General features: G+C 44.3%; 1 protein-coding gene across 1 annotated transcript; it reads left to right on the forward strand.

Annotated features, from left to right (window-relative positions):
* The first annotated feature begins 25,704 nt into the window (after positions 1 to 25,704).
* LRIG3 (leucine rich repeats and immunoglobulin like domains 3) lies at positions 25,705 to 86,544 on the forward strand. The gene is made up of 19 exons (XM_075551359.1): positions 25,705 to 26,233; positions 32,222 to 32,293; positions 32,508 to 32,582; positions 62,541 to 62,672; positions 63,323 to 63,466; positions 64,905 to 65,048; positions 65,341 to 65,484; positions 66,023 to 66,166; positions 67,119 to 67,199; positions 68,183 to 68,254; positions 70,578 to 70,649; positions 71,363 to 71,526; positions 74,611 to 74,931; positions 77,475 to 77,756; positions 79,166 to 79,618; positions 80,843 to 81,001; positions 83,444 to 83,587; positions 83,690 to 83,956; positions 85,913 to 86,544. The coding sequence occupies exons 1-19, from the start codon at positions 25,986 to 25,988 to the stop codon at positions 86,158 to 86,160; spliced, it is 3,366 nt and encodes a 1,121-aa protein (XP_075407474.1). The 5' UTR covers positions 25,705 to 25,985; the 3' UTR covers positions 86,161 to 86,544.
* The last annotated feature ends 57,635 nt before the right edge of the window (positions 86,545 to 144,179 follow it).

Below are 144,179 nucleotides of genomic sequence, written 5' to 3' on the forward strand. Positions count from 1 at the left end.
TTAAATATTAGAAATATATAATTTAAATATAGTTAATAAAAGGTAGTGAAGAAGAGGAAAATCTTCAGTAAGATGAATCGTGGCTGCAAAAGTGGGTTCAAAATTAGCAGTGACTTTGAGGATACTGCAGGATAGGCAGCATTTGGATGTGTTGTTCATAGTCAGAAATGAATTGACAGGACATAGCAGCAAAAATAACATTTTTGCCCTCAATCTGTCCATGCAGTGAATTATAATAATTGATTTTCTACACTTATACAAACATGACATCCCTAGGAAAACCTATCTCATTAATACTGAGCCTTCTTCCATGAGGAATCTTTCAAAGTTCATGAAGTGTGTTTCATGACAAATTAAGCATACATTTAAAACATTCTCTTCTTTGAACAAAATAGACTCATGTAAATAAGTTTATCTGAACAGAAGCTGGTTGTAGCCCAAGAAAGGTAAGACATTGTTTGAAAAGAGCCCCCATCAGAGAAATGAGTTCTGTTAAAATCTAAATTTGAGCAAACATCAGCTGTGTGGTGGATCAAGAGAGATTAAATAATTGGCTGTATCTTTTAACCTCATCTTATCTGCCATAATCAATTTTGCAATGTTCTCTGTCTGGTAGTAAGGTCATTCACAGCTCTGGACTGTGGTCAAAGGGGATTTATTCACAGAGAGGCTTAATCCACGTGGAGACCCTGCAAATGAATTCGGGGCTTCCACTGTCATCTGTAGCCCTCAACAAAATGGTGTTCAGAACTTAAACTCTGGTACTCCTCCCCTCTTCATATAGGGATTTCATTGTTCACGATCCTTGGATCACTCAGGCTGGTGTTCTTCCATGTGAACTTAGTTGACACTTTACTCAGACACTACTCGTCTTTCTGATAGCCAGATGCCATCTGCTTTGTTTGAGACACGTCTGCTTTCTTGTGGCTGTTGGGTTTTTGTTGCTGTTGTTGTTGGTTTCTTGCTTTTTCCCCCTTCTTTTTTCTATATATGAAACCCAGGAAAGATTAATCTATAAAGACCATTACTTTATTAGCAATTACATGGGGTCATAGTAAGGGAGCTTGGGAGGACGTGGGGAACTAAGGACAATGAGTAAAGACAGGAAAAAAGACAATGATCTTAAGTTGATTGTGGGCATAATTGCACATCTCTTCCTAAAAGGACTATTCAATTGTATGAGATATGAATGATAAAACTTTAAAAAATTAGGTAGTTTGAGTGGAAGAATGGGGAAATGTTTTACAAAACATGTTTGGGGATAATTGCCATAATAAGTCAATAGTTTACAAATGGATAACTGATTTAAGCAGGGCAAAAACTATGTTGAGATGAAGTACACAATGCTAGGTCATTCACATCAGTTTGCAAGTAAAAAGCTAATTTTGTTCACACTGTAACAGAGGTGACCCAGTGTCTAGAAGCAGAAACATGTAAAAGAATAGTTTTTCTAATTTCCCATTTTTTTAGAGTCAAGATAGAGATAGATAGATAGATGATAGAGAGATAGAGATAGAGATATATCAAAAAACTGAAAAGAACACAGATACATAACAAGAATTTTAATAAAATCAAATAACCCATGGCCACCATATTGGTGTTTACCTGATCCTATTTGTTTAATTTCTCATATATTTAATTAGCATAGACTGGGTATAATGATCTTTGTATAAAGATGTGGGATTGATTGTTTAAGATAAAAATCACACTATAAAATAAAATACTATTAAGGAGATACTTGCCCTTGATAAGTATGCCACTAAAATAAGAGCCAAAGAGTCATACTGGGTTGGAAAGCACATCTTCCTGCCCCCACATGATTGATGGAAGACCATATTATAAGCCTTAAGTGGAGCATAGTTTAAAGTCATTTAACCTTAGTTCTGTAATGATGGCATAAATCTCATCTGTGTGTAGTAGAAATCAGCCCACTTTGCAACATCTTGACAACTGGTTGGAAGGTGAATTAATTAAACAAAGGTCTGTTCACCCACATGTCATCAAATTAAATTGGGGCAGTAGTTTCGCCGAATTAACCAGCTGTTTGGGTGTTCCATAAATATAGTCCTAGTTTTAAAATTAAGAACTGGCAGCGTTTCTCCTGAAGCTGGCCAAGTCTGGGGCTATTAAAGCTTGTCCCATCCCAGGAACTTTCCACTTGTAGCTGTCAAAGATTTTTTTTTCATTTTCCTTAATTAAGGCCAAATAGTTCAGTGTCTGACTTGCCCCCTGATTGCAAACTAAGTGTCTATGGAAATGTCTTTCAGACCTATAGGCCAATCCATGCTGTGCTTAAGATTTATGTACGTGCTGACGGAGACGGTAGAAGGAGGAGACCCTGCAAAGCAGACACGCACTGGGCTGTGCGGTAGATGTTACTAAACAGGATTTACGGGGGGAGAAAAGAGTGCCACGTGGGGAGTTTGTGGCTGGCCTGAAATTTTCTGTCAACCGTGAGGCCAGCCTTGTTTCCAGGCTGTGGGGACCTTCTAGACAGTGTCTGCCTTCCCCATCGGAGCCCTGAACATCCACCTTGACTTGTTCTTTGTTCCACAGCCTAGTTCTGTTTGGATCCAGACTCTGTAGTCCTCTAAAAACAGGCTCACATCATTTTTTGGACCTGCCATTCAGCACCATTTTCCATTTTGCCATTGGAACTTTCTTCTTTCCCCATTGTCCCCCTCCCCCACCCCACATAGCAGGGGCAAATGCAAGCACTAAGGGCAACTCTTGGAACAGATGCCATGTCTTCGGCCCCCAGCCCTTTGCTGAGTTCTCTAGATATGATGAGAAATAATTTAGAAATAAATTCTGCCTTTGCAGAACACAGGAAGCACAGACAGTAAGGGCACTGTTGAGATCCACCTTTGCGCCTGAAAGCCACTCTCGATAAGCATCCTTGCGCGTGTAACCCTAATGCGGGAGCCTTTGCGTTGTCAGGGGCCCCAACGAACAAGCCTCCTGAAAAACCTGCTGCGAGTCGCATCGCATCAGCTCTGGGACACACAGGCAAGGAATGACAACTACAAGAACTATGTCCCTTTCTCGACACTAAACACAGCTGCTTATTTTTTTAGTTGCCTGATGTTGCTTTCCTTTCCCCATATTGGGAAATTTTCTCTCTTAAAAAAAAAAAAGTTAAACGTGAATCATGGAGACCCCACAAGGAGAGAATTGTGCTCTGTGGAGGACACCTGTGGAGAGGGCCACCAGGACAGACCCCCACAGGGCATGTCTGCTGGGCACACAGCCATCCCCCCAGGCCGGCGCTGACCCGGTTACAGTCATGCCAACAATGTGCTTTAATCCAAGCAAAATAAGTGCAGGCAATCTTACAGCTTTTAAAGAAAAATCTAGTTCTTCCAGTGACCCAGGCTATTTTTCTTCAAATATTTAAAGGTCAAAGGCACCACTGTGTGCTTTTACTCCTATTTCACACCAGAAAATTACCTTCATTGTATTTGATCACCCTCTCAATTTAATTTGCAGACTTGCTTTTTAACAAAGCATAGTTTGGATCTTGTCCTAACATGTAATGTGTATAATAATATAAGAATATTTTTTTAACTTATTAACTAAGAAATATGTGACTTGCTAACTTTGGAGATAAATGTTGCTTGCAACTATGTTTCAGTACTATTAGGTTGCTAAACGAATTGCAAGAGGGAGGTTTGCACATTGCTCCTAGGAGAATTTACCAATCTTTATGGAACCCATTGCTCACAGCTGTGGGGAAATATCCATCACTAAAAACCACAGCACTTTGAATTCCATGTCAATGACATCACTGGCATAATTGAAATATAATTCACATGTGGGAAGCAGTTTGCTACAAATCTGAAATTATTCTCCAACTGTCTATAGGGGAGAAAACTATCATAGAAAACAATGTTATAGTTTTATCTTCATTTATCATTAATGCCCTTTTGTAAAACATTTTGGATAATATTATCAGAGACCAGGCTTCTTCTCTCTTGACAGCAGATGATAGTTTTAAGATATTTCTTTATGTAGTAAGAGAAAGACACCTTTCCTTGATATCAGTACATTATCAGAAAATTGTGTAAGTTGTCAATTGCACACACTCTAGAGGACTTTTTGCTCCACAAAGGAAATCTTTCTGTTAAAACTGTGACCATGAAACATAATTCGCATCTAAAAACCTAAATCAGTGTTCATGAGAGTCTCACAAGGGATCAGACATTGTAATACAAGGCATACTGATGGCAGGTGATTTGCTTTGTAGAGACAAGCAGGAAAGGCCCATTAGCCTATGCTGTATCTCTTATTAATTTACTTCCTGGTCACTAAAGTCTCACCTTAAAATGCTGTTAATTTGGGATTATTTTATGGGATGAAATAAGCCCCAAAGTGTGTTTTACTTATTAAGAACTGGTGTTCGCCTTGATGTCCTTCACCCAAACAGAAGAGAAAAAAAATTAATATGCTCTGTGAGTGTGGTCGAAGAGGTGGAGAGGAACACTTAGCGGAGGTGTCGGCCAACACGGGGCATCTTCTACGCGACGAGATATTTGTCACTCGGGAAACGAAGCGTCTAGGGTTTTGATGGCGGGCGTTGCTCAGGACTCAGACATTTAGGAAAGCTGTCAGACTACTATGTCCTGTTGTCCTGTCAGGCATTTCAGGTACAGAAATTCAGTGGCAAAATGAGTCCAACTTTCCTTTCTGGTGGAAAACATAAGCAACAGTATTTACATAATAGAAATAATGGCAGGTAATGATCACACTGTTGCACAAATTGATTCTAACGCATGGCGATCTGTCCTAGTTATCTAGCATTGCAGTAGCAGAAGTAACCACAAATGGGTGGCTCTCACCAGCACAAATATACTTTCTCCAAGTTTAGGAACCTAGAAGTCTGAATTCAGGGTGGCTGCTCTAGCGGAAGACTTCCTCTCTCTTACCTCCGGAGAAAACTCCTTGTCCCTGTGAGCTTTTGCTCCTGAATGATCTTCATGTGGCTTGACATCTGTAGGGACAGCAATTTATTTAATGTGGCTTTTCTGGCCAAAGTCTCTGTAACTCCCACCAAATGGCCCTTTCCTGCATGAGTCTGGGTAAGAAGGTGGGGGAAGACACTCCTGAGATTCGCATGTGTATAACCACTAACAGGGTACACTGTGAGTGCCATCCTGCTGTTTATGGAATGAGCCCTCTGAGAGGCAGAGGGAGGAATCTCCCTATCAGCCAGAACCAGGAGCAGAGCGCCTCCTTTGAACCCTGAGATCCTTGTTCGGTGTCCTGCATCCAGAAGGCAGCTGACATCCAACAAGCCGCAGAAGAACCAGGAGGCAGAGCAAGAGACACAGCAGGGAATTTCTCAGCCCAATAGAGCAAGTAAAGCTGAGTGCTTTGGGGCAGAAGCCTGACTTTGGAGTGAGGTCCCTCTGGACACGTAATTTGAGGAATTGGACTTACTGGCCCATGGAGGTAGAGTCGAGGGCCTTCGGGCTGAGGCTTGCTGAAGTGGGTGCTTCTGACCGTGAATTTGAAGCTGGCTTCTTTGACCCATAGTGCTTGATCTGAATGCCTTACTGTAGAGCATTTACTAGGAAACCTGAAAGAACTTTGTAATATGTTCTTATGGACAACAGTAGCCTGAGCATTTCTCACTTGCCTTGTAACCTGTGAACTTCCACAATAGACCCCTTAGCCCTGAGGATTGTCTCTGAGTTCTCCATGGCCATTGGGAAGGGGAGAGAGCCTGTCCAGCATCCATGAACCATATGTCACCGCCTTTATACATACATCCCCAAACCACTTTGAGAGTGGAGCCATTCCCTCAGCTGGGATCACTCTTTGAAGAAGAAAGGAAGAAAGGAGAAGACCATTCCATTGCTGCCATGAAACATTATGATAGGGTCACCCCAAATGAACAGGTACTCCCACGAGAGCAAGATGGGAGCCTTTCTGGAAAGTCAAGTGAAGATGGGAGGGAGCATGGATGGCTTGGAGAAGGCATTGACATATTCCATTGGTGGGGACACTGACAGGAACAACCTGCCATCAGGAAAACACACAGCAATACTTACCCAGAACCGAAGGAGAGAATAAGCCCAGTACTATGCTCTTGTCGGACACTTTTGACCTACCAGTAGTTTCTATCCAGCCCAACGGGTCTCAACCTGTGGGTCAGGTTTGGAGGTTGAATGACCCTTTCACAGAGTCGCCTGATTCATAACAGTAGCAAAAGTATGGTGATGAAATAGCTACAAAAATAATGTTATGATTGGGGGTCACCACAACATAAGGAACTGTCTGAAAGGGTCACGGCATCAGGAAGGCTGAGAACCACCGATCCCGCCCTTGGTGACCCAGCCAAGTGTGATAAAGTACTTGGACTTTCGCCTCTGGCTTCTTGAGGCACAGTGTCGTTCATAGGCTACACCAGAAGGACACCTGTGGAAACCCCGCTAAGTGAACTGGGCGGTACCTCAAACTCACCTGCAGCCCTTGGACTTAAGGGTGAAATTCCCTAGAGTGAGAAGAAATTTATGGCATTAGTGGCCCTTGGACTTTGGTTCAGATCTCTTGCTTTGAGGGTACCCAAGGAAAGGTGGCCCAGGATCGTCATATATTTACTTTTTTTCTTTTAATATTTGCTTTCATATTTTTAAAAAAATTCATTTTATTAGGGGCTCATACAACTATCACAATCCATACATACATCAATTGTATAAAGCACATTTTGTACATTCCTTGCCCTCATCATTCTCAGAACACTGGCTCTCCACTTAAGCCCCTGGCATCAGCTCCTCATTTCCCCCCCTCCCTCCCCGCTCTCCCCTCCCTCATGAATCCTTGATTATTTATAAATTATTATTTTGGCATGTCTTCCATTTTAATGCCCTCTTTGCTTTACTCTGACATGTGTTCATCTGATGGACATAGTTCTGACTTTGTGAATTTGTGAATGAATGCTATTGGAAAAGTTGTCCTATCACCAATGCCCTCTGTTAGTTTAAATAGTCACATAAAAATTTAATCTGTACAAGTCAACAATTCATGTAATGTGTTTTGTAGCTGGATATATTTGTGTGATTTCCTTCTCTCAACAGTGGGTTAAATTCTATACTAGTGGATTAATTAATGATACCACCAGTAGAATGTTCTTATGCCTCAGTGAGATGATTGATAATGTTCTCTATCATAAAATGACAATGATCTGTCTAATGTGAACCACAGACCTACATAAGCCATAGATCGCGAAGTGGTTCTGGGGACCACATTTCATTCTAGCCTGAATCTAAGAATAATCCATCCTTGTTACACGGCCCTGCTCGTTGCTCACCTTCATGAAGCAATCACTGAAGATATGGAGCCATAGCAGAGAGTGGTGAAGAAAGCAGATGGTGTCTGGCTATGAAAAATAACTATCAAAATCTTATTATCCAATTACCTACCCCCTCTGATCCATGTTGGGGCCGATCTGGTTTTCAATAGTTTCTGTAATTTAAAAAATTTATTTCTCTGCTTGCTTGTTTTTGTTTTCACATTGGGATTTAACTCTTAGGCATGCTGTCATTGTGGGTAGCCTTCTTGAATTTTGGTTATGTGGTTTTCTGGTTCGGGTATATGAAACCAGGATTGATGACCCTATAGAGAGAACAAGTCAGGTAAGGGTTCCTAGGGGACAGTGGGGGAGTGACATTAAAGGGGAGCTGGTATGAAGGAGTTCAAGAATGAAGAAAATGCTTTGAAACTGATTGTGGTAGTGATTGTACAATACTGCTTGATATGGTTGAACTATAGAATGATATGCTTTCTTTATTAACTCCCAATAAAATAGTTTGGGGATGGGGAAAAAGCATCTGGGGTCTTAAAGGCTTGTCTTCAAGCAAGCAGCCATCTAGCTGAAGTGTCAAACAAGTCCACATTGAAGAAGCATACCGGCCTGCGTGACCCAAGGATTTTGAATAATAAAATCCAAATCTGATGAAGGGAATTGTTTCAGAACTTAAATTGAGACCACTCAGTTTGCAGGAAGCTAAGCATTATAGAAGAAGGCCAAAATCAATTTCCAGCATTCCTGCATGGATGAAGCCTCCAGTTGCTATCCTCTGACCACGGCTGAGGGTATGAATAGTCTTGCTACCAGACAGAACGCACTGCAGTTGATTTGAGCAGATGCAGTTTGATGACAACGTAATCCCGTATCATGTGATCTCCCTGTTGACCCATTTGAAATTTGTTCTAGTTTTAATATCCAGCTTTCTTTTCAATTAAGGTTTTTCTCTGGTCTGTTTTGTTGTGTTTTGTTTTTTGTGTTTTCTTGTGTATAATCCAGGATAGGTAAATATACAGAGACAGTAACTGGATTAATGACTTCATGGGGGCATGACAGGAAGGTGTGAGGGACACAGGAAGCTAATAGCAGTACAAGAAGGAAGAAATTTAAAAACAAATTTACCATGGTGGGGGTTAGGGGGAGGGGGGCGATGCTCTAAGATAGATGTGATGCTGAATGTACAATTCCCCTTGATTGTACAATTGAACTAGTCAATGTACTTGCTGATCAAACTGGTGGGGGTGGGTGGGGGAAGAAGGAAGAAAATGTTCTAGAACTGATGGTAGTGATTGATAACTGTACGACTCCTTTGCATAAGACTGGACGACTGGAGTTTATGGTATTTGAATGATATATGGATAAAACTGTCTGAAATGTCATGAAAACCCTTGCCTTGGAGTTGGCACTCTGAATCCAGACTCCCCGCCTCCTCCTAAACTGTGCTTGCTGAAGCCATCCACTTATGGCACGTCTGCTATAGAGCAGCACTAGATAACTGAAACATGAGCTATAGACTTCCTACCTCAGGACTGTGGAAGAAGAGACAAGTAATTCCTATGATCAGTAACCGTCCCTGTGTCTGATGCTAGAGTTGCATTGATCATTTTTGGACAAACACTGTCATTCAAAAGTTGTTCACTTTTATTTTGTGTCATCTAACCTATACAGATAGGACTCATATTCAATATGAAAGTTCTGGAACTAAGGATTATAAAAGATGGTAACTGTTTTAAGATTGGATGACGTTTCAATTGGCACAACATAGACACACAAAAACAGTGTTCTACGTCTTAGTTTGGTGAGGAGCTAGGTGACTTCTAAAGGTGTGTGACCACCTAAGGTGCGACTCTTGGTCTCTCCTGTTTAGAGTAAAGAAGAATGTGGAAAATCAAAAGACAAATAGAAACAATTAGTCCCATGGACTAATGGACCATGCAAACATCAGTTTCCGCAACTCAGATCAGAAGTAGATGGTACCCAGATACCACTTCTACGTGCTCTGAAAAGGACTACATTAGGTCTAGTACAGAATAGTGAAAAATCTTAAATAGTACTCATAGTTATTTTTTATAAATAATTTTATTGGGTGCTCTTACAGCTCTTATAACAATCCACACATTAATTGTATCGAGCACAGTTGTACATATGTTGCCATCATCATTTCCAACACATTTTCTTTCTACTTAAGCCCTTGGTATCATTTCTTCTGTTTTCCCTCCCCTCCCCTCTCATGCTATTGAACCCTTGATAACTTATAAATGATTTTTATTTTCATATTTTACGCTGTCTGCTGTCTCCCTTCACCCATGTTTCTGTTGGTCATCCCCTAGGGGGTAGGGGGGAGGGTTGTATGTCAATCATTGTGATTGGTTCCCCCTTTCTCCCCTTCTCTCCCCACCTACCTCCTACCCTCATGGTATCACTTCTCTCATTACTGGTCCTGAGGGGTTTATCTGTCCTGGATTCTGTGTGATGAAAGCTCTTATCTGTACCAGTGTACTTGCTCTGGTCTAGCCAGATTTGTAAAATAGAACTGGGGTCATGATAGTGGGGGGTGGTGAGGGTGGAAGGTGGGGAAAGCATTAAAGAACATAGGAATAATGTGTTTTGTGGGTGCTATACTGCACCCTGGTCAGCTCATCCCTTCCTGTGACCCTTCTGTGAGGGGATGTCCAATTGTCTATAGACAGACTTTGGGACTTCATTCAGAGTCCCTCACTCCCATCAAAATGGTTGCTTGTCTGGGGTCTTCTGATACTGGATCCCGTCGACACTTCATGATCACATGGGTTGGGGCAGAACTCAGAGTTATAAATAAGATCAGTCTCATGGTTGAATTGAGACTGATGGAATCCCCATGACTATGGCCCTTGTCTTTTAAGTCTGGAAGTGAACTCACCCCTGTGTTAGAATAATCAACTATTTAAGATCAAAAGAGCAGCACTTACCTACGGACAAAATTCAGAAGGTTAGGAAGGATAGAGAAAGGGAAACAGGAAACCCAGGGAGGGAGAGATGGTACATTGAGTGGCTGACCAGTGATGAGTTGAATCAGAATGTACAAGAATTGCTGAAAGGAAACTATAATCTGCTCTGTAATTCACACTAAAATGTTTTTAAAAGAGATTACTAATCTTTACGCATTGCTTTAAGATGCTAATTGCTCTTAATTCCAGAACTAGTCACTAGAACATAGCTTAAAGATGTAACCAAATTTGCCTTAGGTGATGTAAGTTTTTTTTTTGTAAATGGAGGCAAGATGTTATATTTGCGTGATTTTATAAAAGCTGATTTTAAAACAACAAAACTTTTTTGCCTAAGGCAAAACTTTTAGAAAGAGTGTTTATGGCTGTAATCAGTATGTTCAAATTATGCATAATTTTGTTTCCACCATTCCTTTCTTGGATCACAAAAAGTCAAGTATAATTGCTTATAAAATTGAGAATTCTATCCTCACTTTTGAAATGTTTTGTATGTACTCTCATTAACACTATAGGAAACGATCCAACGTTTTGATAGAGACCATATCATTGTTTTCTTTGCAAGCATTATTAATTTCATTGAGTAATCACAAACTTCAGGAAAATGCTCACCAACTTCTAATACCACTAGAATCCTTTTGGGACAGACCCAGGGGCATGTAAAGAAAGTAATTAATTATTCATGTTTCTATTAACTTCCCATGGTGTGCTGTCATTAGGTGAAATGCAGGTTTTGTCAAAAAACCCTGATTTAAGATATGTCTCGGCTTTTAAAAATCTCATTACATTAAATAATTTAATGCTTGACAACAAACTGTCTAAGCTATGCAGTAAATAAGAACTTCTTATAAAAATGATTAATACACTTTTATACAAAGTACTCTTATGCAAGCTCATAAAGTCATGAGATGACGACTCTTGATATTAAAATAGAATAAAAATTCAAAAATTATCCCAAAACTTTAACCCGGGGCAGGATGCATCTCTAGAGTTATCTCGTATAATATTAGAGAGCGTAAACTTTTACCAGAAAAGTAAGTTCATTTTCCTTGGCTTATTATGTTATTTGTAGCAGAAATTGCCATGGTCCTGAAAGGCTTGAGAGAGAGAGAGAGAGAGAGAGAGAGAGAGAGAGAGAGAGAGAGAGAGAGAGAGTGAGAGAGAGAGAGAGAAAGTAAACGTTGCAATTTGAGTTGGATCTTTGCACTGGGAAGGCCTCTGACTCAAGCATCCCAGAGATGTCTGTCTAACCCTCCCAAGGAGGAAAGGCCTCCGAGAAGTCCCTGGACCAGTGGATTTGAAAGATAGTCTTTAAAATCATTGTTTGGGGATCTTCACAATTTACGTATCGCCTATCTTGAACCCATGTTTCACTGTGAGTCTCCCCCCTCCTTTCTTTCTTATGAGTTAGACAAACATAAAGAGTCGCATTCATCCATCAGCCAAAAGCAAAAAAGAACATTCCGTGACCGAAAGTAAAGTATCTCAGTCATGGAAATAGAATCTCTAGCATTGATTTTCCTCTCTCTGAACTTCTTGGATCAGATGCATCTGATTCGCGAGCCCTCTAATGAGGTGCAGCCCCAGACAAAATGTAAAGAAAGCAAAGCCTGTTTCCTCTTCTTTTCCTCAACCGCTAGGTGCCTCCTACAAATTGTGGAGGCTTAACAGGCACCTCAAATAAGCCAAACACGCTGCATCCAGTTGATCCTGACTCATGGGAACACCATGTGATCCCGAAGTGCCAAAGCCTCTGGGAGGTGTGTGTAGGGTGGGGGGTATCCTATTTCAAAAGGGAACTCCAGTGAGACAGAAATGTTGGAACCGAATCAGTTAATTACTAGTGGTTAGATTTCAAGCAGCACTCTGATAATTTGCCAGGAATCAGAGCCGCTCACTGCCATCGGGTCTATGTGGACTCATTGCGACCTACAGGGCGGGGCAGAACAGCCCCTGCAGGCTTCGGAGACGGCAACTCTTTAAGGGAGCAGAAAGCCCCATCTTACCCCTGAGGATTGACTGTTAGAATCGACTAGATGGCATCGAGTTGTTTTTAGGTTTGGTCCAACCTAAGAAATCATCTTTTAGAAATCATCTAAATAAGAAATCATCTTATATGTCACAGTAGTCAGTGGCGATCCATATGGTTTTTCCACTGGTGACATTTTGGACGTGGATTGCCAACCCTTTCATTCTAGTTTCTCTTAGTTTGCATACTCTACTGATGGCTGTCTGTCCATTGTCCATGTGGCAACTGTTGGGTGCGGAACGTCACACCCACAGGCTGCACGAGATCTTCCAGACCAGCTTCGCCAAAGAGAAGCAGCTCCTGTCATCACATTAAGGATGAGATGATTCACTGCTTGACCAAATAGAGCAGGGTAATTTTGTATTCTCCACTCCCCCACTTCCCACTCAACAATGTCATAAATGTCCCAAATGGCCCTTGGCCTCAAAAAAGTTCCCCAACCCTGCACTGTGACACAATTCCCACCGTCTTAAGCCCCCCACAACACAGAACATTGACAAGTCACTGGTGAAGGGATTCTTACAGCTGCTAATGGAAAAATACCCTCTCCCCCAAACTTGGATCAGTGAAGAAAGGAGGGAAGAAAGGAGGGAAGAAGGAGGAAGAAGGAGGAAAGAAAGAAGATGGGTGACCACAATAAGCTCCACCTGTAAGGTTTGCCATGTTTCTGCAGTCCATTCCAATCAACTGGTCGGAGACGTCCAGGGACAAACCCTCCTCCTGACGCTAATGGAAAGAGTGCAGCATGTGGCTGAGCATGAACAACTGGGTCTGAGTCCCCACCCCACCACCCCCATTGCTCATGGAGCCCTAGAGCAGCAGCTCTCAACCTGGGGGTGGCGACCCTCTGGGGGTCCAACAACCCTTTTCACAGGGGCTGCCTGATTCATAACAGTTGCAAAATGACTGTGATGAAGTAGCAACGGAAAGAATTGTATGGTTGGGGACCACTGCTCTAGGCAAACAGCTTTGCATCCTCATGCCTCTGTGTCTTCATCTGGTCAAATGGGGGTGGTCTTTTCGTGGGGAGCGTACAAAAGCAATGACCAGCACACATAAGAGACCCAGAGCGGAGTAGCCTAGTAAGAGTAGAGAAAGGTTGAATATTGTCATTGTGGAGCTGCGCGGTATCCTTAGGTATTTAAATAGTTTGCGCTTGACTTGTGAACAAAAAGAGGCAGTCTCCTTCAATGGAGGTCACAGTCAAGAAAACCCTGTGGAGCAGCTCTCTCTCGCACCTGAGTTCTCCATGAGTGGGAAGCCACCCAACGCCAACAGGCTACTCCATATTTAGAGTTTCTAATCTCCACTTCTTCTAGCACATATGCGGGAAGGGGACTTTCCTGATTTCACGAAGGGCTTGGCTAGAGACAAAGCAGGAAAGTTGTGCTTGTAAGAAATGTAGAGGCTTGGTGGCCATTACTTGAGCATTAGGTTGTTAATCCAAAGGTGAGCAGTTTGAACCTGCCTGTGGGAAAAGACAAGCTAGTCTGCTTCTGTAATGATTTATGGCCCGGAAAACCAATGGGGGCAGTTCTGCTCGGTCCCACAAAGTTGCTATAAATCAGAATAATTTACTTGATAATTAAACTAATTATCACGTTTAGTTCATTTGCAGTCCCCCCCCCTCTTTTGTAGTTCATTCATATATAAGGCCCAAAGCCAAAAATGAGCTTGAAATCAGTGCTATTGAGAGTGGCTTTTGAAAGTGCTATGGAAAGTGGGCTTGAAAGTGGGCTTGATTTGGGTTTGGATGGTCCAGTGGCTGAGCAATTGGTTGCTAACTAAAAGACAGGCTGTTGGAATCTACTACCTTTTCTGTGGGGTAAACATGTGGCTGCTTGTGTTGGTAAAGATTTACCATCTTGGAAAGCCTACGGGGAGTTCTCCCCAGTACTATAAGGTTGCTCTGAATGAAAATCAACTTGAGAACAATGGATGTTTATGGGTGAAAAACAATGTTTAAGTCATTTAGTTTGCAAAGAGATGGCTAAGGAATTAACCGCGTTCAAGACACAGATTGCTGGAGAAAGCCTGCTTCGGGCCCGGGGAGTCAGAAGAATCTGAATGGCAGCAGGAGAGTGAGCGAGAGGGACGTGTGTCTGTGTGCTGTGCAGATGCATGCTGCCTGGAAGAGTCGTCCCCGTTTGAAGGGGCTGCCAGGGAAAGGGCACCGGCTGCCTGCTTCCGACAAAGTCAGGCCTGGGCCAGCAGGGTGAGCAAGGTACCCTCTAAAGTTTAATTTTCTCTGACCGGGTTTTAATGGAATGTATTTGTTCAACTGACAGATGTAAGAGATGAGTGTAGGAGAACATGGGGTGGAGGACAATCACAAATGCTGACTGTGGCTGAGTGCACCATTAGAAAAAGGTAAGGAAAGGTTGACACGCGAAGGAAACCTTTCTGATGGTCCCCAAGGATGGGGAAGGAGAGGGAAATTCGCTAAGTAGGTCACAGCCATTCATTCATCTACATGGGCGGATGGACAAGATGAACAGGCACAGGTGGGTGAATGAGACTACACCCACAACCACATGTCGATGTCAGAGGATTTCTACATAGGCATGTGTCGGAGCTGTGAGTATGTACATAAATGTGATAGCGCATGCAAGGGACAGCGTGACAATCTTCTTAGCCAGACCCAAACTCCTTGCAGCAAGGAATTCCTAGGCTCGGGGCTCAGAACCATGGCCAGGTGGGTACCCAGGGCAATTGGCTTCAAGTAGTCTACCAAGACAATGGTCGGTGTCCTGTTTGGTGAGTAGCCACTGGGGAGTTTAAAAGCTTGTAAGCAGTCATCCAAGATGGAATTATTGGCCTCTCCCCATCGAAACAAAAATTTAGTCAAAGATATTTAGTCTGAAGAATGGGCCATGACCCTGAGGACTAGACTGTGCTCTCTTAGTACTGCCAATCATGCTGACAGGGAGCACAACAGAAGCTCCTGGATAGAATGGAAGACAATGTGGAATAAAACCCAAATTTTTCACAAAACCCAGGCTTATTGGTTGGATAGACTCTGGCCCTTCCTCACCCTGCAAGCTTGGAACTGAACTCACCTCCATGGTGCAACTGTCTGCCAAAAAACAGACAACCCCACAAGGTGAATATCGCCCCAGGGAGGACACAGTCCTTACAGCAACCCAATCTGATCAAAGCGGCAGCATGTGCCCCAGAGAGCTCACACTGAAGAAAGGATAGGAGAGAGGGATGAATGGACGGAGTAAACACACGGAGGAAGTGGGAAGAGTGCCCTAACATTGTGGTGATTGCAATCAAGGTCACAAGATGAAATGTGTGTGCATTGTCGAGAGGAAAGCCCGCTTGCTGTGTCAACTTTCACTCAAGTCACACTAAGAAGTTTAAAAACGAGACAGAAACTCCATGGGGGCAGTTCTCTTCTGCATTTGGAGTTTGCTGAGTCGCAATCAACTTCATGACAATGCCAACATCTAGAACAGTGATTCTCGACCTTCCTGATGCCACGACCCTTTAATACAGCTCCTCATGTTGTGGTGACCACCCCCAACCCCTAACATTATATTCGTTGCTACTTTATAACTGTAGTTTTGCTACTGTTATGAATCAGGCAAGCCCTGTGAAGGGGTCGTTCAACTCCCAAAGGGGTGGTGACCCAGAGGTTGAGAACTGCTGGTGTAGAAGAATATTGTGAACACGAGGGTCAGCTAGTGATCTTTACAGTGTTCTTTTAGAAATAGATGCAGAGTGTCCAGTGCAGGAAACTCGATTCTGAGAATATTCATGACAAAGTCGTCTTCCTATTTTGGTAGGCCTGGGGAAGTGTAAAATGTGAAATAAGATAAACTATAAATAAAAGCAATAAATAACAAAGTTATAAGAACTCATGTGGTTTAGAAATGTAAATTAATTATCAGACTCGCATACAGACCGACTGTTCTTCCGAAAAGAAGGACAGAGGGAGAAAAAAAAAAAACCTTCTGCAGAAGTGTCCCCAGGAGGACGATATGAGTCATTTTAGTGAATAAGCCTGATGATGCTTTCGAACGTCCTGGCATAAATCACAACAAACTGAGCTTGAGATGGCATAAACAAATTCCTATTACAAATCTCAAGAAATACACAGTCTGCTGTCAGACAGACATAGATGTAGGGCCTCATACATTAAGGTTACAAAATGCTTTATGTTTTGTTTACCATTTTAAATTAAATATTATTTTATTTAGGAGTAATCATTGAGGTTGTACTTAATTCAACATTCCACTGGTCAGTATTCACAGAAAACAAAATGTTTCTGCAGTTAATTCACTGTATTTCCATAAAGAAGAAAAAGGAAATAGCTACTCGGGGGTCAAATAATAGCAACCGGAATTTATATAAGTATGTGATTTCAGAGTTACAAAATATGCCCGAGTGGTAATTTGTCATTCTGGCTTCGTTGTATAGATCTGGAAAGTGGAACACAGAGCTGTGAAGGAAGTCAAAGCTCTAGGACCCATCAGAGGAGGTCTGTGAGCCTCACTCTTAAACTTTAGACCACTGCTTCCTTTACAAGGAACCCCTGAGCCTGCGAGGCGGGGACCACTTTCCCCGAGGCGAGGCAGAGGCCTAGAGAGGGCAGGGAGAGCCCAGGTACACCTCTACATTGTGCAGCGCGGTTTGAATGTTCAAGGGCAAACTTCACGTCGCGTGCTGCGTTGCCCCTCCACCCAATTTCAAAATGAAGAGACATTGCTGGCCCTGGCACTTAACCTCCTTCCAGCCTCTTGTCCAGCTGCCTGAATCAGGTGCCTTCCAGCTTTGTGGTGCCTCAAAACATCATTCTCTTCCTTGTCTGATAGCCCTTGAACTTGTAGAGGAAGAAGGGCAACTACTTCCCCGTCTTGTTTACTATGCTTGATGTAGGAGCTAGATGGTCTCATTGGATTAATAGAAACTGCTCAACGGCTTCCCCTTCCTGTGATGCTCAGAGCACACTTCATACCTGCCAATACCTTAGAGACCTTTTCTTAAAAAAAATTTTTTTATTGGGGGCTTGTACAATACTTATCACAATCCATACATGCATACATTGTGTCAAGCACATTTGTACATTTGTTGCCATCATCATTCTCAAGACAGTTGCTTTCTACTTGAGTCCTGGGTATCAGCTCCTCATTTCCCCCCTTCCTCCCTGCTCCCCCTCCCTCATGAACCCTTGATAATTTATCAATTATTATTTTGTCATATCTTGCACTGTCCGACGTCTCCTTTCACCTACTTTCTGTTGTCCGTCCCCCAGGGAGGAGGTTATATGTAGATCCTTGTAATTGATTTCCCCTTTCTACCCCACCTTCCCTATGCCCTCCCAGTATCACCACTCACATCACTGGTCCTGAATTGATCATCTGCCCTGGATTCCCTGTGTTTCCAGTTCCTATCTGTACCAGTGTACAACTTCTAGTCTAGCCAGATTTGTAAGGTAGAATTGGGATCATGACAATGGGGGAGGAGGAAGCATTTAGGAACCAGAAGAAAGTTGCTACCCTGCACCCAGACTGGCTTGTGTCCTCCCCGCCACCCCTCTGTAAGGGGATGTCCAGTTGCCTACAGATGGGCTTTGGGTCTCCACCTTAGAGACCTTTTTGTGAGGTTTCCAGTGAGGTCCCCCGATTGCTGCTGACTGGAGAAAAACGTGGAGGTGGGACTGGAAGCTGAGGAGACACTGAAAAACTCTCCTGCCATTGAGACCAAAAAGCCAAACTCACTGCCATTGCAGAGTTGGACTGCCCCTGTGGTTTCCCGAGTCTGTAACTCCTTAGGGGAGTAGAAAGCCTCACCTTGTTTCCCACAGAGGTGGCTGGTGGTTTTAAACTGCTGACCTTGGGGCTAGCGGCCCAATGTGTTAGCCGCTATACCATAATCACGCACCCTTAGCCTTCACTCAGCCTTCACCACTTCCAACTTACCAAGATTTCCATGGTTTTCCCCCACCTTCTTTCCCTTTTTTTTCTTTCTATAGTATAACTTTTCCTCAGAGCCTAAATCATTGCTGGAGGGTGACTTGAGACATGAATCAAATGCAAGATAGCATATGTTTAATTTGCGGTTATGTGACTGTTCAGATCACACTTTTCATTTCCAGCAATGTCTCACAGTTGGCCAACATGAGAGCAACAGATAGGTGGCTCGCTTCATTTTTCTAAATATTTTTCTGGAGAGTGAAGACATGTCCATAGCAGGGGTTTTATAAAGAGTCTGTTCTGCTCTCTTAGTGAACCTTCCGGGTGTGTGTGTGTGTGTGTGTGTGTGTGTGTGTGTGTAAACGGGGTTATCTGTTTCTTCTAAAACACCATACTGAATGGGAAAGATATCAGCAGGTTACTAAACACCACTGCCTTTGCTTTGGGCAACATCATCTGGGGGTTTTTATGCTCTTCTGGCTCCTTCCCCTTATCTTTCCTCCCTTTTCACAGTTCACACTTACACAAACTGTGTCAGTCATTGTAATGATAAAGCAAGTACTGCGTGTTTAGCTTTCTTTCTTGTCCTTGGATGTTAAAACTGACAGCTTAGCACCTCTATTACTTTTTATCTGTGAGCCATTGCCCTTGCCAGTACTCAAGATAAGAAAGTCTCACACTTGCCAGAGGGGAGAGAAAAACAAGGGATCTGAGAAAAACACAGGAGGGCTGGGCTATTCTAAAGGCCAAATGGGTGGAAGGAAGCTCTATTTTGAAAATGTAAGGGGGGTGGGGAGGGTGGGAGTGGGGAAGCCTTGTCATTCACTGGGACAGAGTTATAAATGAGAAGCTGGTGTGATTTAAGTGACTTCCTAAGCAAAGTTGATTTTTAACTACCTGATTAACCAGGGTTAATCAGGGGCTGTAAAAATCTAACACCTTACCTAATTTTAATGCCAATGTTAAAAAAAAAATCTCTTGTCAAAATGCATCTGACTACCTCACAGGCCATTCTTAAGTGTGAGACAGCTGAAGAAAGGAGAATCCGCACTTGAAACCAGGGTCTTATGTGTGTGCATGGGCAAATCCTGTGACACATTCAGGCTGCTCCTGGCTCTAGATCCACTGCTACTCCTTCATGAATTCCAGGAGATGAAATAGGCCTTTGTGCTCTACTCCTCCCACCAGTCCCTCTAAGAAAGCCAGAAGGAGCCCTGGAGATGCGACAGTTCAAGCAGGTAGGCTGCTGTCTGAAAGGTAGGTGATTTAAAGCCACCAGAGGCCCAGTCGGAGAAATGACCTCCTGATCTGCTCCTGTACACGACAGCCTGAGAAACTCTATGGAGACAGTTCTGCCGTCTGTTCTAGAGGGTCACTAAGAATAGATAGGTGCTCCACAACACACAGCAGCACAGCTACAGACAGCATCTAACAACTGCATTGGAATGTAAATTCTAAGCCCCAATTTTGCAGTTGGGGGTCTCTTGCTGCCCCACACAGCCCTAAGAGCACCATTCAAGATTTGGAGTGCCTACATGGTGTAATGCTTACCATACTCAGATGCTGAAAGTTTGGAGGTTCAAGTTCACCTGAAGATGCTGTGAAAGGAAGGTTTAGAGATCAACTTCTGACCAAGCAGCCATTAAAACAAAACCTGTGGACACAGTTCTAGTTACCACAGATGACTGGTTACCAGTTCTGCTCCAATCATACTTTCTACTTACTCTGAAAACTGAAAGATAGTCACTCAGTGCCTCTGCTCCTACCCAGGTAGATACCGGGCTGGGGACTGGGGTCGGCATGGGGGGTTAGCTCTGACCCTGTGGTTATGGCCTGGAAATTTAAGAGGTAGGTTTTCTAGAGAATAAAGCTGGTTACTGGTTCCAGTAGTGTTTACAGGCAAAATTCAGTGATGATTTTATTGATTTAAACTTACCCATTCAGGACCAATGCCTGCTCTCTGCTCTGGTGGGGTAGTGGTTATGCATTGGGTTGGCCAGCTGCAAGGTCTACAGTTCAAAACCATCACCATCCTCGAGAGAAAGACAGGGCTTTCCAGCCCCATAAAGAGTCTCAGAAACCCACAGGGGCACTTTGACCTCTAACAGGGTCGCTGTGCATGGCATGGATTCGATGGCAGTGAGGTTGGTTTCTTGGTATTGACTGACTGGGTGCGGGCACATTAAGTTGGGACAGAACCATACTTCTGCTGGATCCTCTCCACGTTGTTCTATTAGGAAGTTCTGAGGAAGCAACATCATACCTGGCACACACCCTATGCTAGCTGCTTCCCAGTTACAGGTACTTTTCAGGGGACCAGACTCTGAAACACTTGCAGGGGAACCTGCGCAGAAACTGCCTGCAGGTTTATAAGTTGACTTGCATCTCAAGTGTTTCACAGCGAACTGGTTGCACTTACCAGTTACGGTAGAGCTAGTTTTGCCTCATAGAGACGCCATGTGACCAAGTAGAATGGGCCAGTAGGTTTTTCTTGGCTGTAATCTTGATGGAAGCAGGTCATGGGCTGGGTCTTTCTTCGATAGAGCTGCTCGGTGGCTTTGAACTACAACATCTGGGTTAGCAGCTGAGAACTCACCCTTTGCTCCCTCCAGGCTCCCCGAATCCCATAGCATTGAGCATTAGTGATCACCTTCAGGACTCTTCCTTACCCTCAAGTCCATCACTGTAGAAATGAAGTTTCCTTGTTGCACTGGTCTTCCTTTGCTTTATATAACATTGGATCCGACGTGTAGTTATAGAAATAAACAGGGCCGACACTCCTGGGGATCAGCCATGACTGGGGGAAACATACTTGCAAAGGTGGACTAGCGAGTGGCCAGTCCGCCTGTAGTATTCAGCTCATTATGAGCGTCAGTCAGGAGGTCATAAGAGTTAACAGAGTATGACCCAAGAAACCAAACCCACTGTGCCAGATTTCTGACTCACAGTAACCGTCTAGGATCGAGGAGAGCTACCCTGTAGGGATGCTAAACTGCGATCTTTATTGAAGCGGACTACCGCATCTTCCTCCAGTAGGTTCAAACCTCTGACCTTCCAGTTAGCAGCTTCACAGTTTGACGTCTGTACCCCAGAGATACTCCACAGCTTTTCCAGTGAGCTGATGAATGGGATTCATATGAGGGAATTTTGATTACATCCTATCTTACAGACTGAGAACCAGAGGTCATGAAAACTTAAATGGCTTTAATAACATCAAGCTCCCTGACTGGTACACATGTATTTGTGGGAGGTTCAAATCCATTCGCCAGCACCTTGGGAGACAAGGTCTGGCAATCTGCCTCCATAAAGATGAACCCTCAAGAAAAGCCCCTAGAGCTCATTTCTCCTTGGTAACACATGGGGTCACCAAGAGTCAGAATCGAGTCAAAGGCACACAGCAGTGAACAGCGCAGAGCTGCTATGGGGTGTGTGGTGACAGGGAAATTTCACGCGGACCTAGAAAACTGATGAGCCACAATGATCAAGTACATGCCCTCCGTAGCCAGGATGCACACTGGAAGGTGAGCTAAAGCAAGAGAGAAAACCTTCTCCAAAGAAGGATGCTAACTACACGAAAGTGAATTTCGCAGAAGTGGGCAAAAAGTGATCTGGACAGGAGAATCATCACGAGCAAGGGGCACAGGATGGAGAGGGAATTTCAAGTAGGCAATCAAATTAAGAAACCAAAACCAAATCCAAGGCTTTTCTAAGACTTGAACTCTTTATGGGTGCAGTCTCATCTTCCTGTCTAGGTGCAACAGGTGGGTTCCCTGAGACTTGAACTCTTTATGGGTGCAGTCTCATCTTCCTGTCTAGGTGCAACAGGTGGGTTCCCTGACCTTGTCGTTCACAAGTCATGGTGTGGTCCATGGCGCCTGGGGCTCACTCTAGAGTAAGGAGATAATCAAATACCAGCTGCTAGGGAGAAGTAAGCAGAAGTCAAACACAGAAAACTACAAAAGACACATTGAAGAATTTGAAATGAAAAACGCGGATCTGATGCCCAGGGCTGAAGCAGAAAGCAAATGTGAGAATGATGATGGCAACAAATATACAAATGTACTTGACACAATGGATGGATGTATGGATGGTGAGAAGAGTTGTATGAGCCCCCAATAAAATGATATTTAAAATATATATAAACTCAACAAGAATAATAATTCGAAAGGTACTCCAAGGATAATGAAAACCCCAGAAAGGTATTTAAAATTGTGTCACCAAGACTTGCGCTTTCAGAGTATCACTTGCCTGCAATGTAGCTAAAAGGACTGGACTGTCAGATAGGAAGAAGGCTGTGGTCCAAGCTAGAGCGGATGGGGGTCTGAATCCGCGTGATGTCTATGAAGACAGTAGGTGCACTTAGGAGCTCATGTAACTAGGCCTTGCTAATTGATGGAATTGGAGGTGAACAGGAGAACCGTGTCAAAGGTGACTTCCAGGTTTCAGATGCAGTCAACTGGATGGACGGAGGTATCCTTCTGTGAGGTAGTGAATTTAGGAGGAAAAGGAGTAAGGCTCATGGTGGGTGGTGCACTTAGCTTCAGCTGTTACATTTGAATATGCAATTTGAGATGCCGGGAATCAGAACTGACTTGATGGCAGTGAGTTTAGTTTTCGGTTTAGTGCCTAGATAGGAAGACCCCTGAATGGACTTTATGTAGGGCTGCTAACCATAAGGTCAGCAGTTCGAGCCCACCAGTTGTTCCTTGGGAGAAGCCCCACAGTGGCAGTTCTCCTTTGTCCTATAAGGCCACTATGAATCAGAATGGACTGAATGGCCGGGAGTGCGGTTTGTCTTGTCGGTGTGGTGGGTCATGGTGGTGCTGGTGGGTAAGCACTGAATTGCTAATGGCAAGTCTGGTGATTCTGACCCACCAGCCATTCCTTAGGGGCACGTTGAGGTGATCTGCTTCTGTAGAGATTCACAGCCTTGGAAATCCCATGTACCGTCCCCTTGGGTCAGACATGACTTGATGGCAGCCGGCTCGGTGAGTAGTTGAATATAAGTCTATAGTTTGGGCAAAAGATCTGGCCTGGAAATATCATTGTGAGAAATAGCAGCATATAAGTGTAAATGGAATTGATGGAAGAAGATGAAATAAGGAGAGTGCAGTGGGAAGTGATGCAAAGAGTGGAACGGGTTAAGGTGCTCAGCTGCTAACCCAAAGGCTGGGGGTTCAAGTCTACCCAGAGGTGCCTCCAGAAGAAAGGGCAGGCTTTGCACTTCTGAAAAGTACCAACCATTGAAAACCCCCATGGAACACACAGTTCTACTGTCATGGGCATGTAATGAGGCATAATTGACTCTAGGGCAATCAGAAGAAAACGAGTCAAACTTCCCCCAGAGGAGAACAGACTTCTGATTTTATCATGTGCTGATGTATCACTGACCAGGCCACATACTCATGCCACCATATTCCCTCGTAGAAGTATTTTATTTTAAAATCCCAACACATGAAACCTACTTTGACTAGCTGCAGTGGCGCCACGATTAAGCGTTCAGTCACCAAACAAAAGGTAGCCCCTCTACAGCAGACCTGGCCGTCTGCTCCCAGAAATAGGCTTGTTGTTAGGCGCCGCTGAGCTGGTTCTGAGGCACCGATGCGATGCTCTACATACGGTAGAAAGGAAAAACCCAATGAAACAACAGAACACTGCGGGGTCCTGCGCGTTTTCAAACCATTGCTGTATTTGAGTCCCTTGTCACAGCCAGGGTGTCGAGCCATTTTGTGGAGGGCTTTCTTGCTTCCACGGATCCTCCTCGAGGACCCGCTCCCTCTCCATGACATGCACTAAACAAGGGAGACCAAGTCTTGCCATCCTCGGTTTTAAGGAGCAGATGTTTTTATCCTCCTGTCAGTCTGTGGTGCCGTCCCTCTTCTTCACTGACATCTTCATTCAAACGCATCACTGTTTCTCGGTCTTCCTTATTCATCCAGTGTTCAGCGTTTAATATGTACGAGGTGATGGAAAAGACAATGACTTGGGCCCGGCCCACCTCAGTCTCCAACTCTTCCCTTTAGGAACAGGCAGGGAAAACAGGCGCCGCGCTTCTCAAGTGGAACGCACAGAAGGAAAGGTTCAAGCCTCGCGTTGTAATCGTGAAAGGCTGTCTGGCTAGGAGGATTGACCTCATGGAGATGACCGCCTGGGCAGCTCTCCCCTGCATTTCTATTCTGTCATGTAGGGTCACTGAGAGTCCAAGCTGACCGGAGGGCATGCAACGACAAGTCGGATTTTCCTAAAAGGAAACAGGCAGAGATGCGAAAATGATCATGTTAAAGAGAAGGACCATCATTCTATGTCCTTTCAAACTGCGTGTCACCTAAACTGCGTCAGAAATTCATGTACAAAATGATGGTAGTCTTCCTGCTAATGGTAGCTGGAAAGAGGAGGATGGTAAATCATTCTGAAATCAGTACTTCCACTTCAAAGGGAGTACCCGCAGGAGTGGCTCACACAGGTGATTTGCGACAGCGGAAATCAATAGGCTTCAGAGTCAGGGTTAAAGTCTCAACTCCATAAACCATCTCCACTCCTCAAAAACGGGCGGATTGGGCAACCTCAAGTATGATAGATACCTTGCAGGAAATAATATGCATGCACGCAAGGGCTTCAAAGGCTCATTTTTTTAAACCACCAATTGGTTACGTTTTCTGGATCTCCTTCCGGGGCCCAGAGAAAAAAGGGGAAAGTCCAGGCACAGACTTGACTGGGAGTTCTGTACGTCCAAATCGCCCCTCTAATGATGCGGTAGAGAGTACTTTTAGCCTAGTAGCATTTTCTATGAGGATTTTCCCCTATTCCAAACCCAAACGTTGACCGTGCGTGCATGAATTTTCCCTCCAAGGCTCCTTTTCATTTGTTTGGAAATCAGATTCAATTTTTATTATCTCAGTTATAGCACGGAATGTGTGATTGCCATCACAGTTTATTAGAGGGGTGCTTTCTGCCCGCTCCCTGAGCTCCCCTCAGTTTACTATGGCTATGCATCAATCCGTAGATTTCAATAGCTTTAGTTTTCCATCTTTTTTTGTTTGCAGTTTTTATGTGGAATGTTTACCATCCAACGTGGATGGTAAAAGAAACTTTTCTTCTGTGAAGCCACTGTTTTGTTTACTGTCTGGAAAGTAGACTAATTCATCCGCTCCTTTGCATCTGCAATTGAAAAGTTTCTTGTTAACAGATAACCTAACTCTGAGCATCCCTCTCCACACCTCCGGCCCTGGGGGCGGGCCCAGTGGGTGCTCACTTATGCCCTAGACGCTCCCCTTGGCCCTTGACCTACCTTAGATACATGCTGCTCAGGACCGGCGGAGGCGAAGCGGGAGACTGGAAAATGCACCTCTGACTGTCCTACAATCTCGGCTCCACTTTCTCCCTTCCTGCCCGCCTTGTTATTGTCACGTGGCCTCGCGGGCAGCTCCGCCCCGCGATCCCGTCGCCCGGGACTGGGCGCACGGAGGCGGGGAGGAGGCAACAAAGTTTCTGGTGCGGGTCCGGCCAGAAGGGGCTTCGGGCCGTCCGCGCTTCGCCCGCCGCACCTCGGTCTCCGCGGCCCAGCCGCCGCCTTTGGGCCCTCGGAGCGCGGCGCCACGCACGGGCTGCGCTGCCGGCCTCGCGCGGGACACGTCTCCCCAGGAGCGCGCGGCGGGAGCGCCCACTCCGCCGCTGGCAGTGGGTGGTCGAGCCCGGCGGGGACCGGCGGCGCGGCGCCCGGCGAGCGAGCAGCCGCGGGACTGGCGATGGGCGCGCCGAGGCTGGGTGGGCGCGCGGCGGCGGCGGCCGCGCTGGGGCTGCTGCTGTGCGCGCTGCTGGGGCGCGCGGGCCGCGTGGAGGGCGGCCGGGGCCCCGGGACGCGCGACCCTCCCGCCGCGAGCCTGGCCCGGCGTCCCTGCCCCGCGCCCTGCCGCTGCCTCCGAGACCTGCTGGACTGCAGTCGCCACCGCCTGACGCGCCTTCCCGGGCCGCTGCCGCCCTGGGTGGCCCGGCTGTAAGTATCCTTCCCGGGGACTTCGGGGACTTCGCCGGGGCCGGTGAATCGCGTGGGCACTGGTGGCTGGGCGCACGGTGCCCTCTTCCAGGGCAGTCTCACCGGGTCCACGCTGGCGCAGCTTGGTCATGGGCATGGAAAAGGAGCCTGGAGAGTTGGGGAGCGCAGGGGGGCGCTTGGTGAGCTCAAAGAGGGGGCCATTGACTACTCGAAAGGGGCCCAATCGAGGGCCGGAGGCTAGAGGTCAGGCTAGGGGTTCGAATCCGCCCCCTTGCCAGGTGTCAGGCCGAGAGGCAGCAACTGCGGGGGACCGCCGTTCACTTGCAGTTTGCTCAACTTTAGCTTCTAGCTGCTTCCAGCCCTTCTCCTTGGCCCAGGCAAGGGAGTGCGCGCACCGCCTCCAATCCCAGTGTCTCCCTCTTCAGAGTTCTGCTTCTGGCCAAGCTTAGGTCGACGTCCTTTTGTTGTTTCCCTCGTGTGTAGTTTTGCATAAGCAGAATTCTGTTTGAGAATGATGATGGCAACAAACGTACCAAAGTGCTTGACACAATGGATGGACGTATGGATTGTGATACGAGTTGTACGAGCCCCCAATAAAATGATTTTTTTTAAAGAAAAGAATTAGAATTAGTTCCCCTGGCCCACTGTACCAAAGTGTAACTCACAGTCTCCTTCCCTTAAGTACTTGGTCAGATTGAGCAGAAGGTATGAAAGGGAAGAAACAACTTTTTCACGACCAAGGGTGCATTGTCTGTAGCTCCTGGTGGTGGAGAGTCTGACTGCTTTTATTCCATGCAAGTCCGGAGATTCTGGGAAGTTTGAAAGTGTGAACTCACTGCCAGCCGCATGGAAGAACAGGGAAGCAAATGTAGTTTCGTTGGAAATGATTATTTAGTTCTGTTTCGCCTTCCTCGTTCTCCAACAGTCCCCACACTCGATGTAAAATACAAACTCTCCAAAATTTGTCCTATAAAAATAAATCGTTTCCCATTCAAAAGAAAGTGTGTTCGATTTGGGCCCAACAATTGCCTTGGTAATTCTAGTGCTTAAACACTCCTAATAGTAGTAGAATGTTGGTCAGGGGATTTAAGATTACGATGCAAATGTTTTACCTCATTGTGCTAATCTAAACCCCTTTTTTCAGGATCAAACAACATATTCTTTGGTTCGTGCATGCGTGTGTGTGTGTGTGTGTGTGTGTGTGTTAAACCAACTGGTTTCGGTTATAAGAAAAAAAGTAGAATTACAGAGGATTGGATTGATATTTAATCTCTTATCATGGGGATGTCTTAGTTGGGTTTTTTTTATTACAACTGAAGAAACAGATAAGGGCTTTTACCGAAAGCAGGAAGACTTTCAATTAGTTGTGACTAATTCTGTTCAATTGCCTCTTGTGGAGGTCATGCTGCCTTATTCAGGAAACATGAACAGCTCTATTGACAACATATGGAACTGAACATTTGAATGACTGGAGGCGAACACCTTTGAATAATACAGGGATGAGAAAAGGCAAATGAGTATCAGGCTTCCTGGGGTGAGTGTAGGTGTGGCTGGTCTTCCACAGCTGGAAATTTCTTTCAGTAGTTTCTCACTGTCCTGTGGTCTCATGGATCCTTTCAGGGTGCAGTGCATCTTGATATTTCTATTTGGTGTGTGTGTGTGAATTTAGATGTCTTAAAAAAATAACTGTGTTGCTCTTGATTAGATGTTGAGTTAAACCCAAAGGGGTTCAATACCTATTTAAACATTGTCTTTAAAAGTAGCTGACCTAATTAGGATTTTGTTTTACAGATAATTTGGTGGCACACTAAAAACAAATTACAGTTGATTTGGTTAGCACAGTCTTTAATTACATTTCCGCCAGCAGTGAATTGTCTCAATGCAAGTCCACATTCCTTAAATGTATGTGAAAATAAGTTCCACTTGTACAAATAAGCACCAGGTCTATCGTCAGAAGCCCCGCTGTGACCACTCATTCCACAGCTCTGTCTTTCTTGTCCTTCTGGGACTTTTAGCCATTTGGGTGTTACCAAACCTTCCTAAATTCTTCATTGTAAATGTTTCTTTTGTTTGTGCCTAAAGCATGAGAAGTCTCCTCTCTTCCACCTTTTAAAAGTGCAGAGAGACGTATAAATTGGGCTTTACCTTCCCGGTTGCTTGGTATTTAGAACAGCAGGCTTAAGATAGCTACTACTTAAGCTTTCCATAATCAGGCAAGCTTTTAAGTAGAATCTTTGTTTCAGAGTTCAAAATTCAGTATAGAAATGCGTGTTATCCTCCCCCCACCCCCCTTCCATGCTTTTCCTTGGATAATTAAAATAGTAAAAGTTTTTTTTGGGAGAAGTTTTAGACAAGCATCCATGTGTATCTTTGGCTTCATGGGTCTCACCACTTGTTGAATTTGCAAGTCAAAAAAATCCACCTCTGTTTGTGACCATGTGTGTGCATGCAGTTTTCTTTTCCTCTTGTTCGGCTCTCGTCTGTTGGCAGCTGGGCCCACAGGGAGAAGTGGAATGGTTTGAGCTGTAAAATAGCCGTGTTGCAAGTGGGGCCCCGCCTTTCACCGGGCAGCCGGGAATACTGTCCTGAGAGTGGCTCTTCACACCGGAACTATTTGAAGCCGCGTTGATCCAACTGCTTTTAAAGCTCCACTTGCGTTTACATCTAGAGTTTGCGCTACAAAGACGTTTGAACCTGCAGAGGAGGGCTGGCTGCAATGTGTGGTACTTAGTCAGCCAAAAGAGGGGGAAATGGCTCCATTGCCCGCGAGCCCTTGGAGCGTCATTAAATTCCCAGTGGAATTTCAGAATGATTTACCTTATCACCTAGAGATGTTTGAGTTCGCAACAAGGCTCAGATGAATGTCCGGAAGGGAGTCTCTGATGGTTGGTGTGACTTCTTCAGGGTTGGCTGGTCCTAAATCCTTGGGCTGCACCAAGTCTAGGGAGTGGGAGTGGGGACGTGGGGGCGGGGAGGGAGGGAGGGCAATAGCCCTTATGGTTGTCACAGCTGCTTTTCTGTATTTTCCAGACTAAAACTTGAACATAGCAGGCTGATTTATGAGTCACTTTGGATCAGTGTCTTAAAACAGCTACAGTCTGGCTTTTTGTTTTTCAGCCGCCCAGATTTCTGCTGAATTAGCAGCTCTGCCGGCCCCAGTGGGATTGATTAAGAAGCTGTGCTGGATTTGCATTTTAAAAATTGACTGGGAAATCAGATTTCCAAATGCTAAGAGGAAGAAAATGATAGCTGGAACCAATTGTCGTAAATTAATTATTTTCCCGTATATTTATTCTCTTGCTAATATGCAGGAAGAGAGAGAGAAAGAGACAGAGAGAAACTTCTCTCTTCCCTGCAGAGAGAGTTAGATTTTCAAGCATGTGGCCCACTGAGTTCTGGATTCCTAGTGAACCCCTCCCTACCTCTCCACCTTTCTAATTTATGAGAATCCCAAACCAAACTCACTGCCAGCAAGTCGATTCCGACTCCTAGTGACCCCGTAGAGTAGGACGGTCCCACTGGGTTTCCATGGCTGGCAATCCTTCCTGGAACAAGCAGCCTCATCTTTGTCCCTCTGAGCTGGTGGGCTCGAACCGGTGACCTTGCAGTTAGCAGCCCAGTGCACACCCCTCCATGCCCCCAGGACTCCTTTCTCGTTTATTGACACCCCCCCCCCAAATAAAAACAGCCTCTTCCTTCCTTAGTACATGCGTGCTGTTCTTCCAGCTTTCAGGAAGCATGCTGCTGTGGAACTTGACTCTGTTTTTCCTGGTATAGCTGTACTAAGTAGATAGGGAGATTTAAGAAAAACGTGGCATCTGAAACGTAGGTGGTATTAACTCTAAATTTAGTTACACTAAAAGTTTCACAACTCTAGGTATTTAACAGAAAAAGTAACTTAAAGGGGAGTTTCTGTGCCCGCACCCACCCCTCTCTCTGCTCCATGTAGCCTGCTTTAGAAGTGCAACAGCTGAGAGAGTTGAAGCTGCCAGCTCCTGCCTCTGGGTCCGAAGTGACGGGCCCCTGCAATGTTCTCCAAAGGCAGCTCCCCCGTGTGTAAGTAAGGTCTGTTGCTGCGGATCTCATGCAATCACTGGTTGAAGGGAAAGGAGGGGGAGAAAAGTTCAGCACCCCAGCATTTCTCCTAAGACCGATTTATGAGACAGTCCTTACCAACGGTGAATGTGGTTTTAGTTTTTCTAGTTAAAAGACACCTGTGTTATATGGAAATGCCACATTGGTTCCCAGTCTAAAACGTGCAACAATCAGGAGGGGGTGGGGCGAGGTGGCCCTGTTAGGTTGGTTATGTGTCCTTTAAGTCAGAGTTGGGACAAAGAAGACCTGCTGTGGAGCCAGGCTTGTGTCCCAGGTGAAGGGCTCTGGTCCCCGGCTGTGGACTCTGTGCCTGCCTGTGGGTCTCAGAGCACACAGGTTTGGTTTGAAACCTAGCGTGAGTTGTTGGCCTCATGGTTGGTTCCCTCGATGAACTCCAGATGGACGCGGGCTGGGCTGTGAGGGAAAGTGTCTGGCTCCAGAGTGGGGTGCATGCACAGCAGTGGCTGTAATTGCAGGATTTTTTATAGTTTAAAGACTGTGCCAGGTTTTTTTTTCCTCCCTCCTTCATGTTACAACTCTACCAGAACAAATCCACTCATGTCTGTTACTGTCTGGTAGGTCTTGAGGCAAACATGTTTCAAATAAACTCTTTTGCAGATTTGTATGGTTTTTTTGTTTTGTTTTAGATGGGATGGAGACATCCAGGTTTGCTCTCCACCCCCACATGTGGAGACAGGCTGGATCTCCGATTTCCAATTGTTCACTAATGATGTGCACTCTCAACCGCGCACAGCTCTGCGTGTGACTGTGCTGCCCCTCCCCTTTCTGCATATCTAACCCGTGATTCATGCTTTTCTCCAATCAGCGTCGGCTATTTGGAAAGTCCATCTTCATTTTAAACAGAGGCGAATGGATGTAATCAGGGTTGGTTAACCTCATTACATGAGGAACTGTAAGCCATGCAGTTTTGTTAGCTTGGCTTCCAGTAGCTGTTCGGCCATTTCATTTCCATAATGTGCCCGTTTTGAAGGCGCTTGTTCGATGTACTGACACACCTAGGGGATGTAACCAAGCAGATTGGCCCCATTTTGTTCCACAATTTGAATCTCAAATGCTGAGATGACGGGATTCTAGCTGGGAGTATTCATGTAAGTGGCATTTTGAAAATTTAAACACCAAGATTATCCTATAAAAATTGTTACTAACGTAAAGTGTGAAGCAGATTTCATTGAATGATGGGAAACAAAAGCAAAACAAATCCAGAAACCTCCTCACAGAGTCCTGTAGGTTTTGCTTTGTTAGGTGGTTTATGTGGTTGAAATGATATGTTAGCAGATATTGAGAGTTAGGGAATTCATGAACGCACAGGGCTAAAGTTGTTTTCTAACACACACACACACACACACACACACACTTTAAATATTTGGAGACTTAACCCAGAAAACAAATAAGTATAATAAGCAATTTCTATTTTGTTTGACCATAATAAAGACATGCATGTCTGATAATAAAGAGGTTTCTTCAGAGGCTTCAGTTTCAACCACCTACCTAATTAGCTCCTTTTCATAAGCCGTGACTTCATCGGATCAAGTTGGGAGGGGGAGATGGAAGGGGGTGGGGAAGGTGAAGCAAAACAACCAGTTCACAAAAGATCTGTTCACCATGTGCCAAAAAACATCTCTTAAAACATTTGTGGGCTTAAAGCATTTGAATCTGCCAGTCTCTCAAACTAATTTTGTTCCCAGAGTTTGTAGTTTTGATTTTGGCATTGTTTTTCCTGTTTGGTTTTATGGACAGGATGGGCCAGTTACTTCTTAGGCTGTCACTAGTGTGAGAGAGACATTTCATAGGCCACTCTGTCTTGCATGTTACTAAGCACTGTGAGTAATTTTTAGAAAACTACTTGTAATTTTATTTTTTGTTTTATCCTAGGGACTTAAGCCACAACCGATTGTCTTCCATCAAAGCAAGCTCCATGAACCACCTCCCAAACCTTCGAGAAATGTGAGCTTAATTTACCTTCTATTTGTGGTTTGCATCAAAAATATGACCCGTCCCACTATTCAGCGGGAAAGGACCCGTGGATTAAAAATCAGTTATTTAACACTTTTGACTTCGGAAGTCCCTGTGAATGTATTTGTTAAGTTTTTAAGCTAAATGCATTGTTACAAAGTATTTAATCAGTTTTTTTTCCTTCTCCTTTTCTTGGCATTTATAGGAAACTAAACAACAATGAATTGGAGAGCATTCCGAATCTGGGACCAGTCTCAACAAACATTACACTTCTCTCCTTGTAAGTGACTAGTGGCCCGATGCCACATGTTACATTTGCTGGAAGGACCCTGGGGATCAGTCTGGCCCAGGCTGGAGTAACAGTCTTATAAATGAAATGTGGGACCCTTTTGATTCCCGCTGCAGTAGAGAACCAAGAAGCAGTCTTGACATTGATCTACTTGTTCGCCAGCCTCTTCCCGGACACTTTCCACGTTTCAGGGGTTGTTACAGTAGCACATGTTGTCCTTTGCCGTCATTGCTGAACTGGTCTCTAAGGCTCAGAGGAACCACCTTCAGTCTGTCCAAATAGGTATTGGATTAGAATCTGTCAGCTGGGATTTAAATTCAAGCCTTGCTCAGTGGTTGGCATGGGCTCTGTGGACTGGAGGTTACCTAGCTCTTGGTGGAGAACCAGCAGAGCCGTGTTTCCAGGGGAAACTGGAGTTGGTAGTAAGCCGCTGGGGGTGTCCTCTTGAAGGTGGCGCCTGCATTGAAAATCAGGGTTCAGAACACCAAGCAAGGCCTCAGTTTGTGCAGTGACAATTTGGGAAGTTACAATTGAACTCAGAAAAACTGCATGTCATGTGGCCGGTAGGAGTTTTCAAATAAAAGTAAAATTGTGTGGGATTTTCCTGTATTTTCAGTGCAAGCTAGTGTGCATGTGTTGGAGTAGTGGAGGTAGGTTTTGGAATGTGAAGGTAGCACTTGAAAGGCACAGGATTTAATTTCTGAAATGAAGTGGTTTAATTTACTACCTTAGTCTTGAGGAACTAAAAAAAAATACATGTAAGCCACTGCCGTTCAAAATTCTTTCCTCCTTTAAACAGCTTGGTGGGGGGTGGGGGGTGCTCACTGTTGGTTGCTTCTGGCAAAGGTGTTTGGAGGCTTTAGATTATATAGTAAATTTCAGGAAAACTGTTCAATTAATTAAAATGATCACTACCCAATTGCTTCCATCTGGTGATTTATAGCGGTTTGTTTTCACTGAGGGCCTAGGTCAGCCAAGTCACTGGTGCAGCCGCTGTGTCTGCTTCCCCCGTTTGAATAAGAACTGAGTGACACTTGATACTGATGTGGTTTCTCCAAAGATCAGAACCAGAGAGGGAATAAAAGAAAAAGCAGTTGGTATGTGACAAGTAAACACCGAGTCGAAAAATTATTCATATGTTAGCGTTAATAACCACTCTTTGTCTTTCACAACTGCTCACCCTTTGGGGGTCTAAATGAAATACCACTTTGGGTTTCTTGCACACCTTTCAAACTGTTTTTGTTTGGCCAGTGAGGTCTTTTTTCCAACCCCGGGGAGCACCAGGCCCTGCTCGGGGCTGCTCCCCTCGCTGGGCACATGGGCAGATTCCGTGGGCACAGGCAAGACTTTGAAGGGGCAGTGCCTGCAGCCTGGCTGGGAAAGGGCCTGCCTGGAGCCTTCTAATCTGGTGTGCAGGCTGGGGGGTGGGGGTGGGGTGGAGAACAAGCCTTCTTTTAGGCGGGATGGAGAACTGGAAGCAGGAAGCAGGGGTAGGAAAATCTTAACTTTCAGTTGAACATAGAAATAGCTTAGTGCTTTTACACTTGAAAACTGGACTTCCTAACGGGGGAGCTGCAATGAGAGCTGGAAAGTTGGAAATCTGAACTCTCCCCCATATTGTTTTGTTTGTACCTAAGTCTCCCGAGTGCCATGTGTAACATCAGTCTGCATCACCCGCTCTATCTTTCCCCTTAATTTGTTGCAGGGCATCCGGCCTGTGATCGCTTTGTGCGTCGTGTATGACAGCCCCGGTTTATTACCTAGATTACACACAATCGGCAGACTCATTTATGCACGAGGCCTGCTCACTCAGTGCGGGGACTGAGCATTTGTCTTCCTACCGTTGGTTTACTTGGCAGGATTTGCCCCTTTGCCTCTCTTTTTTCGTAGCCCAGGCTTTGTTTCCCCTGCTGTAGCCTTTGGCCACTGCCATACTCGGTCCTTTGTTTCAAAAGCCCTTTTAATTTCCGTGGTGCCTTGGGAACAATGAGAACTGAAAAATCAGTCCTTCACTACATTTCTGAAATTAAGAAGGGGGGAAAAAACGTCGTCCAACCACATAATGTGACTCAGATCGGAAACTTGCTGAACGCCGTATCGAAATCCCATATTTTACAAAGGAGTTCTCAGGACTGCTTGGCCTCTGTGTTTCCAAGATCCACTCCACTCCCCCCGCCCCCCTTTCTTTCTTTCTTTAACTTTCTCTAGAGGAAAGCATTCTATGGTCTCATTTTCACCAGTCAAGTACTTGGAAAACTTTTGTCAAAGAAAAGTGTGTGCTCCCCCTGGTGTCTGGCCTCCATAGTGTGACTGCTGTGTTCAATGGGATACCCCCCCTTCCCCTCCTCCTCCCAGCAGCTGGAGGCACGCGAGGTGCAGTGGGGCCCAGATCTCTACCACTGTCCTTACCCTACTGTCTGAACTATGCACTAATCTTGGGTCACATGGCGCCCCTGTCCAGAGACAAACTCTGTTTGGGACCAGTTTTGATAGTATCAGGGAACACTACTTTAAAAAGGCAGAGCCTTGGGATGATTAAGGAGCTTTGAACTCATTTCGAACCTTTGTAGAGATTGTTTAGAAGGTAAAAGACCTCCATAGGCCAGCTCGCCTTTGAATCACACGCAGCTGAGAAGGCAACAGGTCTGCTGGGTTTCTCTACATGAGGCGCCGCTGTTGTCTTTTCATTCGATGTCCCATGAACTTCTAGCGGCCTCGTCACACACCGCTAGGAGTGAAACTGTTGAGCAGACATCCGGTGTGTTGCTGCTGCTGGCGTGTGTGTGTGTGTGTGTATGGCGTGTGTGTGTGGTGTGTGTGTGTGTATGGCGTGTGTGGGTGGTGTGTGTGTGTGTATGGCGTGTGTGGGTGGTGTGTGTGTATGGCGTGCGTGTGTATGGCGTGTGTGTGTAGTGTGTGTATGGCGTGTGTGTGGTGTGTGTGTATGGCGTGCGTGTGTATGGCGTGTGTGTATGGCGTGTGTGTGTGTATGGCGTGTGTGTGTGGTGTGTGTGTATGGCGTGTGTGTGTGGTGTGTGTGTGTGTGTGACAGTTATGGAGAAGGAGACCCTGGGGGCGCAGAGAGTAAACAAACTCGTTCACGGGCGCCTTGGGCAAGGGCTGGAGGCGAACTTCGGAAACATCAACTGGTGACACTTGAAGCACACGTCTGCCCTGACATACACGAGTTGTGGTGCATTGGAATCAAAGACAACTGGTGTGGTGTTTTAGGTTGGCTAATTACGGCCTTCAGTGATGTCGCGCCAGCTGATCGGGCACTGGGTGATTTTGGAACGTCCGACTGCAAACCTGGTTAGGACAGCTTTGGATCTCAGCGTCATAGACCATGATTGCTGAGCAAAGCAAGACTTCTCATTGCTAAGAACGCTGGCTTTAAGAAGCCTTGGTGGCTTGGTGGTTACACTGATTTGTTGCTAATCAGTAGGTCGGTGGTTTAAAACCACTAGCTTCTCTCTAAGGAGAAAGAGAAGGCAGTGTTTCCACAAAGACTGCAGCCGTGGAAACGCTGGGGGGCAGTTCGACTGTGCCGCTGTGAGGCTGCTGCGGTGTGGAGCCGACTTCCTTAGCAATGACGGGGGTGTAGTTGGGTCTTTTAGCTCTGATGGTTTATGTAATAGTGTCCAACTTGTAGACACTTATCTGATGACCTAGAGTTGAATGGTTTTACTAGGTCGGTGAGTATCAAAGTGGGACGTAGAGTAATGATCAGAAATGTTGAATGTCTGGCCTCATCCCTGGAGATTCTAAATCAATGGGTTTGGCTAGGGTCCAGGAATAGGCCTCTTAGCACACCTTTCCTGTAGATTCTGATCTGATAGTGCGTAAATATTTCCAGCATTATCGAAAGAGTTCAGCTTATCATAATGACACAAGCCTTCTTGTTTCAAGGGAAGACTTGGCCACCCAAGTCCATCACTTTCTACTAAGGCTTAAGCTTTTCCCAAGATGACATTGTCATCTTTTTAAAGAGGCTTTGTCTGTATGGACCACCTTTGCTGGTGGGCACCCCAAAATGCGCCACACCAGTGGAAACCAGGGGGCAGGTCGAAGGTGTGGGATGATTAGATTTATATGTGACACGGGTTGCGGTGACTTCACTGCAGAGAGTAGGTGCAGTGTATAGGTGCCCAGAGGGTGGGGGTTTGTGGGGCATGTAATTAGAAGACAGCTATCAGTGTCCCCTAAAGATGTCATGACATAAAGAGCATCACTGTTATCAAATGCTGCTTCCATCCTGCCAATGGAATAGTGATTGAAAACCCAGGGCAATTCAAATGGCATGGTATAAAGGGCTAACTGTACCCTTTGGTAGGGTTTGTGCCTGTCTATTTCTCAGCTATGCAATTAAAATGGGAACTGTGCCCTACTCAATAGGTGGGTGTGAGGGGCAGGAGAGACAAGACCAGAAGAGGTTCCTGGTGTACACTGTGCGTTCAATGGCCATGAGCTCTGTTGGTGACGATCACGCATTCATCCTTGCAACCGAAACGCGTTCAGGTCCTTCCAGGTACCAGAGTCCGTTTTGCGTGCTAGGAACACAGCAGAGAACAAAACGAGCTCCTTCTTACCATCGAGTTTCCATTCTACTGAGAGGACAGAAAATCAATGAGGAAACAAACTTTCAAAGAAAAGACAGCTTCAGTTGGAGGCAAGGATTGTGAAGAAAAAGAGGAAGGTAAAGGGTAGAGATCCCTGGGTGGTTGCCCTTCATAGAAAGGGGTCATGTGCCAAATTCTCAAGAGGACATGTCCCAAGTTCTCCGTGTCTTGCTTGGATGCACAGTCAGTTCTCATGAAGGCAGCAGTCAAGAGATGAAAGGACACACTGTACTGGGGAAATCTGTCATGCAAGACCTCCTGAAAAGTGTTGAAAAGCAAGGGTGCTATTTTGAGGACTAAGGTACACTCAACCCAAGCCATAATATTTTCAGTTGCCCTATATGTCTGTGAAAGTTGGATGTTGAATAAGGAAGACTGAAGAAGAACTGAAGCGGTTGCATTGCGGTGCTGGCAAAGACTATTGAAGGTACCCTGGACTGCCCACAGATCCACGATATCTGTCTTAGAAGAAGTACAGCCAGAATGCGTCTTCCAGCCAAGGATGGTAAGACTTTGCCTCGTGTCCTGTGGACTTGTTATCAGGAGAGTGACTGTCCCTGGAAAAGGCCATCGCGCTTGGTGAAGTAGAGGGGCAGCAAAGCAGAAGACGCTCAACAAGATGGATGGACACAGTGGCTGCAACAATGGGCTCAGGCATAAGGTCAATTGTGAGGATGGTGCAGGACCACACAGTGTTTGTTCTGTTGTACATAGGATCATGGTGAGTCGGAACCATCTGGGCGGTACCTAACCAAAATGCAAATTACAACCTGTGTGGGCAAACCCTCTTATGGTAGTAGGTTTATTATTGGGCTACTAACCACCAAGTCGATGTTGCAAACTCACCCACTGCTCTATGGGAGAGAGATGAAACTGTCAGCTCCTGGAAAAATTTACAGCTTCCGAATCCCCAAGGAGCAGCTCTTCTCCGGTCCACAGAATCACTCTGAGTCAGAATTGATGGATGGCAGTCATCTCACACACAGTGTCAGGCACAGTGCTAGGCTCAGGATTCAGCAGAGCAGATAAGAACCTGTGCCTATAGTACTGACCGCAGGGAAGGGAAATAAAAGGTAATCAAGTAAATTAAAAAGAGAGTCAAAAGATGACGAGTTATAAGGAAAAGAAGAAAGCAGGGATGAGGGATAAGGGAAATGGTGGTGTGTAAAAAGAGGTGGGCTACAGTTTTAAGTGGGGAGGTGGGAAGAACCGTTCTGGCAGTTGAATTGGCCTCCGCAGGTGTGGGAGGGATGCATCGGTCATCATGGAGCACCCCGCCCCAGCCCTCTTCACTCCCACCTTACCTAGCTCTTGTAATACGTCCAAGTGTTCCATGGGACCTGCTTTGCATTTCTCTGCCTTTCTGTGTTGGAAGCCACTGTGGCCACTCCCACTTTCCCTGTCTTCAGCACCTGGTACTGAAGCCCAAAGGACTGCCTCGGCATCTCTTCCCACTCAGTGCCCTCCAAGGGCTTCTGGGGCTGTAGGCCTTGACAGGAGCAAGCAGCCTCATGGTTCATGCGTGGAGCAGCTGGGGGTTGGCACAGCCCACTGGCGTTGAGTCGTCTAAGGCTTACCCTCAGGGCCACCAGGGCTCCCACTGGTGTAGACACCACTTAATGCCAGCAAATTGATAACGATTCCCAGCGACTCTAGGTGACTCAAGGGCAGAGATCCCCTGCGGGTTTCTGAGGCTGTCAATCTTTGGGGCAGCAGAAAGCCCCATCTTTCTTCTGCAGGTGGGCTGCAGGGTGTGAACTGTTGACTGAGCCCTTAGCAGCCCCACCCCCAACTCATGACACCACCATCGAGGGCCCCCTGCAGGTGACACTTACTAATTCATATGTGAATGAAGGCGTATTTATCAGACATCCAGGTTTGTGCGGCAAAACACAAATAAATCTTCTATAAAACTTAGTCTAAACAGTGGCAAAAGATTTACAGGGAAAATGCAGCATACCTATGCTGAAGTTAATATATTTTCACTTATTCACACTTGGTTAAAATAATACCAGAGAAGTAATGATAAATGTTGAAAACACACACTCACGCATGCACACACATACAACACACGGACACACACACAGGAGAAGTCAGCTAAGTATGACAAGAATTCGCGTCACTCTTCCAGCTGCTGCGCACGTGCCTTGGTGTGCATGTGAGGTAGAAATAAAAGCTCCTGCCCTTTTTGCTTCCCAAGCTATAATCCGCAGCACAGTTAGGGTGACCATCATGCTCACAGATACAGACTTCTCTCCACACTCACTATGACCTTCATAAGGAGCGTTGGCGTCACAGTGAGTTCAGCATAGTGCTTCTAACCAAAAGGTTGGCAGTTCCAACCCACTAGCTGCTCCTTGGGAGAAAGATGAGGCTTTCTGCTCCTATAAAGATTTGCAGCCTCAGAAACCCCGTGGAGCAGTTCAGCTTCATCCTGTGAGAACAGACTTGGCGACGGGCCTGATTTTGCATCCTGTGTACAAATGCCCTGAGACACAGACAGAGTTGGTTATGTCCTGGGCTGCTGACTACAAGGTCAGTAGTTTGAAACCACCAGCAGCTCTGCAGGAGAAAGAGGAGGCTTTTTAATCCCTCATGCCTTGCCCCTATAATAGAGTTTCTCATGTTGTGGTGACCACCCCCCCAACCATAAAATTATTTTTGTTGCTACTTCATAACTGTAATTTTGCTACTGTTATGAATCATCATGTAAATATCTGATAGGCAGGATGTATTTTAATTGTTACAAATTGAACATAATTAAAGCATAGTGATTAATCACAAAACCAATATGTAATTATCTATTGTGAATTTTTAGTTCTGATGACACCTAAATGAAATGTTGTGTTGAAGCATGGTGTAGCCTGGGTAACAGTCTTCATGCCGGGGACTCTTATGTGTGGTACTCTTACGTGGGTATATGTGCATGTGGGCGGACCCACCCAGAGATGAATACAGGAGTGGTGTCTCGGTTCCTAAGATCATCGGAAATAGGTGTTTTCCGATGGTCTTAGGCAACCCCTGAAAAAAGGTCATTCAACCCCCCCAAGGGGTCGTGACCCACGGGTTGAGAACCGCCGCCCTAACGCTTTGGAAACCCACAGGAGCAGTTCTACTTTGTCCTGTAGGGTTCCAACTAGAGATTTGTTTGTATGTGTGTGTTTTTTTTTAATGTACAAGTGCACTGCTTGCAATTTTCTGAGCTGAAACCATCCAGATGCAAAACAGACGTACAAAACTTCTGTCTTGTCACTGCCTGAGGAACCGGCTGTTCCAGACAGAATCATCCCCTCTGCGTTGAAGTCCTCACACCCTGATACTTGTCAACACATCCCTGTGTGGAAATAGGGTCTTTGAAGATGCTTTTAGTCACGCTAACAAGTCTGAGGTCATACTTGAGTGGACTGGGGCAAAGCCCTACACGACTCATGCTCTTATCAAAGACAAGGAAAGAGGGAGAGCCTGTGGCTCAGAGGAGGGTTGGCCAGGTGGCCGCGCAGGCAGCTGCAGCTGCAAGTCAAGGAATGAATGCTCCCAGCTGCTCCGGGCACCGGGAGAGAGGCCAGGAGCAGTTTCCCTCACATAGCCTGCAGAAAGGACCCACGAGACGGATGTCCTGATGCAGACTTCTAACGCCAGGACAGTGAGACAATAGATGTCCGCTCTTAAAGGTCACCCAAGCTGTAGGTTATTACAGAAGCCTCCAATCCACGCTTCCTGCTTCTGAAAAGGCCCCTGGTATACCCAGGGGGATGGCGGTCACAGTGACCTCACGCACAGCTGAGTTCCAGCACTCCATCAGTGGCTGCCACGCCGTCTTACCCAGACCAGGAGTAAATGCAGGGTCTTTGGTGGGAACCACACAGGGTGGGTGTAGACGAGCCATGTTAACTAATTCATGATATCGCTTAGATATAGACGAACCCTTGGAATTAGACCCCTTTGAATCTCAAGAATCATCCCCAATGTATACGTACCTTCCCCAGGACAAACAAGGCACAGAGAATTGGAATTAGTGAAAATAAGCATATCAAGCTCAAGACCTGCAGAATCGGCACGCAGACTTCTTATATAATAAGCTGTACTGTTTTCTTAGACTTAAAGATGTTTATGGGGGGTTTGCATGCAAACAGAGTTTACTGTGGGCACAGCTCTATTGTAAAACACTTTGTAAGTTTTAAAGAAGTCCTGGTTGTGTCGTGGTTACAAATTGGATTCTGATCCACAAGGTCAGTGGGTGAAACAACCAGGAGCACCCTGGGAGAGAGATTGGGGCTTTTTATTCCTATAAACAGTTAGTCTGGGAAACTCATAGTGGCAGATCCGCCCTGTCCTGTGGGGTTGGTATGAGTCAATATTAACTCAATGCCAGTGAGTTTGGCATTCAGGGGCAGGGGGGCGGGGATGGTACATTTAAACAAGCAGACCAAAAGAACGCACACCATCGCTGTCAAGTCATTTAGGGGCTTAATCGCACAATGTGCATCTGCCTCACTGAGATTTAAGGCTGTGATCTTAGAGAAGCGGCTTGTCACATCTCTTCGCTCTGCATTTCCTCATAAGCTGCTCCCCATATTGAAAACTTTCGAGATTTTTGATTCTCAAATTAGAATGACTGTGTTTGAAGTGTGTGATATAACCCCTCTAACCGTCCAGTGATTTCCTATTGCTCTTAAGAGCAAACTTCATCTCCAGACATGGCATAGGAGGATGTACATGATGTGTCCTCTTTTCCCATGGAGCCTCCTCTGGATCATTCCTCCCTTTACTCTTGGGCCTCTCTGCGCTGGGAAGGTGCCAGACGGGTTCTGCCTCGGGCCCTGTGATCACTGTCTAGAACACATTCCCTCCCCCTTCTTTTGTCAAATCAGACGTAAGTTCCCATACATGTATTTAATATGTAAGTTTCCTTATTATAGTACCTGCTTTATCATATACATCGCCATGTGTTTTCAGTTGTGCATTTGTGGTTCTTTAATCAATGCCCATCTCATTTACCAGCACGAACCTTGACAGAAGTTGAGGTCATGTCTGTTGACGTCTTCATTGTAATCCCAGTGTTGGGGCAGTTCTTGACAAGTTTGTTGAATGATTGAGCAGATGCCCTAGGCCAGAGCTGCTTAAACTTCTTCCAATAGTGACCCCGATTTGCTGAGGAATTTGCAACCCAGACCAGAGCTGCCAGGGGCACCTCGGACTCAGGCATTTGATTTGGAATCAGTGTTGGTCATTGTGCATTCAGAAACCTTTTACTGTGGCCAACTCTTTCCCGACTCCCACCGTATTCAGCTGCCCACAGTTAAAGAGCTGTGACCTAGACCACAGTGTAACATTGTTAGATATTAGACAAGAACAAACTCGGTTAAGTTAATCTATCTGTTCCTGCCTCTCCATATATAGGTATACTATTGTTTCTATGAATAAAAAGTTCTATTTCTAAAGTACTGGAATTATTAATATTTCACATAAAGACCCATTGGGTAATTTCTCTCACTTCCCATATAGCTTGCCTTAGAAACTTATAGAACCAGTGTTTTCCTCAAAGCGACACCATTTCCCCCTTCTTTTGCCCGTGTTTTTTGCTGCTTTAAAGTATCAAGAACAACTCCATTAAGTTGGATGAGGTTTGTTCTGCCAAGGCATATTGGATAGCAGTCATAGCCAGCCGCTCTTCGTAATTGGAGTGGCAAGATTCAGCATGTCTCTCTATCCTGGCCCGGTAACTGCTGATCTTTCTCGATCTTGCTTTGGTTTCTCTGATGTCTTCCAGAAGACAGAAGCCCGGGCTCTGGCGAAGTGTGGGTGCTGTTAGTTGCCTTGGAGTAAACTGGGGAGTCTATCTTGGACTCAGACCAGGGAACGTGGCAGAGCAGAATGGTCCCATCGGGTGTTCTGGGCTGTCATCTTAATGGAAGCAGAATATTGTCACCCGCCGAGCTGTTGCAGGCAGCGCGTAACCACTGTACCACCAGGACTCCTTTCCGTTGTCTAGAGAGATCAGAGCCATGAAACAGGGCGCTAATAGCAGTGCCATTAGCTTCTTTGGCTAACGAGTGCTTACCTACTACATTCAGAACAAGACAGGAACATCAACGATCAATGTGAGCATCACACTTCCTTTCCAGCAAGGTCACCTCCTGGCTGTCTCCCGCCCTCTCTCTGTCGCTGAAGGCGTGGGATAGATTAGCTTCCAAAGCGAGAATGAAAGAAAGATTAAACATTAAGGTAATAATCCTGCTGTTTGAAGTTAGCAGGTACCAGAGAGCGTAGGATAAACATACATCTTATTGGTTATACTACATGAGGAAATTTTAATATAACAAAGGATATTATGGCATAAAATCTAAATCATATTTTTTCATAAAACATACTTTTGAATTTAGTTGCAGATTACCCATAATTCTGATGAGGTAGTTGCCGAAGAATAAGCCAAATTCTTCAAAGCTGAATAACTGTTTACAGAATCAGGGAAGGAGTTAATTAATTGTCTACATTCCCTTTTATCTTTTCCTCCTCCAGCCTTCCCTTGCCTCCCTCCCTTGCCAACACCCCCCATGTAGGTATCAAAGATAAAATGAGGGGAATTGGAAGTAAATATTTTTCCAGATTACATAACTATTTAATAATCACTTTTGAGTATGCCCACAAACCTAGTGACTTGGAATTAGAAGAGAGAGTTCTCTTTCTTGAAGAGAAGTTGTCTGCCTCCCCGTGAGCCTTTCCGGAGACAGAGTGCTCACTCGCTAGGAAGAAGCTACCTAATGATTCCCAGCCAAACTCACTGCCACCGAATGGAGTCCATCTCACAGCCACCCCAAAGTCCAGGGGCAGAATGGCTCCCATGGCTTCCCAAGGCCGGGAACTCTGTACAGGAGGGGAAAGAAAGCCTCATCTTCCCCCACAGAGCAGCTGGTGGTTGTGAAATCTTGACTTTGCAGTTAGCAGCCCGCTGCACAATCTCTATCCTGCTAGGGCACTTCTATGCCACCTGGGCACTTTGCTCCATTATTAGGTGGTTCCAATTCCTGTTTGTTGTTGGTTCTTTTTCTTTTAAACAGGTTTCCATACATAGTTTTAACTCTTGGTGTCTCTCGTGTATGTCAGAGTAGAAATGGGTTTCTCTGAGTATTCAGTGGCTTGATTAATTAATTTATTTGGGGGGAAGTGCTGTTCCTTCTCCCACACCCTCCTGCTCACTCCCTCCCACACTGCCATCAAGTTGATTCTGCCTCGTAGTGTCCCTTTGAGGCTCCAAATCTATAGCTAATTCTCCAGCAGAGCTGCTGGGGGCTGCAAACTGTGGATGTTGCACTTGGTAACCACTGTGCCACCAGGGCACCGCCCACAGAGGGTGCACTAACATCAGGACCATGCAGTCATGCATGGCTCCGTGACATTTCCAGATGTGAATGGTGCCCTCCTGCTCCTCTGCCAACAGTTAGGAATGTTACTTATGGAAATCTTTGTATGATAAGGCAAAAGCCAAGGTCAAGAAGGCGTTGATTGCGGTTGATAGCACTCTGGTAAGTGGGAATCAGAACAAAATACTTGCACCTGTGCATTTTGTTCCCTTTAACTCAAGTGAGATCATTTTATTCCTGTCGATTGTGAGCCATCACCGGGAACCTTGAACCCTGAAGCCTTTCCTACGCCACCTGGCCCTCCATTGGAAGTGAAAACAAAATAAAGCCTGCACTGGTATAAATAACAACACCCCTACCACCCACCCCAAACAAACAAACAAACACACTGCTATGGAGTCAGTGCTGACTCCCAGGGACCTGATCAAATAGGCTAGAACGTCCCTGTGGGTTCCAGAGGTGACTGCCTGAGAGGCCAAAGTCCCTTCTTTCTGCAGAGGAGCGGCTGGTGTTTTTTCCATGGCCAACCTTGCAGGTAGGGCTCTTACTGTTGTCATAGAGTGACTGTCACTAAGAAGCTTGACTCAGTGTGCATTAGCTTCATTACCACAGGTCTCATTGTCTTCCTACTCTGACAGGAAGAGCAAACAAAACCAAAGAAAACTCTAGCTCTTGGCTCCACAGTTGAGTAGGAAAGCCGTATTAGATTGTCTTTTCTTTGGTCTTTTTCTGAATTGAACATGGTACTCCATGCAGACCTGGCAGGCCACGTGTTCTATGTAGAATGGTGCGAGCCACGTTGGATCAGTGTGAAAGCAAGACTTCATCCCCCAAACAGAGAGCTCAGAGGCTGGTCTCCGAAGGCCCAGGGCGCAGCAGCATCCAGATCAGGATTCCTGAACCCCAAGCTCGTCCTCTGTGCACTTTGGTAGCAGAGGCACCCAGCTGCCAGTATTATCACCCCAGGGGCAAAAAGAGAGCTGAGTCTTTTCAGTCATTGCAGCCCCCCCCCGGAAGCACAGAGATACACAAGAAGTGGCTCTCCTCCATGGGTGATGACAAGTGGGGGCAGGGGAGCAGGAAGAGGTGCAGAAGCCTGCCCATACATGCCTTTTCCTTTTGAACGTCATGTTTTAGGTAAAAGTTTGCACAGCAGATTAATTTCCCATTCAGTTCATATACAACTAGTTCTGCGACATTTGTCACGGTTCCCACAATGTGTCAACATTCCCCCCATTTCCACCCAGCTTCCCTACCCCTCTGGCCTTTTCATCTTGCTTCTGGGCAAATGGTGTCTGTTTGGTCCGGACTAGTTGATTGTTCTAAGCAGCACATTCCTCTAGGGTGTGACTGTTTATTTTATAAGCCAATCTATTATCTCTCTGAAAGCTGACCTCCGGGAGGGGCTTCGGTTCCATATTAAAAGGGTGAGTCAGGTGATTGGACTCTCTCAGTCCAGCCAGATCATCTTAAGTGAGACCATTAAGCCACGTTAGGTCTGCTGATTTCATCGTTTGACTATGCCTTCTAAGTGCTGTCAGGAACTGAAATCATATCCACTCCGAAATATATGCCGACTTGCCTGGGCCATGATACTCTGGTTTGACAGTAATAATAATAATGCAATGCGGCAGTGATGTAATGACCCCCTCCCCCCATGGTACGATCTAATTCTTGTAAGATGATGACGATTGAGGGTGGGATGCAACTCTCTTACCCAGTCCCAGCTCAGACTCTGTGTCAGGGGGCTGCCCCAGAGTATGGCTGGCAACGCCATTGATCTTATTACCGATGAAAGGAGAGAAGAGCAAGCAGTGAGGGGCAGGGGGCTGTACTACCACCTAGAGAGGAGAGCTAGGTGCAGGGCGTATCCTTGGCGCCCAGGCCCCAAACTCTGCGATTCTGCGGAAGGTTGATACCAAGGCACAGGGAGCTTTCTAAGGCATGCCGTCTCCTGGTGCTGAAGGAGAGAGTGAGAGAGCGCTGACAAGCCTGTCCTTAGAGATGCCACTGTGACTTTGGACTTCCAGCCCTTTAAACTCTTAAGAGAAAACATTTCCCTTTGTTAAAGCCATCCGTGTGGCATTGCTGTTATAGCCTCACTAGGTATCTAATACAAACGGCAGAGTCTCTGATGGCGATCTTTAGTCCCCTTGCCTATAGGGTTGCAAGCATGTGAACATTTGAACGTCATAATATCTTTACTAGAGCCAGTCACATTCCAGTTAGGTTGCATGCATTTTTTTCACTTTCTAAACCTACATCTTGGAACCCTTTAAGGGTCATGTCAGGAGTTAAGTGCAAGTCCTGCACCTCTGAAGTCAAACTGAAAGTAGTTGGGAGGGTGGACGGAACATGCAACAGAGTGGCAGCGATTCTGTCCCCTTTCCTACCGAATAGGACTCGTCATAAGCCATAAGGCCTCTTCAAACTGGCACTTCCATGGCTCAAGGTCTAATTCCCCTTTATTGGGTGACTTGGAGTCGAGACCAGTACTGTCTCAGAGGTCTTTTTATGATAATGGAAATGCTCTTTGTGCCTTCGACTACAGTAGCCCTTAGAGACACGGATGTTAAACATTTGAAATGTGGCTGGTGAGGCTGAGGAGCTGAATTTTGCCTCTGCATAGGCACTTGTGGCTAATGATTATTGTTCTGGACAGTGCAGAGATAGATTCTTTCAAAGCCCCGGCCCTCGCAGGCCTCTTGAGCATGATAGGATGGTATGGTCCAAGGTATTTGAAACATGATCTGGCTGATGCCGAGTATGATGGGACTATTACCTGTCTTGGTGACAGTACTAGATGCTGATGAAGCTTAAGACACTTACATCTTCAGCAACCCTGGTCGGCGTATATTGAGTGAGTGGCCAGCTGACACTCCTATCTTGTTATTTTTATGAGAATTACTAGCTTTACTCGCTGATTATGTTTCTGTTGAGGACCTCTTGCTACATACGATGGGCTGATGCATTTATTCCATACTAATCTGTTCCATACTTAAAACAAAGATAGTCTTAAGAATACAAGTTAAATAATGGAAAAGACTTACTTTCCCAGAAACAGAGACTATAGGGGAGGAAACCCAAACAAACCCCACTGCCTGTAAGTCTATGCTGACTCTTGACCACCCTTTAGCGCAGAGTAGAACGTCTCCCTAGAGTTTCCATGTCTGCAGATCCCCATGGAATTAGACGGCCACAGGCTTCTCCCATGGAGTGACCAACCCTTTGATTATCAACTGCATCAGTTGGGATCCTAAAAGAGAGCAGACTGTCCAATAAAAGAAATAAAATTTTAAAAAAAGAAAACTTGGAAGCAACTGGAACCATTGTAACTGCTTTAAAAGAGGGAAGAAAGTGGAATTGATTCCCAAAGAAACAAGCAGTTTTGCACTGCAGCTCCCAACGTGGTTTAGAAATGTCCAGCCTCTCAGGGTGGGGAGTAGAGAGTGGGACTGACAAACCACAAGCAGGGGAAGATTAGTTGACGATCTACTTCCATAAGGTCTCCCAAAACTCAGACAGAACCACGCTGTTGAGCCGGATTGGAGCAGCCCCTCTGATAGAGAAGAACAATTCCATGGAGTCCTCGAGGCTGCACATCTTTACAGCAGCCAAGCATCTCCTCTTCTTTACCCATGGAGCTGCTGATGGGCTCAAACCACCAGCCTTGTCTTAGCACATGTGTTCTATGGACCACATGGGCTATGCTTTCTCAGTAGTAGCCCGATGTTTACCCCGCGGCTCCATCAAGGATTGTTCCTACAAAGACTACAGCCTAGAAAACTGGGTGGATCATTTCTGCTAGATGACAATTCGGTACCTCACGGAAACAAATCTCCTGTTTCCATCAAGTCCTGGGTGACACAAACTGTGAAGGGCTTGACTACTAGGAAGGTCACAGCCTTGGGAAGCTAGTGGGCACAGTTCTCTGCCGCACACAGAGTCAGGGTTCAGCTCCATGGCAGATTGGTTTGGTTTTTTGCGATGCTACTTCCTGCAGGTCATTGGTGGATCACAGTGCTATGTTTACTTCGTCTGGCTGGCAGCTGTTTCCTGATGTACATAGACCAGGGGGCCTCAAACTACTTCCCGCGGGCCACATGCGGCCTGCCCAGGGCATTTATCTGGCCTGCCTGGTGGTTTTGCCCCATTTGTTTTTTTACTTCAAAATAAGGTATGTGCAGTGTGCATAGTAATTTGGTCATAGGTTTTTTTTAAAACGATAGTCCGGCCCTCCAATGGGTCTGGGGGACAGTGAACTGACCCCTGTTTAAAATGTTTGAGGACCCCTGCCATAGACATTTTAATAACAGTGTGGATAAATTCTTACAGGCCAAGCTCAACCTTGAGCCAGAGATTCTGAACCAACAAAGATTGATCGATTATTTCAGAGTCTTTAACCTACTCGTTGAAATCTGAGTTCTAGCGAATCACAGATGGGGGGTTGAGGCTCTTTCTGCTTAGAAGTCAATCAAAAGCTAGTGGGCAAACCGGCTTGTGGAAATGGCGAGGTAGCAGGGGTTAAAAAACTCAGTAGCCATCAAGTGGATTTTGAATCCTGGCAATCCCAAGGTTGTCAGAGTCGAACTGTGTGCGCAGGGTTTTCAGCTGCTGACTTTTCCAAAGTAATTGCCAGGCCTTTATTCCAAGGTGACGCCGAAAGAAAGAAGTGGACTTGAACTTAAATTGTAGCTGGGTGCATTGCATTGCTTGCTTGCGCCATTTACTGGTGTCGTGGAAGGTTAAAGAAGGAAGCAATCCTCCCTCAAAGGGAGATAAGGGGAAAAATAATATTTTTCCAAAACAAAGTAGAGTTGATTTTTATTGACATCATTAAATTACTGCAAATTAAAATAATTGTTAAGTAAGTGTCTCCTTTTTAGCTTTTTGTCATCTTCTAGGCCTTGCTTTTAAATTTCTGTTTACATAGAAGAGTAAATTGAATTTGCACTTGTGGGCTCAAAGAAGGGTTGATTTGTATGGGCTATGAATAGGCTTTTGACCCGAAATTCCTTTTTTCCATTTTTAACGTGTGTTATAATTGGCTCATGAATAGGGCCCTGGTTATCCTAGGAATGTCTGTATGAAAACACTGCAGCCATCTTTGTCATGTTTGTGATCCAGAAGATAATTACATTTTGTGTTGACCTTGCTTTTAGCTGAAAGAACTGACTCTTTACATCTTACATCATGGCTTATTTGGTACTTAGTATCATTAATTCTTAATCAAGAATCTGTTTCCTTGCAAAACTCCTTCGCTGACTTTCTTCTTTGATGCCACAGGACCAGTGGGCCAGTCTAAGCATGTGCTCTTTTAATGAAACTTCTTAATTATCTTTCTAGAAACGAGATGAGCAGAGGCAGTTTATTTTTATCTGTATGGGAGAGGTTATTTCCTCGCCAAATCTCTCCTTAAAAGAAGTCTCATATTATGAGGTGTTAGTTATTCCAGCCAGGCAGTTTCCAAGAAGGTTTTTTTTGTTTTGTTGGGTTTTTGGGCAGGAGAGTGGGGGGATTGTTATTGGAAATAAAGGGGATCATGGACGTGTTCCAGGGGCCCTGGTGGCGCGGGGGTTCTGTATGGGCCGCTCACGACGGGCCTGTCTGCTCTCAGAAAGAGCTACAGTCTCGGAAACTCACAGGGTCAAGTTCACCCTGTCCGGTAGGGTTGCTCTGTGTCGGCATCCACTCGATGACAGTGACTTTTATTTTTGGGTTTTAATCTGTTCACAGAGCCCTGGTGACTCAGGGCTGCTATCCACACAGTGTGTGGTTCGAGCCGAGCAGCCATTCTGCTGGGGAGGGAAGAAGCTCTCTCCTTTCCTGAAGATCAACAGCCCGAAACCCTGGGGAGCAGTTCTGCTCGGTCCTCCAGGCTTGCTCTGAGGCAGGATCAGCAGTGGCAGCGAGGTTTTTGTTTTTCCTTCCCAAATGTGTATATATACACACACACACACACACACACACACACACACACACACACACACACACACATTTAACAGTTGGTAATCTTGCAAAGGGTGCTAAGCTGGTTATGTAGAAATCCTTGGGGCCAGGCTGATTGCACATGTCAGGACACATCGGAAGCTTTCTCAGTAGTTGTGTGTGGTGGTCACTGATTCAGCAGTTCGTTAGTTCCAATAACCAAATTGGACCTAAGGGATGTGTTTGGATCCACGCATTCTAAGAAAAGAGGGCACTGTAGCCATATAAAAATGGTTTCAAATGAACTTTCAGAGCACACCCCCCTCCCTCTTGGGGGCAATGCTGCATGTCCACACCTTCTCTAAACAGCCAACATTGCATGTCTTTACACATCCCAGCTGTGAGGCGTAAGCCGCCTGTCATCTTGTGCAATAGGTGGGAGACAATTGAAGCTTTTGAGATACGGTTCCTCAGTATCCATGTGGGACTGGTTCCAGGACCCCCAGGACACCACAATCTTGGTTGTTCACGTCCCTTAAAGGAAATGGCGGGCGCACTGTTTGCAAATACTTCAACGCATCTCTAGAGTATTTATTTATAAAAGCTACTACGGTGTGTATAGCACGGGATGGTCCTTCTTCACTTCTGAGGGCTTGCCTTGACCAATGAGAGAGTGCTCCCCTTCCTTTCCCAGTCTGCAACTTGGGGTTTCGGTGGAAATGGAGGACCCCGATATTTCTTGCTTCTTCAGAAGCTCTGGTTTGATCAGGACAGGAATCCCAGTGTGAGAAATACCTGCTACCCGGGTTCCTCACTAGCCGGGGCTCTTCTAACTCCTTCATCCTCCTCTCGAACGCTGGGGATCGACCAGCTCTTTCTGCCCTTCAGCCCAAGGCCATGAGATTTTTAAGACCCTGTGCTTTCTGAAGGTCACAGGGAGTCAACAGATAAGTGGCCGTGTCACTAACCTCCTAAACGGCATCTTTACAGTTAGGAACGGAATCCATGTTTCTGTTCAGCACAGGCGTTAAGGATGCTGGAACAAATTGGGGCGTTTCTTCTATGAGAACACTCAGCCTTCCTTTTGCAGTCCTTACAGACGATGCCGTAGCAGCACTGTGCTCTTCTGAGGAGCCTGGTGGCGCAGGGGGTTGCTCGTTGCACTGCTATCTGCAGGGTCAGCAGTTTGAAACTACCGCTCAGTCTTGGGAGAAAGAGGTTTCTGCTCTCAAAGATCTCTAGCCTTGAAAGCCCACAGGGGCAGCTCTCTGTCTCACCGGTCTCCATGAGTCAGAATCAGTTCGATGGCAGGGAGTTTGGCGCCTATGATGGGTTCTGACTGGCACCGTCTCAGCCTGGCTCCCGTGCTTTGGAAGACCTCCCATATTAGAAACATGAAACATAGCACTGATGGGCAGAGTGAAGGGTAACTAAGCCAGGCTGGGCCGGGCCCCATGCCCCGGGGCTGCAGGGCTGGAGACCTGAGCGGAGCTCTCTGCCAGGGGAGGCGAAAAGAGCAGTCTCTGCCTGGAACAGCGGAGGAAAAATGGTCTTCAGCTGTCGAAGTGGGTGTCCATAGGCAGACTGTCGCTGGTCCCCTGATCGACCATCACCGTTCGCCATCTGCCTGTAGTCACACCCGTAGCCTCCCAAGAGGCCCTCTTAGGTGCGGCTGTGTCCACCCGGCTGCCTTCTCACTGTTGCCCGAACCCTCCGATGAAGATTCACGTCAGCTTTCGCCCCTCTACTCTGTGACATCCTTCACCTCCTTAGGTGATCTTGCAGTAAAGGCCAGCAGCGTAACTTGGTTTTCAGGGTTCGCTGGGTCTACTCCCAGCTCCTTCCCGCCCCTGACTAGTGATCTTTCCCCCTTCTTCACATGCCCTCCCTGGACTCCGAGCTCCCGCCATTCAAGACCTGATTTCTTGCCTCAGTGGGAGCACGTGCCCTGCTCTCGCGTGCCTGTGTCTGGCTTTGCATCTGTGGGGGGCCTCTCGCTTTTCTTCTCCTTTGCCCAGCTAGCTCCTTACAGCCTGGAAGCCTCAGCAGAGCGGTTACCTTGTCGGGTTTTTTGGCCTACCACTGACATCACCCCCACGCTTCTGAGGAACCTGCCCTGTTTCCACTGCCCCTTTCTCCCCTTGTGAGGCATTCGTAGTGCAGTGGTAGAATTCTTAGGGAAACCCAAGTTCAAGACCCAGTGATGTACTTCACACCCAGCTATGCCCCCGCCTGTCATTAGAGGCGCGTGCGTTGCTGTCATGCTCAACAGGCTTCACCAGAGCTTTCAGGTGACAAGAGACTAGGAAGAAGGGCTTGGCAGACTCCGTGCACAACTCAGCCAAGGAAAGCCATGTGGATCACGAGGTTCCCATCCGTAGCCAATCATGGCGACGGTGCGGGAGCAGGCAGGACTGGGTTCTGTTATGCTTGGCATCCTCGTTCGTGGGGCCTGACTTGAGAGTTGGCCACAGAAACGGCTTCCACCCTATCAGAGCACGTGCCACTCTGCGGTGTTTCGCATGGATCTGCCCCATGTGCCTCTGCCTGTGAAAGGCATTTGGCAAAGGTGGTGACAAGGTGAAACAGGCAGCTGGCCCCAAGAAAACAAGCGTAGGAGACCAGGGACTCCTGCCTATACTGTAGCCTCTTAGGGACTCCTGCCGGTACTGAGCCTCCCTCACCAAACAAGTCCCCCACCCGAGGCTGGTTTCCCCCCACAGAACTCACTATACTTTCCCCTAGCAATGAGTTTGCCCGTGCGACTCCCTGACCTATCAACACACACAGATGTCCAAAATAGCCCCAGTCTCCAGGATGGGTTTGCACACAGGGCCGAAATGCCTTCCGAATACTACACCCTATTGTGATTTTTAAACAATGAAAAGCTAATGTTTCCGTATTAATTTAAGCCATGGAAAAGGCATCACGCAGATCTTGTTTGTTTTTTTGCTAAAGTGCTTTTACTTATCCTGCCAAAAATATTAATTGACTGCAGTTCTTTTTAATGGATGCTCAATTTTGGCATCCGTCCATATGCAAGGAGGTGGAGCTGGCGTTGAGTGGAAGGTTTGTCCTCTGGAAATGGCTGTTTGTGGTCCTGGCCATGGAATCAGTTTGGTCTGAGAGTTTTAGGTAATCAACTGATTTTACAAAGATTTTCATTCTTTGTTTTAAATATAGTTATCATTATTATTTTTAATTTCGCCCCACTTTCATGATAACATAGCAAGTTGTTTTATTTTGTTTATTGAACTGGTAACACATCAGGTGGGGTCTTTGCCAGAGAGCGAATATGAACCTGGTGTTTGGATTTAGTTCAGTTCCATTAGGGAAGACTTAAAGTTGTGTGATACAGGGACGATTATGCCGCCGTTGTAAGGGATTTTTGTGCCGGGAAGCAGAGCTGACAAAGACGGCCCTGTCCCCGCGCCGACTCTAACTGAGCACTTTCACACTGCGATTTAGGAGGTGTGTGGTTCAGGAAATTGCTGGCTTTGGCTGGAGCACACTTTTACTGCAAGGAAAATTTTATTCGTCACTCAAGTAATTGGCAGTTTTAATACCTTGTTCATAATTACCTTATAAACAAGCGAAAATATAAACCATAGATTGTCGGGCCTGTTATCTAACATGTAGCCTTATTTGACCAACGTGGTAGACACCTGTGGGCCCCTCCCCCCTTTCCCCTGAGAAGCTAATTTGCTCCCATTTATTGCAGAAGTCTACAGCTAAGCTTTTTGTTGTTAAATGGCAGCGTAGCTGTGCAAGCCCCAGACATTCTGGGGGCCAGAACCAGATGCGGAGAGTGCTGGGAGGTAGTGGTCGGGGACAGGGTGGGGGACCGAGGAGGAGGAGGGACTGCAAGGGGGACCATACTGTTTGTGGGAGGACATCCTGCTAAGGCAAACATTTGGGTTATGTATTGAAGAGAAGTTGTTTTGTCCCCCCCCAAAGTGTGGTTTTCTTTAACCCACACACCCTGACCCTAAGGCCTGTGGTTTGTCTCTGGGACTGAATCCATCTCCGGGGCCTAGAAATTGGCTAATTGTCTCACTTGCATTACTCTGTACCTCACAGCTAGATCAAGGAGTTTACTCGTAGGCCAATCCAGATGTGGGAAATGGTCACAATCAGAGGTCATGGCTGACTTGACTCCAAACAGAGTCACTAAGATTTTATGAGAATCCGAGGGGCTTGATAGTCATTACATGTACTTGGGATTGCTAATCTTTTTTCCTTTAAAACAAAAACTGGTCTCAAAGTTAGGGTCTGAAGGCCAATTATATTCATGTAACCTAGTCTTGTCCCTTGGTATAGGACTACTTTCTAAAAATGTTAGGTTGTTTGACGACTTGAATGCTAATGATCGAAAAGGGCAGCCCCCCACAGACCTTAAACATGTCATGTTGTTTGCCGTCCTGCAGTTGGCTCCCAGCTCCTGTTCACCCCAAGCACCGTGGAGGGAAACCCAGGCCTGGCCTGTGACCCGTCCCGTGATGAGTGGTGAATCAGAGAACTGTTCTTGGAAGTAGCTCAGCAGGCTTTTTCCTTCTAGTCCATCTTAGTCTAGATGCTTGTGTTAATCTGGGTACACTAGAGAAACAAATTCACGGTGACTCATGTGTATAAGAGAGAGTTTTATAGAAAGGGCAATTGTCCATTAAGAAAGCACCCCAACCCAGTCCAGTCCAAGCCCAGAAGTCTGATATTAGTCCATATGTCTGATGCCAATCTATAAAGTCCTCTTCAGACTCATGAAACTCATGCAGTGAGACCACCGAATGCAGGACGATCACAGGCCAGTGGGTAGAAAGTCTGTGGATCCAGTGGCGTTGTAAGCAGCTGAGCGCTGGCAGGTGTCTCCACGTGGCTTCTCCATTGCTGAGGGCTGCATCAGGGGAGGTCCTCAGGGGTGTCTCGATAGGAGTCAGCCTTGTCGGTTGAATGTCTCCAAGGGAGTGAGCAGAGGGAGAGTATGTCTCCTGCCTCCAAGGAGGAAAATAGAGGCATTCCCAGAATCGTCAGGAGGCCATGCCCACACAGAGGCCTCATTGGTTATATTTTGATTGACAGGACAGACTCCACCCCTTCCTTCATAATCCTCTCATATTGACACCAGAATATGTAACTACCACAATGCTCCTTCAAAAGCTCCTCAGCGTCCTACTCGCTCTCGCTCGCTGCTGTCGAGGCGATGCCTACTCATCGCGGTGCTGTAGGACGGGGCAGCACTGCCCCTGTGAGTTTTGAAGACGGCCAGTGTTTATGGGGCCAGCAAACCCCATCCTTCTCCCAAGGAGTGGCTGGTGCTTTAAAACTTTGGACCATGCAGGCCACAGCCACCAGGGCATAGAAACACAAACCTCCGAATAGGAGATGGTGGCTCTGTATGATGTGCATGGCCAAGGATCCAATCCAGGTCTCCCGGTGACGGAAATCAAAACTCCTATCACAGAGCCATTCCAGCCTGGTTAAAAGTGACACGCAGAGGGCTTTTGCAGCGCTTCGAGAAGTGTGGCTTGTTCGCGTGGTTTGAGGGGTCGGTCTGACTTGCTCCCCTCACCCCGTTATTCTCTTTTGTGTGCGGAAAGCAACAGCTAGCATTCGCAAACAGTCAGGCGATCGGCCTGCATCCTGAGCGGATGTTGTTTGCCTCTTTGTCTCCCTGAGATGTAATGATCAAGGCTCTGTTCCCGGGCACTTTCAGTCCTGGCAGAAGAGCTCTCAGAGTGGGTTCACAGATTGCTTTGAACCCCAAACTCAGCATTCCTACAAGGAATATCTGTCTGGAGGCACCCCCTGCGTAAGAACTTATTGCAATAATATCTGCACCCAGGAATCTCTGGGACCAAGTCAAACTTGTTTGTTCTTTAGGCAGGCCGGGGTACGTCGAGTGTTCTTAACTATCATCACAATTCAAGCGCAATGATTTCTCTTTGTACTTCCTTATTCAATGTCCGATTTTCACGTGCATATGAGACAATGGAGAATACCGTGACTCGAGTCCGGTGGACTGTGGTCCTCAGAGTAACATCTGTGCTTTTCAACACCATAAAGTGATCTAATGCCATGTATCCTTTCATCTCTTGACTGCTGCTTCCATGAGCATCGATTGTGAATCTAAGTAAGATGCAACCCTTGAGAACTTCGGTTTTTATTCCGTTTATCACGGTGTTCATTATTGGTTCCGTTTTGAGGATCTTCACTTATTTTCTGACACTGAGTTGTAATCCATATTGAAGCTGGGATCCTTGATTTTCGTCAGCAGGTGCAAGCCCTCCTTGCTTCCAGCAAGCACGTTATGCCATCTGCTTATCACAGGGTGTTCATAAGCCTTCATCCAATCCCGACGCCCCATTGTTCTTCAACGTTCAGTTTCTCTTATGATTTGTTCTGCAGACAGATTGATTAAGTGTGGTGATAGCATACAATCCTGATACACGCCTTTCTTGACTTTAAACCAGCGGTTCTCAACCTGTGGGTCACGGCCCCTCTGGGGGTCAAACGACCCTTTCACCGGGGTCGCCCGATTCATAACAGTAGCAAAATGACAGTGATGAAGTAGCAACGGAAATAATTTTATGGTTGTGGGGGTCAATACAACCTGTGGAACTGTATTAAAGGGTCACGGTATCAGGAAGGTTGAGAACACTGTTTTAAACGATGCAGAACTTTCTTGTTCTGTTTCCACAACTACCTCCTGATCCAGGTAGAGGTTCCACATGAGCGCTATGAAGTGTTCTGGATGGTGGATCTCTAAGTAAGATGAAATCCTTGACAACTTCACCCTTTCCTTAGTTTATCATGATGTTGCCTATTGGATCAGTTATGAGCATTTTTGTTTTTCTCCTTGATGAGTTGTAATTGATACTGAAATCTAGTTTTTAATTTCATTAGTAAATGGTTCAAGTTTTCTTCTCTTTGAGCGAGTAAGCTGCTATCTGTACATTGAAAGTGCTTAGTCTTCCTCCAACGCTGCAGCCACTTTCTTCTTTACACCTAACTTCTCAGCTTATTTGCTTAACATACGGATTGAACTAGTGTTGTGAAATGATACAACCCTGATATGATGCACACCTTTCCTGATTCTACACCATGAATTACCTCCCTGTTCTATTCAGATGGTTACTTTTGGGTCTGTGTGCAAATTTCACGCGAGCTTTTCTACTCAATCATGTAGGGTCCTTTTGGGCTGCAATGGACTTGGTGCCCATGGGTTTGGTTTTACAATGATAATGCCATGGGTCTTCGAGTGTCCCATTTCATGTTTCGAGTCCTTTAATCTTCCTAGATTCATACTTTCTACTGTCCGCATTCTCTTAAATAATGAATTGTTCTTCGCTATTTCTTCTCGATTGAAATCATGCCACATCAGCAACTCAGAAGCCCTTGAAACTTTCTTTCACCTGCCGTTCAGGTCAACGCTACTGGGTGTGTGTGTGTGTGTGTGTGTGTGTGTGTGTGTGTGTGTGTGTGTGTGTGCTTTTCCTCGGTTGTATTGTTAGTACCTTCTGGCCTGAGGGCTTGCCTGCTGCTGCTAGCCAACAGTGTCCACTGGCCAGGTGTTTAGACTTGGGTAGCCTGGTCCAGCTTAGTTGTCTGATTCCTTCTGGAAGCTCTGTGGAAATCTGCCCCCTGTGCTGGACTCTGCTGGTCTTTGAAATACAGGTAGATTCCAGGGGCAGAGGAGCGCACAAGCCCACCCACAGTGCTACCGACTGAAGTGACTGGTGACTCGTAGGGCATGCAGCACCCTGCTCAGGGACACCAGATGGTGGCATTGTCCCTCGGGCTAGAAAGGGGACACTTGTATTTGTATCGTCACAGCCTTTCTACCTTGACATGCCATTTGTCCCTGTGAAATTATGTTCTGAAACGATCAGATTGTCTGATAAGGTTTCGAGCAAATGTGGTAATGAAGATTGTTAGTGGACTCCTGTGGGGCTCCTGTTGTCCACCAAGACTGTCGTGTAAAGTTGAAATTTCCTCTTGGGAGCTATGGTGTTGATGACTTTCTTAAGTGCTTTGACTTAACCTCTGTTTTCTGCCTCCCGCCACCCCCTCTATGTATAGTCTGACATAATGCTTAAACAACAGAACTCTCCACAAGGGTGGGATTGTTATCAGTGGGAGATTGTCTGGTGTGATAGCCACTAACCCGGTGTATTCCACAATCCCCTGACATATGACTGATGTGTTCATATCATGAAATTTTAAATAATATGTAGTTGTTATTGGCTTAAATACTCTATGTAGCTACTGGCAGCCATGTTGAACAGCACAGTTCAGGGACTTTAAGCATTTAAGACTACTGTTAATTCAAAAAATACATTCATCTAATCTAATTGGTAGTCTAATGTTATTACTCCCAGTGATTATTTCTCTGTACTAGTTTCCCTTGTGATTGTTTCATAATATTCAAAGTCCCGGAGCATGCCTGATGGTTTTAAGCACTATGACAATGCATGGAAAGAAGCCCTTTCCTAAAAGAAAAGGGGTCTCTCCTGGCATTTGTGTTATGACTTCCTTCCACGAGGAGAACTCGAAATAGAACGAAATAACAACCTCAAAAAGCCCTCGGTGCCCCGGAGTCAGCTCGGACCCACAGTGCCCCTGTGCTGCCCCCGCGTTAGGAACAGACATGTGAGTGGCTGATGTACCAGCTGAGGGGTCACATAAGATCTAATACGGTGAGAAGGAAGCAGGACTGCGAATAAAGACAATGTGGGGGAAAGCCAAAGCGTGGTCTCTTTCAGTACATAGAATTTAGATGACCACAGGTGTTTTTTATATGCAATTTTCTGGTGGTACAAGTAATGATGGCAGCAAATGTGCAAATGTGCTCAACACCATGGATGGATGGATAGATTGTGATAAGAGTTGCATGAGCCCCCAATAAAATGATTTACAAAGAAGAAGAAGAAAACCCAGCCATTGAAAACCGTGTGGAGAGCAGTCGTGCTCTGGCATTCAGGAGGTACCCATGAGTCAGAATCAATTCAGTGGCAACAAGTTTTATTTAATATAAAATTAAAGGGTCTGTGGATTTGCTAGGGAGAAAGATGAGGTTTCCACTCTGTGTTAGTACAAGTGGTTAATGCACTTGATTACTAAAGGTTGACAGTTCAAGCCCACCAGAGGGCCTGTAAAGAAAGAGGTGGGCATTTACTTCAGAAAAACCAGACATTCACTTCAGAGGACAGCACTGAATCTGCAGCTCAGGGAGAGGGACACGTCTGATCAGAGCACACAGGAGCAAATGAAGGAGGAGGAAGAGAGTGTGGAGCACATCCTGGCCCACCAAGCCCTGAGGACAAATTGGCTGCTCAGAGCAGCCAATGCACAGAGAGGACCATAGGACTGACCCCACTACAAGACATGATGTCCCTAACTGACCCATAGTGCTACAGGAGATAACACTGGAAACAGTGCAAGAATTGCACCTGATCTGACCCCACCATACCTAGGTGAAACACTAAGGGTGTGCAACAGAACAGCAAGGGGAACAGAGCAACGAAGTCCCCAGGGAGTACCAAAACTAGACTTTAGGGCCAGGGTGTGGCACCCCATCAGACTCAACTGGAAAACAATCCTAAATGTCAACAAACAGACCTTGAACTCTTTACAGGCTTTTTTTTGTCATTACTTTTTTGTTGTTGTTTTGTTTTCTTTTGTTTTGCTCTGCCTTGTTTTTTGTGCATATTATTATCTCTATAGGTCTATCTAGATAGGCGGGATAAACAAGCTGGTTGAGAAAACAGAAGGGTGGATGGTTCCAGGGGGAGAGGGAGGTGGGGGAAAGGAAGTGGGCGTTAACAAACCCAGGGAAAAGGGAACAACAAGTGATCCAAAATCAATGGAGAGGAGGTTTTGATCAAAAGCAATCTAACAGAGGAATTACTGAAACTCAAATGAAGGTTGAGCATGATATTGGAACAAGAGGAAAGTAAAAGGAAATAGAGGAAAGAAGTAGGAGGCAAAGGCATTTATAGAAGTCTAAATACAGCAAATACATATGTAAATATATGTATATATGACGATGAGGAAATAGATCTATGTGCATATATGTATAGTTTTACTATTAAGGTAGCAGATGGACATTGGGTCTCTACTCAAGTACTCCCTCAATGCAAGAACACTTTGTTCTACTGAACTGCCATTCCATGATGATCACCTTCCCAATACGGTCACCGAAGACAAAGTGGTGCATAAGCAAGGTGGTGAAGAAAGCTGATGGTGCCTGGCTATTAAAAGATATAGCATCTGGGGTCTTAAAGGTTTGAAGGTAAACAAGCGGCCATCTAGCTGAGAAGCAACAAAGATCACATGGGAGAAGCACATCAGCCTGTGTGATCATGAGGTGTCAATAGGATCAGGTGTCAGGCATCAAAAAAATCACATCATTGTGAATGATGGGGAGGCTGCAGTGGAGACCCAAAGCCCATCTGTGGGCAACTGGACCATCCTTTACAGAAGGGTCACAGGGGAGGAAATGAGCCAGTCAAGGTGCAGTATAGCATCAATGAAACAAAACTTTCCTCTAATTTTTAATGCTTCCTACCCACCCCCCTACCCCGCACACTATCATTATCCAAATTCTACCTTAAAAATCCGGCTAGACTAGAGGATATACACTGGTACAGTTAAGAACTGGAAACACAGGGAATCCAGGACAGATAAACCCCTCAGGACTAACATTGAAAGTAGTGACACCAGGAGGGGAAGGGGAAGGTGGGGAAGAAAGGGGGAACTGATCACAATGATCTACATATAATCCCCCTCCCTGGTGGATGGAAAATAGAGGGAGGGAAAAATGAGGGGCTGATACCAAGAGTTCAAGTAGAAAGAAAACGTTTTGAGAATGATGATGGTAACAAATGTACAAATATGCTTGACACAATGGATGGATGGATGGATGGATGGATTGTGATACGAGTTGTACGAGCCCCCAGTAAAATGATTTAAAAAGAAGAAGAAGAAAACCCAGCCATTGAAAACTGTGTGGAGAGCAGTCGTGCTCTGGCATGCAGGAGGTAGCCATGAGTCAGAATCAATTCAGTGGCAACAAGTTTTATTTAATATAAAATTAAAGGGTCTGTGGATTTGCTCGGGAGAAAGATGAGGTTTCCACTCTTGTTAGTCTGGGTAGACTAAAGAAACAAATCCATGGACACACATGTGTATAAGAAAGAGATTTATATACAAGAGCAATTGAACATTGAGAAAACATCCCAACCCAGTCCAGTCCAAGGCCATAAGTCTGATATTAGCCCATATTATGTCCAATACCAATCTAAAAAGTCCTCTTCAGACTCACAACACACATGCAATGAAGCCAAATGCAGGATGATCACAGGTCAGTGGGTAGAGCGTCTTTGGGTCCAGTGGTGTTGTAAGCATCTCAGTGCTGGCAGGGGTCTCTCCGTGGCTCCTCCAGCTTCAGCGGTCTTGCCAGCTGCAATGTCTCTCAGGGATTAGCAGAGAGAGAGAGAGAGAGAGAGAGACTGTCTTCTGCCTCTAAAGAAGGAAGTACCAGAATTCTCAGGAGAAGGCCATGCCCACACAGAAGTCTCATTAGCTATCTCCAGATGGACAGCCTAGACTCCCCTCCTACACTCTTCATCCTTCAATTGGCATTGATTAGGGGACTTCCACTCACTCCCATAAGGATGTACAGGCTCAGGAGCCCTGCAGGGGCAGTTCTATCCTGGCCTATTGGAATCAGAATCCACTCGATGGCATTGAGTGATGGTATTGCCATTGAACATGGAAATGCCCTTGCTCTTGAAGGGGCAAGGGGGGGGGGCGGGGAGATCAAATAAGTACACGTTCTTTTAAGAGGAATCCGTTTTCCATATTTCCAAGGAGTGAGTTCTCACTCGTCATTGCCCGTGGAGGTTTCTGAGGCTGTAACTCTTTACGGGAGTAGAAAGCCTTGTCTTTCTCCCGAGGAACAAGTTAGGAACAGAAAACTGTGTTTCTGCCGTCAGATGACTGCCTCATTGACTCTGTTATCTCTGCCGTCTTCTCAATTCTAGGGCCGGAAACAGAATTAGTGAAATAGAGCCTGAACATCTGAAACAATTCCAGTCCCTGGAAACTTTGGACCTGAGTGGCAACAATATTTCAGCGATTAAAATGGCATTTCCCTCTCTACCCCTGAAGCATCTGTAAGTGAATTTCTCTGTAACAAAAACCTGCTGCTCGGCATGAAGGTATCAGCTGTGACAGCGAGCTCGAACTTGGCAGGCGGTTTGAGGCTAGCTCCCTTCTGTTCACACAGGACTCGCTGGAGTCGGAGCTGACTTGATAGAACCGACCGGTAACAACAAGAGTGAAGATAGGGTGTTATCATGAAACGATAAACTTTGATATAATAAACCGCCTATGGTACTGCTGGGGGATCCAAAATGGGACATTTTTTATTGCCTTGTGATTTGCCTGCCATAAGCCCAAGCAAACACAAGCTTCATTTCGTTCCTGTGCTGGAGGATTACAAACATTTCATGCCCTTTCACTGCCAGGGAAAACGACATGGGCTAGCTAGGGCTTCTTTTCCTGAAACACAATTAAAACTAAGCTGCCGCTGTGTTTGAGAAATAATTGGATTTCATAAAAAGATAAATAACTGACAACGTTTTGCAATCTCCAGATATTTGAATAACTTTCATTATGACCAGGATTGATCCACAGATGCCAAACAGCAATACTGTAAGGTCCCATTGATACAGATGATGCGTGACGATGTGATAGAGAATCACACATGCACTTTAACTCCCCAAAGACACGAGAATGAAGCTTTGCTCCCACCTGCCCACAGGTATCTCAACAGCAACCGAGTCACCGCCATGGAACCTGGTTGTTTTGACAACTTAGCCCACACACTCCTGGTGTTGAAGCTGAACAGGAACCGGCTCTCAACCATCCCCGCCAAGATGTTTAAACTGCCCCACCTGCAGCACCTGTGAGTAAAACGCCTCTTGTACATCGCTCCCTCGCCTCTCACCAGCCCTCGGTGCCCAGCCCTGGAAACCAGAACGTGGCAAGAGGAATTTAGAGGCAAGGATGTGACTGCCTTTCCTTTGAGAGCTGCAGTTGCAGAATCTCCGAGTCGGAAAGAACATTCAAAGTCACCTGGTACAAACGCCTGCCTGACAAGACATGTTAGGCTGTTACTGGAAGAGGGCACAGTGTAATCACTGCTCAGCCTCCTTACAGAGGCTCCGTTGTGGCACTGACAGAATCACGAGCACGCTCAGCAGCTGTGCGTTGTGAGAATAGTACCGACAACTCCAGGAGGCTCTGAGAGCTTAAGTGGCTGTAAAGAACTGTCTCGTTAATAATGGTCGAATGATCTGTGAACAGGCTCCTGCAATAGTGGTTTTCAACCTTGGCTGCACATTGCAGACATTCAGGGAGTTTTAAAAGTCCCAGTGCCCAGGCCACACCCTCGACCACTTACTTTAGCACCTCGGAGGGTAGGATCCAGGCTTCGGTAATTTTTAAAACTCCCCAGATGATTCCAGTGTGTAACGAAGGTCGACACGTTAAGGTTTTTCCTTAAAGAAAAAGCACTAAACATAAAGAGAATCATGGGAGATAAAAGGCCAACTTTTGGAAGCAGATTGAGCAGGATAAGCTGGCAGCCCTGCTCCCTGAAGGGATTCTTGTTTTCATGTAGAATTCAATGAGCCCATTCTGGATCATTTAAAAACAAGTGTTTTTCAGTTTATTTCTATGGTGACTGGGCATTAGATTAGAGATGACGCAGCAATGGAGTGCCAATGTCGCAAAAATAAAGCTCATCGCTCAGAAGGAAAGCCACAATGTATAAGTTTAAGACGTTTTTTAATAAAGCTGTTTATAGATAGAAGCCATTCTGTGCAATTCAGTAGGAGCTCTGGTGGTGGTGTGGGTGACACAGTGAGCTGCCAACCACAAGGTCAGTGGTTTGAACCCACCGGCTGATCCAAAGGAGAAATAGGAGATGGTCTACTTTAGTAAAGAACTGAAGTCTTAGAAACCCCAAAGGGGCAGTTCTACTCTGTCCTGTGAGGTGACTGACTATGGGTCGTAATTGACTCCATGGTAGCGAGTTTGGTTTTGGTTTTAGATCTAGATCATTTCACTGGTGTCATTGTGGGATAAGCAGTAAGCTGCCCACCAGAAGTTCACTGGTTCAAACCCACCTGCCTCTCTGTGGGAGAATGATGAGACTGTGCACTTCTGTAAAGATTTGTAGTCTGAGAAACCCTATTTGAGGTCACAGTAAATTAGAATTGACTCCGTGGCAGGGGCTTTATTTGGGGGTTTGTTTGGCGTATGGGAGCAGTGGCACGTTGTCTTGCTGCCTTCAGAATTTGCCTTCATCACGTGTTGTTTAACCGTCACATCCAATGCAGTGAGCTGAACCGAAACAAGATAAAAAATGTCGACGGGCTCACGTTCCAGGGGCTTGGTGCTCTGAAGTCGTTGAAACTGCAAAGAAATGGAGTGACAAAGCTTATGGATGGCGCTTTTTGGGGCCTAAGCCACATGGAAATCCTGTAAGTGTGGGTTAGCCCACTCCCCTCCCACTTTGTCTAGAACGCTCAGTGCACAGTCAGTAACTCTTACCGTTTATAATCCTATTTCTAATGTAATATCGGAGTTTGTGCCAGGCAGTGGTGATTGAGGATTTATAAGCGCATGGCATTTCTTGGCCAATGTCCTTGTAGCATAAAAGCCCAAAGTCTAGAAACAATAGGCATGTGTAATAGGTTGTAATAATAAGTTCCCTTTTGAAGAGACGAGATAATAAACTTTTGATCCTGCTCTTGGTGTCTGTCCTCAACATAGGCAGCTGGACCATAACAACCTAACAGAAATTACCAAAGGCTGGCTTTATGGCTTGCTGACGCTGCAGGAACTTCATCTCAGCCAAAATGCCATCACCAGGATCAGCCCCGATGCCTGGGAGTTCTGCCAGAAACTCAGTGAGCTGTGAGTTGTCTTTTCTTCTGCTCGGGTCTGAGAGCTCCGCGATCATGCCAGAGCATGAGCCTCTTACCACTGAGCTGTGAAATTTTCACAACAGAGTTTCCAAGGTGACAGCTTTTTCTTTGTTAAAAAAAATTATTTTTTTCCACATGCAACTTAGCCACGTTTTCGTTGCAATAAGTTGAAGCCAACCGTGTGCCGTTCCGGTCCCGCAAGACCCTGGCCACAGCCAGTGATGGCTGCTTTCAAATAAGGAAAGGCTGTGTTTTGTTTCCAGGACTCGTATTCACGATAGCATGGACCAGGGCATTGTTGAGCAGGCAGAGTTTTAAAATAAGGATCAGTGCATTTCTTAGCTGAGGGGCTCGAGAACGTTCGTGGAGAAATGGAATGGAAGGGCGAGCATGGACGTTTCCCACCCACCTTTTGGAACCCCTTGGTGGGGCCTGGTTTTGCTTTTTTTTTTTTTTTTTCAGAAAGCAACCCATTGTGTGGGGTTGAAAAAAACCACGACTACAGTATGGTTTTGCTTTCTTTGCAGGGACCTGACTTTCAATCACTTATCGAGGTTGGACGATTCCAGCTTCCTTGGCCTGAGCTTACTAAACACCCTGCACATTGGGAACAACAAAGTCAGCTACATTGCTGATTGTGCCTTCCGGGGACTTTCCAGTTTAAAGACGCTGTAAGTTACACACTTTGCTCTCTGTACATGAATGTAATTGGCTCCTAAAAGGGGCTCACTGTTCGCCAAGCCCAGTGCCTTTGTGGAGAAGGCAACGCGCACAGCCTCAGAAGGCGCGTCTTAATTTTCCCCAGATCAGGTTGATTGAAATCGGTCCTTTTGCCCACGTGTGATTCTTAAAAGGATTAAACAGGACAGTGGTCAGGTTGTTGAGGTAATTACAGCGTACCCTCTCGGGCTCTGGGGGTATCCAGGAAGTTAGCAACTGCTGAAGTGGGGAACGGTTTTAGATTCCCTCATTTTTCTTTCTAGAATGCAGATTAAATATTTGCCCGAGGGAAGGGATAGACAAGGCCCCGCAAAGGATGAAGATGCCTGCTTACAATGCCGGTTCCGTCCAGGTCTCTGCCCTGAGAGAAAGAAGAGAGGGCGGAATGCATTGACGCTTTGTGAAATCTCTCCAACGCTGAGTCCGTATTGGGCACGGGCCTGTTGGATTGTGCACTGTCAGTCAGGAGCGCTGGCTCCACCTGCTGTTTGAAGCGTTACGTACTTGAAAGACACGCTGCATACTTTGGCAAGTGCCCTCGTGCGTGCTTGGAATCGTGGTTTTACGGTTTATTGTATTTTTCAGCCTGTTCAAGCTTTTCAGAATGTAGTCATCTTGATAGAGAAGTATTAGGGTCCAAGCCAGGTCAACCGTCCTGATTTGGGGCCAGAACTAAAACTGTTCTGGGAGAGCAGGGCAGCGCCTATTAGGAAGAAGGGGAAGAAAAGAAGCGCCCCATGGTTTTGCAAGGGGTGGAGACGATGGGGGCCATGACGAGGAATTTATGACACGGCATATACTGCCTCAACAGTGCTGCTACGATTCTGGTGGTCAGGTTCAGTACTCATGTCTATAGCGATATGTGGGACTGGTTTCAGCACCATTTCTTCTTTCCTCAACTAGAGATCTAAAGAACAATGAAGTTTCCTGGACCATCGAGGACATGAACGGAGCTTTCTCTGGCCTTGGCAAACTCAGGCAGCTGTGAGTAGGCTTTGTCGCAGAACTCGACTCTTTTTTTTACCTTAAAAAAAAAAAGTGCATGGGCTAAAGTCACTTGTCCCAATTGGCATTTCCCATGGTTTGGAGGTAGAGCACCGGAATGCTACCCATTGGCATTTCCCAAAATGTGAGCTGCGACACCCGAAGCAGATCAATGGCCTTTTCTTCTGCGGGTAAAAGCTGTTTATTCAGCACTTCCATTTGTGTAGCGTATTTTAACACCTAGACCCTACGTTTAAAGTTATTTTGAGTGCGTAGAGTTTGGAGTGTTATCATTGTATGAAAATGCACTCACCAAACGCCAGCATTTTGCTGCCCTCCACCTCAGTTTCTCCTCAGAGGGATTGCTGGACAGGAAGATACAGTGTCTACCAGTAATCCTGCCCAGGTTCCAAGTAACTCACAATCAGACATCCCCGCACCTAGTCACAAGGTGGCCTGAGAGGGAGCCAAATGTATTGAGGTGTGTTTAAAACCACCTGCCGCTTCAAGGGAGAAAGATGAGGCTTTCTGCTCGTGGAACGAGTTACAGTCTTGGAAAAACCCACAGGGCCATTTCCACTGTGTCCCCTTGGTTTGGCAGGAGTGCACACTGACTCGGTGACTCGATGGCAGTGAGTTGTGTGTGTGGTTTGGGGAAGGGAGCACAAAGAGGAAATGTTCTGCTAATAACAGCTGTATGAATGGTAATTCTGAGACCACTTATTTGTAAAAAAGTCCCTACCTCTCCCCAAAAGGACTCTGTCCAATTACTACTGTCATTGAATCGTCAGGGGCTGCCTGCTTTAAACACCATGGTGAATGAGCCCCATTACTCAAAGAGCTGGCCTGCCCACAGTTTCAAAGGCTGTGTAGTTTAATTGAGGAAAATAGAATTGTTTGCCAGTGATTTATAAAGTGGTTATTTTCATGAAAGCCACCCCCCAAATGGTTTTTAGTGTTATAACATGATTTTTTTTCCCCAGAATACTCCAGGGAAACCGGATTAGGTCTATCACCAGGAAAGCCTTCACTGGTCTGGATGCATTGGAACACCTGTAAGTAGCGAGTGTTTAGTTGCCTTAAAAATAGTTTCAGATAGCTATCTGTGCCTCATGAAAGATAAGACAAAGTGGGACGTAATGTTGACGGCGACCTTTCACTCCTAGAGTACACGTACAGATCTCCCTGTCCATCCACCCACCTGCCCATCTGTCTGTCTGTCTACAGAGTGCATAGACCGTTGTATAAGTATGCTGCCCTTTGCATTTATGGACATTGTTACAGATCCCTTCTTGGGCTTAGTTTAGCTGTTTTCCCTGCAGTAATGATGTATTTAATGAAAAACACAAAAGTACCCCAAAAACAATAGTACTCAAAAAGCCCTAACATTTATTTTGTACCCTCATTGTAACAAGCATCTGCCACTTAGAGAAAAGAAAAAACATCACACTCACTTGATCGAGTCAATCCTGACTGACCTAACCACAAATTGAACAGGGCAGAACTGTTCTTTGGGGTTTCTGAGACTTTAAATTGTATGGACAAAAGCAGCCTCATCTTTCTCTTGAGAAGCGGCTGGTCGGTTCAAACCTTGGATCTTGCAGTTAGTTAGTAGCTCGGTGCCTAGCCCACAGTATCACCAGGTTCCCTGGTGCGTATGTGTGTTTCCTTTACCTTTTGTTTTTCTATAAACTCTTGAAGCCCCTGTGTATGTGTGTGTGTGCACGTGTGTCTACCTACTCATTTAAGCCTCACAAGAAACCGATTTAATAACTATTATGTCCCTTATTTTCAACTGAAAAATGAGAGATTCTGAAGGTTCATTGGTTCTGTTGGACAAAAGACAGCCGGTAGAAGCAGGACCCCGGCCTTCAGGGCCTGCCTACTTTATTGGTGTCCTGCATCACCGTCTCTCCTAAGAGCAGATCACTGTCCTCGGCCACAGTAAACCATGCACACATTCTTGAATGGCATTTAGGGACTCGCTAACTTTCAGCCAGTAGGGGATCAAAGCTAGTGAGCCTTGGGAAGGAGTCCCAGGCTACTTGAGCACCATGTAGTGGTGTCTCTTTGAAGGAATTGGCTGCTCAGAATCCTGGGTATGCCCTACAACTAGGCAGTAAAAACGCCAAAATAATGGAGTCTCTGTCTGCTCTGAGTATTAAGATAGCTTTATAGTCACATTTTAAAATCACCTCGATTCATCTGATCGTATCCTTAATCTAGTGTGTTAATTTGAAGTCCAACAGAGGTAGCCATTGGAAACACACATTGGATCAGCCATCAGGTGGGCTGTGAATTGCGAGCGGAGACTTGGCTGTTATCTCTAAGCCCCACTTTGCTGTCTCCTGCTGACTACCCATTAGATTGAGACAGACTGTCAATAGACTCAAGCTGCAAAACAGGACTGGAGAAGATGCCCTCGTATTGCTCTACTTCTCCAAATGAATTATTCTCCAGGGAAAGCCAGCCAAAAGGGTTTGCCATCTGGCCCCGTCCATTTCCGGGAGAAAGGAAACAGTGAGTAGGTCGGTGGAATATTGAACCTCAGCTTCAATGCTCTGACGTTCCAGGAACTGGCCCAGCCTGCCCCCTCCCCGTGTCCGGGTAATTTTAGTCCCTTCTGTTCTTGCCATTTGTTTCGATCAGGATCCCGTTTGGCCATTCTGAGCAGTCCTCCGAGGAGTGGTCAAAGTGGAGGGCACTTTATCTCAAGTGCTGATGGAAAAGCCCAGGAGGGTCTCTGGTTTTAGAAATGGACCATCTCAAGTGGGGTTTTGTTGGCTGTTTTTCACAAGGACACCTTTTCTGAATGTCTTACTGCACTGAGAGCAATGAGGAGTGGGGGCCGAACCCAGCTAGGAAGAGCATCGAATTGGGGATGAAGAATAATGGGGTTCCCACACCATGTGCCCCTCCGGGCTCAGCAAGGTCATTTGCATCTACCACCTTCCTTTCGGTGTCTGGGAGGAATCATATTGTCAATTACTCAATAATCCATGTGATTAAAAAGTATTCTGTAAAGAATTTTGAGGAATTTCATTTGTGTATTTAAAAGTTCCCAATGTGTACCAATTTGAATGATGGAAAATAGGATAGAGGAGCCTAGCAGAGGAGCTTTGACACCCCCCCACCCCCTACCCCCCGTGAGCCCAATAACTTGCTCGTACTCACTCTCTCTCACCAAAAGAGAGCCTGCCCCAAATGCTCTTCAGGCCAACCTTTGCAATGGGACCCTCGACGGTTGCGAAGGCCGGGCCTTCAGTGCATGGATGCCTGGTTTGGTAAATGGGCTGTGTCAGGTGGACCTGAACTCTGCTTCAAGGCACGCCGTGGCCACATCTCCTGACGTACGTATTGGATTTGGTGGTTTTGCAGGGACCTGAGCGACAACGCGATCATGTCGTTACAAGGGAACGCCTTTTCGCAGATGACGAAACTCCAGCAATTGTAAGCTTTCCTGTTCCTGCTCGGGTGCTACATTAGAGCTGAGGAGCCGCGCGGTCACAGGGGGGCCTTCCCATGTTAGCACTTCATGTTTCTACCGGGAAACAAACGGGGCGCACTGTTTGTCCTCCCTCACTTCCATGCACGCAGTGTATGTCACTGCCTTGGTACAAATGGCCCACGTGCTTCACTGCGAACCAGAAGACTGGAGGTTCGGCTGCACCCAGGGGAGCTTGGGAAGGAAAAGCAAATGTCAGCCTTTGAACGGTTCTGGCGACACTGGGGTGCCGTGAGTTTCCATGGATCCGAGAGTGTTTTTGCCAAGTAGAATAATGCCATCGTTGGCATTGTTCTTGCATTCTGAGGTGGACTGCCCTGCTGTTGAGTAGCCTGCCACTCTTAACGAGCCCGCGTGTCAGCATGGAGCTGTCCCGTAAGGTTTCCTGGGCTGTAATCTTTCCGCAATGGACTCCCCTGTCTTTTGTCTTAGAGAAATGGCTGCCGTGCCAAACTCTCCACCTTTGGGGTCGCGGTGGAACCCTTGACCATTGCAGCCTGGGCCCCCTCATAAGAGGAACTCTAGAATATTAATTACGTGGGATGTGTGTGTGTTTGGTTTCTAAACCCAGGGCTTTGTTAATGTGTTCTTGCGTTTAGTTTACTTATAGAAATCTGCAATTCATACACAACCAATTGAATGTAATTACTCTCCTCAGGCATTTAAATACATCCAGTCTTTTGTGTGATTGCCAACTAAAATGGCTCCCACAGTGGGTGGCGGAAAACAACTTTCAGAGCTTTGTAAATGCCAGTTGTGCCCATCCTCAGTTGCTGAAAGGAAGAAGTATTTTTGCTGTTAGCCCAGATGGCTTTGTGTGTGGTGAGTATAACATTGCCCCATTGTTTACTCATCCTCCCCCACCCCCACTCTCCAAAGTATGGTCATAAACAGCCGGCATTCTCTTCATGAACCTTTTATTTCTGCTGAGGTAAATCAGCATGGGTCCACAATTTACGGATTATTTCAGTTGTACAGATCGGAACGTGTTCCAATATTCCTTCACCTGCGCTCCCTCATCGGGTGCTTTGTTAGGTGCCACTGCGTGGCCCTGACTCACCCAGACCCTGCTCACAACAGAGGGAAACACTGCCCGATCCTGTGCCATCCTCACAGTGGGTTCCTAAGTTCGAGCCCTTTATTCTGTCCACGATGTCAGACCTTCTTGTTAAAGGCCTTCCTCTTTGTCCACTGCCCAGGTGGCTTGGTGAAGAGAAAATGAAATTAGATATTTGGAGCATCTAAGGACAGTCCTCCCATCCTTTATCCAAACAAGACCCAAACCCCAGAAGCCCCATTGCCTTGAGTCGAATCCAACTCATGCCAACCTTATAGGACTGTCCCAGAGGGTCTTCAAAGCACTCTGTCTGCCACATGGCCTCTCTGCTGACTTCCGTCTCCTGCCTCTCAGTCTCTGCATCTGCCCAATGGAATCTATCCCTTCCCCTAACCCACTCGGGGGGGTTGGGAGACTCACATGTGGGCTGCAGGCAACCCTGGGCAGATGCTATTCTTGGGAGCGGAAAGGGGAAATTATTAGCTAGTATTTATGGGCTGGTAGAAATGTAACTATCAGTGACTAACACATTCCAAGTAACAGAGGTTCAGGATTAATTATAAATAACATTCAGGTACATTGTTTAACATCTGTGAATCTCAGCATTGGAGATCGGTGTACCCAAAGTTTATATAATTAGTAGGGAATCTGGATTGTGAAACAAATGTTCATCTTCCAAGTGCAGCTTCAGACCCCTCTACTCCGCTCCGCTCCCTAATCCACTGCCGTTTGCTGTGACCTGCCATGAAGGCCTTTGTAATATAAATGTGTATCTAAAACAGGAAATCAAAGTTACTTAAATTTAAACATGTTTAAGATAACACACGGTCTTTGTCTTCCATTGGCCTTAATTTTTTTTTTTTTAGCTAGAACTGCTTTGCCTGGGATTGTTTTGCTTGGTCCTGTTCAAAAGAAAAATACATTTTGCTAAGTTTCAGCGTTCAGTGGAGCCAGTAGTTTCTGGAAATGAACCTTCTGATGTAGCTTTTGGACTCAGAATGCGTTGTTGGCGTTCATCTTGATGGGCCTGCGCAATTTCTCCTCTGGTTTCCCTTGTTTCACAATCCTGTAGTCGCAGTATAGGGATTCTCTGTTACTCGGAGATGGACATGCAGCAGCCAGAGAGTTGTGACTCTCTCGCTGCTGAATCAGAACATTGATTCACCAGATGAGAATTTGGGAATAATTCCATGTGGGAAGGACTCTCTTGATTAGAACATTCAAGCTGGCGTTGAAAATTAGCAGCCTTCCACCTATCAGAGCATCTTCCCGTCCAACAACCCTGCCCCCCCCCAGACTCTCACCATGAGTTTCCGCACACACAGAAGCTACTTTGGTGGGTCTAGATGGATGTTTCTTTCTGGGTTTAGACCACCTCTAACAAACTCCAGTTCAAAGGGTATTTTTTTGCTGTTGAAAAATAACAGCACCAGAAATAACTGCTTGGACTGAAATTGATGCCCAAGTCTAATTATAATGGTGCTCGGAAGGTGTAGCGAAGCCGTCTGATGGATCGGCGACAAACGCCAGCCTGAGCCCCTGGCTTGTAGCCTTAGAGAGGCCTTTCCTTCTGCTACAGGTTTTTCTGTTGCTTTGTTTCACCTGCTCAAAGGACTGTTCTCTAATATAGGTTCTCTTGTGGGTCACAGTTTTGACCTTCCTTCCCCGTGAGGGAGTTCTTGGTGCAAACAGTGAATGCTTGAAACTGCCAGCCGAAAAGTTGATGGTCCAGGTTTCCTGTGAGGTGCCTCGGAAGAAAGGCTTGGCGAGCTACTTCTAAAAAGCCAACCACTGAAAACCTTACAGAGCAGTTTTGCTCAGATACAACATGGGATGAGACCCCTTGAGTCAGAATTAATGTGACAGCAACCATTTGGGCTTATTTGTAGAGATCATGGTAGAAATTGCAGAGCCCGAAGGTAACATTCAACGATGACCCAGCAGCCTAGAATCCTCCAGGAATTTCTTCCTGTGTTTATAAAGGCACACTTGCCGCCTTCAAGGTGATTCCTGCTCACAGCCGCCCTATAGGGGAAGGCAGAAGGGGCCTTTGGGTTTCGAAGCCTGTTGACGGACGAGAAAGCCTCCTCTTTCTCCCACTATAAAAGTCAAGGGGTCTGGACTAAACCCTCGGCTTCCTATCATTCCGAGGAGCAGTTCTCCACTCAGGCACGAGTAATTGTAGGTCACGGTCTCTGCTTAAAAGACTTGGATCGCCCCTTCAGGACCAGTGGTGAGAGTGGCGATACGGGAGGATGAAGGGAGGGTGGGGTAGAGAGGGGGAGCCGATTACAGGGATCAACATATGACCTCCTCCCTGGGAGATGTCCAACAGAAAAGTGGGTGAAGGGAGAGGTTGGACAGTGTAAGATATGACAAAATAATAATTTATAAATTATCAAGGGTTCATGAGGGAGGGGGCAGCGGGGAGGGAGGGGGAAAACGAGGAGCTCATGCCAGGGGCTTACGTGGACAGCAAATGTTTTTAGAATGATGAGGGTAACGAATGTACAAATGTGCTTTACACAATTGATGTATGTATGGATTGTGATAAGAGCTGTATGAGCTCCCAATAAAGTACTTTAAAAAAGAAAGAAAGAAAGAAAAGGTCAGTAAGAAAAAGAAAAAAAGACGCAAATGCAAACTCTCAAAAATGGAAGAAAAAAAAAGATTTGGATCACCTGCCCAGCACCTTCTGTGGCGTCTTGCCAGGACTGGCACCGCTAGCCCACCTGTACAGTCCACAGAGGGTAACACCAGCCACCGCCTGTTTACAGTCCCCACGTTTGAGCAGTCTGTGGACTTAAGACCCTAACGCTGTCTTGTTTCCTCCTCTCCATTCCAAACAGATGATTTTCCAAAGCCCCAGATCACGGTTCAGCCAGAAACACAGTCGGCGATAAAAGGTTCCAATTTGAGTTTTATCTGCTCGGCGGCCAGCAGCAGCGACTCCCCAATGACTTTCGCTTGGAAGAAAGACAATGAGCTGCTGCGCGACGCCGAAATGGAGAACTACGCCCACCTCCGGGCCCAAGGCGGCGAGGTGATGGAGTACACCACCGTCCTTCGGCTACGCAATGTGGAGTTCACCAGTGAAGGGAAATACCAGTGTGTCATCTCCAATCACTTCGGTTCATCCTACTCTGTTAAGGCCAAGCTGACTGTCAACAGTACGTCTCCGGCTTCTCGTTTTGCATTGCAAGATGGGTTTTTAGAGCGAGAGCGCTTGGTGCCCTTGCCTAACCCCTCTCCTCTCAGCTAATGTCACCCTAGTGCCAGGCTTGTCCTCTCTGCACCTCCCATTGTGCACAGTTGAGACGCTTGGCTGTTAGTGTCTTAAGTAAGCTTATATTAAGCGCAAAGCAAGGTGTTCAGCACAGGGATGAACTGGCCACTGCGCTTCGGGAGTGTGGACGTACAAGTCTGAAGCAGGAGGTGGCAAAGTATCCTTTGCAAGCCCACTACTTCTAGTCCAGAGGCTGGGGTGTGAACCCTGGCGTTCTCGTGTCTAGCTGTGTGAACCCAATAAGGAGCTTACCTTCTCTGGGCCTCTGGTTTGATATCTTTCCATTGAGATCATACTTACCTTTGTTGGGGCATCCTGAGCCCTAAGTAAAATGATCTGTCTAAAGCAACAGTGCTCGACCTGTGAGTCACGGTCCCCGTGGGGGTCGAACGACCCTGTCACAGGGGTTGGCCAATTCATAATAGTAGCAAAGTTACAGGTATGAAATAGCATGAAAATAATTTTACAATTGGGGGGTCATCACAACATGAGGAACTGTATGAAAGGGTCGCGGCATTAGGAAGGTTGGGAACCACTGGTTTAAAGGGTTTTGAAGAGTGCTTAGAATGTAGTAAATGCTCACGAAGTGCAGTGAGCTTCCCCAAACCATAGAGTCAATTCCTACTCGCTCGGGCTCTAGACAGGGTTTCCAAGACTTCACCTCTGTGGGAGCAGACAGCCTCATCTCTCTCCCCCCGAACGACTGGTGGGTTTGAATCACCGATCTTATGGGTAGTGCTCCCCCCAGTGCCACCAGGCCGTCTTCATTAAAGGCCATCTAGTATTGATGAAGGAGGCATGGTGGTGCATTGGGTTAAGCACAGGGCTGGCACATGCAGGATTGGTGGTTCAAACCTACCAGCTACTTCAAGGGAGAAAGATGAGGTTGGCGGCCTCCCTAAAGATGTACGGTACCCGAATCCATAAGGAGCACTTCTGTCCTGTCACACAGGGTTTCTAGGAGTCAGAATCCACTCAGGGGTCCCGTGGCGATGGGTGTGGTTTTTTGGTTTAGTGTTAATAAAATGAGTCCTCCTGGCACAATGGGAAAAGTGCTCACCTGCCGACCAGAAGGCTTGTATTTGAAGCTTCCAGCTGCCGTGCAGGAGATAAGACCTAGCAGTGTGTTCCCCTTGAGACGACAGCCTGGGAAAACCTTGTGCGGAGCTCCTCTCAGTCTGATAGTCTCTGTGAGGCAGAATTGACTTGATGGCTCCTTAGCAACAAGTGTTAAGAAAAGCCATTGGCTTTGTGTGCCAGGTGTACAGGTTTTATAAAAGAATATTAACGGCACAGGCAGCTACCTGGTACAGCCAACTGATGGAATATTCCTCTTTCCCCATTTAGTGCTATGTAAACTTGCCCACACTCTGAAACAGCCACTGGCAACAAGTCTTCTCTGCATTCACCTTCACTTGCAGCTCATGCAGCTTCTAAAATCTGGAAAAGGCTCGAGCCTTTACTTGGCTAAGTATGGCTAAGTAAGAATGCATGCACCTGTTCCAACTTAGCTATAATGTTTTTTTCATTTTAAGATTTTTTTAAAACACCATTTTCTGGGGAAGCACTACAGATGTCATAGTTCATTCACATCAAGCAGTATTGTACAGTTGCTCCCGCAATCACTTTCAAATGATTCTTTTCCTTTTTGAACTCCTTGACATCAGTTCCCTTTTCCACCCCCAGCACCGGCCCCTCTGTACCCCCAGAAACCCTTATTCTACTTGCTGTCCCTATAGGTCCATCAATCCTGGCGTTCATTCACTGAAAAACATATGACAAATCCAGAGGGTAACAGTGACAAAAAACACATCTGAGATAAACCCCAGTAGGGACAAACAAACCAAAAATACAGAAAATGTTGAGAACCAGATCAGGCCTAACGTGTATCCAAGTGGCGATTAACTGACAAGGTTTTCATTCTTGGAGATACAGTTAGGCATGGGCCCGCTTTGTAACCCTGTGGATGCCTGCACATTCACATTTGGCCCTTCGCCATCATAGCCGATTTCGGATGTAATTCATGCACGTGTTCATCCAACACATGACTTCACGACCCTGGTACGATTTTGAGTGAAAAAGTACAGGGTCAAACACGTACCCAACATTTTGCATGGGAAAGACCTTTTCAACAAAATTTCATGAAGTGAGCAACGTGCTGTAGCTCCCAGTTAGTAGTGAAGGAAGTCGTGACGGTGTGGAAACTGCAGAAAGACAGCCAGTCTGAGATTCAGACAGCGTTGCTTCACCCTGATGTGGCTGAGTCAGTTACCTCTAACTTTGAACAAGACTCCCTGATTTTTTTGTACTTAAACTGGAAGCAACCCCGACCTCGCCAGCACCACTGGAGTGGTGTAATGTTTGAAAGGTGACTGAATTTCTAAAACTCCACGGCACTAACACCTCCGGTTTTTTTTCTGACGCCAGTGCTTCCTTCGTTCACCAAGACACCCATGGACCTCACCATCCGCGCTGGCGCCATGGCACGCCTGGAGTGTGCCGCGGGCGGACACCCGGCCCCTCAGATAGCCTGGCAGAAGGACGGGGGCACGGACTTCCCTGCTGCGAGGGAGAGGCGCATGCACGTCATGCCGGAGGATGACGTCTTCTTTATCGTGGACGTGAAAATCGAGGACATCGGTGTCTATAGCTGCACAGCTCAAAACAATGCCGGAAGTATTTCTGCAAACGCAACCCTGACTGTCCTAGGTGAGTGCATCTTTGCAGATCCTGCCTGGGGGGGTCCACCCATCTGAAAGGCGCTCTCTTCCCCACGTGCGCCGTTAGCCACAGAGTGGGCGATGAAGATGCTGGCTTTCCTGGACAGAGCAGGTGGCCTCTCATAATTGTGGGGGCTGGGGGCGAGGGGGGAGGAATCTGCTCGCGCCATGCTGAGGGGACGACGGGAGAGGAAAAAAGACTTCCTCCATTCCGATGCTTCCCCTTTGTGCAGGATCATCCTTCTCCCCCTCGCTCCACCGCACAACTGCAAAACTAGGTGAGCACTGTAAGGCTCATGTATTAATACAACCATATAAACAAATGGCAAAGGATCTACTCTTGCTCTACCATATAAATCAATAAAACTCCCCAGACTCTGCAGTCAGGCTGGTTCTTCCCCCTAGCAACCGCAAGCATGTAGAACTGCCCAGAGGAAAGGTTTCCTCCAGGGGCATCTGTACCACGGTGGATCATCAGACCCTTCTTCCATGCCACCACTAGGGGCGCGTGAGCATCCATCCACCTTTGTGTCTGTAGCTGATCCCAAGCCACCTAGGGACCTCCGCCCCACCGCCCCGCAAGTCAGAATGACCGTGTTTTTAAAGTATTATCCTAAAATAGGCTTGAAAAACTGAGAATTAGGTTTCTCGTGCATGTTCCTTTGAGAGAGTTAAAGTAATCTATTCAGTCATCAAATAATTAGTGAATTATTTTCAGAGTTTTATGTAGTCTTGGGCATCCGGTTCTGGAAAGTTTCAGTTCAAATACACACACGCACACGTAAGCATATCCATCAACATTAACTTGTACGTGAAATTACTTGTGTATATTTTCTTTTTTTTTAAATGCTTAAGTAAGACTTCTGCTTTGCCTACGCCCTCCACTGCCAGTGTCCCAACTTTGGCCAGAGGAGTAGAGGGGGCGGCATTAAAACATAGTCTATATCCTTGACTGGCGCTGTGGAGAAAAAGAGGACAGAGCACTGAAAGTTCACATTTTATGTGTTTAGACTCTTAAAGAAACAGGCTGGGTAAGTTGTGGAAGAATCGGTACTGTAGGGTCCCATTTGAGCACAAGGGCGCTACTGTGTGGCAGCTTAATTTCAGTTAAACTGTTGGCTACGCAGGCAGCCCCCAACGGAGTGACTTCACATGTGAGAACTCGCAACTGCGCCGCACCTTGGTGGCGGCACCTCTGGGTGGTGTCAAACTGCCAACCTTCGGCGGGGAGTTGAGCACAAACCATGGGTGCTACCCAGGGACCTTCCTTTAGGGAATCAAAAGCAAATGTGTCCACAACACGTTACACGCCACTGACGCTACTAAACCACTCCCGTGAAGGAGGACAACTGTTTTTGTTTTTGTTTTTAACGCAACGTTATCAAAATGTCATTTCAGAAACACCGTCGTTTCTGCGGCCCCTGTTGGACCGCACGGTCACCAAGGGCGAAACAGCGGTCCTACAGTGCATCGCTGGAGGCAGTCCTCCCCCGAGGCTCAACTGGACCAAGGATGACAGCCCCTTGGTGCTGACTGACAGGCACTTTTTCGCTGCCGGCAACCAGCTGCTGATCATAGTGGATTCGGACGTGGGCGACGCCGGGAAGTACACCTGCGAAATGTCAAACACCCTGGGCACGGAGCGAGGCAACGTGCGCCTCAGTGTGATCCCCACGCCCACCTGCGACTCCCCGCAGATGACCGCCCCCTCGCTGGACGATGACGGCTGGGCCACCGTGGGCGTCGTGATCATAGCGGTGGTGTGCTGTGTGGTGGGCACGTCCCTCGTGTGGGTGGTCATCATTTACCACACAAGGCGGAGGAACGAAGATTGCAGCATCACCAACACAGGTGTGTAAACGGACGCTTGGCGCAGGCGCAGCCCTCACGCGTGCTGCCGCCCCCGCAGCCCTTGGCTTCTAGAATGAGTGCGCTCGCTGCGTCTGAGTGGGTGTCTGAAGGATGACTCATTTGTTTCAAGTGGCTTAAACCTCGTTGGCTAAAAATAGCCCCCCTAGCCCCAAAGAAACTCAGTCTGTACAGACGAATACCTCATCGGAGTAGCCTCTCAGCGGTGCCGTATTGTCCCAATCACAGTGAAGTACTCTCCTTCACAGGTGATGATGGCGTCCCAACTGCCTCTGCCCATGAGGGTCATTCTCGGCAGTAGCTTTTTCTTTGTGTAAATATACATGTGTGCATGTGTACATAGACGTGTGTGCATCTGGCACATCTGGGAGGACTCTAATAGTTCATGGAAGGGTTTCAGATTTGATGAATATGTGCAAACACATACTTATGAATAGTACAAAGGGGCTTCACAGAGATTGTGGAAAAGAGGGATTAAAAGATAATGGGACTTTTCCAAGAGCTTTGGAAAGCTGCCCTGTATTGGGCAGGCACTGTGGACGACGGGGCTTTCTACTCCTGTGAAGGCTTGCAGTCGTGGACACGCACGGGCAGCCCTGCCCTGGTCTCCAGGGAAGCTCTGTGTGGGCATGAGCGCCGTAGCAGTGGGTTTGGTTTGTTTTCAATGGCAGAACCACGCTGAATTCACGAGCTGCACGGATGGTGTTCTGTGCTGTTGCATGCCACGGGACAGCAGAACTGGCCGGGGCGATGGCCTCGCCGCTAATCTTTATGGAAGCACATCACCAGATCTTTCTACTGTGGGTTCGAAGGGGTGGGTTCAAACCACCCAGCGGCTAGTGTGCGGCCAAGCACGGGCTTGCTGTGGGTTGCTATGCAGTGGGCACGTCCCTCGTGTGGGGCTCCTTGCTTAGCTACCCACCCCACCGTGACAATTGCTAAACCTTTGAAACAGCTGTTCATCTCTGAAATTTGAGAGGGGCATCTAACGGGACATAAAGATGGGATCAGCTCGCACTCACGCTCCAGAGGGGCACAGCCCCAATTCCTTTGATCTGAACAGCACCCGGCAAAGATGGTTCGGCTCCAGCACATCTGCCCACTTGGTTTCTGCAGAAAGGAGCCAGAAGACTTAGTTCCTCAGAGACACCTCTGGGGGCAATTCCAGGCGTTCTTGGTGACTAAAGTGCTGTTCTTTGATTGCAGATGAGACGAACTTGCCAGCGGATATCCCCAGTTATTTGTCGTCTCAGGGGACGTTAGCTGACAGACAGGATGGGTATGTCTCTTCAGAAAGTGGAAGCCACCACCAGTTTGTCACTACTTCCGGAGGCGGATATTTCTTAGCACCACATGACAGCAACGGTAAGTGCTTAAAGTCACGTTGGCCTTGAGTTGTTTTGAAATCGATAGGAGGCTCAGGATAACCTTACCTTTCATAAGGGTTATTCATTAGCCCTGAAGCTGAGACTGAGTTGCTGTCTACTCTTCTCTTAAACACTAGACAAATCTCTTCCTGACAGCACCTCAGTTAAGTTTTCATTTTTCCACGCAGTATAACAATTTCTTTACCTTCTTGGGGGTTTCTTTTTGTTTTGGTTTTTCTTGACTAAATGCTACCTGGTTTCACACATGGTCTTCAGAGTCACATGATTTTGAATGATTTTCTCTGAGAAGTCTAGCGCTGGCTGCTGCGGGAAGAACTCTGATTTAAAGAGTAGTGACGCTGAAGGCAGCATAATGTGTGGGCATGGCTCCACTCAAGATCCTCTTCGCTCACTTGCTCCCAGTGTAGCTGTAAGCAAGTTGCTTAACCTTTACAAGCTTCAGTTTCTGTGTCAACTGGGCATACTTACAGAAGGCCTGGTAGAGTAATGGTTACCAGTTGAGCTGCTACCTCCAGGCCAGCAGTTCAAAACCACCAGCACCTGTTCCTCAGGAAGCATACTGGGCTTTCTACTCCGTAAAGAGTCACCGTCTCGGAAGCGCAGGGACATCTCCACTCTGCCCTATAGGGTCTCTGCGTGTCGGCGTCGACTAGTTGGCAGTGAGTTTGTTATTTTTGCGTTGGGGATAGTTAGTGCTCAGCCTCTTGGCCTGTTGGAAATGAAACGACAGTGTGAACATCTGCTACACACTGAGTGGCATATATTAAGAACTCAAACAAGTGGAAATGATTTGGGTTGTTTTAAAATATTTTACCCTATTTTCCCACAAGCATACATCAAACAACTTCTCTATGGTGGGCTCCATAGTTAAGCGGGGAGCAGATTGGTTCTCTGTGATGTCATTTACTCAGTGCGGAGACAAGCACATTATTACAGAGTGCGTGGCAAGGCAGTAGTGGAGGATACAGTGTCAGCAGAAAAGTGCTAAAAATAAAAATCAGTGCCCCGGATAGACTCATCTGCTTGCAGGGCAGAGACCAAAGCTTGCTCAACTCGCGGGGTTTACGAACTAGGCATGGCAAAGGACTCCACCGGAGAATCAGACCATGACAGTGCCCAGGTGCCTGGATGCCAGGGTCAGAGAAGGGTTCCCTCAAAGCAACGCCCTTGGCTGTGAGCTCCACAGAGCTGAGCCACACATGGCAGGTTTGCTTCTCTCTGAGCCCACCAGCCCTGCTTCTGGTTTCTGTTTTGCAGACAGGTGGCCCATCGTGGCACTTTGAACTCTACTTATATCACCTGTCTTTCATCTGCTCTCTCCACCAAAACACCAGTGATTGGTGCATCCCCCAGGCCCGTCAGCCCTGATGCGTCAGAGTAGACTGTGTTCCAGTGTGACTTCAATGGATGTTCAAAAGTCAGTTACCAGTCCTTGCTTCCAATGTGCCTCCGGGTGGACTTGAACAGTAAGCCTTTAAGTTACTAGCCCAGCATGTTGACCATGTTTACCAGCAAGGGCTGGACAACTGTCTAGCAGGCTCTATCTGTGATGTTTGGCTCAAATGCCAGTGCGGAATGATTTCTCTGATTAAGGCACATTACTGAGCTTGCTATGAAGAGGCCCTCCCAGGGCTGATTTCTTGTGACCTTCAGAAAGAAAAAGAGGCAGTGTTGAGGGTACCTTGTTTTGGTTCAAATCTCGTTTGTTTTGGCTGCAGGATTCATAACAGATCAGTCCCTCCTAAAGGCCAGATGGAACTGGCGAACAAGACCGACGTACCCAGCACAATTGCTAGTCACGTGCTCTTCCTATAAGATGTCACCAGCTTATGCAGTTAGGAATCCATCCACCGCCATCGCCACTTGTTGTTGAGTTGATTACAACTCAGGGCATTTGCATGTGCTGCGTTGAGCTGCTCCGCTCATGGCTGAAGCAGATCCTCCGGCCTTGCTTCTTTGTCATCTCGGAATGAGTTGCGGCCGTGGCAGCCTTTTGGTTAGGCCTTAACATTCGCATTTGGTTAGGTCGCTAAGCACTTAACGTTTTGCACTACCCAGGGACTCCGTAGGCTCAGAACCAAACCATACTGATCCGTTGTTTGTTGTCAAGTTGATTTCATCGCTTGGCCGCCCCACGTGTCAGAGGAGCCCCTCGCCCCACTGGCTCTTCAAGGCGGTGGCCACAGGCTCGCTCTTCCGAGACCCTCTGATTCCACCCACCAGGCTCCAATGGACACTCAAGTCCATAGCCATCGCCATCCCGTCTGTGCGCTTGCGCAAAAGCAACAAGTCTCTGCACACGTGTCTTCTCGATGATGACTGAGCGACAGCTCTCATCTCCAAATACACGGTGGTGGAGAGAATGCTGAACAGTATCGAACACGCATGGCTCCCTGACTAAGATTATGTTCTCTTAAAGGGACCTGCCACATTGATGACAGCAGCGAAGCCGACCTGGAAGCTGCCACGGATCCGTTTCTGTGCCCCTTTCTGGGCTCCTCGGGACCCGTGTACTTGAAGGGGAGCATGTATGGCTCAGACCCCTTTGAAGCCTATCATGCAGGTCTGTGATGTTCTCCCTGGAGTGAGTGAGGCTGTGGCTCCTAGGGGGCCTTGCCGAAAGTGCTAACTCTTTCTCTTATGCCCCCCCCCCCAAATTCCAAAGGCTGCCCTCCAGACCCGAGAACAGCTCTAATGGACTACTATGAGCCCAGCTGCCCAAAGAAGAAGGAATGTGCCCCCTGTGGTCAGCCAGCGGAGGAAACCTTTGAGCACAGCCTCACTGCGGTGGGGCTGCCTGCCCATGCCAGGACGCTGGTGTACTCGCAAAGCGAGAGGCCCGGCATGAAAACTGGCTCTCTCAACAAGTCCTCCTTAGATTTTAGTACAACACCCGAAGCAGCGTCAGTGGCAACCAGTCCCTCTTTCATGGGTAAGTTCATTAAATCATTAGTTAACTTTTACCACGGCCCCATCCACACGCAAAGGTTTCATCTTGGGAAGCAACAAGGGCTGTTAATGCCAAGCTCTGGGAAGGGTTATTTTTCATTCCGACATTGTAATCACAACCTCCTATTAGTTGACTTAACTGTTTCTGAAAGCAAAGGCAGAGGTGGGATTGATTTGACGTGATGCTGTATTTAATCCCTAACGGGGGCAGCTTTAGGAGCTGTCTGAGGGACACTGTGTGTGGTGTAGTCTAGAGCAGGTCTTTGGGGATGACTTAAGAGCTCAGCTTGACAGCCATGTGGAAAAAGTGGTTTTGGACCACAACGGCCTTTCGGGTGGAGTTGTGTACGCGGCATGACTGTGGTTTGGTGTGTCTGGTGGCTTATAACTGCACCCACAGCAGAAGGGTGGAAAACAGCATCCTACCTAGCAACAACGGCTAGTCAGACAAGCTGGACCACGGTTGGCAGTGGGACACGAGCCTGGAAGCCTGAGCTGCTGTTCGAAACTGGCTGGCAGCGAGATTGGAGTGGGGCCCTTTGGTGTCGCGCATTGAGTTGGAGAACTGAGGCCATCATCTCACTGAATGGGGTGGGACACGAACCACAGATTGCTTAAAAGGAAAAGCAGAATCTCAAAATAGTTCCCCACTTTTAGGTAATGACATGTGGTATGAGGGCAGTATCGTTTACATTGCTGTGTGTGTGTGTGTGTGTCCATACGTAACAAAACACTTGCCATTTTATCTACCCTGAGTAGCAAGAATGACCTTTGTCATGGGGTTCAGCTCTCAGCACTCTCCCTTTCTCCTGTCACCTCTCACAGAAGCCAGATGTTCCCTCAGTCCCCCCATCATTCCTTTCTGAAAATGAAATACAAAGGGGGTTCAAAAACTCCTCGGAAAACGTTCTTATCTTTTCATTCAATTTTCCTTGAACATTTTTGAAGTCCCTTTGTAATTTGGGCATGAGAGACGCAAGGATAAGAGTCGATTGAATAATATTTTGCAAATGTTAATGTAGAAAAGATGAGATCAGGACTAAAGAAATGTTCTTTATTCAATATACTGGTCTATTGACATACATTCACTAGTCACATGCCCTTTGTGGAGAATTATGAGCTCTCAAGTATTAGAGCAAGGAGTTAGGAGAACTTGGACTATTCTTTGCTCAATAGTTAATACCGGTCATGAGAGGTCATGAGAGCTCATTTATTGAAACGACAGAAAGGGGAGAAAAACAAACCCAATGCCATGCTGTTGATTCCATCATAGCGATGCTTTGCGGGTTCCCAAGACTGTTGGTCTTAACAGGAGCAGACAGCCTCATCTTTCTCCCTCTGAGTGGCTGGTAGGATTAAACCACTAACCTTGTGGTTAGCAGCCAAGGACTTACAGTCTCTCCAGGACTCCTTCAATTAGGAGGATCCAAACACCGTCAGCCTCCTTCTGTAAGCATTGTATCCATATATACAAACTTAGGATTGTAATTGATAAGAGAAAGTCGAGACTTCGACTCCTGTCGTTACAGCCTCAGAAACTCCGAGGGACAGTTGGATAAGGGCAGTGAGTTTGGTTTTTATTGTAATGGGGGAGGTCCTGGATGGTAATACAAACAACACGGGGCTGCTGACCACAAGGCTGGCAGTTGGAACGTCCCCGTAGACAGCGCAGCAGAAAGGCCTGGACATCTCCCTCCAAGAAATCAGCCACTGAAAAGGATGGGGTACAGCTCTACTCTCAAACATATGGGCTTGCTATGAGTCTGAATCAACATGACCGCTTTTTAAACATTTACATTGTTATACAATAATTGAACGTGTGTAAGATGCGTATTTGAGGTTTATAGCAATGTATAACATGCTGCCTCCTCTGAAATAGGTCTTGTTGGATTATGTCTTAGCACAGGATCCATGCACTCAAAGGGCTTCTTTCTTTCAGGTACATTTGGAAAACCTCTGAGGAGACCTCACCTGGATGCCTTTTCAGGCTGTGGGCAGCCATCAAACTGTCAGCCAATAGCCTTTCTCGCGAAGGCTCACGAGTCCCCAGACTTGGACTCCGAAGCCGAGGATGATGGGAAATTTGAAAGGACAGATTTTCTGGAAGACAATCACACATGTTCCTATAAAAAGACCTTAGAAAACTACAGGACTCCAGGTTTTCAGTCTTATGGCTTGGACACATAGACTGAGCGGGAGGACCAAAGAACTCATTTCACATACTACCTCAAGTGGATTTGTATTTAAAAGAAAGAGAATCCTATGTTTTTAAGTGGAACTATGAATTTTAAGAGGACAAACTGCCTTATTTATACAGATGAACCAAGAGTACCAAAAATGCTATAAAGATTTTATACAGGGAATGACTTTCATATAAGAATATCACTTTAAACTATTTTATGACTTTGTTTTAAGCAAAAAGAAGTATGTTATGTAAATTAATGGTATAAATCCCATGACTATTTTATGTATTTTTATAATGCCAGATTTCTTTTTATTGAAAATGAGTACTAAAGCATTTTAAATAATACCCATCTTGTACCTTTTTCTGAATAGAAGTCCCTTCATTTTAATTTTACATATTACATTTAATAAAATGTGTCATTTTTTATCTTGCCCCTGTTTATACAATAACAAACTCTAAGTCAAAGTCTGTCCTTGCTACAATTATGTTATAGTTTTTGTTTTTCAGACACTTCTAGCTTATGCTCACGTTACTACATCTCAATAGAATGAAAATTACGTGTAGTGCATTAAAATACAAGTGAAAATGCAGTGGTGGTTATAATACAAATCCATGTCAGATTAGGGTATGCAAAAACATATTGTGCACCGGAAGGGTCTACAAGGAGTCAAAAACATTAGTTCCATTTTTATTAGCATTTTTAATTGCAGATATCCATACTAAGCTTAAACATTAAAAATAAGTTTTAGAAATATTGAAGAGAAATCTGCACTTCCTTATCCCCACATTGCTTAGACACTGCATATTATTTTTATATTGGGAGAACATTGAAAGTGAGAACTGATTATATTTCGCGTGCTCTCCTTTGTTAAAAAAACAGTTTTATTGGCATATAATTAACCTCATATAATTTAATTATTTGACTATATTAAGAGCGCTGCAATCACCACAGCCAATTTCTGAATGTTTCCTTCTTTCTTGTACTCACTGTCAGCTCCCCACTCCATGAATTCATTCCTAACTCGATCAGCAAAGCAGCTCAGCTGGTACCTGTGGTGTAGTACCTCACAAGCCCTTTGCTGACACCACAACTCAAACTACCGTATACATTCGACTATAAGCCCACTCGAGTATAAGCTGAGGTACCTAATTATTACCTGGGAAACCAGAAAACTGATTGACTGGAGTATAAACCTAGAGTGGGAAATGCAGGAAGTGAATTAACACAGAGACCAGAGGAGCAAGACGGAGCACAGCCACAGACACATCCTTACCAGTTCAGCAGCCGGCGTAAGTGAATCACTGCAGGTGCTTCTGCGAATTGGAGCAGTCCACGTCATAGGGCAGCTCTGATGGGTTAGATGTGAGTAAACAAACATTCAAAGCCCTGCAGTGTCAGTGGGGCTTTGAATGAACGGCGGAGGAACGGCAATCACCCGTGAGATGTTACACCTCGCTGAGGTACCACTGACCCGTGTATAAGCTGCATCCCAGTTTTTCAGCATATTTTTGTGCTGAAAAACTCGGCTTCTACACGAGTATATATAGTAGGTTTTCATAATATCTTCTGTGAGAGAATACCTGTGTATTTCCTAATGGCGTCACATTCACCATTCCTGTTACTATAACTAGAGATTGGCTCATTGGGCATTTCTTGTAGCTGTAATAGCTAGACCAAAGGGGGAATTGAGGGGACAGGCCAGTGGGGGGGGGGGGGCGGGGTAGCGAAGGGGCAGTGTTCATTCACTGTTCCAGGCTAAAATGGGGTGCTGCTAGCGTTCCTTTCTGTTCATACCAAGATTTTCACATTTTCTGAATAAGTTTTCATATAAATTGTATTTCTAACATCATCTTACTTTCTTTTGTTTTAAGAGTAAGCAGAATATTTTCCTAATTTGGTCATCACAGCTCAACTTCATTAAAGCTAAGTATCAAATCTAGAACTTAGTGACACGAAGAACTCTGTTTAAAACAATTGTTTAAACTGTATTTAGGTAAAAATATCATTAGATGCCTGGCATATATGCACAGAAATGTGAACACAATTATATTTTCAAAACTGTGGTTTGAAAGAGTCAAATGGAGCACACCAAGGTTAATAACTCAGGTGATGAAACTACATGCTTTTTTCTTGAGTAAGTCTTTGTTCATATCTGAAGTTGGAACCAAAACCCCCTGCCCAAGATCAATTGGCATCAAAGGAGTTAACAGATAGCATGTGACGTTTAAAATGTAGCAGTTGAAGGTATGAAGCCAGGCTTTTGTCAGATCTTTGAACTTGAATGCAGCTATGAGGAAAGCGATCCTTTGTAGGGGACACGTTGTTGGCGGTAATGTTCTGCTTTGTCAGTTGAGAGCTTGTGGTTTGAAATCCGGGAACCTGGAGCCTGATTGCTATAGGATTTTCTTCCTTTAATTTAGGTGTCAAGCGTCCAACGCAGGAAGCTGGTCCTCCCTGGAACCACCAGTGACTCAGGGCAGAGGCCTGATTTTGTATATTTTGTCTTCATCATACTGCCAGAGTTTGGAAAATTAGTACGTTGTTTTCATTAATGTCAGATGTGATGCAAACGCAGCATGGGCTTTAGTCAGTGATGAGGACCATCTTAGGAAGTGCTTTTTCCAGGTTTATATACAAAGTTTCAATCAGTACCACCGACAATTCAAACACTAGGTCACTGTACAGCAAGATGGTGTTTACACTTTTGTGCTGTTTGTGCCCTGAAACAGATTAGATATAATTGAGAGAACAGGAGGAACTTAAATATGTATAATTTTGAAACTCAACTTGGCTTAACAATATAGATATAGTCAATATTCAAATACAAACCCACCGCCATCAAGTCAATGCACCCTCACAGTGACACTGTAACTGTTGACGGGAGTAGAAAGCCCTGTCTTTCTTCTCCCACAGTGCAGCTGCTGGTTTCAAACAGCTGAGCGTACATATCGCAGCCCAGTGCACAACCACAGCACCAGCAGCGCCCCTGACTCAATAGTCCATATTAGAGTATTCTAAGAGAACATGGGCATAAGCAGAAAAGTCAAATGAAGATAAACGTCATATTCTTTGGTTTATCTTTGGAGGAAGAAGGCTTATAAACTTTGCGTATGATCTTACCTGTGTTTGAAGATAATGGAAGAGAAGGATTCCATGACTGTGGTCACGTGTTATGAATATTAACTCTGAGGAATATCTACAATTTATTTTCATAGTCTTTGTGCAGAAGGACGCCAAATTATTTCTAAGGATAGGCCCAACCATATTTTCAAGTACTAAGGAGAGTAGTTGGTATCTGTACACACCTGAGGGGGCCATGCATTCGATTTTGTGTTAGAGAAGTAGTCCTTTGTGACCAATGATAGGGCAGTTGTGCTGCGTGGGTGCCTTTCAGGGCAACAAGGATCAAACTGCTATGGCAAACTGTCCCTCGTGGCCCTTCCACTCCTGGAATCTGCAGTGACTGCATTTGTGGAATAGGAAAGTCAGCATTCACTAATTTTTACCACCTTCTATGAAGACAAGGGCCAGGGGTCCTGGTGGCGTGTTATGTGTTGGGCTGCTAACCAAAGGGTCAGCAGTTTGAAACTCCCAGCCACTCGTGTGGGAGAGAGACCAGGCTTTCTCCTCCCATAAAGAGTGACAGTCTTAGAAACCCACAGAGACAGTTCCATGTGCATTAGATATAAAGGCCAATGGAAGGCAGAATTGACTAGATGGCAATGAGTTGAGTTATGAACTCAAGGAGCCAAGGCAGAGTGGACTAAAACTTGGGCTGCTAATCACAAGAACAGAAATTCAAATGAACCGCTCACTTTGTGGGAAAAAGATGAGGCTTTATGCTCCCTGCAAGATCTGCAGTCCCAGAAAACCCCAGAGGCAGTTCTACGTGGCCCTGCGGGGTTGCTATGAGTCATACGTTTGGTTCTTTCTGAACACATTCAACGAGCATAATGTTTTCCCAAAGTATTAGTCTTTAGAAGGGGCTTTGGTTTCTTCATGAGTGGAATCATTTCAATTATCCAAAAATATTCAGTTGCCGACTTTTCTTAGGATAATATATAATAAGAGTACTAGAATATAAAGCTATTTTAAAATAGAACATTTGCCCATACATTTTAGCTGAATTATCCCAATAATTTGGACCTTTTGCCATTTGGAGCTAGAGTGTCTTTGGGTAAAGATGTTTGATTTCTCATGAGGTATTTTCTGATCAATGAGAATCCATTATGGATTGGAATATGAGCATTTTATCATTCCAGTCTTACTATTGCAAACATTTTAAGTGCATTTTCCATTCATAATCACTATTTAGTGTCATGGATCCAAACGGACCTTGTAATTCCATATTCTCCCATATGAGAATTGAAATGGATGAATACATGAAAGTTTTGATCAATATTCATTTATAGTTTTTATCTTGATTGCCTTTTAAAACTAAATTCACAACATCTGCAATATTATTCTTGGGTTTCTTCATTAATTGGCTCAATTTCTCATATGCTTTTGTTGAGTTTTATGGTTGATTTTTGGCTTTTAATGATCCTTTAAAATCAGTTTTGGGTGAACAAGCGGCCATCTAGCTCAGAAGCAACAAAGCCCACATGGAAGAAGCGCACCAGCCTGTGCGATCACGAGGTGTCAAAGGGATCAGCTATAAGGCATCATCAAAAAAAAAAAATCTTACCATAGTGAATGAAGGGGGAAGTGCAGAGTGGAGACCCAAAGTCCATTTATTGGCCACTGGAGATCCCCTCACAGAGGGATCTAGAGGAGGAGATGAATCAATCAGGGTGCGACATAGCACCGATGAAGAATACAGCTTTCCTCCAGTTCCTAAATGCTTCCTCCCCCCACCAGCCCCCCACTACCAGGATCCGAATTCTACCTTGCAAGCCTGGATAGAGCAGAGGTTGTACACTGGTGCAGGTAGGAGCTGGAAGCACAGGGAATCCAGGGTGAATGATACCTTCAGGACCAAGGGTGTGAGTGGCGATACTGGGAGGGTAGAGGGTGAGTGGTTTGGAAAGGGGGAACCGATTACAAGGATCTACATGTGACCTCCTCCCTGGGGGATGGACAACAGAAAAGGGGGTGAAGGGAGATCCCGGATAGGGCAAGATATGACAAAATAATAATTTATAAATTATCAAGGGCTCATGAGGGAGGGGGTGCGGGGAGCGAAGGGAAAAAAGAGGACTTGATGCAAAGGGCCTAATTGGAGAGCAAATGCTTTGAAAATGATGAGGGCAAAGAATGTACAGATGTGCTTTATACAATTGATGTATGTATATGTATGGATTGTGATAAGAGTTGTATGAGTCCCTAATAAAATGTCAAAAAATTAAAAAAAAATTTTTTAATCAGTTTTGAATATAACGTCTGCTAATTTCCACTCCCTTATCATTTTGACTATTATGAGATTTCTGCATGGGGCTTGATTTTGACCAATCTATAAGTCAGTTGAAATTTAATAACAACACATCGTTTTTCATATACAACTAAATGTGTATTTGGCATGACTGCTGTGAAAATGAGTCAGACTATCCTTATTCTAACTATGAGCTGGAACAGGAAGCAGACCCATTAATACTCTTGTTCTGATTGTCAGCTGAAGCAGGAAGCAGGCCCATTAATAAAGAGTTATAACACAATGTGTTAAATGCCATGGTTTAGTGGGGGCCCGGTAGTTGGCACTGATGTTGCCTCTTCACATCATTGCTTTCTACTTGAACTGCTTTAGCTACAAGTGTTACGTGCACTTTACTCAGTAAGTCCCCGGATACCTGTTCTTTCCACCTGCATCCCCAAACAATTCCAGTTCTTTTTACTTCCTTTCTTGTGTAATCAAAGGGCTCTCCTGGTACCGTGGTTAAGCACTTGGCTGTTACTTGAAAGTGTCCTACCAGCGGCCCCCGCTTCACAGTAAAGCTGTAGAGCCTTGCATGTCCTCTGGGCTGCTCTTCTCTGCCCTGCAGGATCACAAGGCTCAAAATCAACTTGACTGCAGCGGGTTTGGTGTTGCTTCTTGTTTAATCATATCACCAGCCCTATTGATGTTGCTGAAGTGCCCTGATGGCATAGTGTTTACTCATTGGGCTGCGAACCACAAGGTCAGTAGTTCAAAACCACCAGCCTCTCCATCTATTAAAGTTTTGGTTTATTCAGGTTTATTGGTTTATCCAGTAAGCAACTGGATGTTATTTCAGAGGACCTTTATGCCGTGTTTATAGATTGAAGAGAAAGATTAAAAAGGAAAGCGTGCAGCTTTCTCTCCAGTCAGATCTCTGCTGCTCTCCATGGAAGCCCTCTGCTCACACATGGAAAACCACTGACCGGTTTTCTGGTTTGGGTGCTATTTCATACCTCTCATTCTTCTTGTAAGACTCAGTTCAACTATTGGTTTGAGACTGGATTTGGTGAATTAGCATTTGCGCAAATGTGTTTTAAGGACTCTTAAAACATGAGCACTAGCCATGTGCCAGCAACGGGAGGGAGAGGCGTTGTGATACTGAAGGTACTGAAAGTGCTCCCCGCGGCATGGCTGGCGTCCAGGAGGGGGCCTTCTTCTCACCTGGGAGCACCCTGATAAATCAGTGCTGATTTCCCTATGGTGCAAGGCACGATAAAGACGGATGTTTATGTGATCTGTTAATTAGAAGGTGTGATTTGCCTTTCTCCGTGGGTAACTTATTATAGTATGATCGATTCTAGGGGAAAAAAACAGTTACACACAGATCTCCTTTGAGTGATCTATCATTTGGGTGTTATCTGCATGTGTGCTTTTATTGAAGAATCTCTGCTGATGGTAGTAATATTGGTAATCGGAACAATAAAAGGCAGTAAATCAGTGAAAAACCTCATTGTGATCAGAAGTCGAAATTGTCCAGTGACGTGCCGATTTTTATAGCTATATAGTTATAACTCTGAAACCTTTATTACAGACGATCTAATTTTTGAGTCTGAAAATGGCTTCTTCATGGAAACGAATTGGTTGTGTAAAGCCATTTTTTTTAGAAGAGAAGATTGCTTTAAACCATTGTATCATGGAAGCAGCATTTATGTGTCAGCTATGAGGCAGTGCGGGACAGTGACGGCAGCCGGGAAGGGGAGACATGTGATGAGCTTTGGTTCCAGGTGGAGGTGTTGAGAGGGAGAGCCAGAGGGAAGCCCAGCTCTGAGTCTGTGAACGCTCCACCATTAGGGGAGACTAGAGCAAAGCTAATTCCACACAAAGGGAAGTCCTGAGCATGGCAGAGCGTGCCCTCAGGTCCGTAGTGAGTAATGATCAGCATGGACAAGTGAAGCAATGACTTGGGAACTCAGAAGGAGCCACGTGGCAGGACTGGGAGGACTAGCCTCGATGCATGCCCTGGGGCCTGGTCAGTTCCCGGAGCCAAAGCAGAGAGCCTCAGGCATTGCCCAGGGCGCTAACGACAGTACTCAGAAATAGGGCAGCATCACCACGGCAGCCTACCAAAGCTTGCCTTGAAAGGAATGCACTATTTCCAAGGAGCTTAACGCTCATAATTTAGAACAAAGCTCAAAGGCAGTTCTAGGAATACAGGAGTCACCCATTTGCAACAATGTTAAATTCATGATGTCTAATATATAGATACCAAGCATGCAAAGAAGCCAGAAAATATGACCTATTATGAAAAAGATCAGTGAATAGAGACATACCTAAAAGTGAAACAAACTACAGAATTAAAAGAGAAGGGTGATGTAGTGGTGACACAGTGGGCCACTAACCTCAAGGTCAGCAATTTGAAAGTACAGCCCTTGGAAGGAGAAAGACAAGGGCTCGATAACACAGCATCCGTTTTCTCTTAACCTCATGTCTAAAGTGTTTTTCTCTTCCCCCTCTTTCTTCCCTCTCATTCAAATGTCTCAGAAGTACCTTAGAGCCATTTTACAGAGAGAGAGACAGAGAGAGAGAGAGAGAGAGAGAGAGAGAGAGAGAGAGAGAGAGAGAGAGAGAGAGAGAGAGAACAATTGACATTGCTTTTTCTGAGATCATCAGTACTCCCAAATTTCCAAATTTGATGATACAGTTACAGTCCTTTTTATCACACCTCTATAGCATGTTGTTATGAGGAGGCCTCGTGGCGTAGTGGTTCTTGATGGCCTGCAAAGCACAAAGTCAGCAGTTTGAAACCACCAGCTGCTCCTGGGAAGAAAGACCAGACTTGCGATTCCCATAAAGAGTTTAAGTCTCAGAAACTCACAGGGGCGGTTCTCCCCCATCCTAAAGGGTCCCATGAGTCAGAATTGATTCAGGGCTCTGAGAATACTTTGTCCTATACGTTTTTGTTTCCTCTGAAACTTGACATTTGTCTATTCCCACTCATTTTGCTTTTCTCTCCTCCTACCGCCCCGCCCCTCCCTTTCATAGTCTTCTTGGACGCTTCGTCCATGGCCCACTCCTTAAATAGCAATGCCGCCGCAGCAGCTGGAAGATGGCCGTGTGTAAGCAAGCACTCCAACTCCCCTGCCAAGAGCAGCTAGAGCAGCTAGACCATGTCCATATGTGGAGTGGGCCCAAGAGCGTCAAGGACGGATGACAATACTTCAAAAGCCATGTTGAACCAAGCATTCTGGGTGCCCCACTGTTAATGTGAGAACTCTTGGATCAATCATTTGTGCCCGAGGAATAATGCTGCCCTCAGGAGGGTTGGCGCGTTCCCACCAGCGACCCACCCTCTTGATTTCTGTAGGTTCCATCAACTTGGACCTAACCTCAGCCCAGGTGTTTCTCAATCAGTAGTAGAGATTTATTTTCCCAAGCCAGGCAGAGTGGGGTCTAAAGGAGGGAAAAAGAGGTCATTAAAGCTAACTATTGTTTGTTGTCCATGGCAACTGTCTGAGGAGAGCATTTTGAAGGGTTTTGTTTCTTCAGTCCTCCCGCCTCAAGAGAAAAGCAAAAGTCCTTAGCAGAGGCCAGGTGTTCTCCATAGCTACGCATTAGAGTGAAGGGGAGGGGCTAACCTGTCTCCACTTTTCATAAAGTAATAAAAGTTGATATTGACTTTGTCAACAGCTATAATTTTAAACACATTGCATAAAAATAAACAGAAAAGGGAAAGTACAATGCTTATTTCCATTTCTGTTTGTAAATATCTCATGTCCACATGAACTCCTCCACTGGGTACTTTGAAGTGGGCCCAGGTTTCTCCACACTCACCCCACTTCATGCCTACAGATGCTAAAATACATCCATTAGGGGCTGACACAGTAATTGGCTGCCTGACAAATGTTTCATATTAATGCAGCTCAGGAGAACGTGGGATTTCTATGGTGCTGGTTAGACCACTTTCAATATAGCTGTCACTTCCATGCCAGTCCGCGCAGGTGGAGGGTCGAGTCGTGAATAACATGTTTCCCCAATATCTAAAGAGCTCCCTAGATGATCGACCAAAGCGGGTTGTGCTTCAATTCAACCACAGAACTTTCAGGGAGTGGAAACCAGACCTGCATCAAATTCAGAACAAAAAGAGTTTTGTGGAGGGGTGTGTGTGTGTATGTGTGTGTGTGTGTGTGTGTGTGTCGGAAGGAGTGAAAGGGAAAAAAGGCAGTCAAATATTTGAATGAGCACAGGCTGCTCCACCGGAAGCAGTTAGGCAGTCATTATTTGGACAAAGACTAAAAGAAAAGCCCATGGCTAGACATGTGTGCTCAGTGCCATGGGAGAAATTAAAGGAGGCACATCACTGTTCTCTGCCCACCCACCCTGCCTCCTGCCCCGGACCACAGCAGCTCACGCATGCTCTGACTTAAAGGCTCCACTGCATTTTAATGGCCAATGATGGAACCACTTGTGATTCATGTGGTTCTACCAGACCCCTCTTCCATTATGAGCAACTTACTCTGTCTTGGAAAAAGTATGGTCAGAGTGCTCCTTAGAGGCCAGGATGGTGAGACTTCGTCTTGCATTCTTTGCACATGTCAGGAGAGACCAGTCCCAGGAGAAGTGATCGTGTTTGGCAGTGGAAGAAAGGAAGGCCCTCAAGGAAATGGATGGACACCGTGGATGCAGCCATGGGCTCGAGCACAGGAGCCCTGGTGAGGATGGCCCAGGACCAGGCGGTCTTGTGTCCCATTGTATATCGATTGCTCGGAGGAGGCACCTAACAATAATCAGGTCTTCCTTGAGTGAAGGATGAAGGGAGAAATGTAGTCCTCTCCTATTTTCTCTGGGCATCTCTTCCAGGGTACATATTGTGCTCCTTCTAATACTGTCCACAGCTCTTGGTATCTAACTCAGAGTAAACAAACGCAGAGTGGATCTGCACCACAGAGTTTCCGTTTCCAATGCTGTAGTCTTTATGGAAGCAGATGTCCACAGCTTTATTCTGCGGAGCTTTTCGATAACTTAACTGATGTGTAGCCATGGTTCCTTGAGAAGTTACTAACAACCCAAGATTACTCTGAAAGATGATTGAAGTGAAAGCATGTCTTCGAAGTTATATTATTTCAGGACACATAAGTGGGGCAGTGTTAGCAAGTTAGTTGCAGATTTAATATTTGAATATACCCAAGTGTGAATGTTTTTAGTAGAATCTCATGACTCTGTCAAATTTCCTCTTCATTCTCCATAGTTTCAGACATCATTATGTCCAAGTATATTTCAATTATTTATGGGAAGAATAAAAATCTCCTAGAGATATAAGTATGGAAACATATTACTATCTGATTTGATGTTAATGTATAGTCTTATTTTCAGAAAGATGCCTAAGTAGAGGGAAAGAACTCTTATTGCTAAGATAGTAATTGCTTTTATTTTTATGTTCTTTCATTTCACATTTTATCTAGCTAATGCTGTGATATCTATACATATGCATAGATGTGTGTCTGTCTAATTCTGACTAGGATATTTCCACTAAAGATACCAAATATCATAAGTATATCATTCGATTCATTCCCAATGTACTAGCTTTAAAGATATGATATCAGATCTGAAGATAATAGAGGCCATTACCTGAAAATGATGAATACATTTTTTATATATTTGTGAGTCACAGATAGGTTTACATCAGTATTCATGGAGCTAATTGTTTGTGACTTTCATTCAGGATACCAATGCTTCATAGTTTATCTGCATTTCACAAATATTTACAAATTCCTTAACTCTTGACTTTCACTACAAAAGTTCTAATTCACCAAATATTTTTATTATCAACATAATCAGACCAGGCCCCAAACCCGGTGCCTTCAAGTGGATTGTGAGTCAAAGTTATTCTCTGTATGGTTTCTGAGACAGGAAATCTTCACAGGAGCAGGCAGCCTCATTTTCCTCCCACTGTGCGGTGGTGGGTTTGAACCTTCCACCTTACCCTCAGCAGGTCAATGCTGATCCCACAGTGCCACCAGGACTTCTTAGAAAAGGCCCAAACCAAAAAACCAAATCCATTGCCATTGAGTCAATTCTGACTTATAGCAACCTTTCTAGGACAAGGTGGAAGAGCCTTGGAGGAGTACATTGAGCTGGTAACTCCAAGGTCAGCAGCTCTTTGGGAGAAAGATGAGGCTTTCTTCTCCAGTAAAAACTCTTAGAAACCTACAGGGAAAGTTCTATATGACATGAATGGTCCTAAAAGATTTTTTCTTTTTTAAAGGGAAAGCAACTCTCCTTTTGTGTATTATTTCCCTCAAATGGTTTCAGAGACCCGAACCCAAGACTCTTGTAGCATTGGACAGCAAGTGGGATGCAGGCGGGAAGGCAGAGGGCATGGCCCTGGGTCTGGATGCATGAGTTTGCCTCTGTTCTTAAAGCCACACTCTCAGCCACTGCCGCTCGCTCCTCTGGACGCTGCCAGCAGCTTCAGCAGTAGCAGTAGCAGTAACAACGAGGGCAGCTGGTAGCTGGTTCCCAGAAGTTTTAATTTGATGTTTAGACAACAGGCAAATCACATGATTCTCTATGTCACAGAATGAATAGTGGACATTAAATGCATATATGCACACACACACACACATTATCTGAGATTATCAGTTTAGTTTCCTCTCCTCTATCTCCTCCTCCCCCAGTCTCACTTCCAGCTACCTTTGCTTATACAAGAGAAGACAGAAGAGCGCTTTAACCAGTCCACTGCTATCCACCTGCTTCCAGTGATGGCCTAAATATCTTGCTCTTTTGTTGCTTGGGGATGAACTATCAATCCTCCAACCAAACGACAAGCTCTTGGTATTACTTACAGCTTATGCATCATCCCAGAGCTGCTCACTTTCCTTGCTTTCGGAGTAAGCAACCTCACAAGTGTTAACCCAAAGGGTCAAGCTTATGCTGCTGCTGCTGCTGCTGCTGCTGCTGCTGCTGCTGCAGACTCAGTGCAAGAAGCCCATGTTGGGCACTGTTGCCAGGTCCCAGAATTGTTTATGGGTATAAACCAAGGACAGCTTCCTTTACCATCACAGTGCATACATCAGTCTCATCTCCCATCTGACGTCTTCCCTGGACGAGACAGCCTTGCCTTATAGGAGGCACAAGCTTTTGAACAAATAATTGAAGCTTTCTTGAAAGGTTATAGGCTCAAGTCTACCCACAGGTCATCCCAAGAAAGGCCTGGCAATTATTTCTGAAACCTAACCATTGAAAACACTACAGTTCACGGTTCTACTCACATGAATAGGGTTTGTTTGGAATATACTTGAGAACAACGAGTTTTAAATATAATATATTGACCCGTTACATATTGGCTCCTCCTATAGATAAGAGTCACAACTACACAATAAAAGTAACAAACTATTGCCAATGAGTTCAACACATGGCAATCCCATGAGTATCAGAGTAGACCTGTGCTCTGTAGAATTTTCAATGACAAACTTTCAGAAATTGATTGACAGGCATTTCTTCTGAGGTGGTTCTGGATGGGTGTGAGGCACCAATCTGTCAGCAGCCAAGAACATAGCTATTTTCACCATCCAGAGAATTTAGAGTTCACATCTAGGTGATGGAATATGAGACAAAAGGTCATGTACATTCTAAAGCTAAGTATACTTTGTCCAGTTGAAAAACTCCATCATTTTACGTCCAACTAGCAGCATCTGTGAGGAATCCTGGTGGTGTAGGGGGCTAGCTATACTGGCTGCACACCACACAGGCAGCAGCTTACCATCACTGTTTCACTGAAGAGAGGTGAGGCTTTCTACTCCCATAAAGATTTTGTCTCAGTAGTTCTACTTTGTCCTGTGCTCTTGGTGTTAGGTGCCATCGAGTCATTCAGACACACAGCGACCTTATGCACTACCGAAGGAAACACTGCCTGTTCTGTGTCCCCCTGACAAGTTTTCTGATGCTTCGGCCCATTGTTGCAGCTACTGTGTCAATCCATCTCCCTGAAGATCTTCCTCTTTTTCACTGCCTTTCTACTTTACCAATCATGACATCCGTCTCCAGGGACTGGTCTCTCTTGACAGAAAGCCCAAAGACTGTAAGTCAAAGTCTCACCATCCTTGCCTCTAAGGAGCGCTCTGGCCGTACTTTTCCAAGACAATCTTGTTCATCCTGTAGGGTTTCTATGAGTCAGAATCAAGCTGAAGACAATGAACTTTTTGTAGAGCAGTGTATGTGAAAGGCTTATTCCCTGCTCCCTTTCTGGAGCAGTACAAGATCTATAAATGCTTAGCAATCTGAGAAATGAAAGGTTTTCTCACTGTTAGCTTTCATTTGCCTAAAATGCGTTCAGTGCTTACTATATGTCAAGCACATGTAAGGCACTTAAAGTGAATTACACCATTTGATCCTCACAGTAGCCCTATGACATAAGTACTATGAAGTTAGTCTTGTTAACGCAATCATTTCACAGGTGAGGAAAATGAGTCGGAGACTCACAAAGTTTTTTTTTGACTCACAAAGTTTTAACCTATAACATTGTTATAGGTGAAAAATGTTAAGCACATTATGTAACCTAGATTAAAAATAAGAGCTGTGACCCAGCCTGGGTTCCACACTTGTACACAGTCTAACTTGGAGCATCATTGACTAACCCCATCACAACAATGAGACTAATCACAATTGGCTGTTCCTTTTGTTTTAGTGAACAAACAATTCAGGACATTTTCCCATGGTCCTTGTAGGGTGGTCACTGTAACATGTATAATATACATAAACTTAACTTACACTATATATATAAAACATTTATATATTAATGAGAAAAATATTTGCCTGTGGTATAACTTGCAAATATTTCTCAGTGTTTTAGCTGTCTTAATTTTTTTCCTGTTCTAATTCTACCTAGAGTAATTTGGAGATATTTTATGTATTCAGGTCAATCACTTGCTTCTTTGATGGCTCCTGATTTTGGTATGATATTAGGTCTATTTGTCCATACCAGAAGTAATGAGCTATGTATTTATGTTTTCTTCTAATTATTTCAAAGTTTCATCGTTTACTTTTAAATTATTGGTTGAACTAAAGTTCATTTTGATATGAGAAAGGGATCTAGGTTTTTCAGATGATTCAAAAGTGTTCTAAGTCCATTTATTAAGCCATCCATCCACTTTTTTCTGATAGGAAATGGCTCTCTTACCATTACTCAATTCTTGTCTACCTGTCTGAATTTCTGAAAGCTTAACCATCCTTAACAGTTGTTGTGGTGGTTGTTGCTATTGTTAGGTGCCATTGAGTTAGCTCCAACTCATAGTATCCCCACGCACAGCAGAATAAAATACTGTCCAGTCCTGAGCCACCATCCATCCATCATTGTTGATATGATGGAGCCCATTGTTCCAATTACTGCATCAATCCATCTCATTGAGGGTCTTCTCTTTATACTGTCCCTCTACCTTTCCAAGTGTGATAGTTACATAATTTCACATCAATTTGAAGTGTAGGGGTGGAGTATGGTCTGTGAATCAGGTCACAGCCTGAGGGTGCCTCCTTGAGGGGATGACCTTATAAGGAGGGTCCTGGGAATCACATCCCGCCCCTCGACTCGCCTTCACCTTACTGCTTACAAGCCACGTGGAGACCTATGTCAGCCTATGCTTCCACTGCCATTGGATGCACAAGCCTTTTCAGCCACTGGCCTGTGACCTTCCTGCATTTTGTATCTCCAGCAGGAATGAGGGACCAGACTTCAACCTGGTGCTCTAAGACTTGAATGCATGAAGCAGGGAACAAATAGAGAGGTCTGAGGGGCTGGTCCCAATCCCAAATACGTCGACATCCTCCCCTCCCCCCAGAAGAATCATCTTCAGAGGACAGCACTGAAGCTACAGCTCAGGGAGTGGGACATGTCTGATTAGAGCACACAGGAGCAAACGAAGGGGGAGGGAAAGCAAATAGAGCACATCCTGGCTCACCACGCCCTGAGGACAGCATAGATAGTTGGAGGGAGGGCAGACCACACTCAGGGAGGTACATGAGAGCCCAGCATAAAGAAGGGGAAGTGGGGCAGGGGGAGGGAGAACCGGGATGGGGAGAATCCGAGTGGATGATATGGGGGGGGGGCGGGTACTAACCCACCTGGGTGAGAGTATTAGTTGTGTCCCCACAGAACTGGAACATGCATTTTTGGATCATTGCTTATGGCTGCATACGTCTGAAGAGGGGTTATGGGCTTGTATTGGATTTATGAGCTTAATCTGGACTGAGATGGGATTCTTTCTTGAGATACAAATACTTCTTGATATAATGCTCTCTCTTACACATATATGAGTGTCAGTGGGTTTGTTTCTCTAGTCAAACTGGACTAACACACCAAGAATGGTGTATTCCTCAGGGAGTACTAGCTCCTGATAACACGCCCCAAGTACAGGAGCTGACCTGTGACCACTCTTGCTCCTGACAAGCATTCTGGGTGTACTTTTGGAGGTACATGGTGCTTTCAGTATTTTCCAACAACATAATTCAAATGCATTAGCTCTTTGGTGGTCTTCCTTATTATCCAGTTTCGGTATGCATATGAAACAATTGAAATTACCATGGGTCGATGTGTTAGGCTGGGTTTTCTAAAGAAACAAAACAGAAAATATATATTATTTCAAATAATATATTTATAGTCTTTAGTTGCATGGGTTCAAGGCTTGGAGGACTACGGTGGGACACCAACTATTTTAGGGTCGGAAGACCACCTAGACTACCAGCCTTAGAAGGGAAAAACAGGATCCAAGTAAGCCAGAAAGAGAAGGGCAAGATGGAGACCAGTCTCCACAATGTCTCTTATAAACAGCCCAAATACCCATGGGGGCATCCTTAGACTGTGTCCGGATGCAAAGGATGGACTCTGCCCATTCCTTCCCATAGGTGCAACAACTTGACCCCAAACCTAAACATCACCATAAGGAACACCGAACACTCAAAGCGATATCTTTGCTGTTAACACTTTAAGGAGATCCGTGCAGCAGATTATCTAATGTAATATGTCATTTGATTTCTGGACTTATGGCTTCTCTAATATTGTGTTTTAGAAACTATGCGATTGGGTATTTACTAGAAATGTAATTCTGGCTGAAACATTTCTTTGACTCTTCCTCTGCAAAGAAAAAGGAAATGTAATATATATTTTTAATTTAATAAATCTTTTTATTGGGGCTCATACAACTCTTGTCACAATCCATACATACATCAATTGAGTAAAGCACCCTTATACATTCGTTGCCCTCGTCATTCTCAAAATTCACCTTCCACTTGGGTTCCTGAGGACAGCATTTCTGCTCAGAGCAGCCAATGCATAGGGCCAGCTCCACCACAAGACACAATGTCCCTCACTAACCATAGTGCTATAGGGAACAACACTGGAGACACACTGTGAGAATTGTGCCCAATCTGAACCCACCTCTCTGAGGTAAAACCCTAAGAGCATGCAATAGAACAGCAAGGGGAGCCGAGCAATGAAGTCCCTGCGGAATACCAAAAATAGACTGTGGGATCAGGGCGTGGCACTCTAGCAGACTCAACAGCAAAACACTCGTGAAGGTCAACAAACAGACCTTGATTTATTTATAGACTTTTCTCTTTCTTTGTCCTTGGTTTTTTCCCCCTTTGGTTGCTTTGTTTTGCTTTGTCTTATTTTTGTGCATGTTATTATCTCTGCATGTCTATCTAGATAAGATAGGTGAGATAAACCATCTGGAGAAGAAAACAACAGGATAATTGGTTCTGGGGAGACATGAGAGTGGAGAGGAAGGAAATGGGTGCTAACAAACCCAGGGACAAGGGAACAACAAGTGATCTAAAATCTATGGCAAGGAGGGTGTAGGAGGCCTGGTAGGGCTTGATCAAGGACAATGTAACCAAGAGGAATTACTGAAACCGAAATGAAGGCTGAACATAATCGTGGGGACAGAGGAAAGTAAAAGGAAATAGAGGAAAGAAATAGGAGGCCAATGGTATTTATAGAGGTCTAAATACAGGCATGTACATATGTAAATATATTTATATATGACAGGGAAATACATATATGTACATATATTTATAAGTTTAGTATTTAGGTAGCAGATCACATTGGGCCTCTACTCAAGTACTCCGTCAATGCAAGAACACCTTGATCTATTAAACTAGCATTCCACGATGCTCACCTTCTCAACATGATTGCTGAAGACAAAGTGGGTGCATAAGCAAATGTGGTATAGAACGCTGATAGTACCCAGCTATTAAAAGATATAGCATCTAGTGCTATATCTTGAAGATGAACAAGTGACCATCTAGCTGAGAAGAAACAAAACCCACATGGAAGAAGCACATCAGCCTGGGGAATCAAGAAGTGCTGATGGGATCAGGTATCAGGCATTAAAGACCCAGAACAAAAACATCATATCATTGCTAATGAGGGGGAGTGTAGAGTGGAGATACAAAGTCTGTCTGTAGGCAATCCAGTAAAGTTCAGTATAGCACTGATGAAGCATACAATTTTCCTCTAGTTCATTAATGTTTCCTCTCCACAACTCTTATAACCCCAATTCTACCTTACAAATTTGGCTAGACCAGAGCATGTACACGGGTACAGATAAGAGTTGGAAACACAGGGAATCCAGGACAGATAAACACCTCAGGACTAATATTGAAAATAGCCATACCAGGAGGGGATGGGTAATACGGGGGGAGAAAGGGGAAACATCACAATGATCTAACTGTAAACCCCTCTGAGGAGGATGGACAACAGAAAAGTGGATAAAGGGAGACATCGGTCAGTGTAAGAGATGCAATAATAATAATAATTTACAAATTATCAAGGGTTCCTGAGGGAGGGAGTGTGGGGGAAGGAAGGGGGAGATGAGGAACTGATACCAAGGGCTCAAGTAGAAAGAAAATGGTTGAGTGATCCACCTAGGGACACCCCTGGAGGCAGATACCCCTGGAGGCAGAGTCTTAGCAAGCAGGAAGATGAAGGAGCAAAGAGAGAGGGAGAAGTTCTCAGTTTCTTCCTTGTAAAAGATATTATTAACCCAAAGAGGTATTATTAACAGTCTGGGCTCCACTGGTGCAAGTTGACGTAAAACTTAACTACCACACAACGATACAACTGAAAATATGAAAGTTCACTTTTGCTACATAATATCAAAGCTATACATTGTAAAAAGTCTGGTCCGTCTTTCCCTATGGAGATATAAACAACACCCTCCCCTTAGGGGATTAGTGCCTTGTTCCCCCACTACCTATGTCCTTTTTTTGCCCCTCCTTTTAAGTTGGCTACCATATATATATCTGGGTTTGATCTGGCCCCTGCCATCCTACCTGACCCTCACCCCAGGAATGTATGTATACAGTAGCTTTTACCCTATGCTCCTTTTGCATTTTTAAGCTTACCACAGAGACTCATGTTGTACTTGTCCTTTTGTGCTTGGCTTACTTCACTTAGCATAATTTCCTCCAGTTGTTCCCATGCAGTGATGTGTTTTATGCATTCATCACTGATTTTTCGGGATGCATAATACTCCATTGTATGTATGCAGATAAAATTTTAAATTCATTCGTCTGTTGATGGAAATTTGGGTTGTTTCCAACTCCTTGCAATTGTGAACTGAGCTGTGATAAACATTGGCGCACAGATGTCTGGCCATGGTTTGTTTCTTGCCTCTTCTGGGTATATGCCCAGTAGGGAGATTGCTGGGTCGTATGGTGGCTCAATTTCTATCTATTTTAGATATCGCCAAATCGATTCGTATGGTCGCTGTACATACCTACAGGTGTACCAACAGTGAATGAGAGTACTTATCTCACCACAGCCCCTCCAACACTTGTTGCTTTCTGTTTTTTTTTAATTGGGCTATCTTTCCCTTATGACTAATGATTGGGAACATTTTATCATATATTTACTGGCAATTTGGATTTCGGCCCTTGTGAAACTTGTGTTCAGGTCCTTTGCCTACCTCCTCTATGAGCAATTAGTTTTTTTTCTTTTTGGAAGCTAGCAGAGTATTGTAGATTTTAGTAATAAAGCCTTTATCTGATGTGTAATTGCTAAAGATGTTTTCCCATTCTATGGGCTCTCTTATTCTTTCAATGTGCACAGGTGTATTATCTTCGGTATAGCCCACTTATCAATTTATTTCTGATAGCCTATGTATTCCCTGTAGGTTTGTCCCAATTCCCTCATTGATGGCCCTAATAGTTTGGAGTTTTACCTAAAGGTGTGTGACCACCTTGAATTTATTCTCGCGCATGGAATGAGATAAGGGTCTTGCTTCATTTTTCCGCAGGTAGGTCTCCATTTTTTCTAGCACCACTTGTTGAAGACAGCATTTGCTTCCCATTGGATATTTTTTTGTGCCCTTATCAAAGATCAGTTGCCTGTATGCTGATGATTTCATTTCTGGGTTTTCAGGGATTTTTTCCCCCATTGGTCTGAATATCTGTCATTTTACCAATACCATGTGGTTATGACCACTGTGGTTGTATAGTATGTGCTAAAGTCAAGTAAAGCAAGCCCTCCCACTGTGAGGAGTTCTCTGCTAATTCTGGGCTTCTTCACTCTTCATATGAAGGTGGTAGTCAGTTTTTCCAATTCTTTGAAGAAAGACCATGGTAATTGTATTAGGATTGCATTAAACTTATATAGTGCTTTGGGCAGAACTGACATCTTTACTATATTGACTCTTATAATCCAAGGTCACTCTTGGTTTCTTGTAATAGTGTTCTGTAGTTTCCTCATATAAATATTTTGTTTTTTAGTCAGGTATATCCCTAGATATTTTAATTTGTGCTTGGCTATTATGAAGGCTATTGTGATCCCCTCTTCTATGGTCTTGTCTGATGAGTATAGCAGTCTGATAGACTTCTGTTTGTTGATCTTGTATCCTGCCACTCTACCATATTCCTCTATTGCTTCCAGTACTACCCTTGTAGAGCTTTTAGGCTTTTCCATATATAAATTCATATCATCTGCAAATAACAATAGTTTCACCTCTTCCTCCCCCAGCAATCCCTCTACAGGGCATATACCCAGAATTGGCAAGAAACAAACCACGGGCCAGACATCTGCACCCCAATGTTCATCACAGCTCAGTTCACAATTTCTAAGAGTTGGAAACAACCCAAATTTCCATCAACAGATGAATGGTTTAAAAAAATGGTGGTACATACATATGATGGAGTATTATGCATCCCTAAACAGCATGAATGCATGAAGCACATTGTCTCATAGGAATAACTGGAAGAAATTTTTGTTAAGCGAAGTAAGCCAAGCACAAAATGACAACTACACTATGAGTCTACTGAGGTATGCTTAAAAATGCAAAAGGGGCATAGGGAAAAAGGTACTCTAAATATCCCTGGGATGTCTTTTCCATGCCTTATGCTGTTACCTTGGACATCCAGTATGATGTTAAATAAGAGTGGGAACAAGGGACATCCTTGTCTGGTCCCCTTTTTCAGTAGGATTGTTTTCATCTTTTCTCCATTGATTACCATGTTGGCTGTGGGTTTTTCATATATAGCTTGTATTATATTGAGGAATGTTCCTTCCATTCCTATCTTCTTGACTGTGTTAAACAGGAATGGGTGTTGGATGTTGTCAAATGCTTTTTCCTCATCTATAGATATTATGTAGTTCTTATAACTTTTTATGTCAGTTTGGAAACTAATACTGATGGTCTTTTGTATGGTGAACCATCCCTGTATCCCTTGCATGAATTCCATGTGGTCACGGTGAATTATTTGTTTTATATACCTTTGTATTCTATTGCATCAGATTTTTGCATCAATGTTAATTAGGGATATTGATCTGTAGTTCTTGATTTTTGTGGGACCCTTGCCCAGTTTTGGTATCAGAGTTATACTAGCTTCTTAGAAAGAGTTTGGTAGTTTACCATCTTGTACTATGTTCTCAATACTTGTGTAGAATTGGTGTCAGGTCTTCCATGAATGCTTGGTAGAATTCTCTTGTGAAGCCATCTGGTCCAGGGGATTTTTTTGTTGATAGTCCTTGATAACCTTGTCTATTTCATCTAATGCTCTGGGTATATTGAGATTCTTGACATCCATCAGGGATAGTCTAGGGAGAGATCGTTTTTCCAAGAATTTGTCCAAGTCTTCCAAGCTGTTGAATTCATTGGAGTATAGTCCTTTGTAGTACTGTGTAGGTATCTTTTTTATTTCATTAGGGTCTGCTGTAATTTCTCCTTTTTCTTCTCTCCTCCTTGCTATTGAAATTTTTTCCCTTCATTTCTTTGGTAAGGTTTGCCAGTGGTCTGTCGATCTTTATTATCCTTTCAAAGAACCAACTTTTAGCAGCATTAATTTTTTCCATAGTTTTTTTTCTTATTTTTTCTTATTTCTTTTCTTTTGCTATTAGTAAGTTTGTCCTGTTCACTAGTTGCTGTAAACTTTGTGCTAGCATATCGATCATAAGTCTCTCTTCCTTTTACTTGTGTGCATGTATTGCTAAGAAACTTCCTTTGATGACTGCCTTTGCTGTGTCCCATAGGTTTTGGTCCATCTGTTCTCATTCTTGTTGCTTTCTAGAAATTTCCTAATTTCACCTTTGATCTGGGCCAGTACACACTCCTTTTACAATAGAGGGTTATTTAACCTCCAATTGTTTGACCTTGTTTTCTTCATCGTCCTTTGGTTGATTTCCAGCCTTATGTCGCAGTGGTCAGAGAGAAAGAGAGAGAGATCTGTATAATCTCAATGTGCTTAAATTTATGCAGATTTGACTTATTCTCAAACATGTGGTCTATCTTTGAATGTGTCCCATGTGGGCTTGAAAAGAATTAGATTTTTTTTTTAATTTTGAGGAGAGCTCTGTAAATATCTAACAGGTCAAATTGTCTAATTCTAGTGTTTATATTCTGAAGACTCCTTGTTGGGTTACTTTCCCTGTAATCTATCTTTCTCAGAGAGCGGTGTATTGAAGTCACCCACTGTAATTGTTAAGCCTGTGATTTCTTTTTTCATATTTTGGAGAGTTTGATTGACATATTCCACGGGTATCTTGGTCCGGGAATATATGTTTAAAATGCTTGGTGGTTCTTGGTCTACAGTTCCCTTGAACATTATATAGTATCCCTCCTTATCTCTTTTTATGGTTTGTACTTTGACATCTATTTTATCTGAGATTAGGATTGCAACTGCTGCTTATTTTAAATTGCTATTTGCTTGGTATATTTTTCTTCAGCCTTTGATTCTCAGCCTATTTTTGTCTGTAATCTTTAGAGATGTATCTCCTGTAGGCAGCAGATTGATGTGTTGTGTTTCCCAAGCCTGTTTGCTAGCCTTAGCCTTTTAATGCCTAAGTTCAGTCCATTGATATTCAGGCTTATTACATCCATCTGTGAACTCTGTGATGCCATCTTCTGTGAACTCTGATGTCATCTTTTGTGTTGAGCGTTTTGTGTGTGTGTATGTTTGTATGTGTGGTTTATTGTTGACTTTTGACCTCTTTCCACCCTTAAGCCAATGCTATATTTGGGCCTTTATTCCCACTTTGTTGCCCCCTGAGTCGGGCTGTTCTGTGTGACAGTCTCTTATTTGTGCTCTATGAGTGATGTTTTTCTGCCCATACTGGGTCGGAAAGGATCATTTGTAGGGCTGGGTTTCTTTTAACATATTATTTCAGTTTTTCCTTGTCTGGGAAGACTCTTACTTCTCCATCTATCCTGATAGATAATTTGGCTGGATAAAGTATCCTTGGTTTTGCATTATTCTTCAATTTTAGAATATGTTACTTCACTCTCTCCTCTTCTCCATAGTGTCTACTCCTAGGTTTGAGCATATTCTTATTTGGGTACCTTTATATGTGACTGCTTGTTTTTCCATAGCTGCTTTCATGATTTGATTCAAAGTTGGATAGTTTAACTATTATGTGCCGTGGTGGTTTCTTCTTGGAATTCAGTCTAGCTGATGTTCTTTCAGCTTACTGAATGGTTGCTGGTTTTCATTCATTAACCTGGGGAAGTGTTCCCTCAAGAATCCTCTCACTGTTGTTGCAGATGACTTCTTTGTTGTGTCTTCCTCCAGTAATTTAATTATTCTGCTGTTGTTCCTCTTCATAGCAGCAGAAATAGCTCTTGGGTTGTCTTCAACTTCTCTGATGATCTTATTAGACTTGTTCACATTCACTTTAGTCTGCTTGGCTGTCCTCTAGGTCACTGGTGCAGTTATCTGCCCCTCTAGTTGGTTAGCAAAGTCCTTGAATATGCTACTGGTTTTGTTTCCTTGTCACTAAGCGCTTGTATTTCCCTTTGGTGTATGGTCTTTATATCCTCTACCATTTCATCCTTTTTCTGTATTACTCATATCCTGTATTACTCCAAGCAGCATTCTGAAATTTATTTCTGTGGTAGATCAATGTCTGCTTCTTCTATGCATGTCATTAGTTTCAGGGACATCTTCCAACATTGTCTTTTGTGTCTCCTGTTTTTTCGTTGAGGTCTTTGGTTCTGATCGCTGTTTGCATTGTGTTGTTTTAGAGAGACTGGCGCTATTTTCTAGAGAGTCCAAGAGCACTGGGCTCTCTCTGGGAGACTCTTAGGTATGTCTCTTTGAACTGCCAGCAGCTAATTGTGCGATTCTATGGCAGGTAGGAGGAAGTTCCCTTAGACACGTGGGACCAAAGAGGATGGGCAGGAGCTCCTCAAGCTACACAGGTGGGACTTCCCACAGAAGAAGGTAGGCAGACTTCCCCCAGCTGCATGTTACACTGCATATGGCGGGAGGGTGGGATTTTCTCTGAAGGAAGTTGGACGGGCTTTCCCCAACTACATGTTACAGAGTGTGGAGCTCCTGCAGCTGGGTGGAGGGCAGGTGTAATTGTCCTAGGCTAAGGGGTTTGTCCTGGAGGTCAGCAGTGGCATTTATGAGAAAAGGGAAGAGAAAACAAAAAGAAAATTGAACCCACTGAGACTGTGGGGGGGGGAAAGAGGAGAGAGAAACAAAAGTAATGATATAGCTGAGCCCCGATCGCCTGACTGTGGAACTGGAGGAATTTAAACCCTGCTCAAGTTGGCGGCATTGAGATAAAGCTCTTGGGTGGGCTGAAGGAGTCAGCTCTGGCTGAGACTATGGTAGGGTAAAGGTTACGCCTTAGCAGGACTCCACAGTGGTAAGCCAAAAGCCCACAGCTCCTCATAAGATAGTGGATCTGTGCCTACTTATCTTTAGGATGCTCCTCCTGTGACCCAGCGGTGTGCAATTTTTCTCTTAGTGACTATTCTGAGATGATTTCTGCTGGGTCCCTCTGGTATGTGTTACTCAGTCGCCATCTTGCTATATGTCCCAGATGTTACATCTTAGCCATTCAAATCAGATGCTACATTTTAATCCTATAATACTCTCTCTTGATAACCAACTATTCACATCCCTCTACTATGGTCAGAGGAAAATCACTGGAGGTTGAATCTATGTGTTGATCCTGCAATGGATTTTGCGTCTCCACTGTCATCCATAGCCTTCTGCAAACCAGGGAGTTCACAGTTTGATACCATTTCCTTCTACACATTTGGATTATATTATTTACAATTCCTTGGGTCATATAGACTGATGTGTTTCTTAATTGTGGACTTAGTTGATACCTCACTTAGATGGCTGCTTGTTTGAAAACATGCCTCTAAGATCCCACATATTATTCTTCTGATAGCTAGGCATCATCTAGTTTTTTACCATATTTTGCTATCCATCCATATCTGTAGTAATCTCTTCCTAAAGGCAAGTATCAAGCTGGGCCATATTGTAAAATTAATTGTCTTGATATTGAAGCTAGAATTAAGTGCAAAGCCCCAAATCCACTCATATATCCGTGGTTTATATATACCTCTGGTTCACCTTAGAGACATCATTGTTCTTTATATTTTAGATAACATTATCAATCATCTCTCTGATGCATAAAGTCATTCTGTTGATAGTATCATTAATTTAACTAATGGCAAATCATTCAAAACACACTTGAGTAAAGTAGATTATATCGGTATTGACTGGTTATAATCCTCGATACATTAACTAATGACTCTTACAGATTAAATCCTTAAGTCACTGGACACTGTTTATGCAAAAAATGGGGCTTGGCAGGAAGGCAAAACCTTCAATAATATTCATTGATAGTGGCAGAACCAGGCCTACCAGATTAATACATACCTTAGTAAGCACAAAGACCACTGAAGTAGTAAGTATATGGTAGTCTTATGACCACCTGTTCTATATCCTTGGTATAGAATTACTTCTTGATATAAAATTCTTCCATATATATAGTTTTGTTCCTCTAGACAATCTAGTCTAACACAAATATATTGTAGCTATTAAGCATGCACTTAAAATGTTAATGGCATAAAAGTATTTTTTATTTAAATTGACTAAAAATTATTTTGTCAATCTGCTTTCAATTTGTAGTGCTAAATCTAAATCATGCCATTCTTTTTCCTTTTGTTTCTGAACAAAGGAAGTCCTTTTCTGTGTCTATTTGACAGCCAATTTTCCCTATTCTCTCTCCTAACTTTTTTTAAAAAATAAGGCTGTGCACTATTTTTCAGTGGAGTATTTTTCTTCTCAATAGAAAAAGAAGATATGGTTATGTCTGCCAACAGACAGTCACTGATGTCAGGAAAGCCCTCAGTTCACAACCAACCTAGGAGTTTTCTGTGTTTATTTTACCTCTAACTGTGTTTACTTTACCTCCAAAGATGCTAAGATCTTTCCAAAGTGCATGAGATGGCTAAAATGCTGCAGTTGAGGATGAGCCGAGTCTAACAAGACGAAGGGGCAATCTTTTGTTGAGAAAGTTGTGTGGAATCTTTGAAGTAGTCCTCACCTTCACTATCCCTTAATTTTTCTTGGTCTTAATACCTGGAATTGCATCATGACTTGGTTTGGGCAGCTCTTTCTGGTTGTGTCAAGAACCTGTGGAAAGGCTCTTAAACCCAAGCGGTGCCATTTCTGTTCTCATGACACAACCAAAGAGAGACTTCGAAGATCCATGTGCTGATTCCTTCACCTGGCTGCAATTCCTCCTTGATGATTTTGTCTCCCAGCATTCATTAAAGAAAAACAAATTTAATATGAAGCAAATCTCTTCACAGGAATACCCCCAAAGCATCTTGTAGTAGTGGGCTTTCACTACTCTGCAGCCTCTTCTACATCTGTGGTATAATGCCCACTGGCCGAAGTTGTAAGAACGCATCCATCACTGATGGCTGATAAAGCTCCCCTCACTCTCCTTTAAACTTCCAGTACTGCCCATATCTCAGGACCCAGTTCTTCTCAAAGGTGATATGTTCCTTCATCTATAGCTGGTAATTCCCTATCGATTAGTTTTCACGACTCATTGAAACCTTATTTGTTGATTGGTGTCATTAGTTACTTTTTACTTAAGCATGTTTAGGCTCTGTCTATTTAGCTAGACCATTAAATCTTTAAAGGTCCATGCTAAGCCTGTATTTTTCAAATTATCTTTTAAAACTATGTAGGTTCTTCACTCAGTCATAAACAAAGATCTGCTAGCTGAATTAGTTTTCTTAGTGCACATAGTATGTCTATGAGTCTTGATGGGTGGCTTAAAAAGTCTCTCTGGAACCTGTCCTTCCCTTTATCGTTCATTTCTCCTTTTCTTCTTTGCCTTTTATGGCCCATGGTACCCAGGGGCTGCTCAACAAATGTTAATGGGCATGATCTTTTCTATTAGCAGTTTGTAAAGTGGGTGATTATTGTGTGTATGTGAGAAGGGAGACACAATGTTCTGCTCATGCTAATAAAGGATTTGACTTAGGAAGACAAACATCTACAAATAGTGACTGGTACAACTGAACTCTTCTAAAACAAAGAGGTGACCGATACAGGTGGAAGGGTGACCCCTGTAGTTTAGGAGATGCTCCTTGGTATTTTCTGTTGTTTCCGTCTCCGTTTATTCAGGTCTATGTCAATAAAGGGCACGATGAGCAATAGCATGCCTAATGCAAAGTTGTACTTCCTGGCCTGTTGTGGCACTGGGCATCTGATAACCAGCAGTGTTTGGTTTGCCAAGTTAATTGGCAGTCCACACGGTCGACAGCAGCTGTGTTTTAATCCAGGCCCATTCAAGCTGCATGTAATTAAAGATGGCTGAAGAGCTGTGTAAAAACAGAACTAAGGCACACCGTTTGAAATTACTGAGGAAAACCATGAATTACAAAGGAATGATTTCATAAGGGGTTCCTGGTGAAATCTCACTTTGTTGGATAGAATTATAGCTTGGTAATTTAAAAGGAAAAATGAGAGCTTTAAGTTTTATGTTGCGTGTGACCTATATAAAAATAACTTCCCCTAAAAGGTCATTGTCAACATCCAAGAGGACACTGACTTTTATGTGGTCAATTTGTATTTTTTGAAGAGAGAGAGTAACCCAGGGGCATAGTCTATCATCCAGCCTCAACTTCAGCACGTCAGTGACAGGAATTACACTACTCCTTAAGGCAGATGTAACAATATAACATGACAGTACCTGTTATTGCACTGCTGAACAGATTCCATGGTAAAATTCAAAAGCATTTTGAAATGTGTTTAGTACAATAATAGGACATAATTGTTGCACCTGCTTTGATGTGTCCAGGAATTCTCGGTCTCTAGAACCGAAGGATGGACTCATAGACCACAAATGGCAAGCAGAAAACAAAGTTTGTTTACAAAGGAAAGAAAAGCGCCAGACATCAGCAGGCGGGGACTTGAATGAATTTCCAATGAAGGAAGTGTGTCTAGGGGCACTTGGCTTGTTTGTGTCTCCAGATGATGAACAGACCAGTCCCAGATCTGGTCACATTCCACAGGTCTAGTCATAAACCTGGTCGTATTCTGTTCATGGCTGGGTCTTGCACAAGTCTAGACAAGGAAGTAAGCAGGGAATGGGCCAATTAAGAGTCATGGGCTCACTGACCTTGGAGTTCAGAATCAGCTTAGGGGTCCAGTGCCTGCTGGCTAAAGATTTTAAATTATCCTGGACTGTCAGGATCACTCCTCCAGACATCCTACAGCTCCCAGTGCTTCCCACCAGGCCTCTCTTCCTCCTCTCTACCTGTCAGCTCTCTATCTCCCATCTCTCATAAAGAATACTGCGAAATCATGCCTCGTCAGAATGCTAGAGGCCTGAGTTCATTTGCATAGCACAGTCTTTAAAAGCTGATTATCCCTTTTAATGCTACACAGCTATATTGCCGTGCTATGTAGGATATAGGACCCCTAGTTGCACAGTGGTTACATGTTGGGCTGCTAACTGCAAGATGAGCAGTTCAAAGCCACTAGCTGATCCCCGAGAGAAAGACAGTGCTTTCTACTCCTGTAAAAGACCGACAGTGTCAGAAACTCAAAGGGGTGGTAGTACCCTGTTCCATAAGGTTGCTATGAGTCATAATCAACTCATTGGCAGAGAGTTTGGTTTTTATTTATACAAGACATATTGAGCTGAAGATTGGTGTTTCTAAAGTATATAACCATCTTTGGAATTTGGAAATAGATAGTGATGTTGGACCAAATGCATTGCATATGTGAAATGTTGAAATGAAAATGCTTTGTTACCACACAATAATAATATCTAAAAAAAGATTTAAAATAAAAAACATTTTATTAGGGGTTAATACAACTCTTATCACAATCCATACATATACATACATCAATTGTATAAAGCACATCTGTACATTCCTTTCCCTAATCATTTTCAAAGCGTTTGCTCTCCACTTAATCCCTTTGCATCAGGTCCTCTTTTTTCCCCTCCCTTCCCGCTCCCCCATCCCTCATGAGCCCTTGATAATTTATAGATTATTATTTTGTCATATCTTGCCCTATCCGGAGTCTCCCGTCACCCCTTTCTCTGCTGTCCGTCTCCCAGGGAGGAGGTCACATGTAGATCCTTGTAATTGGTTCCCACTTTCCAAACCACTCACCCTCTACTCTCCCAGTATCGCCCCTCACACCCCTGGTCCTGAAGGTATCATCACCCTGGATTCCCTGTACCTCCAGCCCTCATATGTACCAGTGTACAACCTCTGCTCTATCCAGTCTTGCAAGGTAGAATTCGGATCATGGTAGTTGGGGGGAGGAAGCATCCAGGATCTGTATTCTTCATCGGTACTACATCGCACCCTGACTGACTCATTTCCTCTCCTAAACCCCTCTGTGAGGGGATCTCCAGTGGCCGACAAATGGACTTTGGGTCTCCACTCTGCACTCCCCACCCCCTTCATTCTCTATGGTATTATTATTTTTTGGATGATGCCTTATACCTGGTCCCTTTGGCACCTCGTGATCGCTCAGGTTGGTGTGCTTCTTCCATGTGGGCGTTGTTGCTTCTGAGCTAGATGGCCGCTTGTTCATCTTCAAGCCTTTAAGACCCCAGATACTATCTCTTTTGATAGCCAAGCACCTTCAGCTTTCTTCACCACATTTACTTGTTCACCCGCTTTGGCTTCAGCAGTTGTGTTGGGAGGGTGAGCATCATAGAGTGTCAATTTAATAAAAGAAAGTATTCACCCATTGAGGGAGTGCTTGAGTAGAGGCCCACGGTCCTTCGCCACCTTAATACTAAGCCTATAAATATAGACACATAGATCCATTTCCCTATCCTCTTATATATATTTGCATGTACATATCTTTGTCTAGACCTCTATGAATGCCCTTTAACTCCTAGCTCTTTCCTCCATCTCCCTTGACGTTTCTCCTGCCCCACTACCATGCTCCGTCCCCACCTGGGTTCCAGCTATAACTCTTCTTTACGTAACATTACCCTTGATCATTCCCTACCAGGCCTACCACTCCCCCCTCACCGCCATTTTGGGTCCCATGTTGTTCCCTTGTCCCTGGGTTTGTTAACACCACTTCCTTACCCCCCGCCCCACCTCCTCCTATCCCAAGTCCCCCTGGAACTGTCAGTCCCGTTGTTTTTCCTCCAGATAGTTCATCCAGCCTGTCTTATTCAGACAGACCTGTGGAGATAATAACATGCACGAGAACAAGACAGAGGAAAACAAAGCAACAGTATACAACCAGACAACAAAACAACAACAAATCACTGACAAAGAACAAAACAAAACACTTCACAAAAGAAAGGCTTGTAGTTCGTTCAAGGATTGTTTGCTGGCCCTTAGGAGCGTTTTCCAGTCCAGTCTGTTGGGGTACCACGCCCTGGCCCCAAAGTCCACTTTCAGCATTCCCTGGGGACCGTGCCACTCCATTCCCTTGCTGTTCCACTGCACTCCCCCAGTGCTTTGCCTCGGTGTGGTGGGATCAGGTCAGGTGCAATTCGCACACTGTGTCTCTGGTGCTGTTCCCTGTATCGCCCTTGGTCAATGAGGGGCATCATGTCTCATAGTGGGGCCAGCCATGTTGTTCTCTCTGTGGACTGGCTGCTCTAATCAGGAACATCATCCTTACGGCCTGGTGGACCAAGCTGTGCTCCACTCTCTCCTCCTCCCCCTTCATCTGCTACTGTGTTCTCTGATCACATATGTCCCTCTTCCAGAGCTACAGAATCGATGTCGTCCTTTGAAACGAATTCTTCTTGGGGGAGGGGCAGGAATCCACTTAATTTTTGGTGCTCGGGCCAGCCTCCCAGACCTCACCACTGGTTCCCTACTCCACGCCGGGATGTTGCATTCACACATTGCAGCACTGGTTTGAAGTCTGGACCCACTTTCCCTGTGGAGATATAAACAATACCCTCCCCTTGGGTGGATTAGTGTCCCATGCCCCCACTCCCCTTTTCTTCCTTATATTCATCCTTTTATTTTCCTTTCCCCACCTCCTCCCCATTGTCTACCATGTGCATCCCTGGTTTTGAACTGGTCTCTGCCATACTACACAGTCTTCACCCCAAAAATGTTTGTATATAGTAGCTTTTTCCCTATGCCCCTTTTGCATTTTTTTTAAATACTTGCCTCAGCGGGCTCATGTTGTACTTGTCCTTTTGTGCCTGACTTACTTCGCTTAGCATGATTTCCTCCAGTTCTTCCCATGCCGCTATGTGCCTCATACGTTATAAACCAAATAGATTTTAAATTTCTGTATGTGGCTTGGAATCTCTGGACAGTGCAATTGGGTAACACACTCCACTGACACTCAAAAGGTTAGTGATTCAAATCTACCCAAAAGCTCCTAGGAAGAAAAGCTTGGAGATGGACTTCTAAAAAATCAACCATTGAAAGTCATGGGCACAGATTTCCTCTGACGCTCATGGGTCCTGTTAAGTTTGAGGCGACTCAAGAACAACATTTTTGTTTAATTAAAGAAGCTTTGCCTTGGGAAAAAAAAATAATCTGTAGTCAGTGTTACAGGCAAAGCTGTCACTTTAAAGACGAAGATGTACTTGACCCTAACCCTGTTCTTTTCCATTGCCTTATATGCATGGAAATCGGAGTATGGTGTTGGTGAGGAATATTAAAATGCCATGGACTACCAGAAAAAGGAACAATCTGTGTTGGGAGAAGTATAACCATAATGCTCTTTAGAAGAGAGAGTGGTGAGATTTTGTCTTATGGATTTGGACACGTTATTAGGAAGAACCAGTCCCAGGGCACGGCCGTCATGCTTGGTAAAGCAGTGGGATTGTGAAAAAGAGGCCAACCCTGAAGGAGTCATGGTGACAGTGTGGCTGCACCAATGGCTCCAGCATCATAAAGAGGGGGAGGTGATGCAGGGCTGGGCAATGTTTCCTTCTGTTAGACGTAAGATGTCCAGGACTCAGAACTGCCTTGATGGCACCTAACAAAAATGACGTAATAGATATGTAAATAAAAATGCTTAGTTTTATATTTACAATATTTATAAATTACTAAGCATGAATCATTTATATTTTAACACAAAGCATTCTCTGTGGAAGATGAACTGTGCGTGACTAGTGGCAAGAGTCCATATTCTCAAGAGAGTCTCAAAACTGATTTCAAAATAACAGGGAAGAAGCAAACTGAAGGACAAAAAGAAGCATTTAGAGGTTTTTATTCAGACTCAAGGTTATGAAAGAGAAAATGTAAGCATTTCAAGAGGGACTGATACTGCACACCTTCCCTGATCTCAAACCAGGCAGTATTCCCTTGTTTGTACAGGTTCCACATGAACCCAATGATGAAATCATTGTAATACCTTTTCCGTCCATTATCTGAATCCTTTCGTCCATCCATTTATTCAATACATATTGGCTGCTTAGATATGAAAAACATGATAGAAAAAAATGAACGGATATGTATCTTAATAAAACCCACAGACCAGCATATCTAATAGAGAATAGAAAAATAATCATAAAAGTTATCATATTATGAAGAAAATATGTACAGCATTAAGCAAGCCTACAGCAATGAGACCAGGTCTAGCATAAGGGCTCAGAAAAGAATTCTTTACAGTGAGAGTTGATCTGGGACTTGAAGGATGAGTAGAAATTCTTTAGAAAATTTGAAAACAATTCCAGGTAAATGTGGAAATTTTACCAACGTCATGACGCAAGCATTCATTTTGTGATTTTTTTGAGGAGCTAACAGAAGGCCATTGGGCCTAGAAAATTCCCAGTTTGAACAACAAAGTTGCTGGTGGGCAGGCTGGAAACCACACCAAACTTACTGACACTGAGTCGATGCCAACTCATAGCCACCGCAGAGGACAGGGTAGAAATCCCGTTCTGAGACGGTAGCTCTCTAATGGAGTACAAAGCCCCATACTTCTCTCACAGGGCAGGCTGAAGCACACAAATTAGGTGGTATAGTCCTCATCATTGTTGGGGTGGGGGGGCAGGTTTGCTCCACCACAAAAAACCAGGAAGCACTCAAGAGCTTTGCATTCAATAGTGGAACAATAACCAAGGTTTCAAAATAATCACGTATTGAGAGGAGCAGAATAGAAAGGATACACCATGTGTGGGCTGAGGGCTACAAGTGTGAAGGACAGACTGAGGACCCCTGAGCCAGGAGCCAGGGAACCCTGGTGGACTGCTCACCCCAATGCCAGCAGCTGGGCCCTCCAGCACTCCGTGGGGGGAAGATAGGACTTTCTCTGCCTGTGAAAAACCCACAGGGGTCGTTCCATCCTGCCCCATAGGGTCGCCGCCAGTGGGAATTGACTCAATGGCAGTGAGTTTGGTTTGATTTGGGGGTTATACCTTAGGATGTCAAATGGTGCAAATATTGATATAGCTGTGGAGGTGCTGTGAGACAAAGGGGACCATTTCCCTCCGGTGTGGGTTGGGCTGCAGTGGCAAAGGTAGGGAGTTGGAAAGCACCAGACGCCCAGTGAGGGAGACAAGGAAGCGTCCTACTCTCCGAAGGAGCTGCAGTCTGGGGAGCCACAGGAGTCATTCAGCCTGGCGGTAAAGCCTCTGAAGTTGAAATCCACTGCACAGCTCTGATGATGTGATATTGTCGGAAGCAGGGGCACCCAGCCAGCTACGGACCACCAGGTCAGCTGCCTCGCCCATTTCCAGACTGTGAGCTACTCAGGGCCAGTTCTACTCTGTTTGGGGGGTTAGTGGGGTCTGCAGTTGGTGAAAATTGGCTTTATCTTTGCTGATTGTATTCGGAAAAGTAACTGGTTATATTTGAAAAATGCAGACAATGTATGCACACGGAGGACACACACTGAGGATTAGTATTTTGGTGACTATCAGTTTTTGCTGTATTTCTTTATGCACACATAGACCCACTCACAGATGTCTCACACGGAATCATGCCTCCTGTGTGGGGCTGACGTCTTCCTCTCTGTGTTTTGGGGACAGGCCTCTCCCCCTGAAGCAGAGAACTTAGAGGTCACATCTCTGCCAATGGTGGGAAATCTATCATTGAGTTTGCATGTTTAGTTTCATGGCAGTAAAAAAGACTGCCTAATCTGGGGTTCTGAACAAGTAGGTGGTACTGCGGTTATGTGCTGGACCACCAATGTTCTTAATTTTAACTAAACAAATAAGAGGGTTGGGTGGAAATCTTATATCAATTAGTGACTTCATTCTGCCTTTTGGGTCTGATGAATCCTGACATTTTATAGATTATGTTAAAACGATTGCTTATTATACTAATTCTTATGAATTTAGCAGTTCTTCTCTACATTTGTGTTAGTTTAGCATGGTAAAATAGTGAATAATCAAACTGCCTAAATTTTGTGGAGTGATTCTGCCATTTATCAACAGTGTGGTCTTGATGGAGTTATTTATTCTGTAAGCCTTGGTTTGTTTGGTTTTTTTAAAACCATTTTACTGGGGGCGCGTACAACTCTTATCACAATCCATACATTCATTCATTGTGTCAAGCAATTTTGTACATTTGTTGCCATCATCCCTCTCAAAACATTTACTTTCTGCTTGAGCCCTTCGTATCATCTCCTCATTTCCCCCCTTCCTCCCTGCTTCCCCCTCCCTCATGAACCCTTGATCATTTATGAACTATTATTATTTTGTCATATCTTATACTGTCTGATGTCTCCCTTAATCCATTTTTCTGTAGTCTGTCCCCCAGGGAGGGAGTTATATGTAGAGCCATGCTTTTCTGCAAAATAATAGTGGTGATGTGATGTGAAATGAGGATGGAATTACTGCCCTATTTCAGTGGTGGCGCTGTGGGTTAGGCATTGGCCTGCTAATTGAGAGTTCACAGCAGCCACTCTGCAGGAGGAAGATGGGGTTTGTCTGTGCCAGGAAACAGTTATAGTCTCAGAAAGCCGACAAGGGGTCACTATGAGTTAAAATGGTCAAGATTAAGTATGTGATTAATATTAGCTATTTCTCTTTAATGGCAAAAATAAGATTAAGGAATAAATTAAGTTAGTACTTAAGTGGAATGATGCACATAATGCAATGTTTTTATGTCAGAGTATAGTAACACATTTCTAAAAGTAATAATCAACTAAAATTATCTATGTGCTTCAAGACAACCATTTAAAAATCTACTAGTGTGTTTTTACACTTGAAGCAAAAGTAAATTTTATAAAACATTAAGCAGAGAGAACACAGTGACATAAATAAGGAGAACCACATTTTCCTATACACATTGGGAATTCCACCTTTATTTTATGATTTTTTTCACCTAGTAGAATGAACAATTTGTCCTTAACAACATTAAAAGTGCCTTCAGGGCCATCACAATTACATAGCAGAAGAAAATTTGCCAACAAGAATGTTATTACTAAGTGGGGTTACATTAAAAAAATGCTTGTTTCAACTACAAATGGGAAAATAGCTTCAATGAGCTCTCCGAGGAACCTTGACTTATGTAGATTAAATGGTGAATCAAAGGAGTTTAAGTGAGTGGAATTACTAAATTTAATTTAAGGTACAACTTTGGGATACCTTGTAAAATGTTTCATTCAGTAACTGTTTATTAGTAAGACAAAATGAAATGATCGCTTTATGCTTCCAGAAATGACTATGATGTTATATCATCTTTTGGAGAAAATAATAATAAAAGATTTAGAATCTATATATACATAGCAGTATTTGAACTCTATAACTGGTAAAACTAACAAAAACAAAGCCCGAACCCTGCCACTCAGCTGGTTCCACCTTTGAGAGACCCTGTGGGACAGCGTGGATCGGCATCATAGCCTCTCCGAAGCTACACATCTTTAAAGAAGCAGCTGATAATCAATAATCTCTCTTCCATGGAGTGAATGGTAGGCTTAAATCACTCATTTTTTTTTATTAACAGTCAAACCCTTTAATGTTGCATCATCTGGGTTTTGTATAGAAATTAGAAAAACTGATGTAGTTGATGTTTTCAGTGAAATGCTTGTTTTTTTTATAATCCACAAGTTTTTAAAAAAGAAATTTAGAGACGCTAAATAACCCAAGAAGTCATATGCTCTTACTTCTTCAAGAAGAGCTTCACATCATGGCATAGATGCGCCAGAAACTTCCAACAATTAGAACGATCCAAACAGAAGCTGGGCTGACACAGACTGCAGTTCTGTGGGGCATGTGATTGAGCCAACCGGCCTGGCACTTTCCAAAGTGGAGATTTAACCGCGCAGCACAGGCTCAAGGCAGTGTTCACGAAAAAGAGAGAGACCTACTTTTCGGTGTCATTGTGAGGAGACTTGGCTCCGTGTATCAGAAACCCAACTCAAAATTATTTAAAAAGGAATATTTTTATCTTACAAAACCACACCCTTGAAAAGGCAGTCTGGAGATGGGTGAATTTTATGATTCAAATCCCTGAACCGGGAACCATGTTTTTTCCACATTTCTCTTTGTGTCCAGACACAGCCCTCTCTTCTCCTCAGTGCCATCGAGTCAGTGCCCCCTCACAGAGCCCCTGAAGGACAGAGGAGAGCTGCCCCTGTGGATCCCTGACACTAGCTCCTTAAGAGTGTAGAATGCCCTGTCTATCTCCTGCTGAGCTGCAGGCTGTTTTGAACTGCTGACCTTGAAGTTAGCAACCCCACGCTTAACCATTATACCACCAGGACTCTTTACAAGAGGAAAACAGCCCTTCTTTTAGAAAGGTGGGAAACTTTCCACAAAGTCCCATAGTTGTCTTCTCTTCACATCCCACTGAAAATTCCTGATTATATGTCCTTTCCTAAGCCAACAACTAGTCAGGAGAATGACACTGCTTCTAACACTTTGCCTGGGTTAAGTGTTTAGTTATTAGGAGCACAGAGGTGGTTGATGGGAAACAGAAAGAGTCAAAGGTTCTGTGTACACCTTTATTGGATCCTCCTATTTCCAACCCCACTTATTGCTTTTGCTTCTCATTCTACTCACCAAGCCCCACAGCAAAGCCAGTTCAAGATATTGCTGGAATATAGCCCCCGCATGGCAGAAACCCCTCTTTTTACTGTTTGAGTTAATTCTAGCCTCTTTTATTCTGCTTCATTAGTAAGTAATTAAAAAAATAATTTTATTCATGTCTTGTACAACTCTCATCACAATCCATACATGCATCTATTGTGTCAAGCACTTTTGTACATTTGTTTCCTTCATCATTCTCAAAACATTTGCTGTCTACTTGAGTTCTTGATATCAGCTCCTCATTTTCCTCCTGCCTCCCCACTCCCTGTCCCCCATGAACCCTTGATAATTAATCTTTATTTTGTCATATCTTACATCACCCAATGTCTCCCTTCATCCACTTCTCCACTGTACATCCCCCAGGGAAGAGGTTATATGTAGATCCTTGTAGTCTGTTCCCCCTTTCTCCCTCACCTTCCTTCCACCCTCCCAGTATTGTCACTCTCACCACTGGTTCTTAGGGGATCATCTGACCTGGATTCCCTGTATTTCCAGTTCCTATCTGTACCAGTGTACATGCTCTGGTCCAGTCGGATTTGTAAGGTAGAATTGGGATCATGATAGTGGGGGGGAGGGGGGGGAAGGGGAGGAAGCATTCAAGAACAAGAAGAAAATTGTATGTTTCATCATTGCTACACTGCACCCTGACTGGCTCATCTCTTCCCCGCAGCCCTTCTGCAAGGGGATGTCCAATTTCCCACAGATGGGCCCTGAGTCCCCACTCTCCACTCCCCCTCATTCACAGTGCTATGATTTTTTTTTGGTGTGTTATGCCTGATCCCTGATCCCTTCAATGCCTTGTAATTTCACAAGCTGGTGTGCTTCTGCCATGTGGGCTTTGTTGTTTCTCAGTTAGATGGCCACTTGTTGATCTTCCAGCTTATAGGACCCCAGATTCTATATCTTTTGACAGCCGGGCACCATCAGCTTTCTTCACCACATTTGCTTATGATTAGAAAGTCATTTTTATTCACTTTCCAGAAATGTGTTCTTGTCTTTGTCTACTGAAGATCTCTGTCTGTTTTCTTCATTGCTGAGGAATTTGATTTAGATAAATCCCGAGAGAAATTCTCAGAAGACTGAGAGCTCCGTTGAGGAAGGGCTCTCTGCCCAAGATAAGCCCTGTATATGCTGCTCGGATTTCCTGGCGAAGGGTCTGGGTGGGGCCTGAGTGACTGAGAGTGCTCTCAATTAGTTATTCAGTCTGTTTTTGAATTAATAGAAATCTCTCTATGTGTTATGTGGTTTGGGCATCCTTAAATGTGGATTTACTCAACCTGTGCTTTAGCACAGCTCTGTTCAAAGTGTGAACCAAGGGCTGACACTGGCACAGAAACCAATTGTTATCGCTCTGTGATGGTAATTGATGGTAAGCACTTCTGCTTTATTCTCATGAGACAGAGCAACTTTATATCTTTTGAACCTAATCTTAAAATATTTAACTCTGTATTTTATGTGCTAGCTCTTTAGTTGTGGCAAATACATGTGCAACAAGACATCTGTCATTTCAGCATTCTTTGCAGGTACCTGTATAATTTAATTCAGTGATATTGTGTTAGTCATATTGTACAACCATACCATGATTTGTTTTTACATTTCCCAGCATCCCCTGAATGATGAATCTCCTGTCCCCATCCTCCTATCAGGCCCTGATAACCACTAACATACTCAGACCTGTATACACTTACCTGTGCTAGGTATTTCATAAAATCTGACTCATACACTATTTGTTCTTATTTGACTGATTTATTCCACTCAGAATAATATTTTCAAGGCTCATCTATGTCATAATATATATCAGGACTTCATTTATCTTTATGGCTGAGTAAACCAAACTACTCCATTACAGGAGCTCTGGTGGCACTGTGGGCTGCTAAATGCAAGGTTGGTGGTTCAAACCTGAGATAGTTTATTGTGCCAGCCTGGCCGATAAACACAAGTGGGATTAATCAAAGGGCAGAGAGATAAATGGCTCAGTGAGCCTCGCTTTTCTCGTCTCTCACTCTTTAATCATTGGACCAGTGTGCGGCTTGTTCTGTGCCTCAATTTAAAGGGCACGCTACCTGTGGGACGCCTAGCCTGTGGACTCTGTCGCTTTAAGTTGAAGTCCCTTTAAGACCACAGGATTGAAATTTACATCTCTTGAGCTGGGGACTGACAATTGGTGACCTGGCTGATGGTTGGTGACCTGCATTGCTGTTTGCTGTCTGTGCTGCAAAAGCCTAGCGCTCTCTCTCTCTCTCTCTTTATTTCTCGCTCTCTCTCTCCAGAGGACTTCCTGACAGCCCTCAAGACTTGAAGGACTGCTAGTGTCTCACAACTCTCTCACGGGAGTGAGTCACACTGAGCCATTTGTACTGCTTTATAATTTAACTGTTCATTTCTTGTATTATATATCCATCTGTTTATAATTTAACTGTTCATTTCTTGTGATATATATATATATATATATATATATATATATAATTATCAGCAATCTGGTTTTATCTCTCTAGAGAACCCTGCCTAACGCAAAACCTGTCAGCTGGTGCCGGAGAGGAAGATGAGGTTGTCTGATCATGTAAAGATTTACACTCTTTGGAATCCTACATAGTGTCACTATGAGTCAGAGTCAAGTTGATCACAGTAGGAATATCCCACTGTGTATATATTCCCCATTTTTGAGCCCTTCATCGGTGGACCTTGAAGTTGTTCCTATCTTTTAAAAATTTAAATGTTAGGTAACTTATTTTTTAAATAGCAAAACAGCATTGTCAAAATAACAAATTATAACTTGCAAAAATATCCATCATGTCTTGTTTTTTGCCTTATCCAACATATCCATTCACATACAATTCTGTTGTCCGATCCCATAAAGTGGGGTTATATAGTTATTAATTCTTTCAGCTCCTTATTCTTCCCCACCCACCCCATCACCCCAGGTCAGGGAACCATTACTCCTTGTGGTAGTTACATAATTTCATGCCAACTTGATAACTGGAGTGAAGGGGTAAAGTCTAGCCTGTCAATCAGGTCACAGCCTCTCTTCCTCCCTGGAGGCAGGACACACTCTCTCTGCTACACATTACTATTGACAAGCCACATGGAGCCATGCTGATGGCCACCACAGCCCTGGAGCTGTATTCACTGCCATTGGATCCACAGGACTTCCCACCCACCGGCGTGTGATCTTCTTGCATTCAGCATCATTGCATGTGCTACATGACTTTGAAGAGGAATTCATGGGCTAATATTGGACATATGGGCTAATATAGGATTTATGGATATTGTCTGTACTGGCTTGGGTGTTTTCTTAATGTATAAGTATTCCTACAAAGTACTCCTATAAAATTCTCTCTTGCACATATATGAGTGTCAATGAATTTGTTTTCTAGTCTACCCAGAATAACGTACTCCTGTTACTGTTTCTGATAAGTTATCTATCTCTGCTTTCATGTACTGAGTGAGCTTAAATATTCAAATAAACATAGGCAAATCTAACATGATTAATGAGGTAAATCAAATAAAAATTATAATAGTAAGGAGAGGAAATATTAAAGAACTAGAGGATAATTATGTGGTTCATCAGTGCTATACCACACATGGAATTTAACATCCTTTCTCTGTGATCCCTTCTGAGAGGGGCTGTCCAATTATCTTACAGGTGGGTTTGGGTCTCCACTACACCCATGCCCCATCAATTTGATCTGCTTGCTTGTTTTTGAAGATCTGATACATCTTTCTGTCAACACTTCATGATTACACAGCCCTGAAGGTACAGCTCGGGGAGAGCGGCTGGTTTGACTTGCACACATGGGGGAAACCAAGAGGAGGGTGGAACACACCAGTGAACGGAGCGAAGCCACAAAATCTCTGAAGTATCCCGATAGTAGACTTTTGACTTGGGGACAGCACTTAGCACCCCATCTGAACTGATTGGGGATTACTCACAAGGGAGACACACTGGATGTGAAATGGTGTAACCGGGGGTGGGGGTGGGGTGGCACTAGACTGCTCCATCCATGGCTGCATAAATAGCAATAGGGACGTTTAGGATGGTCACCTGTCAAACAGGAATGCTGAAGACTAAAAGGGTGTATGAGTTGTTGGGTAAGAGGACCTGGGATATGCAGTTTAGGAAGAAAGTAAGACTGGACTGATGGTTCATAACATGTCCTTCTCTCTGTTTAACAGAGATACTCATCTGCTCTGTGTCAGGATCCTGATTAGTCTTGTGGCTATATGTTTGTTTATTTATTTATTCTTTTTGGTGTTTTTATATACAAGATAGGCAGGAGAGACAATCTTACAGAGACAGCAACTGGGCTGATGGTTCCTGTGGGCATGGGAGGGGAGGGGGGATGAGGTGAGGGAAGACCCAACAATTATGGATACAGGGGAATAGTAAGTATTCTAAAATTGATGGCGAGGAGGGTGTAGCTTTTCTGGTCAAATTTAATCAATTGAATTATATCTTGGAGGAATTATGGAGAGGTGAATCATGGGTAAACATAACAATGGGGTAGGAGGAAAGAAAAAATGAAAGAGGAAAGAAATATATGTATTTGTTTGTGTATGCATCTATATGAAAATACAACAAGGAAGCAGATGGGTTTTGAGCTTCTACTTAATAATGAAACATTGTATGATACTCACGTGCATGATGCAATTGCTGAAAACAAAATGGGTACAAAAATTGTTTTGGGTCTTAGCTCGTTTACATAGTCTTTTGCAAAGTCGATGGCACCTGTGTTGTCCGTATTGAGCTGAGAGCTGGGACAAGTTTCTTTTTAGAGTGATTAGTGAACAGTCAAGCTGCCTGGGATTCTTTCTCCCTTTGCATCATCTTGCTGCTTGTTGGCAATGCCTTACATAACTAATTTAGCACATAATGAATGAAATGTGGTTGGCAAACCCTATAATGTTGAATTATAATGCCATTAATCTTGTAGCTCCTTCCTCTAGGTTCTGCTGATTTTATGCAAAATGAATGGACCTGGTTTTCCTTCAGAGAACCATCCAACTACCCGAGAGAAAGCAATCCCTTTAAGACCTCCCTTTTCTGTTTTATTTTTGTATAATCACACATTTTAATAGCTGGTAAAGATGGATCCATGCATGAGAGCGCTGCAGAATTTGGATCCAATTAACTAGTACCACCTTATCCTCGGGTTGTAGATGCCTTTTTTTAAAACTGTGAGACGTTTTCAGGAATTTGTTCTTTCTAAGCCCCTTTTAGGCTTCGTTTCCAGGGTAGAAATTGCCCTTTTCAGGGAGCTTTATCAAGCCGGGTGTAAGTCTCTAATATCTTGACAGTAAAAAAGCCCCAGGGGGATAATTTTATGCAACCATCTCAATCTTTCTACCAATTAAGTTGGTCTGATCTGTCTCACTGCAGTCAAGCAGGCATCGCCTCACCTCTTGCTCAGAGAAACTCATCTTTGGATTTACTTGGCATCACTCACATGGAGGATCATAGATCTTCTTTTTTTTTTCTAAAGCTTTGTGGTTCCTATTATCAACCAAAAGTACTGACACCAAGCTAGTTTAGTGGCTGATTTTCAATCAGTATGTACCACACATTTCACTTTGCCTTCCCCTCAAATAAGTTGCACTTGAAATCTCTGCTCTCCTTAAACATGCCAAATGTACAGGATATGATATCATCTCTAAAGTGTAATATTACTGAGATGGCTTTGTTAGCAAAGTTCCAAAAAAAGAGTTTTGCAACTTGTAACACAAATCTAGAACAGGTTTTATTGTCATTAAAGACACCAGCACACTTCCAAGATTAAGACATTCTTATAATTGTTCTACGGAAGAGCAGCAAAGGAGCTCCTGTATTTTTTCCTGATAAACCACAAGGATGTATTTTAATGGAATAAAGATGGAGATGCCTTTGAATATATAAGCTCCTTTCTTTATTTTTCGCCACCCAGACTTTGCTCCTTCACACCCATGTAGCCCATTCTTCCTCCTCTCTGTTTCATTGTCATTCTTCGTGACCCAACTTCAATTATAGCTATGTAATTGAGTCCCTTGGAGAGAAATCTGCTATGTTCCTAAGGAAACAAGTATAAACATAACCACATGTCTTGTTTTAGAAGACGATGAGTTCTTGTACACAAGTAATGATGATATACTGTGTGCTAAACATTGAGCCTGACCATCTATTCTATATTAGCATTAGGCTGGGTTATCTAGAGAAATAAACCAATGGCACTCATATTCCTATAAGAAAGAACTTTAGATTAAAAGTAATTTTATATAATGAAGGTGTACCAGCACAATCCTCAAATCCACGGCTCCGGTGCTGGCTGTAGCCTTCTCAGATTCCCCCAGCTGCAGGCTGACAATGCAGACAGGGGAAGCGGGAAGCTAGGGGATCACAGTTGGTAGTTGCAGAGTTGTATGGATCCAAGATTGGCGGGAACACGACAGGGCGCCGACAGCAATCCAGGTAGGCTCACAGGGTCAGTGGTACAAATAGGACAACCTGTGATAGGTATGCTCAGCATCCCAGCAAGCAAGAAGGCACCAAGGCAGAGACAGAAAGATGGACAATGGGAAGGTGGGTGAGGGGAGATGTCGGGCAGTGTAAGATGAGAGAAAATAATTATTTATAAACTATTAAGGGTGCAGGGGGAAGGGGAGAGCGAGGAGGAAGTGGAGGGGCGGGGGAAGGAAACCGAGCTGATTCCAGGAAGCCAAGTGGAAGGCAAATTTTGAGAATGATGAGGGCAACGAATGTATAAGGGTGCTTTGCTCAATTGATGTATGTATGGATTGTGATAAGAGCTGTATGAGCCCAAATAAAAAGATTTATTAATAAATAAAAAAGGCATCATCAGGCTGTGACCTGATTAATAGGTCGAACTCCACCTTTACACTTTCATACAGGTTCAAGTGGACATAAAATCTAACTGCCACACCATTTCTCACTTAATCCTTGCTTAATAGGGGCTTCTCATGTAATTGATTGTTTTTATTGGTTAGATCCATTGGCAACGGTAAGGTTTGTTTGTGCGTGTATGTAGAGGGGGGTGTTTTATTTTAAAATAGCTACTCCATTCCCTCATTGTCTTTAGCACTCTCTAAAAGATCTATTCTTCTTTTCTGACAGATGGGAATAACTTTACAAGGAAGTGATTTAGTCTTTAGCATCCAGGTTGACAGACTATTCCTGATAACAAAACACTTCAGGAGATTTCAGGTAAGAAAACAGAAACCTGACTTTGCTTTGCCTTCTGAGTTAAAATGTAAAAATATTTTCATATGAAATATGCTCATTTCAATTACATGTGGAGGATGGGAAGTGGAAGCAGAAGGCAGATCATAACAGGTAAGATTTCACTAGGTGACCTTTCAGAGTGCTCCTGGGCTTCACTCCAGAGGCCATAGCTATAGGTGGTAGAGTGAGACAGAGAGGTGGATCTCAGATTAAAAGTAGGCAGTGATAATGTATTCTGCAAACACTGGATTACCATAAACTGGACACTCATTTCGGTTTCAGTTGAACATGGGCTTCTCCTGTTTGGGAAAAACAAGAAGTGATCAAGTTTCTCCAAGACTTGCCATGTTGATCAGGTCATACCCTATGCCTACCACACCCTCCTGTTCCAGGCCAAGCCTTATCTTTGCCTCTTTTGCATGGAGACAGCGGCTATATATTCACTGCCCTCAACTTTCTAGAGCAATGTTAGATCTATTCACACCTTTGTGTGGAATCAATTCTTTATTTGTGTGGCTTCGCCTATAAGCTGAATATTGAAGTAATAATGGATCCTTGATACCTGGAATCAAAGATTAGTTAATAATTCTTTGAAAATTATGGATATTTTTCCTGGCAATATTTAAGACTGAGACAGAGCCAATTTTTTCTAGACTTAATTTTGTAATTTACAAAAGCATTCGTTAGTATTACATTGCTCACAGAGCATTCTATTTTCATTTTGTCTTTTGGTGAGGAAGATTGGCCAAAAAAGATTACAGCCTTAGTAAGAACATGTTAGTGACTGCAGGTCATTGAAATAGAACGTTATCTGATTGTGTTGCCTAAAATGATCCACCTAACTATCCAGGTCAGTAATGAGCTCCTCTTGGTCAAACTTCTCAGAAGGGGCTTTTTAAGTCCTCAATTAAAGTGAAACTTCTTCTACAGGTTCAATCACGGTCTTTGACACTTGTCCTCTGGCAAATCATAGACTTTCTGCATAGTAAAAAAGAAAGGTAGACTCTCTTTCCATTTCTTACAAAACTTCTTGAAGACAGCCTATTTTTCATAATGGTGAAATTTTCATAGTGGCTGACAAGGCTTATTTCAATAAAATTGGCAAAGAATCTTTGATGTCAAGGCACTAAAATGTATTTAATAACTTAGCAAACATTTATCGAGCATCTATTATATAAATTAGGAAAAATTCCTGGTTTTGCAGTGTGTTAAGTATAGAGTCACAAACTACAATGTCAGTTAGTAAGTGGTTTGAATGCACCACTTGCTCTAAAGTAGAAATATTTTAAGGTATCTGCTTCCATACAATGTAGTCTCAGAAACTCCAAGGAATAGTTTGACTCTGGTCTGTATAACCAGAGTAGAGGGGAAGAGAATAAGAAACTCACTTCAATAAGACATGACATCATGGGACATCTATCTTCTATTAACAACAACCAAGTGCCTTACATGATCACAATGTTCCAAAAGCTCTCATGCAGACTCTGTGTTTTCCTCCAGAACAATCTGAAAACATAAAATTCCTTGAAATTACATAAGAGAAATGTAAAATGGAAATTTCCCATTATCGTCATAATTTATTTATTTGACAAATATGTTGGCTATCTACTGTAAGCTATTGACCGTGTTTACAGAAATAAATAATATGTATCTTGTCCAGGGTCTTAAGGAAACTGTCAAGGAAGAGTTAGTAACTGTCTTCACTTGGAGACATCATTAGTTCCATGCAATTTAAGTTAAAGGAAAACGGCACATCTACCTAGTCATCCAAGAACTGACTCAAAATATTAAGTGAAATATCAGCATTTCTCAAATCGATGATGTTGACAGAAGCATAGACCACAAACCAAGCCACAAACCACTTTGTTCCAAATACTGAATTCCCTGAAACATCTCTAATTTGTGTCATATCTTCAACTTGGCAGCGCAATGGACAGACTCAGAACACTTCATTTTTGCATGAGAAGTTACAGTGTGTATTTATAGGATTGTGATTTTCTTAAATTTCTTATTTATTCTAAATACATAATTGGTCAAAATGCCATCAAGAAGACAGGAAAGGAAGAAATAACCAAAATTATTTCAGAAGAGACTCTGAAACATACTCTTAAACATAGAATAGCTAAAGCAAATGGAAGAAATGATGAAACAAAAGAACTGAAGATTTCAAACAGAGGCTCAAGAAGACAAAGTTAATTATCAGGTTAAATGGGCTGAAGAAGCAATCAAGCCTAGAATTTCAAGGTCGAAGGAGTCGGGGTGGGGGTGGGGGCGGGGGGTGGATCTTGAATGAGGCAAGAAGCATCAAAAGAAAATGGAAGGAATATGCTGTCATTATACTGAAAATAATTGGTCAATATTCACCCAGTTCAAGGAGTAGCATTTGATCAAGGACTGGTGGCAACGAAGAAAAAAAAAATCCAAGCTATACTGTATTAGACTGAATTTCCTAGAGAAACAAAACCAGTAATGCACACACACATATATATGGAAAAATTAGATCAAGAAAGAAATTTATATTAAGGAAGCAACCCAGGCCAGTCTAATTCAAGTCCATGGACCAGATGCTAGCTGAAGGCCTTCCAAACTCATGCAGGTGCAAGCAGATGAAGCAGAAGGTGAATTGGGAAACTGTAGATCACAGGCTGGTGGATGCAGAATTGGGTGGACCCAAGGTCCACAGGGAACCTGGGAGAGCACTGACGATTCCCAGGGTTGGTAGGACACATGGGCCACTGGCCTCAGATGTGAGGCACAGGATCCAGTCAAGCAGGAATGAGGCAGAGACACAGAGAGAGGTTTTCCATGGCATTTCTGATAAAAGTACATACCCTCAAGGAAGTGTCATCAGTCTGTGAGCTGATTGATAGATTGGGCTCCACCTCTATCTTCACATAGGTATATCAAGTTGACACAAAATCTGACCATCACATAGACCAATTGTGATATTTCAACAAATGGGTGTAATGTTGGATGTGCTCACTTATCTACAACAAGAAATTTGAAAGACTTGACCAGCCAACTGGGAAAGAACCATACCGGTGTCCACTCCAAAGATAAGTGACCCAACCAAATGTGGAAATTGCCAGCAACTCAAGCCAGATTCAGAAGGGGATGTAGAAGGAAGGCTATCATTGCCTATATCTGTTAAATGTTGGCTGAAAAAAAAGATTTCCAGAAAGACATTTCTCTTGCTCCATTGATTATGCAGGCATTCAATTATGTGACTCATAAAATTATGGGTAACATTTGAAAAATAGAAATTCTAGAACACTTAATTGTGTTAACCCAGAACCTATACAGAGACCAAGGGGCAATCATTCAAACAGAACAAGAGAATACTGTATGGCAGTGTTTTCCAATGTGAGTGGTAACACCCTGTGGCTTTACATAATCTTTTGTCAACTTGCAAAGTGGTGGAGTTTAGCTTGTCAATCAGGTCACAGCTTGACCTCATTTAAAAGCATGACAGAGATAAATAGCTCACTGGAGGCCATACACACTCCCTCTGTTTCCCCTTCTTGCTGATAAGCCACATGGAGCTACACTGATGGAGCCAGAGCCCTAGAACTGCACAAGCCACGTGGAGACCCATGCCAGTACTGAGATGCATATTGGACATATGGGCTAATATTGGATTTATGGACTTGATCTGGACTGGGCTGGAATGTGTTCTTAATATACAATTGCCTTTATATAAAACTCTTTCTCACACACATATAAGTCTCCCTGCATTTGTTTCTCTAGTCTACCCAGACTGACACACACCCTTTGGGGGGAACTAGAATAATCCAGGAGGGCTGCAGAAGCAGATACCTACACCTTATCCTGGGTTATAAATTATAACATAAAATTTTTTCAGCGCCAATGGGATTCTGAGTAATTTCTTTTTTTTTTCTCCTGAAAAGGGGAAAGTAGATCAAATAAGTGTGGAACCCATAGCAAGATGGCAGGAAGACTCACTAACAAGCTGCAATATGCAACAAGAACCAGACGAGGATGCCCATTATCATCACTCATGTTCAAGACTGTGCTGTAACTTTTAGAGCAATTAAACAATAAGAGAAATAAAAAACATCTAACTTGGCAAAGAAGAAGTAATATTCTATTTGAAGATGATATGATTCTATATCTAGAAAACCTCAATAGTTAACAAGAGGATTGTTGGCAATAATTGAAAATTCAAGCAACATGGTAGGGTACAAGATCAATCAATATACAAAAAAAAAGGAATCAGGTTCCTATATACCAACAAGGAGACCTCTGAAAAGGAAATCAAGAAAACAATGTAATTTATAATAGCCATTCAAGAGATTAAGTGCTTAGGAATAAGTCTCTCCAGAGAAATGAAAGACCGGTACAGAGAAAACTACCAAACAGTGCTATGAGAAAGGGAGCTGATGTCACGGAGTTCAAGATGGAGAAGAATGTTTCAAAATGGATTGTGGTAGCAATTGTATAATTCCTCTGGATGTGATTGAACTATGAAATGATATCTGTATTTGCTCCCAAAACATGGTTTTGAAAAAAAAAAGTACTAAAAAAAATTGAAAGTAACCTATATAAATGGAAGAATGTTCTATTCTCGTGAATATTAAGAGTTAGCATTGTGAAAAGGTCAATATTACCCAAAGCTATCTAAGAATAGATTGCAATTCTGATCTGGATCCTAGATTATCCTTAAAATAAATGGAAAAAAAATCACCAACTTTGTGTGCAAAGAAAAGCGACCCAGGATAAACAAAATACTACTTCCAAAGAAGAATAAAGTAGAAAACTTCGCAATATTGACTTACGTGATGAAATAGTGAACCCAGACACAAGTCCGTCCGTCCGTCCACAGACAGTTAATTTTTTGACAAAGGGCTGAGATGCATAAAATGGGGAAGAGATCATTTTTCTAATAAATGTTACTGGGAAAACTGGATTTCTTTTGACGGAGAATGAAATAGCAGCTGTACATTACTCCATGTATGAAAATGAACTCAAGTGAGCTAAAGGCTAAATATAAATCCCAGAAGTAAAAAGATCATCACTGAAAAGTAGAGATACAAAACGTAAGGTTTTTTTCATCCTCATACATGCCAAAAACACACTAGCAAACATAAGGACACACACACAGCAGAAGACAAAGTTGATGATTATGATTACATATGTACAGCAAAAGACTTCATCAAAAGAGTAAAAATAGAACTCACAGATTGTGAAAAAAAATTGGCAATGGTATAGCGGAAAAAGGAACTAATACAGTCTTCAGAAAACTGTAACTCAGTAGAAAATTACAAATCTATAGAAAACTGTACCTCAATAAGAATAAGGTGAATTAAATTACATGGAATTTAAAAATGGGTAGAGGACATGAATAGACACTTCAACAAAGAAGACATCCAGGCAGCCAAAGCACATATGTGCGTGTGATCACTAGCCATTCCAGAGATGCAAATCAAAACAACCATGAGATACCACCTCATACTGACACTAATGTTAAAGTTAAAACAACAACAAAAATTAATCTCAGAAGGATGTGGAGAGAATGGAACCCTTATATACAGCTGATGGGATTGTCAAACTAAACAATCCCTGTGGAATGCAGAGTTCTGCTTCCTCAAACAACTTGGAATAAAGATACAATAGAACTCAGCAGCACCTCCACTTGGGATGTACCCTGGAGAACTAAGCAGAAAGCACTAGCTGATGCTCATTTCGATCACGCTGGCCCTGGCTGGTGGTGCCCTGTTGACACAGTTGTTAACTGCTAACTGAAGCTGAGTTAGACTCACCAGCCACTCCACAAGGGGAAATACCCGGTGATCTACTCCAATGAAGTTCATAACCCAAGAAAACCTGTGGTGTAGTTCTAACACATCTTGTAGTTTTTCTGTGAGTTTGGATCCACTCAAAATAATGGACTTACTCTTTTTTTCAATCATTTTATTGAGGACTCTTACAAAGCTTATTACAATCCATACATCAATTGTATCAAGCATATTTGTACGTATGTTGCCATCATTCTTTTCTAGATATTGACTTTCTATTGAGCCTTGGTATCAACTTTTCTTTTCCACCCTTCCTCTCCCCGCCCTTGTGACCCCTTGATAGATTATAGATTATTATTATTTTCATATCTCACACCAACCACTATCTCCCTCCCCCATAGTTTCCATTGTTCAGTTGTTCTTCCCCCTGGAGGGGGTGTGTGGGTGTGTGTCGATCATTATGATCAGTTCCCCCTTCTCCTCCTCCTCCCCGCCTTCTCCCTTTCCATCTGCTATCTCCCTTCCCAGCCCCACTCCTGGTTTGTACAGCTTTCATCTTTCTGAACGCAGAGCAGTAGGTCTTTTCCCCACGGAGTAGCAGGTGGGTTTAAACCACCGCTTTTTCGGTTGGGGGCCACCAGGGCTCCTTTTACGTGTTATAGGATTACACAATCGTTCATTCATTTTGAAAATATTTACTGACTACCAAAATGTGCCAAGCGTTTTTAGAGGTCCTCGTGCTATAAAAGGAGCCTTCGTGGCTTAGTGGGTTCTTCATTGGACTGCTTAAAACCCACCAGCTGGCCTGCAGAGAAAAGATGAGGCTGTCCTCTCCTGTAAAGCTGTAGAGCACTGAAGGGCCATTATGAGTCAGCATTAACTTGATGGCGGTGGGTTTGGTTGGGGGCAACAGCAGTGAAAGTCAGAGAACTCATGGAGAGTAGCATCTTCTTACAGGGGGAAAGGAAGACAAGCAACTGACAAAAATCTATAAAAGTATAATAATTTATGAATACTAAAATTGTTATGGAACCAAACTGCCAAATTTTTCTACCATGGAGCAGCTGGTGGGTTTGAACCACCAACCTTCTGGTTTTCAGTAAACATGCTTAGTCACTGCACCACCAGGCCTCCTTCCCATGATTACAGTATAAAAAAATCTATGGGAAATTCTAATCTGTGCTGCATCTGACATTGCTTTGAAGGTAGGCATAGGTTCGCAGTGCTTCTTCCTCTGAAGTGGGGAGCCCAGTCCTTCCTAATTCTCTCTTCTTTGTCTGAAAGCTCTGCTGAAACTTCTTCATGTTGGGTGACCAGTCAGGCATTTGAAATGCCAGTGAGGGAGTCTCCCGAGTCTCGGTGACACACAAGCCACCACAGTATGACAAATGGACTAACAAGTGGTGGAGACTAAGAGCAGCCAACAGCAAAACTGAACATTTGGAAACGATTGGAATATCTGTTTTTCACGTACTGTAACTGAAAAATAGAGGAAGTCCGGAGAGGGATGAGTACGAGGCAGGCAAACTGCAACTGGCATCAGTGAGAAAGCTTGGGTCAGGAGAGTGTGCAAATCCCTGGTGGCAGCTCATTCCTTCGGAGCATACGCATTCCTCGTGTCTTTCCAGAGACACTCCCGGATTTCCATGACAAATGTACTTTTTGCCGGCGCTAATTTGAATTAAATTTCTGTTATTCCCAAAGAAAAAATATTTTTAAAATTGAAGTATAAATTGCTTGTAATCAAATGAACAGATCTTAAGTGTTCAGTTTGATATGTTTTGAAGGTTGGAAGGATTTGTTTAAAACCACTGAAATGAAGATTTTCAGTGCATAGAAGATTCTTTTATGTTCCTTTCTATGCAATTCTCAATTTCTCTCTAAGAAGCAATCACTTTATAACATTTATCACCACATATTAGCTTTTCCTGATCCTATTATTAGTATAGATGAAATAATACACTTTATATTTCCATGTATTATATTTTCTATTTAAGATAAAGTTTTGCATTCCTATTATTGCATCATTAATTGAATGATTATATAATGGCTTTATTAAAGTGCTCCATTTTGCTTGATGACCCTTACATGAGGCTGCCTGTGCCCATGAGCAGTTACAGTCTCAGAAGCCCTATAGAAGGTTGCTATGAGTAAAATTTGACTTGGTGGGGGTTGGGCTATTCCATTGTATACCTGTACACAATGTCTTTACTCAAGAACAAATTTGGGAGGGAGAGAATAGTAATGGTTCAGTGATACAAATTTTGCTTTCCCAGACAGACACTAAGATTCAATTCCAATGCACCACAAGTGCAGCTACCAGTCATCTATCCATAGAGGCTTGTGTGGGATTATAAAGAGACCTTTCCCCATCTTTGTCTCCCCCAAAGACATGCCAAACATTAGGGCCTGCTAAGGACAATGGGGTACTTCTCCCTAAAAGCTTGTGACCATTAGCTTGGCTCCTGTAGGTGGGGTTCACACCCTACTGATAATGGTTTCTATGGAGATCCAGGAACAGGTCAAATCGGCTCAGTGACATCCAAAGTTAGGTTGCCATCCTGAATCTAGGATCCGCCCATCTTGCCATATGTATACCCCCAATCCCTCCTCTTCCTATTGTGTGAATATGCCTAGATCACCCCCTCCCATTACTGTATTGACTGTAGTACAACCCTTTCCTATGACTAAGGACTTCACCTGTAATTAGGGGGCTTGCATGTCCCCAGAGAATATAGAAAGCCTTGGTTAGCATTAAATACCTCTCTCTCCACGTGGACCACCAAGCAGGGCTGAGGTGAGCATGCTACCATGAAAAGTGTCTGACTCCATGATTTCAGTCTCTCTTTTATCTCTCATGCCCTTTATGACTTTACTATAATCTTTATTTATTATCGCTGTAAAATTGCGCCTACTGGACCCATGATGGTGTGCTAGGGACAGGATTCCCCTTGCAGGTTTGCTTATTGCTGTGATGCTGAACCGATTCCACAAGGCTTCTAGATAATGCAAGGAAGACTAGGAAGAGAGGCAAGGCTATCTTTTTCAGAAAACCATCCAGTGAAACCCCTATGCGTTCTAACAGGCTGTTGTGCAGAGAATCAAGGGGGTTGGGGTAGAGATGGATAGCATACAGTCCATTGTATGTGGAGTTGCTATACGTCAGAGGCCTGATGACACGATAAAAAGAAATAATGTGAATGCAGAAATTGCACACCGGCTAAGTAAAATTAAGATGAGGAGAACGAAAGTCCCTAATCTAACGCCAGGAGAGGTTTATTTGTTGTTTGTCACAGAGCAGCTGATTATCAACATCTTCTTTTGTAGCTTGTATCCAGGATATTCAATGCTATTTCTTTCCAGTTTTCCATTACTGGCATAGAAGACCTTATTGGCCAAATCAAAATGGTCAATTTTAGTGCATTTCAGCTGACTAATGCCTAAAGTATATGAATTCCAGTTCATTTTTGAGTGCTTTGAATTTGTCTAGAATAAAACATTATATATTCCATGTTTCCATTGTACATAAATGTTTGCAGGTGTTTATTTTCATTATGAGTCAAGGCACGTCAGCAGATAATGACCCTGAGCACTCTGCTCCATCCCCATTAAGGTTAACTCTTTGAAGAGGCGATTTTTCTTCAGTTGTCTTTTAAGTGCCTGCACTGTTCCAGCAGTACATTGAGCAATCTTCTACTGCAATTCATAGGGTTTTCAGTGGAGAATCCCCTAGAAATGTACTGCCTCTTCCTTCTGTGTCTGTCTGAGTCTGGAAGCTCCACTGAAACATGTCTAAAATGAGTGACCACACTAGGATTTGAAGTAGTGTTGACAAAGCTTCCAGCATCACAGCAACATGTCAGTCACCACAGCGTGACGACCTGACAAATTGTAGAATTGTGTTGGCGTCATTCAAACAAATGAACATCATTTCGAGACCTATCTTGCAGTACGTTACCCATAATAAGATAATATTCATGTTTTAATAATTACTGGTGATTAGAATGTGAAAGTTGTAAGAGAGAGAGAGAGAGAGAGAGAGAGAGAGAGAGAGAGAGAGAGAGAGAGAGAGAGAGAGAGAGAAAATGAACCAGAGTTGGAAAATATGGCCTTCATGATGGAAATGATGTTGGAGATCACTTGACAGAATTTTATAAGACCAATGACTTATTCATTGCAAATAACTTTTTGAAAACAACATTAACAGTGAGTATATACCTAGACCTCACAGGTAGCATGCACAGGAATCACATTGACTCTATTTTTGGGAAAAGACATAGATAATGTCAATATCGTCTGTCAAAACAAGGTCAGTGGAGTGAAGTCCACCACATATTTTCCTATGCCAGCTCAGGTTGAAGCTGAAGAAAATGAAAACAAATTTTAGAAATACAAATCAGATCTTGAACATATCCCATCTGGATTTAGGCATGGTCTCAACATAGATATGACTCATTAATGACCAAAAACTGGGAGTTGTGGATGGCATCAATAAGGTCCCACATGAAGAAAACAAAAGATAATTAAATGCACAGTAAATCCAAAAAGACATAAAATGGATTTTAGAAGAGACTTTGAAATTAGCTTTTGGACGCAGAAAAGTTAATACAACTAGAAAAAAATGATTAAGTAAAAAAAAAACTGGACATGAAATTTCAAAGGAAGCTAGAGAAGAAAAAGCAAATTATTATAATGAAGTGTGTATAGAACAGCCAAAGGGGAGGACATAAGCAGCATTTCTGAAGTTGAAATAGCTAGAGAAAAACTCCAAGTCTGGAGTTACAGCACTGAAAGATTCCATAGGGAAAATACGGAACTACGCAGGACACAACACAAGACCGTGGAAGGAATACACAGAGTCACCGAACCAGAAATAATTGGTTGGTGGCCAACAATTTCAGAGAGTAGCATATGATCAAGAATTGATCTTATTGACCAGAATACTAATTGAAATGTTTTAACAAACAGACTTGTCTATCTTGTCAACTGATTAGAAGAGATCCATGTTTGTGCACATTCTGAGAAAGGTTACCCTACAGAATGCAGGAAATTACCAAACAATATTATTGATAATATATGCAACTAACATTTTGCTGAAGATAATTAAAAATGGCTGCAGTATGTCCTAGGCTATGTTTTCTAAAGAAACAAAACCAATATGTGTGTATGTATGTATATACATGTATGTATATATATACACACATACATACTGGTTTTCATATATATATATATATATATTTGTTGAGATAGACAAGTGAGAAGCTTGTAGGTCAGTTTTAGGTTGAAGGCTTCCACTGGCTAGTGTAGCTTCAGGGGTTGATGAATCCAAGTTGGCAGGCTTGTGGCTGCAGAGGCAATTGAATCCAAGGTCAGCAGATCAGGTTTGTGGCTACAGAGGTGAATGTATGCAAGGTTGGCAGGTCAGATGGCAGGCAACCAACAATTCCCAGGATCAGTAGGCAATATGGCAAGATATTGGCGCAAGTCCAAAAATTGGAGGTCAATAAACCCAGACTCAGTATAAAACAGGTAAAGTTTGGCACAGTCTCCACTTATATTGCAAATAGAACAGAGCTCTGAGGAAATGCCCTTTCAATTTATTGGCTGCTTATAGCAGATTTAATTATGTAGATGATTCTATTGTATAAATCTCCTCATGAGGTTACTCGGTCTTACCTGCCAAACTACTGAGAATCTTGGTCCAGTCAAATATACATAAAACCATAGCTCCCACACAGTAGAACATCAACATGGAGTTGCCAGAAGTTCAACTTGGATTTATAAGAAGACACGGAATGAGGGTTATCATTGCTGATATCCATTGACCTGGATTAAAAACAGAATACCAGAAAGATGTTTAATTTTGTGCTATTTACAATCCAGAGGCATTTTAATGTGCGGACCACAACAAACTGCATAAAGCTGTAACCTATAAATAGAAGAAGTGTTGTTTTAATAGGATAAGGGTATATTGAATGGTTTAAAATCAGGTAAGATGTATGTCAGAGTTGAATCCTTTCCCCACAGTTATTCAATCTGAGGAAAGGAGCCATAGGAAGAAGATTACAGCATCAGGACTGCAGGAGGCTCGTTAACAACCTATGATACACTTATGACACACAGTGTTTGCTAAAAGAGATGCTTGCTGAGGAAGATCAGGACAATAGCAATCTATATGTCTTGCACCACAGTGTAAAGGCCACCAAAACCTTCACACGTGGGCAGATACGCAGCCTAATGATAAAGAGAAATATCAAAATTGACAAAATTTCATTTTACTTGGATCCACAACCGATGATCCCGGAAGCAGCGTCAAGGAAGGAAAAGACGTTTTCACTACACAAATCTGCCACACAAGTTGTCTTCAAAGTGTCCAAGAACATAGATGTCACAGATGACTAGGTATGCCTGACCAACAGAATAGTCTTTCCTTTTTTTCATCATTTTTTTATTTTAACAAATCATTTTATTGGGACCTCCTACAACTCTTATCACAAGCCATCCACACATCCACTGCATCAAGTATATTTGTACATTTGCTGCCATCATCGTTTTCAAAACATTTTCTTTCTACTTGAGCTCTTGGTATCAGCTCCTCATTTACCCCCTCCCTCCCCAACCCTTCCTCCCTCATGAACCCTTTATAACTTATAAATAGTTATTATTTTTTTCATGTTTTACACTTACCAATGTCTCTCTTTATCTACTTTTCTGTTGTCCATCCCCTTCGGAGGGAGTTATAGGTAGATCACAGTGATCAGTTCCCCCTCTCTCCCCCCAAGACTACTCTTAATATTGGTCCTGAGGTGTTTATCTGTCCTGAATTCCCTGTGTTTGCAGCTCTTATCTGTACCCAGGTACATGCTCTGGTCTAGCCAGATATGTAAGGTAGTATTGGGGTCATGCTAGTGAAGGAGGGGGAGAAAGAGTAGTAGGGTAGCAGATGGACATTGGGCCTCCTCATGCATAATCCCCCAATACAATAGCACCTCGCCCTGCTAAGCAGCCATTGCAGGATACCCATCTTCCCGACATGATCACTGAAGACAGCCGTGTGTGTAAGCAAATGTGGTGAAGAAAGCTGATGGTGCCCGGCTATCAAAAAAAGATATAGCATCTGGGGTCTTAAAGGCTTGAAGGCAAATAAGTGGCCATCTAGCTCAGAAGCAACAAAGCCCACAGAGAAGAAGCACACGGCCTAAGCGAATACAAGGTGTTGAATGGACCATGTAGCAGATACAAAGGAACAAAAACAATCATTGTGTGATCACCTTCCTCACATAATGGCTGAAGACGAAAGTGTGCATAAGCAAGTGTGGTGAAGAAGGCGGATGGTGCCCGGTTACTGAGAGATATAGCGTCTGGGGACTTAAAGGCTTGAAAGCAAACAAGCGGCCATCTAGCCCAGAAGCAACCAAGCCCACACGGAAGCAGCACACCAACATAGGTGACCATGAAGGACAGAGGAGACCAGGTCTCCAACATCAAAGGTGGGGTGGTGGTGAGAATCACATCACCGTGAAAGAGGGGGAGTGCATGATGGGGACCCAATGCCCACCTGTAGAGAGCTGAACACCCCTTCCAGAGGGGTAGTGAGGAGGAGATGGGCCACAAAGGGTTCAGTGTAACAACAATGAAACTCAAAACCTTCCTCTAGTTCCTGAATGCTTCCTCCCCTCCCAATCATCATGACCCCAATCCTACCTTGCCTTGCGGACCTGGTTGTACCAGAGGATGTACAGCGGTGCAGTGGGGATCTGGAGGCACAGGGAATCTAGGACAGATGAACCCTTCAACACCAGCGGTGGGAGTGGCGACACCAGGAGGGAAGGGCATGTAGAAAGGGAGAACCGATCTCGGAGATCTATGTGTAACCTCCTCTCTGGGAGATTGGCAAGGGGGAGGCGGGTGAGGGGAGACGCCGGGGAGTGTAAGATAAGATATAATAATTATTTATAAA

This window comes from Tenrec ecaudatus, chromosome 6 (assembly GCF_050624435.1).
Source record: "Tenrec ecaudatus isolate mTenEca1 chromosome 6, mTenEca1.hap1, whole genome shotgun sequence".
NCBI lineage: Eukaryota > Metazoa > Chordata > Mammalia > Afrosoricida > Tenrecidae > Tenrec > Tenrec ecaudatus.

Bases quoted from the DNA above. Each gene is read 5' to 3' on its own strand.
- LRIG3 (XM_075551359.1), top strand. From the start codon at position 25,986: ATGGGCGCGCCGAGGCTGGGTGGGCGCGCGGCGGCGGCGGCCGCGCTG. The intron at 65,049-65,340 runs GTAAGTGTGGGT...TCCTCAACATAG, and splicing joins CTAAGCCACATGGAAATCCT to GCAGCTGGACCATAACAACC. The intron at 66,167-67,118 runs GTAAGTTACACA...TTCCTCAACTAG, and splicing joins CTTTCCAGTTTAAAGACGCT to AGATCTAAAGAACAATGAAG.